The following is a 136,975-nucleotide window of genomic DNA, read 5'->3' on the forward strand; positions in this document are numbered from 1 at the left end:
TTTTATAAAACAGATCAGGATACAGTCAGAAAAGCTTTAAAGTCTGTCTTATTTGTTTTCCAAACCTATCACTTCATGCTACAAGACAATCGTCATATAATCTTACTTCTGTCTTTACAATTCTAGCCGTAAGGGCAGACATCTACATTTGCTTATGTTTCTGTGAAACTACAGGAATTTCATTTTGTCCTTGTTGACGTGTGGTGCGATGCCTGAAAAGCCTATAGCAACTTACTGCATTTGCATGAGAAAATAGCCTTTTCAATTTGGGGTTTCTGTGCAATTCAGGCCTATTTTGGAGCTATTGGAGTGTGGGGTAGACGGCTCATTCATAATTGATTGTTTTCCCAAAAAGATGCAGTGACTCCTTCACAATGTTATACTGTTTTGTTTAAGACACTGCATATAGTTTGCTGGACTCACTCACTGCAGATGTGTATAATCCTGCTGCTTAGGGTGAATCCAGCCATCAACTTAAGCTCCCTCTGATTGTGTCTGTCTAGTGACAGATGTTTAAAGAAGTGAAAATATTAAACATTTAATTTCTAAATAAGATTTTGTATGTTCCTCCAACTGCATCATCACACCACTTCATCACACAAGACAAACAGTGGATGTATAGGAGCTACAGCAAACAGACTGTGTTTAGCTGCCTTACAGTTTGCCAGATGGCCCTGTGCTTTGTGGCGTCAAGTCTAAACAGGAGAGGTGGTTTCACACCTGGTTTTATCCCTGTGCATTTAACTGGAATGTCAGATAGTTCAATGCCTCGTGGTGCCTCTCCCATTTCTTTTTTCTCTCTCCAGCTTTCTGTTTTATTCTGTAAGTCTGCACATCTGCACTTTAAGACCTTGAGCGAGTGTAAATGTTTTGGGAAATCCTCACCCTCTGGGCACATTGTGGTGGACTCAGGCACCTCACCTTGCCCGTTTTCTCTCTTTCTCACACACCTACATTTGTAATGTCTTTCCAATGGTTCCTTTCCAATAAAAAAAATGCCAGCCCTGAGGTCCTTGAGGTTCTCTACCATCATTAGTATCTGTCTTATCTCAGTGGATTGCCACAGATAAGACTGAGTGGAGACAAGATAAAGGAGTGTCAGTGAGGAACACCATGTAGACTGTGTCTGCTTCATTATAGATAGGGACATAGATTAAGTCCCCCCACTTCCTCATGTCACACATGGTGACTGTATCGCCTCCAAGGCAGGATTTAGTGTGTAACATCTCCACAGACAAACACACAAGTTGGCGTCAAGGTCATACAGAATTTTCAAAAGTTCAGTAAATCACAAAAATCCCTCAAATTGGGGTTACTGGATGCAATATGTCAGTCCGAGTTTCCTGCAAATCATTATATTTAAAACCAGCTGTGAAGTGTTTACTGACCATATTGACGGGAGGGCAGCAGTGAATGATAGCGGGCCAGCTTCCATTACTATTGGTTGGTTAAGAGACCTCTCCATCCATCTGCTCCCACTCCCGCCTTGCTCGTTTATGCAGAGTGGCCACAATTTACCGACGGCCATTTTGTCTAATGGATACCATCCATTCACTCCCAGCCTTGCTCTTTGGCAGGCGCTCACCAGAGTCCATTAGGGAATGAGTCCACTGCGAACGCCCACAGCCCGCACGCCACTGCAGATGAATAGCAAGATCAAAACCTGTCTGGCTCCGAGTGATTTAGTCGTCACTATTGAGCTGATTATATATTCTGTACCTGTTGGATACCTCTGTTGCTAGATGCGTACAAGACTATTTGTTTGACTTATTGAATCTCACCAGAAAAAGATTGCCTATAGGAAGACAGTAGCAGAAATTATGATTAATGTGGAGCCACTAAGAGCATTTTAAGGCAGAGGCACCGGTGTTCGCTGTGCTCGTTGACTAAGAAAACTGTTTGATGTAAAGGATGTACTCAGTGTCAGTCTCATTTCCATATTCTGGCCTTAGGTTTCCCCTGCCCTGTGATCCATGGATTAGCAATAGTGTTTGATCTATATGTCTCACCAAGTGAAGGAAACTTGATCAATACGTCTACTCTGCAAGTGTGTGTGTGTGTGTGTGTGTGTGTGTGTGTGTGTGTGTGGCTGCCCTTTCTAGTCAGGGACCTGAGCAGTGTGCCAGAAGAAGAACTAATAAGTACTGTCACACACAAAAAGTGCAGCCTCATCATGTCTCCCTCCTCTGCAGACTTTCATTCGACCCAAGCTGGCTGTCCAGTTGCATTAGCTAATTGCACACTATTGTCTCTGTGCCACTTTGCACTTTTTCATCAGGCCGACTCTGCTGATTCAATCCAGCCGCATGGTGTTTTAATCTTTTAATTCAGCTGCCAGCATTGAGTTTACCTACCTGTGTCCATCAAAAGACCATCCACGCTTACTGATGGAGTCCTTACTAACCTTACATGTTCACAAACCAGTGGTCATTTCCAGAACAGTGCAAGGACAACTATAAAAAAAGATGCATCATGTTCTATGTTCTATATTTTAAGTCTTAGTTACATTTTGTGAAAACTGCTGCAAATGAACTGTGTTGTTGGGTTGAAATAATTAGTAAATATAAAATTCTAAATCATTGCCTTTTTTGCCAGTGTTTTGTTTGACACTTAGAGCAGTGAAGAAGCTGAAGCAAACCCCTTTCCCCTCTTTCCTGCTCAGTAATCTGAATGAAATGAAAGAAACATATTGCCAAAGATGAGGTCTAATGATCGAATTCTCTCTTAGGTTCAACCCTAATCAAATCGTACAGAGATATGTTACTTTCAGGAATGGCTATTGGGAGATTTTAAAATTGGATCCAACCCCAAATCATTGGCCAACCCTCACCGACTTCTGCTTCCAAATGAGATGTAATGGAGGGACCATACTGAACTGAACACTTTCACGGGAGAGGTAGTGGATGAGAATTGCCCCTAGCATCTAGAACCAGATGTTACCTCATGAATTGTTGCCCAAGAATCTGTGACTCATACCAAATCCCTCCTTCTGCTCAACTAAAGCCCCTGAGAACATGTGCAGGAATGAAATGGTGCAAGAGGAAAGAACACGGATGCCACAGGTAAAGTGCGTGACAGGGGGGAGGGAAGGATTAGCAGATGGATCGATGGCGGTGATGAATAAGATGGGTGTAGCAGTAAGTGCAGGAGTAAGTTCACCTTTCAAACCCCCACCCCACTCTCTCCTCCTTTAGTTCTAGATGGAATGACAGGCTCCATCATAAGTAGGATGTTTCAAAGGCACGGCTTAGTGAAGAGACAAAGAAGAAAACAAATAGCAGAGGCAAGAGAGAAATCAAAGCTGTGGACTGATGAAAGTGCACCCAACATCATGTCTGTCACTTAGCAGAGGAGGCTGGCTGGCTGCGTGTTAGGACAAGGGGTCCCAGTGGCAGTGAGTGTGCATATATTTGTGGTGCTCGAGTGGTTTTATGTGTGTGTAGAAGTCAAGTGACTGCAAGAGCATTTCATCTCCCCAGAGCACCCTCGCCCCTGTCTGTCTTTGTCTCTGTCACACACAAACTCTCCAGTGAGAGCGCACTTCTAGAAGAAAGTTAAGTGTTGCAGATCGAGTGAGTCACCGTCTCATCAGTGCAATATGTCTGGCTTGGCCATGCTTGAGACAGGGAGAGGGCCCTTGGGTGCAAAAGAAAGGATCACCTCCCCTAGAGCTCCTGAAAAGATGTCAGGCTCTTTTTGCTTCTTCTCCCTTTTTGCTTCTCCTGTGTACACACACACACACACACACACACACACACACACACACACACACACACACACACACACACACACACACACACACACACACACACACACACACACACACACACACACACACACACACACACTGTTACACCTATTTGTGGACATCAAACAGAGACACACTAATCTGATTAGAGTATCAACTTGTCTGGAGTTCATCATTAATTTTGCATATTAATGACCACACCTCATACATTTGCCATCATGTTCCTTATTTGTATAAATAATCATAAAATCGTAAATAATCATAATGAGCTTAAGTAAGGTAAAGTAAAGTATGCATTTATTCATCCCACGATTGGGAAATTTGCAGGGCTACAGCAGCATTACATACAAACAAACACATTCACACATGCCGTGCACGCTGTGGTAGTTTATTTATTGCTCGGTTCATGTTACTTTCAGTTTGTCTTATGTATGAATGTGTTTGTATATGTTTTTATATGTATATGACTATATAGAGAGATAAAGACTAGTAATCATATGTTAGAATAAATCTATATGTATATAAATATAAATATAAGAATATATTAGAATAAATCCAGTTACGTAAATAACTCATAAATTAAAGCAGAAGTGAGTGATATATTTGTGTTAATATAAGTCTTAAATAGTTATATCTTCCGACAGCAATCACTTACATAGAGTGTTTGGACTGAAACACGGGTCTGTCAGTCACTCTGCTCTGCTCTGAGCCGAAGAGAAAACATTTATCGTATCCTACAGTTTTTATCCAATGAGGAGAGAGAACGGCATGCAGGGCTGTGTGTGCAGCCAAGGAACGCCGTGAATGTGGTGACGTAGCGACGAGGACTGTTATGGTGCGTTCAAGGAAACTCGTATTTTTCCGACCGTGAAGTGGTACCAGTTCGATCTGGTACGAGTTCACCGGTCGGAAGTTACGAGTGGCCGTTATAGTGACTTTCACCGGTAAAACAGGTCGGAAAAACACGAGTGGGTTGCCTGGAACGCTACAAAGTCGTAAGTTGTGACTTGAAGCTGTAATTTATGATTTCAAAAGCCTGCCTGGAACGCAGCATTAGCGAAAACGACCGGATCACTCACTTCTGCTTTAACTTACTGTATATATTATAATGACTAGATAACTTGATATAAATTCAAGTAATAATGACTAGATAACTTGATAGATAATTTATGAATAAGGGGTGGGAGTAAATAAGTTTTACTTCTTCTCACTCCTTTTCGGATATGAAACAAACAAACAAACAAACAAAACAAAAAAATCAAATTACTCTTATTTTCAATTATTTTATTTTATTTTTTATTATATATATTTTTTGTTCATATGTTGTTTTTGCAAAGTTTTTATATGTTATGTCTGTCCATTTCTGTATTATGTTTTATTTCTTTTAACATGTCCGAAATAAACTTAAACTAAACTAAACTAAACTGTGGTGCATGGACTGGTAAAAAAAATATAAATATAAATATTTATAAATAGGGCAGCAAGGATATTTAAAAAAATATATACAATATATATAAGAATATAAAATAAGAATATAAAAAATATATATAAGAATGATTTTTAAAAATTCATACTGTAAGACAACACAAATAAAAAAGAACAAGAATTATCAGGTAAAAGACTTATTAGTCTTGTCAGATTGTTTCAGGTTGTGGAGAAGACTAGAAGTGCAGCAGGTGTTCATGAGTCTAGTGAAATACATATATCAGGATGAGCAGGAAGCTGAGAGACAGAGCCTATCCAAATGGATGAAATGACCAATGCAATTGAGAAACCTTTTATCAAACCACTTCTCAGCATTGCCTCTTTCTCTCTTTTTCTTATCGTTAAGTTAAACTCCTCCCCCTGTTGTCTGGAGTCTCCTGGGACTTCCTGAAGGGGCTGCTCATGGTCTTCAGACCCCAGGCGGGGGTCAGGCAGGTGTATGGATTACCAAATGAATGACAGAAATATTTGTTTGGTGGGGGAAATGTCTACCTCATCATGACCTCAACTTAATGATGTCAAGAATGTAAAACAAGATGGTTATTATGGTTCATTTGGATGATGAAATGCATTTGACATTTAAAGTCCAAATTCTAACGAGTAAAAAATAAAAGGGTACATGTCTAATTGGTTTGTTGCTCTGTGTTACTAAATGTCACTGTTTAGATAATGTACCACTCAGTAAGGAAAGCTAATTATTTACCTGGACAATGTCTCCCCCCAGAGGCTGAATTCACACTGTTGAAATTCACAGCTGGTTTTGATTCTGTAAAACCTGTTGGATTGTTTATCTATTTCTGTTGCACACTGACCAGCATTACATGAAATGTAATTCTTATCTATTTTTATATGAGAATCTAACAAATTTGTTGACTTTGACTGTTGACTGTACATTATTTTCACTGTGGCCCCTACAGTCTTATAATTACACTGAATGTGAACCTTGAACCTTATCTCATATGAGTTTTTTTTTTTTACAATAAAAAATGTTTTGTGCATATTGATTAATTGCAAACAATGAAGGCGAATAAATTGTTCTTGAAAAGACATCACAAGATGTGGTGAAGAAGCAGCAGGGCCAAATCAACCTTTAAGTGGGCCATAGGGTATAGTTAAGCTACTGTTGTACTGTACAGACTGTTATCTGTATACATGTCTTGTGCAAAAATCATGAAAACGCCGTTTTTCGGATAGTAATTATTCACAATATTTACAATTTTTTCTCTTATGTTCTCGAGGACAGAAAGGTCGTGCTTCACACTTCACACCACAACCGTCACGGATCCCGAACCACACATCAATTTACCCGAACTTCCCTAACACCCAAATGTTTGTTTTTTCTCCAAGTATCACTAACTACTCTCTAGCCACAGCATCATTCACCCAGCCAGCTTCATGAGTTCATTGCACTTCCCCAGTCTCGTCAGATTTCAGATTTCTCCACCCACCCTCCTTTCTTTCCTTTATCAAGGACCTTCTAACCACATCCTTCTCTCAGATCATCCCCACTCTCATCCCTCCATCCTTCCCTCCCTTCCCATCCCTCTCTATTCAATCAGTGCATCCCCTTCCAGGTCTCCTTCAAGGTACCGTCTGGGGGGCATGAAACCAGCTCAGATGGAACCAGGCCAAGACAGAACCCCCACTCTGAGTCTCCCTCTGCCGGTCTCCAGTTCATCTTCCCAGACCAGCAGTGCAGACAACATCCTTCCTTCACCTTTACCACTATATCCATTCATCCATCCTCAACACATTCCATCCACTAAAACGTTTACGTAATGGCACCTTGCTAATGAATTACAAATTTTACAATCGAGGTAACCAGCCTCAACTTTAGCCAGGGTTTAGGTTAATCTTTCATAAAAGAAAAGGATGCCAGTTTCGTAGCTGTCAGATGGTCTGCCTACTTTGGCTGATATTTTCATATCATCAGCTCGGATTGTGACATTTTGATCTTTAAATAAGTATGACCATATGTGGCCATGTGTTGCATTGTCACCTCTGTGGCATATGGCAGAGGTCAGTTTGTATTCCACTTCATGAATGTCACTCACTGGGATTTTGACTGTCTTTGATGGAGTCACAGGCTCCCTAATTACAGATCTATCATCAGCTATTCGGGACAAATACAAGGTTAAAACATCAGGGGCAGTCCAAGTTTGTTGTGGCTCTACCTCACTACCACATACTCTACATGGCACTGGAGCTGTGATACCACGGACTAAAAGTGATAAAATGGTGTCATACTCTTTGATTGGTGGTAGAATATAGATACTTTGTGTTGAGGTTGACATGGCCTTATGCGTACATATCCTACAGTTGATTTTTTCATTTATCTCAAATATTGTTTGCACTCTACATTGATTGAACCAGACCAGGACATGTTCCAGTAAATCAAATACATCATTGCTCTTGCTCAGTTCCAGGCATGGCACTCTCTGGTTCAGGTCCAACAAAACTTTGTAGGTTTCATCTGGAGAGAAAGTCTTCCCTGGGTTTCCGAGGGCTGTTAAAAACATTCTGGAAAATTCTGGTATTGCTGACATTTCTGTCAACATCTTAGGGGGATATTGGGTTAATGTTGTCTGCACAATCCTCAGGTTTAGTGCTGCCTGTATTGTTGCATTCAGCCAGCAGTTATTATGTAGATTTGAAAATCTACAGACTTCATCCCACTGATTCCCATAGGGCTTTACAGTGGCAGATGTGGTAGGGTAGTCCTCTGGTACTTTGGTTAGTTTGGTGTCTGGTACTATGGTTGGACTGTCCTCTGGTACTACATTTGATTTGTCCTCTGGTTCTACTGTTGGACTGTCCTCTGGTACTACATTTGATTTGTCCTCTGGTTCTACAGTTGGACTGTCCTCTGGTATTACATTTGATTTGTCCTCTGGTTCTACAGTTGGACTGTCCTCTGGTACTACATTTGATTTGTCCTCTGGTTCTACTGTTGGACTGTCCTCTGGTACTACATTTGATTTGTCCTCTGGTTCTACAGTTGGACTGTCCTCTGGTACTACATTTGATTTGTCCTCTGGTTCTACAGTTGGACTGTCCTCAAGTACTTTGGTTGGTTTGTCCTCTGGTTCTACAGTTGGACTGTCCTCAGGTACTACTTTGGTTGGGCTTATCTCTGCAGGTGGTATGTAATATTCAACAAGTTTTTGAACACCTTTGGTAACTAAAAAACCCACAGCCCAACCCAGTGCAAGCATGTTCACTATTTTTTTTTTGGTTTGTCTTTTTTTAGGCTACTTTGTCTAAATTGCAAATGAATTGCCTAATTGTGAACATTCACTGTTCAAGTAATCTAATCTCTGTTTTACAGTTCGCTGTTTCGCAGTTTCCTTCTATCCAGCTTCCCTTGATCTGCGCGTCACTCTGACATGACGTCACCTTTACATGACATCAGGGTGACGTCATGTCCACTGCACAACTTCGAACCTCCGGGGGCCGGCAAGGGACATTTTACAATGACCCTGATAATTAACAAATTCCTTGAGGAAATAGAAAAAGTCTTACAGTTTTCACCAAAATATTTTATTGGTAGCCTAATAGTTTTTCCATAAAAAAAAAAAAAAAAATACTACTTTTTTTTTAAAATCACTCTCGCTTCTCGAGTTGAAATAGGCTAGATGCAATGTTTGGTGTTATTTTCAAAATCATAAACAAAGTTCATTCATTCATTATTTTGATTTATAATTATGAAATTCCGCTAAAAATGTTTGTGGTAAACAAACTACAAACTCTTTTGAAGATGACTGACAGATATTCAGTAACCCTCCACTAATATCAAATAACTGATGCTCTATCATCATATTTCAGTTAAACCAGTTTTCATAGAATAGTGATTTATTTTGGAAAATGAAGTGCTGATTATTCCAAACCAAAAACATGTGGAGAGAAAAGTTGTGCTTGTGTATGAATGACCATTTCAAAGGCACGTGTCTGTGAAACATGTGGATAAAGATAAGGCTTCTTCTTCTTTATTTTTAATTTTTTTTTTATTAATCCCATAGATAGACTGTATATAAAAGAGACTAATACGCAAACTTATCTCCAGCTAATATGTGTGAGCTGCGTTGAGGCTGCGCAGCTCAGCGCTCCTGAAGTTACCCGTGTGTGCCCTGCTGGAGTCGGTCCAACTCAACACAGTAGTGTAGTAAAGCCGAGCTAGCCAACCTGCACCTGGGCTAACCAGGTAGTACTGACAATGAGAGATATTCTGCAAGCGCCGAATGACAATTAAGTGGCCGGAATATAAATATCAACACGTAAGTGATTCAAAATAACTTCACTGTTTGACTAAAGGTTTGCTATAGCTAAATGTTAGCTAGCACTCGCTAACGTTAGCTAAACAGAACCAGCATGAGACGTATAAGAGGTTTCCAACCAGCCTGCACCTGACCTATAACATTTGGACGTGTAATTGTTGCACTGGTGGGTCAGACCCACGGAGCTTTGCAGCTCAGTTTATTGTCTTTATTCGATGTGTTGCTAACCAGAAAGGTTGACACGACCGTTAGCTAACCCCAGACATGTTAGCTAGCTATACCGTGAGCCAACAACAACACCACTGACCGAATGGTTATCAAATCGGTGCAAATCCTCTCTCTTTCCAAGTACAGTATTTATATCAGTTATTGTTGTATGTGTTGCCTTTGTATCGATAACTCAGAGGGAGCAAATAGCATGTCTCCTTATATGTTCGTACTTTTGCAGACAAGGCCATCCAAATGGTGATCATGTCAGGCACAGCCACTGTGCTGCAGCAGTTTGTCAGTGGGCTCAAGAGTCGAAATGAAGACACCAGAGCAAAGTCTGCCAAAGAGCTGCAGCACTATGTGACTACAGAGCTGAGAGAGGTAAGGAAAAGCGTTACCGTGGATGTCACTACTGAAACTAGTCATGAAGCTATCATTACACACACTGCATACAAAGTGAGTGCTGTTGCCACTTGCCACAAAAGTTGTGGATTGACTGCTTCCACACACATGATCTCCGGAGGAAACATGAACACTTGTGATTTTTCTTTTTTACTCAAGATCAAATTGATCTGGTGTAGTCACCAATTTGACCCCCCTCCCCTTTATGGTTTTTGTGATACTGAGTTTGTGCTTCCCACAGCTTAGCCAAGATGAAGCCACTACCTTCTACGATGAGTTAAACCATCACATATTTGAACTGGTATCCAGTTCAGATGTGAATGAGAAGAAAGGAGGCATTCTCGCAATTGGTGAGTCATAAACACAGAGAAGCCCATTTTTAACATCCACTATAAGTGTGAAATTAGCTTGATAATGATAAAGATAATGGTGTACACAATAAGCAGTATGTAACCGACTTGATTTGTTCCAGTGAGCCTAATTGGAGTCGAGGGAGGCAATGCCACGAGGATCAGCCGCTTTGCCAACTACCTACGCAACCTGCTCCCCTCCAGCGACCCAGTGGTCATGGAGATGGCCTCTAAAGCCATGGGCCACCTGTCTATGGCTGGGGACACCTTTACGGCGGAGTATGTGGAGTTTGAGGTGAAAAGGGCCCTGGAGTGGCTGGGAGCAGACAGGAATGAAGGCAGACGCCATGCAGCAGTAAGTGACTGACAGACAGGCTGTGACTGTGTTTACTGTTGAAATACCACTACTTCTCAGTGGTGTGTATGTTTGGTAGAGATGAGGGCTGATGATCATTTGACTCAAGCCTGTTCCATTGCTTCATTGTGTTTTTATTTTTACTTTGGAAAGCAGCTCTTGGCTTATTTGCGATTAGTCCAGCCTACGTTATTTTAGGCCAGATTTTTAAATACAAGATTTTGATCTATAAAGATTTTGTATTTTTTGGGATGCCACAATCATTTGCTACAAACTTGTCTTTAGATTTCTATAATTATATATGGCAACAGCCATAGTGTACAATAATAATAATACTGTAAGTACTCTTGCTGTTTATTTACACTGCAATGAAGAAAACCCAAAACAGTGAATTAATGATACAGGTATGACACTGAATTAACAGTTTCCTGCCTATTCCAGGTGTTGGTGTTGAGGGAGCTGGCTGTGAGCGCACCCACTTTCTTCTTCCAGCAAGTGCAGCCCTTCTTTGATAACATCTTTTACGCCGTATGGGATCCCAAGCAGGCCATCCGAGAAGGGGCTGTGTCTGCCCTGCGAGCCTGTCTCATCCTCACCACACAGAGGGAGACCAAGGAAATGCAGAAACCACAGTGGTACAAAGTAGGCACTCCAACCATGTTTTTTGTTTTGAAATAAAGTTTCTTCTTCAGTATGTGTGGTACCTGCGGGGGGTCGGAGGCTGTGACTTCTCCAATAGGCAACATGTTTCTATTTTGTGTAACAGCAAACATTTGAGGAGGCAGAAAAAGGCTTTGATGAGACTTTGGCCAAAGAGAAAGGAATGAATCGTGATGACAGGGTCCATGGTGCACTTCTCATCCTGAATGAGTTGGTCCGCATCAGCAGTATGGAAGGAGAGGTGAGTTCTGATCTCACTGTAGACCCATGCCTCATATCCAAACGCTAAACCTTCCTCTCACCGTCTTATCTCTGTGACAGCGCATGCGTGAGGAGATGGAGGAGATCACACAGCAGCAGCTAGTCCATGATAAGTACTGCAAAGAAATGATGGGATTTGGAGCCAAGCCTCGCCACATCACACCCTTCACTAGCTTCCAGTCGGTGCAGCCACAGCAGTCAAACGCCCTCCTGGGTTTACTGGGCTACAGCACGCCTCAGGGCTTCCTCAGCTTTGGAGCCACACCAGTTCCTGCCAAGAGCTCGCTGGTGGAGAGCAGATACTGCCGTGAGCTGATGGAGGAGCGCTTCGACCAGGTAGAATTTACAGCAGGGGTCTGGCTACTCATGGCACGCAACAGTTGTTTAGAAATTAATCTGTCTGCAAGTGGTTGTGTGAAAAATATAGTTTCGTGCCTTACACATCCTTTCATTTTCAACCAAGTGATAGGAAATAATATATATACAGTATATATACTTATATTCAATTTAACAATAGGTATTACTGTTGCTTTACACAAACTACCAGGGTGACACTGTGCTACCTACTCTTAAACACAGCGAGTATGATCATCTTGTAAAACGATAAAGTCCTCATGAACTAAAAGGAGGCTGTTAGGACTTCTACTACCACCAACAGAAAAACATCAGAACTGTTCAAGGCTGTAATTGGAAAAGAATGTGTAATTTCTTTTGTATTATCAATCAAAAACATGACACTCGAATGAATTTCCAACCCTTCAGCTTTTACTTGCTGTTCAACTCACTGGTTTTTTATTTCATGTCATTTCAAAAATGCGGGCTGGGGCAAACTGTGGTTTTAGGTGTGGAGTACATAATTATACTAAAGTTTTAAGTTAAATGTTTAGTTTTTATTTTGACTACCTATAGGTTAACTACCGGTATATGGATTACTAACTTCTAGGCTGTTTACTCAAAAGTTAAAATAATCTGCACTCTGCAGGGACGAAAGAATGTAGAAGAAATTGCAAACATGAAATACTATTTCATTTTTACAATGAAAGCACAGTCGCATTTTGAAAAATGAAATTATTGCTATTGAGCGATTCTGATTCAGATATTATGTAGTTGTCAAAAAGTTTGTGCCCTTGCTGTGATGTTCACTTCACCTGCTAATCTGGATATAATGTAGTATCATATGTTTTTGTGGTTACTCAAGGTGTGTCCTGACTTGTGCCCAGGTACCTGGTGCAGATTAAACATTGTAAATGGATAAATATTAAAACTATGCAAGACACTTTTCTCATTTTTTAACAGTAAAGAAGAATTTATGAGTAAGGCTCTTTGGCTCCCACAGCAATGGGAATAGGCTTGCAAAGACATAAAGTGAGGGTTATTTTTGAAGCACCAGAGAAAAGTCAACACAGCTTTTCATTATGTCCTTTGTCCAGGTGTGTCGATGGGTGCTGAAATACAAGGCCAGTAAGAACCCTCTGATTCAGATGACCATCCTCAACCTGCTGCCACGCCTGGCTGCTTTCCAGCCCCATACCTTTACAGGTGGGACTAATTCATGTTTGAGTGTCGTCCAAGATCCAGCAGAATCATCTTTGATACATTAACTGGCAGACTTGCATTCTTCCCATCAATGTATCCGCCGCTTATGGGAAAGAATTGTGAGGGGATCACGAGCTTCCTTTGTGGTCTCCTATGTCCTTATGTCAGCAGGGATTTGCTGTAATAAATTGCTTGTAACTTGTCCCGCTTAGTTGATGTATGTGTTCTCCACAAAGCCCTACACGTGTGCTTAATCATTTGCTGTGTGTCTGTTCCATCCACTGTGCAGACCAATACCTGTCAGACACTATGGGCTACCTGCTGGGCTGTTTGAAGAAGGAAAAAGAGAGGACGGCAGCGTTCCAGGCTCTGGGGCTGCTGGTTGTGGCCGTCAGGGCAGAAATTCAGCCATATCTTTCCAAGATCCTCGAGATCATCAAGGCCGCTCTACCGCCAAAGGACTTTGCACACAAGTCAGTGAATGAAAATATGATGTATAGACACTGTTACTTATTGTTTTGTGTACAGTATGTTTTCATATTCATAAATTGATGTGTTGGATCAGACTTTTATGCTTCTGTGTTGGAGACAGCCAGAGCCAGAGGCTTATTGCTTTGGTACAAATGTTCACCTCGACCTGAGGATGAACTGATTACATTTTGTTGGCGTAATGCCGACCTCACAAAACTCAGGTTCTGGTCTTGTGAATACAATGTCTCAGATTCTTAAAGTCCCCCTCCCGCGACCCTTTTTGGTTATTTTAAAACATTCTCTGTGGTCTTTAAATTGTGATTATGAAGTTTTTAGCCAAAATCACAAAACCTGTGCCATTTCCCAGGGCTCTTCTTCTGCACAGCATCAGCAGCTCATTAGCAATGCACCTCTGGAGGGTGGGCAGAGACTGCGCTGCTCTGCACCCGCCCAGCCACCCCCTCGCTCTCTTTGCATTTTACTTCCTAGCTGTGTCACTACTTTCTAGGGATGTGAATCTTTGGGTGTCTCACAAATCAATTTGATTCCGATTCTTAGGGTCACGACTCACGATTCGATTCAAAATCGATTCTGTTATTGTATTGTGTATCACCTGTAACAACGGCGCTAATGGGGAAAAAAAAAAGAAGCTCTCACGCCGGTTCACCTGCAGCTCTATAGATGAGCTGTCAGAGAAGCTGCTCCTGTTGTTCCTCCCTCTTCAGCCTGGTGTTTGGCTGCACTTTGTATGAAAGCACCGTCAGCTGATCCAGAGCACAGTGGATGTGGCTGCTCAGCTGTTACGCGTGTGTTTTATCGCGGCAAAAAAAAAAAAAACATAGATCGTCCTCTCAATCAACGATAGAGGGTCGGGTTGCTGATGGGCACAAGCCTAGTCACAGACATTCAATAGAGCATTTTAATATTTTCAGTTAACGTTATTAATGAGCGTCATGGCGTGCTGCAGCGCTGTGTACGGAAGTCTGTGAGGGTACGAAGAGAGACGGAGGAAACATGAATAAAAAAGGGATTTTTGAAGATTATGAATTGATCCAGAATCATAGAGGATAAGAATCGCGATTCTTAGATTAATTGATTTTTCCCCCCACCCCTACTACTTTCCTCTAACTGTCCCACAGTGTACATATACTGTACATATTACAGAGGCAAAACTTACATTATTGTGACTTAATGTCTGGCAGTGATGACACAAAATGAGCATTAGTCAGGGTCTGACATCTCAATTTACAGCTCACTGACGCCCATTACCACCTAACAAGGACATGTTTTTGTACACAGCTCTTGTCTTGGTTGTATGTTTTCTTTTTCACTTTTCTTGTATTGTTTCTCTCATCTCTGTTGTTGCTGCTTTACACGGTTTAAGAATTGTTCTGTTCTATGATTTTTCTTGCGTAAGTTGAGACGCTCCTTAATCACCTTGGGCTTATTTCATTCTGACTCTGCTAAAAAAAAAAAAAAAAAAAAAAATGAAAAACCACATTTAATATTTATGTTAGCATCTGCTCTGTTCAGCACCTGTTAAAAAATCATTTTGAGAAACTGTCCATGAAGTGAATGGCCACTCATCACTACATGCATTTTTCCCTTTTTTTCCCCCATGTGTGTAGGAGGCAGAAGACCATGCAGGTGGATGCCACAGTGTTCACCTGTATCAGCATGCTTTCCAGAGCCATGGGTCCCAGCATCCAGCCAGACATCAAAGAGCTGCTGGAGCCTATGCTGGCTGTGGGCCTCAGGTAAGACAGAATGAACTCACTAGAATGCTAAATAATTAAACTAAACAAGGTTTTCCCACTGCCTTATGGACTTCTGGGCTGAGTTTATACATGTTGCAAGGTTTAAATCCAGAATTGTGTATGTATTTTACTTGGCTTTTCATTTAACTTAGAGTTCTGTTTGTTAAAGTTGTGTTTGTGGTCAAACACACCACAATGCACTTTCTTGTGTTCATGTAAAGAGAAACTGAAACTTGCGTGTTTGCCCGCTTTGTTCTCCTCATCTAGTCCGGCTCTGACGGCTGTGCTGTATGACCTGAGCCGCCAAATCCCGCAGTTGAAGAAGGACATTCAGGACGGTCTTTTGAAGATGCTCTCCCTCGTGTTAATGCACAAGCCGCTGCGTCATCCTGGCATGCCCAAAGGCCTGGCTCACCAGCTGGCCTCACCAAGCCTCACAAACATCCCAGAGGCAAGCGACGTTGGCAGCATCACACTGGCCCTGCGCACACTGGGAAGCTTTGAATTTGAGGGTAAGAACCTAGAAAATGGCAACGCTTCTCAGAAATAATGGGCTTAAATCAGGACTCTGTTCTTGTTATTTTATTTTTCTTTTCTTAAGAACTAACAATGTAAAACCCAAAAGAATGAAAAGCCTACAAGACTCCTAATGTGGCTCTAATGCTGCAGACTTTATTGATTAATCTTAATTTTTCATTCATGTGATGAAAATTTGCTTCTGTCAGGAGAGGAAAATGTCAGTTTTTCAAGCCTGGGTAGTGCCATTTCATACTGAGGAAATCATACAGTGATAACTGGTCGAGTTACGAGATGTGTTGTTGCTTGCACATTGCAAATCCAGTGATGCCTAAGAGAAATATTGGGTTTTTAAATTAAATCATAAGATTGAAGTCACATTGAGGGTAAAGAAAACACAACACAGCACTGTAGAAATTGAGCAGTAGCCTGAATGGGTGTGTCCAGCTGTTCTCTTGACTAAACGCCAAGGACTTTAAACTGCTAAACCAAAATCTTGCTCACTGTAAATAGTAGGATTAAGTTTTGCTCTTGTCTTTTTATTTTGAGCAAATTCATTGAGTTATTGTTGCATATTCTCTGGTGAATACTGGTATTGGAGAAGATGAAGTTTTCAGTTTCTGTTCACTGCAGCGGCTTTAAACAAGATATATGATATATTTGTTGTCGACGTAAGATGACTAAATCGTTTTCCAGTAGTCCACTGTATATACAGCACCCTGTGGTGAAAGAGTTACTTCTCAAATTGCAATAAAAAATGCAAAATGCATGAATGCAATAACTAATCTTGACTTGTTTTGGTTATGTTCATTACTGTCCTAACTTGTTAAAATAGTAGTTCTAATGTCAAATCCTATGTAAAGTGACACAAGATCCAAACTTGTTTTGTGTTTGACCAGGACACTCCCTCACCCAGTTTGTGCGCCACTGTGCCGACCACTTCCTGAATAGTGAACACAAAGAAATCCGGATGGAGGCAGCCCGGACCTGCTCACGCCTTCTCACCCCCTCCATCCACCTGATCAATGGTCACGTTGTCAGCCAGACAGCTGTGCAAGTTGTTGCAGATGTGCTGAGCAAGCTGCTAGTTGTTGGAATCACTGACCCAGGTAACAAATGAAAGCAAACCATGGCCGTCTTAGTCCTTAGCCCTACTGTTGGACCTGGGTTCAAATCTCTTTTTCTCTCTTTCACTGTAGTTATGATAAAGGCAGAATGAATAAAAAAAATAACTTAACAGCTTAAATGACCCATGATGATAAAGGTAATCAGAGAGAGTCTAATTATTTTCTCCCTGTTGTTCCCTGCAGATCCAGACATTCGATACTGTGTGCTGGCATCTCTTGACGAGCGCTTTGATGCTCACCTCGCCCAGGCCGAGAACTTGCAGGCGCTGTTTGTTGCGCTGAACGATGAGGTGTTTGAGATAAGAGAGCTGGCCATCTGCACAATAGGACGCCTCAGTAGCATGAACCCTGCTTTTGTCATGCCGTTCCTGCGCAAGATGCTCATCCAGGTAGGCGAGCCACAACAGGTGGTTTAAAGGTTTGTTCTGATGAAGCACCTATATGGATTTTGTGAATACAGTAAAATTAAGTTTGATTTATGACTGTTTAACTGAAAACAAACTCATCTCGCCCTGTCTGCTTATTGGATTTCGTTTTTTTCTGACAGAAAAGTTGTTAAACAGCAACAGTATATCTAAGAAAGTATTAACTAATTCAGGTCAGTTTTACAGTCGGTCCGGTCAAGTTTCATGTGGGCATGGTAATGTGCCTTCCTTGGCTACAAATATAATACCATCTGAGCAATTTGAAATATCAGCACTTCAGTCTGTCAATTAAAAACCAATTTGAAACGGAGGATTTGTAACCTGCCTACAATATTGAATTCAAGGGATTTTTGACTAGTTCAAATCATTAGAATATCCCAAGACATAAGAGATCAAATGAAAATGGCTTCCATTTTGGTTTTTGTATTTCTGCAAATGGAGAATATGTTAGATATTTTTTAGTGCCAATACAAATTTCCTGGGTTTGGGGAAATCACTTTTCTGTTGTTTCAGTTAGATACCTGCAGAGGGCAGAATAGGCCATGGTATTATGCACACGTTTAAATGTCCAAAGCATCCATCAGGTGTATGGTTTTTCCTCGGGATGGCTCAGTGACTTAAAACACAGAGACAATCCCTGTAACACCATTATGGACATTATGATTTTCACCTTAACTTCATTTACTCAGCTGTGTTTCAAATTTTGTCACAGATCTTAACAGAGTTGGAGCACAGTGGCGTTGGCAGGAACAAAGAGCAAAGTGCTCGTATGCTGGGCCATCTGGTGTCCAACGCCCCTCGCCTCATACGGCCGTATATGGAGCCCATCCTCAAGGTACAACTCTCAATGTGTATTCAGTATACTTTCCCAGAACCAGGAAAAGCTTAAGTTCATTACAACCTAATTTCCTCCAGCTCCTCATACATATCATCCCTCTGATTTACTTTAACCTTTTTATTTTTAACAGGCTCTTATCCTCAAGCTGAAAGACCCAGACCCCAACCCTGGAGTGGTCATTAGCGTGCTTGCAACTATTGGCGAGTTGGCTCAGGTAAGACTGGAATGACTGACACAATTTTCATACATGTTTCACATTGATTTTACAGCTGTTGTGGATTGAAACTGAACAAAGTATATTTCCAGATAATATAATCCAATTACATTATTTGAGTCTTGTGTAGCAACAGCTTTAATGCAAACAATCTGAGCTTGTCATCTGAATGTTGAGGTTAGACCCCGACCCATGGATGTGTGCCTTGCTCCACCCTCTCCAGGTTGAACCATCTTCCTCACAGAGGCGTCAGGAAAGTACAGTTAATCGCAGGCAGGCCCTACAGTTGAGAGAGAGTTCAGGAGATGCTCGTGTAGACCAAGTGTTGACAGTTGACTCAGTGCAGGACGAGGCAGAAGTCCAGCTGCTGAAGAGCCAACAAACGAAGACACAGAAACATGTAGGAAATATAGACGAAGGACATTAAATACAATATTAACTTGTCTCTTTGTGATGAAAGATGTGCAGCAACAGAGAGACCCTTGTGTAAAATTCTTTAGTGAGTGCCAATATCAAAAAAGACACGGTGGTAAATATTGCAGGCAACAAAACATCCTTCTACCCTGACAGATCTGACCGAGGAATAGTAACAAAAATGAAGGCAGCAGGAATTTTCCACAGTGAAAACAAAATCCTGCCTTTAGAATAATTTGATAAATGCTTTAAAGACAAAAGAATTCCACATAAAGGATTATAGGGTGATAAGGTCACATTAAACAGGATCAATTGTCATATTAATGTAAAACTGTTTTAGATTTTTAGAAGATCTTGTTGACAGAAAATTGGAAAGAGTATGTGATTTCCACAGCTTTGATTGGTTCTGTGCCTTCTCTGTCAGGTGAGTGGCCTTGAGATGAGGAAGTGGATGGATGAACTTTTTCCAATCATCATGGACATGCTGCAAGACTCCTCCTCATTGGCCAAGCGACAGGTATGTGGAGAAAATGAAAGTCGGCTTCATCTGGTTCTAATGTCGTTGTTTTTTTTGTTTTGTTTTTTACTCACCCCATCCTCAGCACAACTCCAGGCTCTGAAAATATTTACTGCTTGGGTACTGTAAATACATATCTACTTTAGTAAACACAGCAGGATATCATTTGAAGTTAGTCAGAAAACATTTTGAGAACATTGTGCTTCTGGTTTTTCCCAATTTAAACAGTTATGTGCCAGAACTTAACAAAAGAAAGGCTCCTTCAAAGGTATTACTGTATTACTTAATTACCTCTGCAGTGTTACAATGACAGATGAACAAGGGACTTAAAACTAATTTTGAAAAGGTTCTCAGTGACAGGCAAATGGGATTAATGCTTTCACTTTTATCTACACTTGTAATACAATAAATGAAACATAAACATTAAATGAAACATAAAAATGTTATAAAATCCAAATACAGCTACTTTTGTTTCTAAATGTTCTTTGGCTTTATTAAAAGAGTTGATTCTAAATATTATGACTCATATTTCTTTATCACTGGCTTTGATCTGAGAGTGTCTTCCTCTGACTTTCCACCAGGTGGCGTTGTGGACACTGGGCCAGCAGGTGGCCAGTACTGGCTATGTGGTGGAGCCTTACCGCAAGTACCCTTCCCTTCTGGAGGTGCTGCTCAACTTCCTCAAGACGGAACAAAACCAGGGCATCAGGAGAGAGGTATGCATGGAACCCAACTCATACTGACTCAGTATGAGGCCAGAAACTTTTACCTGTCAACATCCTCCAAACACATAGATGTCTGTTTAGATGTGTTGACTCTGACCAGTGAGGTATAATCACATGAATACGTACGGGAATGAGCCCATGCACATTTTCCATATTTATCCGAAGCTATGTGGAGCTTTTTCCAAAGTCTTGAGCTGTGATGTAAGTGATAATTGTCATAATTTCTCCTCTCGCCTGTTACATTATGCGAGGCTCAGAGTGACTTGTCAGTGTGGTGTATGACACAAGGACATTAGCTCTGGCCACTTGCACTTTGTCTCTACTATTGAACTGATCTGAGGTCCTGTACGGCCAATTATCCAATGGTAGTAATGAGCCCACTGCAGGTTGACTGTTTATTTGGTGTCACAGCCTCCAGCATCGCTTTAAACTGAATTTATTACCGAAGAAATATTCCACACAATCTGTCTTTTAAGCATTGAATACTTGCCACCCATTGGCCTGAAAGATGGCCCTGCTTACTGCTTACTCAGGTCAGCCTGGAATTACAGCACTATCAATTTCAGACTGCGTCGCAGAAAGAAATATCATAACATTCAGAGACACTGCTCACACCACTCATGCAACACCTCTGTTGTGGATGTTTATTGTGAAGCAAATGATCCTAAGTTTGCTAAAAAGCAGATAAATATGCTGCTTCAACAGTGTCAGAGCTGTGAGAAGACACTGCCAACCATGAAAAAACAAAAAAGAATAATTTATCGTTTTAAAAAATGATAATAACTTTATTTGTATGGCACCTTTCATAAACAAAGTGCAGCTAGAAGTGCTTTACATTTGAAGCAATGAAACAAGAACAAGCAAATAGAGTAGGAACAAAAAAATTCAACAGTAATCATAAAAATATGCTAAGATTAAAACAAAGCAAAATTAAAAAGATACATGAGAAACATGTTTAATTGATACAACACAAAATATAAATTGGTTAAGTAAATGCCCTTTGGTAGAGGTTTCCTGGTTGATGCACATGGACAGGTCACCCCTGACTACTTCTTCACATTCACACTGGAATAGTCTTGATATTTTATCGAAGACTATTCCAGTGTGAGGGCTGACCTTTTCTTCACCTTGTTCTCAGCCATGTCTGTGTCTGTATTAGGGATAGGTACCGAATTTGGTACTTTTATTACTAGGTACCGAATTCCCACCAAAGTACCGAGTATTGTCTCCTCTTGTCAATACGTGAATATTCTCTGGTTCTCATCAAAGTCCGCACCTTGCAGAATTTCCTCTGCGCCTCAGTTTCATGTGTTGAGGTTCACACAGAACTTTCTGATGGCTGTAGGAGTCCTCCATGTTTCTCCTTCTGCCACAGTAAAGAGGGAACATTTACATTTTTTCAGACAGGTATTGATTCCCAGGTCCCAAGTATCGGTACCGTATTGATTCAAATGTGACAGGTACCTGTCCGTAGTCTGTATGTATGTAGCTAGCTACCTTGAAAGAGTCTGGTTTATATTTCTAACACTATGTGCTGTGTGTCTTCAACAGGCTATTCGTGTTCTGGGTCTTCTTGGTGCTCTGGACCCCTACAAGCACAAGGTGAACATCGGGATGATTGACCAGTCACGAGACGCCTCTGCTGTCTCTCTCTCCGAATCCAAATCCAGTCAGGACTCAGGTAGGATTGTGATCACCAGTGCTAATCAGTATTACTGAGATTGTGGCTGTGCTTGGTTACTAAGTGTCAAACTACTAAGAATTAGTTTCATTTTCTCCTCTAAGTTGTAAAGAGTTTGTATGTAGAGAACATGGTATGATCATGGCCTTGGATAACTGACATTCACCATAATGGATTTTGATTTATAAATATAAACACTTATACGTGCACATGTGGTGTCAGGAAGCCTCCAGACAGTAACACACTTCTTAAAGACGGATTGAGTAACTTAATGGAACAAACAACTTCCGTCTTAAAGGTCACAAAATGTATGAAGTGGCAGTTGCCATTTTAGAAGATTTATAAAATGGAAATGTCATTCAGAAAAAAGCATCGAAGCTGTTAAACCAGACACTTGCAATTGCTCATAATTCACTACATCAATTTTTCTGCAACAATTGGACTGATAATGTACTACCTAAAGATTTCTTCTTTTCATAAATCACTTAGTGAGACAGTGCAGCTAATGTTCTCAGGATAGATGGTCACAGAGTTTAACATTTAGCTGAAGTAGCAGCTGCTCATAATTGTGGAGAATCAAGGTGAGACATCAGGCCATTTGTACAGGCACGATCTCTCCAGGCTGCGTATTGAAGCATGAAATACAAGTTACAAGTCAGTTCTGGGGAAAGAGCTGAGAAAACGCAGCTTTGAAATCTTGACTGCAGTTTTTCTTTGTGCAGAAACTGATCATTGAAGAGAGGAACTGAATACATCCTAAATTATTTGACTTGTTGAATCTGGCTCACACAAACTATTGAAGTCCTCTCTGGCCAAAAATACTTATCGTTTACACTTTGGAAGAGAAGTTTGCAGAGAAGTGATACGTCTGTGCTCAGAATATTTGAGTCAGCTGCAGCCATGGACTTTGGGTGTGTGATTTATAGCAATCTTTATTGTTTGGATCTAATCTTTAAAAACTAAATCTGAATTAGGCTAATGAATCAGCTGTTATGTTTTCCTGCCCCAAATGATTGATCCTAAATTAGCCTTTGAAAGTGCACTGTCACTCAAACTATTGTAGAGATATTAATTCAAAGTGAGCAAATTCAGACTGAAAATCCGCTGTTTTATTGACCGATTGTAAATGTTGAACACGATCACTGTTTTTGTTTGAGATATTGATTACCGATGGAGTCTTTACCGTCACGTAAATGTAGCTGAATCATTCTGCCCCCTGTTGCTGTCAGACTTTGTTTTGCTGAAATGTTTGTTTCACAAACCATCAGAACAAAGGATGGCACAGAAGAGGAACACTTGAGTTTTTTTCTGTTTTAATTTGGCAGCGTCAGTATGGAAAGATACATTTGCGTCCAACTACTGTCATTACTTAGTGAATACCAGGTTTTTACATCTGGGTCATAGTCTTCCTGCGCCGCTCAGTTTCTGCCCACTACTGTAACTGTTACATACCAATGGCTACAATCCCTGAATTCAGGTGGAGTAGGTATGTAATGTGAGTTCACACCCTCTGGCTATTCTAAAAGTGGCATAAAAGAGGCTGTAGTGTCACCATCCAGGTTGAATCCAAATGACTGTGATAAACCATAGAAAATTACTACTAAAAGTAGTAATGTAGGAGGTTTGTACATGCCTTACTATGAATGGAAAATTATATGGGAATTGTAACGCATGCTAAAAAGCGTTGCTCCCTCAAAGGCCGTCAGCTGCTGGAGAGCCTTAAAATTCACAATGATGACGAAAACACTAATCTGTCTTCAGGCAAGTGGATAGTGTATGGAGAATGCAGGTCTCTACTTGTCTGATCCAGTCACATGTCTCAGTATGTGACCTTGGACAATATGGTAATAGTTTTACCAGTTTGTTCTCTGAATAAATGGACTGTGACCACAACTGGAGGCTGTATATCTGTTGGCAGATTTGTCAGGGTCAGTGTCTGGAGCACTCGCATCCTTTACAGAGTGTGTTTAGTGATGTGGGAGGTCAGTGGCTGGGCCCATCTCCTCACCTGACTTCAAACAGGCCCAATCACATCCCTACAGAACGTCAGGGTCACAAAACCGGTGAAATGATGTGTATTCCTTCTTAGTAGGTTGCTGTACTTACAGCTGTTATTGTGCCGAGGAAACAATTCAACTTTTTTCCAACATAGCTGAGGCCTGAATTACTACAGCACTGCTGCCTCGCTTAGCTACACTGGTGCCTGTTTGTGGCTTGTACAGATACAGATGTGAATCCATCTATCACCATCATTAATCTAGACTTGGTGAAGGCTGGAATAAAGGCTCCAGCAGCAAAGCTACCCTCTGTTACCTACAGGCCATGTGCCAATCTGTATGTCTACAGTCCAGAGTCTGAGGGGAGACAGCTGGAGCAGCTGAAACTGTACTCCTGCAGAAGGCCAGTGAAACGCTGGATACCAGACGTCTGTATTCTCACATGCCTTGTAAAACTCAGTAGCTCTGCATAGATAAATGGACAGACTGACCCCATTTGCATCGTCTGTCACAGAAAACATTAATAAAACCACTTATTTTAAAATGAAATGTGCATTATAAATGTTAAAAAGACCACCAGTGATGCTTGGTTTATTTTAAGAAATACAAGAAAGAAGGAAGAAATTACGCTCTGTAAATCTGGGCGTGACTGCCAAAATCCTCATGTGGCTCATGTGATTCTGAAATGGTGTAATGCAGATGGTAGCAATATCTGCAATGCTTTACAGGAAAAGCTAGATGTGGCACTGTTTTAAAAGAAAATAAACAGACTGTTTGTGGGTTTGTTGCTTCGGGTATTTATGAGAAGAGAGAATAAGATCCAAGAAGGCTGGATTGAGTTGGAGATCTGTGAGCCGGAAGACTTATCAGACACCAGAACCATCCACAGCCGTATGTGCTAAAATATGAGCTTCCAAGTATTTGACTGGTCAAGTTGGAGCCTTAGTTTAGCTTTGTGTAAAGACAAAAGTTTGCCCATTTGAACTCTTTAGCTGAACAACTTCATATTAATGTAAATATTGTGTGGCATAGAACATTTCTCTGCCAAAACTTTAAAGGGATAGTTCAACATTTTGGCAAATTCGCCTATTTCCATAATCCCTAGTCATAGGGGTAGGTTCATTAGCTTTAATTATCGGTGCATGTTGTTTTGAGATCCGCGGGGCAGACGCAAGCTGCTCAGCAAACACAATGGAGGTGAACGGTACAGGTTCCCTGTCCCTCATCAAACTCATCAAATACACAATCCAACAACTCCAAAACACTTGGGGACAAGTTGTGACCTGCACATTCACCACGCTATGAACAAAACAACATGATAATTAAAGCAGATATCAGTGGAATGTTTTTGTTAATATAAGTCCTAAATAGTCCTATTTTCCGTCAGCAATCACTTACATGAAGTATTTCAGCCTAAACACGAGTCTCTCCGTCACTCTGCTCTGCTGTAACCCGAGGAGAAAATTTTCCTTGTGGGATACAAGTGTTATCCAATGAGGAGAGAGAACGGCATGAAGGGCTGTGTGTGCAGCCAAGGGATGCGCGTGAATGTGGTGACGTAGCACGAGGACCAATTGATGCCTGACAAGGGCGGGGGCTGCTAACTCATGGTGCGTTCAAAGAAACTCGTACTTTGTGTTTTTCCTTCCTGTGAAGTCATACCAGTTCGATCTGGTACGAGTTCACGGGTCGGAAGTTACGAGTGGCCGTTATAGGGAACTTTCACAGACAACAGGATGGTAAAAACACGAGCTACGGGTTACCTGGAACGCTACCAAGTCGTAGTTGTGACTTGAAGCTGTAACTTACGGTTTCAAAAGCCTGCCTTGAACGCAGCATTAGCCGAAACGGCCGTGAAGCTGATATCTGCTTTAAAGGTACAGTAATGAACCTACTGCTATGACTATGGGGATTATGGCAATAGGCAAATTTGCCAAATTGTTGAACTATCCCTTTAACTTATTTTACTATGTGTGACTCGGCTAGGGTGAACAATATACAGAAAAAAACAAAACATGGTGGGGTTGCTTGTTGGTCGAGTGGTTAGAGAGCATGTCTCATGTTGGCATATGCCTGAAGCGCTGATCGGTTTGTCTTCATTCCCCCAGTCTCTCTCCCTGCTTTCCTGTCTCTCTACATTGTCAAATAAAGGCAAATTCACCCAAAAATATATAATAATATAAAACAAAAAAAGGACATGTTGCCATTATTTTTACAGATACTACAATATGCAATTTCATTTGGAATTGGAATTTTAAAAGTTTAAAAATGATGGGGCGGTGCGTGGCGCAGTGGTTAAAGCGGCCGCCCCATGTAGAGGCTACAGTCCTCAACGCAGGTGTCCCCAGTTTGAGTCCCGCGTCGGGCAGACCTTTCCTGCATGTCATTCCCCCTCTCTGCCTCCCCCTTTCCTGTCTATCTCACTGTGCTATCGAATAAAGCCCAAAAAAAAGTTTAAAAATTATGATAATGAGATTTATTGAGTAGTGTACCAGACAAACATGTCCTCTAAACTAGTATATATATGATTTGTCGGCCGCAGAGCCTCTGTAGCTCCACAACACATGGTGCCAATAAGGTGACACATTTTTCCTCCGTCAAAAAATTGCAGCTCCTGTGATTTGGATATTGCACTTGGCCATGTTGTGATTTTGATTTATTTCCATTAATTTAATGGTTCCTGTGAATCTGTGTGTGAGCCTGATGAACGGTATTGGAAAGGGTTTGCATGTACAGTATTATAGCCTTGGACTATTTAATTACACCATAATGGAATTTGTGACGATTCAACCAGATTTTACGAAGCAAATAAACCACAAGACAGAGGTAATGTTTTTTCTTCAAGGAAAGATGTTTCCACTAAGGCGTGGAGGATCTACTGTATTTGCCTTTTCAACCCCGTTCATGTGCCAATTGTCAAACCACCTGTGGAGGCAGTGGGAAGCATTTTTATAAAGCAACAAATAGCCTACAGGCTGTCTCTTTATAAATATAAACACTGCACATAACTGGCAGCTCATGCCCATTATTGTTGTGCAGCACAAGTACCAAGTACCTAAATTTATGCTCTAGCATGCTTCATACTGAAAGTTATGTAACTGTGTGAACTCAAATCCCTGTGCAACACCTCATAATGGCAAAACAAGAATGAAAAGTAGCCAAAAAAAAGAAAGAAAACGTAACAATGTTGATGTTGGCCAACAACGTTATTTTTCCACTGTTGTTTTTGAGGTTTTAACAAGACCAAACACACACTCATCAACTACTGGACTGGAGCTTCGTCTTATGGAAGAAAAAAAACAAAAACATCCTTACTTGATTTGTTGGCTGGTGCTGTAATGGAGGTTGGTGCCAGAATTGACAAGTGGCCAACAGCAACGAGCCAACAGCATCAGCTCTCCTCTCCTATCAGCCTATTATTGTCGTCAGAATTTATCACTAGGAGCAGAAGCATTTTCCACTGTATTTAGCGTGGAGGAGAGGAGGTGTTGATTTAGATGGTAGGAGGGGGAGGATTCGGGATGTCATAAATCATGGTAGACATACTCAGACTTACTCACTGGAGAATGATTGCCTGGCTAATGGTCTTGCAGCGTCATGGCAGTATAGCCTTCACTCCTACAAATTCACAAGGGCCGAAGTTATTGCAGGAATTGAATTTGTAAAATATTCATTGAGGCCTTTAGTTGTTACTCTGAGCTTCTGTGTTACTACACTACTTCATATTCTTTGTTGTTGTTTTTGGACTCATCTTTTCTGGACGCCCACTTGTAGCCGGCGTAGCCACTGCAACTAAATCTTCTCCATTTCTCATGGGCCTCCCTCTTGTGATGCATGGTTCACGTCAGCAGATGCATACTGTGAATAATAAACTCTACATGTTTGAATGTTACGTTATATATCAAAGTAGCTCTAACTTTTCATTAACCTGACTTTAGGTTCATTAGCTCCTGCCTCCTGTTATCTTTTGTTAATGGCATGACCGGAGAGGTTCACGTCCTTTTCCAACCTACAATTGTGATTGTTTAAATTATGTTTTCAGTATGGATGAAGACAGTGCTATAACTTGTGTAAAATGTTCAATATTTAAACTGACATTTGTCTATTGCGCATTTATAATAATTTCCTCAAGAGAGTGAGACATTGCAGGTGTTGCATATTTGTTCAGTAACCAAAAACCCAAAAGTGAACTGCTCTATTTTCTCTTCCTCCCAGCGGACTACAGCACCAGTGAGATGCTCGTGAACATGGGCAACCTGCCTCTGGATGAGTTTTACCCGGCAGTGGCGATCGTCACCCTGATGCGCATCCTGAGAGACCCTTCACTCTCCAACCACCACACTATGGTGGTCCAGGCCGTCACCTTCATCTTTAAGTCTCTTGGCCTCAAGTGTGTCCAGTTCCTCCCCCAGGTCATGCCCACTTTCCTCAATGTCATCCGGGTCTGTGACGCCAGCATCCGAGAGGTAACTAAGAGGGAAGGGGCTGTCTTCTGATATCCAGACATTCACACAGAACGGTCTCTCACTCTCTTTGCTGTCTCTGTTTTCGTCCAGTTCCTTTTCCAGCAGATGGGAATGGTGGTATGCTTTGTGAAGATCCACATCCGGCCCTACATGGACGACATCTTCACCCTCATTAGAGTGAGTAATTTTGTCAATACTCCCACCCCCCCCATCCCACTCCAATCTCTAAACACTGCTCATCCAGCCCCTCTTATTTTCTTGTGAGTCAGGCAAACAGCTGCAGACTCTTAATTGCACTCAGTTGTGCTCTGTACCTCCCTCATTAGGATTAATGTGTTCAATGCCCCTGGATGAAAGCCTTATTTCGCTGTACACATTATGTGTGGTGCGATACTTTACTGTCAAGATTAAAGAGGCCCTTTGAATGGGACAATGAGAAAATCATGTTAGTAATATTTGGATGATTTCCTTTTGTTCTCTTTAACTTTTGGTCATTGTTAAGAAATAAACAGGCAGGGTGAGCTCTGTTGTACATTTCCACTCGTTCATTTCTAAAGAAAAATTTGGTAATGACTATGACATTCATGCTTATCACATGATGTGGAAGAACTGCTAAAGCCATAGCCCCTGCTCTTTCATAAACACACTTCACAATTACGTAGCATGGCACAGCCATCATATGACTGTCCTTGTGGCAGACTTTGGATAACACTGTCGCTGACACTTTTTGCAATGGCGGGAACTTCTCCTGGAGAAAAGTAATCGAGAGAACTGGACCAATGTGCCTCAAGTCCCTCTGAGTTAATAAATGGCCAGTGAAACAAAGAATCTATTGAGTTTTTCTCCAGCTCAGTTCCCGCATCCAGATGAGGGGGCTGGAATAGCCATTCAGGATGTACACTCACTTGCACTCTAGTCAGCTGCCACAGGGAGGGAAAGCAGGAAGTTGGGGGCTGCTCGAGACCTCTGGTCACTGACAAAACACCTCCGCCAGATCTCACAGCTGAGGCCCATTGACTGATTGACGTATTGCGTGACTTCAAGTCCTCCACGTTAACTCCAACTCTTATTATCGCCAATGTACACAGTGGCCGTGCCTAAATTTTCCAAAACGGTGTCATAAGCCACACAGAGACGTGATGTCAGTCCTAGCTGACAGGAAATTGTCTCCATTCCTTGCTATCTCAGATTATACTGCTCTTGCTCTCTGTGCCTCTGGCACACGACTGCTTTGTATTTCCAGTGGGAAATCAGTCTGAATGAGTCTCTCACACTCACCTTATTGATGGAAATACGTTTTGACCCAATTCCTCAGACCTGCAGAAACTCACCACACTATATCAGAGCATGGTGTGGATGAGGTAGTGCTGTGAGCTCACTGTTTTGGACGTTTGCTCTGAAAATTGTAAAAGTTTATATACAGAAATTGGATTGTATTAATTTAGGTCATGGATATTTAGGCCATTCAAGTCTTTCTATTAGCTCAGCAAGTTTTTATTTAATGCACATTTAGGATCAGGCTCTTTATTTTAAGGAAATGTCTGTGATTCTCCACAAAGACTGACCTGCAAATATTATTAAACTGTTGTTCCTGCAGGTGGATGACTAATTTAATCATCAAAAAACCTTAGTAGAAGAGTGGAATAATCGTGACCAGATTTTCTGCAGCTTGCATTTTTGACCTTTACCTTTTCTCCATTAAAATACGACATGGTACAAGTGGGTTTTTTGAGCACAGGTAAACCTTCTGATAAAAGCTGATAAAGGGGCTGAAAATTAACATCTTTCTCTGGGTGTGGTGTTTTCATCAATTCCAATCGAACCTTTTTCCCATTGGTGAAAAAAGCTTGATGTTAGTGGGTTTCTTTACCAATGGAGAGGCACTTTATAGTCTTACAGTGCACTTGTGTGCTATACAAAGCCAGCAGAGAAGTCCCTAGTGTATCAATACTTGAAGAAATACCCTTATAAATAACACCTTTTATGTGATTTTTGTTTTCAGGAGTACTGGACGCCAAACAACCCCATGCAGAACACCATCATCCTTCTGATTGAGCAGATTGTGGTTGCACTGGGTGGAGAGTTCAAGCTCTATCTGCCTCAGCTTATCCCACACATGCTGCGTGTCTTCATGCACGACAACAGCACCGGGCGCAGTGTAACCATCAAGGTGAGTGAACTTTAGAACAGTTCTGATAACAAAATCTCCAGCCCTGCTGTGTAATGAGGCTTACACCAGGCTAAAGTAGAGGCTGCATTTATCTCTATGAGTGAACCACCAGAGTTTAGAACAGGGATAAAAGGGGTTTGTTTGTATGTTTAAGAGATTGGGAAATAAATGTTGAGTTTTTTTTCTTGGCATCTACAAATCAAAATGTTCAATTACATTATCAGAAAACTTAGCTGTGTTATACACTTTAGTTTAATATCTAGGAATTTCAGATGGGAATACATTTCAGTGAGTGAGTTGGAATTCAGTTATTACATCAGGGAAATGTACAGAATAAATCATGAAAGAAAAAGGGAAATAAACACACAAATTGAGCAGAAAAATACAAACAATAAAAGAACAATAAATTGAGAGCTTGCAGAGATGAATCCAAAAAGGCTGGAATTGAAATTGTGGCTACAGAGCTGGAACAGCTTAAACAAAGTGCTCTCAGAGCGATCAGCAGAGGCATAACAAATAAAAAAAATATTGCTTGGAAACAGGTTCATGCTGCCACGAATGCTTACTCAGCAGAGGCCAGAGCAGCAGCTGAAATAAAAATGAAACTGACTCATTTGAACATACAGTACTTGCAATAAAGCGACCAAGCTGCCTGCTGTGGCCCGGCGCCTGGAGTCTATTGTCTAGGGCCTAGACAATATCACCGTCACAGACAGGTTGTGTAACTGCAACCATGTTGTTGTGGTTTTTGTAACGTCCTAGATAATTCAACCTGTTAGTTATTTCCAATGTTGCTGTTTATTCAGTCCTGTCTAAATATCTTCATTCTTTTGGACGGGAACGTCTGAGCATCTGTGTAATAAGAGCTGAGACTGTTGGTGTCTTCTCATGCTTATTTCTTTACAAATTATACACGTTTGCAAATGTGATGGATTACATCAGTTCCTCCTCTATTTTGTGTATCATATTTTCGAAACATTGCCTTTGTTGGTAAACCTCAAGGACACCATCGATGAACCCCACATTTTCTCGAAGAAGAAGAGTGGGTTTTTTAAAAGGTTCCCATGTGTACATCAGTTTCAGACATTAGATTGTAGCAGGTATTTGTGGACTATGGCATATACCAGGTAAATGGAATTTGAAAAGTAGAAACGTCAGTTAAAGGTTTTAGCCAGTACTAGCTTAATTACTACACTAATATGACGTCAGAGATCAACTGTGTCTAACTTTATGACCAGAGAAATAAGTCTGAGCGGTGACTAGAGATTTGAATGTCGTCTGTGTAGGTTTTGACCAACTGGTAGCACTGTAGAGCCACGTTTTTATGAGCTGTTGCTGCCTGACACCCAGGCAGGTGGGCTGCATGGTACACATTCCTGCAGACGGTGTAATGTTGTTTCACTAATCAGCAGTTTGTGGCGGTAATGCTCCAAGCTATTCACCAGTGAAAGGAGTGAAAACGGTGACTGCTAACTAGGATGTATGACGCGGATATAAACGGTGCAGCTTCTAATGATTTCAGCACATGTTCTGTGCACAGGAGAACTGAACGGGGCACCTTTAAATACCAACTTGACAAATAAATATGTGAACCTCGAGTGCAGCCTAATGATACAGACCTCCTGAAATGGGTTTCTTATTATTATTGTGGAACAGAGAGACACATTCCCTTTCAGTTGTGTATTAAACTGCCTTCTGTGTTTTTGTGCGGATTCGGTGTAATTGAACTTTGACACAATCACGTGTGTCAATCTCCTCTGTCCAGCTGGTCTCTGAAGGGAAATATTACTTGTGAAAAAAATAATACAAGCAGCAGAGCAGGAGGGAGGCCGTTTTGTTGTGGGGAGTGCAAAGTGGTGACAGAGGTTTATGACAGTAAAAAGTTTGATAAAGCGCTCTAGGAGAGTTGATTTGTGGACTGCTGATGTCAGCATGTTAAGATTATTTCCTGCTTTTGGCCAGACCATGTAAAATAAACTTTCAGTCTGACTGGGTGTCACAAATTCAGCTGTTACAAGTTATGTCTTTACTAAACAGATGGATAACTGAACATAAAATAGAAGTACATAGAAATATCTGTCATGTACAATAGAGAGAGTTCAGTAAATAATTAATGATGGGGGGAAAACATTAATAAACATGATCATTCACGGTATAACATCACCCTGAAGCACATGTTACGTAACTGTTTTTTAGTTCAGAGTTTACCACTTATCTTAGTTTGACATTTGACAACTGCAGTGATTTATGGAGAAAATGTGCCACAGTGTGTGTCATGAATCTGGAAGAGAAAGAGCACTAATGAGATTGAAAAGCTCATATGTCAGATTGGAGTTGGTATTTAAGTATACGTATAACTTAGTTTCCTAGCACTGCCAAGAGGAGTCAGTGTTTAAAAACAACTTCCATCACTCCACACACAGGAGCTCAGCCCACATTCGACTTAGTGTGGCACTGTTTTCTGTTTGCGGTTTTCCGACAATATCCATCAAGACCATTCAGGTCCCAGCCATTCACTTTTTAATGCAGCAGTTCAAAGAGAGTATAGACCTGTAGCTAACACACTCTCCTGTTTCAGCAGCTTCTGCCAGTGGTTGTCAGGGTTTTCCCTCAGACTCTAAATCATGGTTTTGTGTGAAGACCACAAAGGCAGAATCACAAGCAGCACGCTCATCCAGCGGCAGCGCTCTTTGCTCTGGTGCAGCTTTGTCTCAGCGTCTGCAGTATTAGATAACCCAGCAGCCCACAGTCTGGATAGTCTATAACTGGGTCTGGAGGGTATAGGATGGGGGTCATGAAATGGGGGACCTGGGAATCGAGTTACCTTCCAGTCCGAAGCAGAAGAAAAGAAAAACATACTTCCATCATTTCATGGAGTTCTTTTTTTTTTCTCTGTCCAGCCACCGATACCCCACAGCACACACACACTCTTACACCTCCACCTTGGCTTCCTGCTGTCTCGCCGTGTGCAATTTAGACGTGGGGTAGGAGGTGCGGGGAAAGTGCAGAAGCAGTCATGGGGTGTGTTGGGGCCTGGGGTGGGTTTGTTGGCTGCAACATACGTCATCCTTTAAAACCACCATCCATCCACCACATACACTGCTCACACATGTTCCACACAAGGTGACTTAACGTTAGACCAAACAAAAAAAAAATCAACCATGCAGTTACATTTTTATTTAAGATGTGTCCTGGACAGTTGGCCGGCTGGATGGAAACAGCACTCAAAACTTTAAATTCAAACTGTTGCGTCATGACAGCTTCAAAATGTCTGTGCCAGAATCCGATTTGGTGTCACCCTATTAGAAATTACATGAAGAGTTTCCACAGCGCTCAGAAAAATTGGTGGTGTCCCTATTATAATGTCTCGTAGAGATGGAGGAGGGTCACTCACTTCATGTACAGACGACAAGTGGGCGAAACGTTTTGGCCGTCCTTCATCAGAGTCATTACCGCATTTGTAACTGAAATTAGAAGATATATGAATAGTTGATGGATGTGTCTGTGATCTCAAACAATGAAACCATTCAGTTAGAATCCCATTAAGCTTTTCACAGGAAACGTTATTGTAATATAAGCTCCCATTTGTTTTCCATCTCAGTTGTGCTGCTAATTTTAATCACCATGATTACATGAACAAATGGTGCTGAAAATCAACTGGCAAGTCGTACCACCAGACTCTCACAGGGAAGTGCTCATGTAGTTAGTTAGACAGGTTACCCAGACAGAGTGCCTCAAAGTCATCTCACTTTTTGGATGGACCATGTCACATTTCTGTCATTGTGAGCTTTGGATCAGGACAGGCCAAAATCACAGTGTACAGAGACATTCATTGATGTAAAACTGTAGATAAAGTTGAATTTTTAACAAATGGAAAGAGTGTACATTGGGCATCGCAGTTCAGCACTGAGGTAATTTAAATTTAAACGGGACTCAACATTTGTGCTGGCCTGCTAAACTAAATACAGACTAAAAAATTTTTTTTACATGGGGTATAGGAGCTTTCTTTTGTTCCAAATGGTATAATATTGGCCTTTAAAAATTCACTATTGGTTGATTCCTCTAAGTATATGGGTCAGTAACAAATAAGGGTTGGCAAGATGACTGGCAATTCAGAAATACTTTAAAAAAGTTTTAAAAGCATACATCAGATTAGTTAAAATGTAGAATGATCCAATTGAACCATTTTTTTTAAACAAAAGTAAGACTGAATGCCCCAACACTGCTCTTTTCTAAATAATGTGTGACAAATTGTGTAAGATTTGTCAAACATAGTGTTGCATTGCAAAAGTGAACTTATTCCACATTTGACTACATACAAGAAAATAAATCTGGACTCAGGGTTTTATGAAGAAATACCAGTTACACCACTTGACATTGGGTTGCATCATTGACCCATATGTGAAATGTAACGTGCATGTCCATATTGAAGGAGCATAACGTGCAACCTTACCCCCCTCATCCCTCCCCAGCTTCCTGTACAACCAAGAATTCTTTATATAAAAAGATACTTTCGTCCCTGAGGCACTGGAAGTTGGGTTTTGCATTTAGAAAAGAAAGAGCGTAAATAGATAAATGACAAAATAGGGGTTTAAGGGTTTAAAACAGATAAACTTCTCCAGGCTGTATAAGTGACAAATGTCACATTTGACATTGTGTATTATATGATTGCAGGCCCACCAGTGCTCCTACAGAGTGTGTTGTAGTGTGGAGTTTGTGTTTGAAATATACTATATTAGTGGCTCTAATCCAGTTAGTATTATATTTTATGGTCTGTGTGCTTTGAAGTGACACACAAGTGTGTTATCTGGTTCTTCACTCACTCATAGTAATGCAGACTTTTCCTGGAAGGGAACCATGTATGCCAGCACCTTGCTGAAACACAACACCATTGGGCTTTTCTGTTAGAATTCCTCAAGAAAACCATTTAGCCATAACAAGCTCATTAAACTGAACCCACTCTTGTTAAGTGTAGCAGTATGTGCAACCGAGCGCTCTGTGCTTTATTTTGCAGCTGCTGAACGCCATCCAGCTGTTTGGTGCCAATCTAGACGACTACCTCCACTTGCTGCTGCCTCCCATTGTCAAGCTGTTTGATGCTCCTGATGTGCCCCTGCAGGCCCGCAAGTCAGTACCACACTAGTTGTAGATCAAAATATTTGATTTACGTTTAAAATCTCTCCTCAGTTAAATCAATAGCGGATTTCAATAAGATGCATTAGCTCTTAATTCTGCTCCTAAAATATTGTAATTGGAATGGGTAGGTTTATTTACAGCACAACATTTTCATGTGCACTTTCTTTGATATAAAAGAATCTAGCTGTTAAATTCTTCAACCTGTCACATTTTAAAAAGTCCTTCAGAGCAGAAGCCCTGTCTCTGTTTGTCTCTGTGTCTCACTGATATTTAAGTGAAACTGATCATTCTCTGCTCATCTGTTTTTCCTTTGTATGGTTCAGGGTTGCCTTGGAGACACTTGACCGGCTGACAGAGTCCCTGGACTTCACAGACTATGCCTCGCGCATTATCCACCCCATTGTCCGGACACTTGACAGCACGCCTGAACTACGCTCCACCTCCATGGACACCCTGTCCTCGCTTGTGTTCCAACTGGGCAAGAAAGTAACTATCTCTGTCCCCAGGGCTCATTTTCGAAGTAGCTGTTATTCAGTAGACTACTTCCACCCTCCCTACTGCTGCCTTCACAGGAACAGCATTTCAGTCACCCCCCCCAACCCCCCCCACCCACCTCAGTTTTTATTACTTCCTGCCAGACTGTTGATGTCATCGGACGTTTGTCGGTGGGGGGTGGTGTTTATGAGAGTGGATGAGGTCACATTTTACCCCTCTCTTTCCTCCTGAGCCTTCCCCCTCCCTCATCCCGAAAAACCATCCTATAGTTTTGAGGCCTAACCTCAGCAGCCACCGGTCCACGTGCAGCCGCGTCTGGCAGCAAATGCACAGGGGGAGCTTTTGATCTGAGGCTCTTGGTGGTTAGATAGTCAGTTATTTGGCTCGTGATGAGGGGGAAAGAGGTAGCAGGGCTGAGCCACATAAAGCACACATACCACAAACACCCTTTTTATTTACTCTGCTTCCCTTTCCTCTTATTTTCAGTACCAGATCTTCATCCCCATGGTGAACAAAGTGATGCTGAAACACAGGATCAACCACCAGCGCTATGACATACTCATATGTCGCATTGTTAAGGTCAGTCTTTCTAACTATGTCCAACTTTTCTCAAATATATAATAAACAAGTCAAATACTTTGCACATTTCCAACAACATGAGCGTCTGTTTATTATATTCAGACTCTTGCTGAGTCAGGTGCAAACAGATTAATCCTCCATGACACAGAGCGACTGCACATGGTCAAGCAATAAATTACATAATAAATAAACAACAGTTTGGCTATGTGCAGTGCAGCATAAGCAATTCATTACCATGCTGTGTTTATCAACAGTTAACCCTCAGGAAGGAAATACACTTTTACATTCACAAAGCATGTTTTTTGATGCATGACTCAACAGTCTGTCTGTGTGTGGGCTGTGTGTGTGGCCTGTTGTGTTTGTGGTCATAACAGGGCTACACTCTAGCAGAGGAGGAGGAGAACCCTCTAATCTTCCAACATCGCCAGCTCCGTGGTAACCAAGGTGATGCCCTGGTCAGTGGTCCAGTGGAGGCGGGGCCTATGAAGAAGCTTCACGTCAGCACCACAGCCCTTCAGAAGGTCAGAGGGGCAAATTTAAACTGATTCATGCTCTCATGTAGAGAGTGGTGACACTTGAGAAATCCAGTATTTGTTTCACTGGCACCGCTGCCGAGGTTCAAATATCGTGTTCTGTAAACTGTCGTGTGCACAAGCATGAAGTTTACTGCTGGTGATGAAAGACAAACCAACAAACTAAACTGTTGATAGAATCGAGGAAAAGCCAGACAGATGAGAGCAGGAACATTAATGATTTTTGTACAGGGAGCACGTGGATCACTAAAAGGTTTTAAATTGGGAAATGATGTGAATCATGTGCCTGTGGCCCTCACAGACATCAGATATCAGCCCAGTCGAATACCAATGGGAGACTGACGCAGCACTCTCTCCACAAACATAACCAAAAAAACACATTAGGTTCCGTTTTGGAAGAACGATGTTCCATTCCATGGACCAGTAACAAATTTTTCAGTGCATCTCATCCAGATCACCCCTAACCACCACCACACACACACACACACACACACACACACACACACACACACACACACACACACACACACACACACACACACACACACACACACACACACACACACACACGCACGACCTGGTCTGTAGAAGCTCTTTTGCTCCCACGTAGTTCACAGTGACTTCAGAAATGAACGACTTCTGTCTCTCCACAGGCTTGGGGTGCAGCCAGGAAGGTGTCCAAAGATGACTGGCTGGAGTGGCTGAGGCGCTTGAGTGTTGTCTTGCTCAAGGAGTCTTCCTCTCCAGCCTTGCGATCATGCTGGTCACTGGCTCAGACATACATCCCTCTCGCCAGGTACACCACTGCTGTCACTGTACCTTCTGAGCTCACTTTTTCCTCCCCTTTCTTTTCTCATGACTTCAGCGCACCACATTCAAGATGGACCACAGCAGCTAAAAACATCTACATGCAGTGTCCTCAGAAAGTTATCTATTGTGTCGTATCATCTTCTTATCACTGCACTCAATGACAAAGGGAGAACGTCTTGCAAATTTATTTAAAATCAAAAACTGTAATCTTCCATTTACAAAAGTAAAAAGGAAACAAATAGCAATGAACTCTCTGTTGACCTCTGCAATAAATTGTGGTAAAGCATGGACCAGAGCAACAGTACAGAACCATTTGTAAAGCTTGAGTGCCCCCAGGAGAACTCAGGCCTCAATAATTGTGAAATAGAGGAGGTTTAAAGAACCATTAGGACTCTTCCTAGAGTTTCCTCTCCAGCCAAACTGAGCAAGTGGGTAAGACTGGGAGGCAACCAAGATCTCAACAGGGACTCTAACAGAGCTTCAGTGTTGTGCAGAGATGGGAGAACCTGCTGGAAATGCACGTCCATCTCCCCGCACTGCCTCGACCAGGAAAAAATAAAAGGCACATGAGACAACTGACTTTAAGGGCATGAGGGAAAATATTTAATGGTCTCATGAGAGAAAATTTGAACTGCACCAGGCACTGCTCCTCATCTGGCTAATACCATCCTTATGATGAGGATTGGTACAGGGAGAGGTCCTTGAGAAAAACGTATTTCAGAGTACAAACAGCCTGAAAATGAGGCCACAGTTCACCTATGAGCCCAACAATGACCTGAAGCAACCAGGCAAGACAACTCTGGAAAGGTTTCAGTGTTGAACCAGCCAAAGTCCAGACCTAACCCCATTGAACATGTGTAGAGAGACCTGAAGATTCACAAATGCCTCCCATTCAGTATCCTGGAGCTTGAAAGGATCTGCCAGCTGTAATGAGATAAATTACCCAAATGCAGCCGTGCAAGTCGAACTGAATCTGAAATTGCTGCCAAAGAAGCTTATACAAAGTCCTGAATTAGAGATCTAAATGCTTTTGTTAATGAGAGACTTCAGACTTTTGAAAAATGTGTTATTGAGTGTAGATAAAAGGGCAAAAGTTTTATCCATGATCAAATTAGATCAAATCTCCTACACAATAGTGTGAGAAAAGCAAAAAAAAAAAAAAAAAAGCTTCCTGTGAGGCCGCTGTAATCCCCCATATTAAAACAGAGACATAACAGAGTTTGAAGCTCTGTGTTTGTACTGTGCACCTCATGTGGCTGGAGAGCTGAGAGATTCAGACAGCCACCATTGAGCACAGCAGAGAAACGTATAGCTGGGCTCAGTGCAGGGCAGCTCAGTTACCACCATTTCACCAGCTACTTCTTTCCAGATGTGACCTACCATGAATATGAAGCAGATTGTTACTGAAAAATACAATACATGCTCTGTGATCAAAGTAATAAAACAACCCTGTACTTTGTTAGAAAGTAATCCTCCTTACAAGCTTTTCAATAATCTTGCTACTGATTGATTTGCGTGTCTCCCCAATTCTATAAGAGATCCACATTTTATTTGAAATATCTTATCAGACGTTGTGTGCTTTTGTTTGCATTAGTGCATAAATCCTATGTCTGTGGTTCACAGGGACCTGTTCAACGCAGCCTTCCTTTCCTGTTGGTCTGAGCTGAGCGAGGACCAGCAGGATGAGCTCATCCGCAGCATTGAATTAGCTCTCACATCCCAGGACATCGCTGAGGTCACACAGACTCTACTCAACCTGGCAGAGTTCATGGAACACAGTGACAAGGTTAGCAGTGAACTGTAGCAGCTACATTAAACTACAATCGCCCTGATACAGTTACACTTTGCACACATCATAGTTTATTAGGGTGTGCACTGCTCTATAGATCAGTAGCAGTTTCTAAAAACCAGGGTTTTATTGTCAGTAGTAGGCTTTACCTGCCTAGTAGAATATAAGCTCTAAATCTACAATGGTTAGATGTTACTGACAATATCAATGACTTGGCTATAACTTACATTTTTCAGCGTTTTACACAAACTCTCCGGCCCCCTTTCAGGAACAAAAAGTACATGCCCATTGAGTGTGCATGACATTATACAGTACCGACTCTTTGATGTTGAAATACCATTTCAAAATAGGCCATACTAAAATATGTCTCCAGCTGGCAAAGCAGCAGCCTTCAAACCTCATGTGTTTTAATGTTTTCTTGACCCACTTAATTTTATGTCTTCCACTGCAATCAACACACCTTCAGCTTCAGTTGTGCATGAAGGTATTTAATGCTTCGGATTCGTGCATCTGCCAGAAAAAGTCAAAACAAAGTTTATGACTGAGACTGAGAAACAGAACCTGCAGTTTATCTGTAACTGTTATCGACGCAAGAACAAAAGAAAACCACTCAAGTTTCCTCATTTTATATTTTGTGGAACCATGAAAGTCACCATTCAGTACAGTTGGGATATACCTGTGTTGTGGCAGCAGAAACTGCCAAAACAGCATAGTAAAAGGATGCTTGTTTTTGGATTCCAACAGGAAACAGTTAATAAACAGGTCCAGTATTGGAGGTGATCAGGAAACATTCAGAATGCTTTTATTTTCATTCGAATTAGAACAGGACTGTAGGAGATGACAGGTGTTGAAAGATTAACAGAGGAAGCCTTTCAAGTTAGCAATTCCTCTCCAGTCTGCTGTCTGACCACATGTGTTGAGCTAATTAGTGACGATACTGTTGCGTTGAGGGCAGAGACCGTCATGGTTGGGTCATAGTAATAATGGGTTTCAGCAGGGACCCCCCGCTATGAGGCGACAGGGGAAACACATAAAGTGTCCTGCTCCGAGCCAGTGGAAAGAAGAGCACGAGATGCCTTCTGCAGGCTTTCACACATCTTTTTGCAATTAGCTGCAAAGGAACATTAACACAAATCACTTAAATGCTACATCAATCTACCTTATTCCAGTAAGTAGCAAAAGAGTTATTGTAAGCTGAAATAAAAACGACCTGTGATATACAAGCAGTTCTGTTGATGCTTCAAACTGCACTAATTGCTGCTGGAGGACAGCAGAGGTCATAAGCAACTCTTCACTGAAGTTTCATTTCATCTTGAGAGAAACTCTGGTTGTTTTTAACACAATTTGTGTCCTGTTCCAGGGCCCTTTGCCTCTCAGGGATGATAATGGCATTGTGCTGCTCGGTGAGAGAGCTGCCAAGTGCCGTGCCTACGCCAAAGCTCTGCATTACAAAGAGCTGGAGTTCCAGAAAGGTCCTTCTCCCCTCATCCTGGAGTCTCTTATCAGGTAGGTTGCCTGAAAAACTATTAATGAGAAGCAACACAGCCTTTCTAAAGCATGCAGCTGAACTGAATCCATCTTCACAGAATTTGACCAAAAACATCAAAGCACACTTTTTTATTTCTTGACCTGAACTAAGCAAATAAGAAATTACTATTTGTTATTATTTTTTTGGACCAAAGAGGAAAAAAAACAATCTCTTTTAAACTTCAAGGTCATAATATAATTTGGGATCATTTGGAGAAAAGTAATTGATAATTTCTTTGCATTTCTTGATGTTGCTGATTCACCTTCATCACAAAAACTCGGTTTGACAGGTACCTCTGTGATTAATGGTTATTGCATTAGAAGTTATTGCCTAAGACAAACATTAAATTACCTTCTCAGAGTCAGTTCTTAAACTAATAAATATGCAAAGAAATGATCTTATACAAATCCTCCTGCCCCATAACCCTTTGATATCTTCTGTCATCTTTTCCATCCCCTTTTCTCATCCTTCTTTATTTCTGTGTTTCTGGCATGGCACGGAGAAATCTGTTTTCCAGGCATTTAATTGGACGCTTGCCTCCTTTTCATCTACGAGTGTCTGGACTTGTGTTTCTCAGGGGCCTGTTTTCAATTTCTCAGGAGCCTTGATGATGATGAATGATGGGAGCCGGCACTCTGGTGTTTTCAATATCCCCATCTGGTTCTCACCTCTCTAGGATTTCCCATAAAAGATCTAGAGGCTGGTGTGCAAAAAAGCACAAAGCAAACCTGGCTCTACTGAGTCGTGGCTGTATTAGAAAAAAAAAGTGCTTGTATCTAATGCACACTTTTTGATGACGAAGAGGCGTCGTCACTGGTAGTGGTACCTGATGAGTCATGGTATTTGTATTGTGATTATTTCAGGAGTCATTCCTTGTATTCTCTCATATGGATCTTGAGTTAAAATCCAGGGTATTAAACCTGAATAAGTGACGTAGTCGTAATAGTACAAATTTTATGAGTTGTAACTGGGATGAATAACGTGTGATGGATTTTTTGAAAATCAAAAGAATTAGTTTGTGGCCTGAGTATATTCTCAGACCCTACTTTGGATTTCACCAGGGAACTGGTCATATTTTCCGCATTATTACCAACAACAGAGGAACACTGTTAATTGAGCATTTGGCTTTTGGGATTATTATGCAGTGGCTTTAAATAGACTTATTCTTGTGGAAATTTTTGTTAAATCTGACAATATATTAAAGAGGGTTAATGATGTGGGTAAAAGATGTGTGTGATGAAGGTGTGCCTATAAAAGTAAAGGATATCTATGCATTCAGTTGTTTCATCGCCAGTAGTAGTAGAAGCTGGACATTGCTGCATCTGCACTTTGTGTTAATGGTAAATGTACAGCCATATTGTCATGGAAATGTTTGGAAATGGAATTTTAAATTAAGTTAAGGATGTTCAGATATAACGGGGCTGCAAACTGTTAAGCAAAATCTCATCTCGTGTCTCCCCTTCAGTCAAGATCAAGATTCTTTATTTGTCACATGCATAGTTAAAGTGTACACTTACAACAAGCAGTGAAATTAAGTCCTGATTACACCCCCCAGACTGTGCTGTCCCTCATATAAAAACATGTTAAAAGAAATTGTAAATATAAATAACATTAGATAATATAACAACAACAAGATAAGGTTAGAAAATAATTTCATTAGTGCAGCAAGTAGGCATTTCAGTATAAAAACATCCAAGTTTAAAATGCAGATCTCAGTATAAAAACATCCAAGTTTAAAAAGCAGATCAAGTGCAAACCAAAGGGCATAAAGTGCAGAGGGCAAAAGGGTTAAAGAGATAGGGAGATGCTCATGGCATGTTCTGATTCAGGAGCCTGACAGCTTGTGGATAGAAACTTCTTTTCAGTCTCTCTGTCTTCGCTGCAATGCTCCTGAACCTTGTGCCTGATTTCAAGAGCTGAAACAGCCCATTGCAGGGGTGGAATGGATCCTTTAAAATCCTGACAGCCCTACTCCAGCATCTCTTCTCATAGGTTTCCTGCAGGGATGGAAGGGCTGATTTGCAGCATCGCTCTGCTGCACGTACCACTCATAGTGTGACTTTAGTGCATAATTTTATTTAACCCATACACTGCTTAAAGGGAGTCAGTGTATGAGTAGAAGGGGCAGACACACAAGCAGGGGAACTTGTACGATGTAATGAAGTCCAATACTGTGATATATGACCTCTGTGGTAACAATGTTGTACTTTTCATGTCAGAGAAAAATAAGTGCTCACCTCACACAATATACATACTGTAGTAGTGTATAGGTGTAATTATAATACGTGTTTTTTTAATATATAAATAAGAAGCTGTAAAAAAATTCCATACCATACCATTCCATACATTATATACACACGGTAAATATAATATTATTACTCAGGCTGAAATGAGCCCATTAAAATATGTTGACGGCCTTTTAGATTCCTTGGGTTTAAATTTTCCCTGGCTAAAAATATTGTTAAGTTCCACTCACAGAAGTTATGTTTCCTTAGCGAGGCATGCTACATCTGCAGAGACATAAAGGTTTATGTCTATAGTCAGCTACATCACCTACAACAGGCTTCAAATAGTAGCATTCACACTCAGGGTCTCCTGTTGTTGAGGAGGCATGTTTCAATACTAGAAGCCCTTGAAATAGAAATAGAAAGTCGTTTGTCACTGTCTCTTTCTGTCTTTTGTAAGTGCCCTTCATTCTACTGTGGCTATTTCTTTTTAAAGGAAAGGGATAAATGCTCTGCTTTAATTAGATGTTCACCCTGACTAACTTGTCACTTTGTAAAAGGAGTAGAATCCCACTAAGCCAAGCACTGAGCATGTATAGGCAGTGTCTGTAGGTATTTGAATGCTCTAAGGAATTCTGTTGGTTCAAAGCAAAATGGTGTTATTGTTGTCAGAGTAGTAAACCTGGAGGCATTTGACTCGATGGCAGAATGGAGTGCGTGTGTGGTCTCCATTCCTGCATTTGGTTTAACTGTCCTGGGACCTTTGGCCAGGCCGTCAGGAGGTGATCCCTGGAGTCAGAGGTCAGTGGCTCCAGAGAAATTTGTCGCTATTATTGGAATGGACACAAGACCTTGATTTCCTTTTAGACCTCCATTGATTTTCTTACAGCTCTGTTATTTAGCCAGTGAAGTGTGGAGAATGGTACAATGAAGAAGCAGACACATTCATTATCCACTGTGTTTCTTTTAAAAAATATGTTTATTTTCTATCACACAAAACAACAAAATCACAGACCTGTACACATTTTACAAATTACACATTTCCATCATCAATGGTTAATGTTTTACAATAAAATACAGCGTAATTCATACAAAATACCTTTGGTTTTTGGTCCCATTCCAGCAACTCACAAAGATCCTTTTATTTTAATTCATTCCTACCAGTCCTCAGTGATTTAAACCCCAAACCAGACCAGTCTGGACTGACTCCCGTTTCTACCCATAAACAGCCTGTGTTAACTATAAAATACATCCTAGTGCTTTCAAGACAAATGAGAGAAGGAATCAAAATCTAGATACCCATATGGGACAGTGGTAAAGAGCATCTATCAAAGCTTTTAAAAAATAAAATATTTTTAAATACATAAACAAACTACAATTTACAATCAAACACGGCACAAACATTACACATTCATCTGACTGAAACTTAACCAGACCATCACAAACAACAATTTTCATTCCTTTCGCAGTCGAGAGAAAGCTACAATGTGGTTGAACAGGTATTAGTGAGATCTCTCAGCATTCATGCTCATGATCAGGACGCAGGAGAAACAGTCGAAGGAACTCATGGCTGAAAACTCACAGGCCGGACCTTCATCTCCACTTTCTTGAGGGAGTAGTTGGGTCCGTGCCAGCCGTACCAAGTGATCCCATCTGTGTTCTTCGTGTGCTCACCGTAGCGGTAAAAAACGCCATTCAAGTTAGAGTCAGTGCAGCAGTTGTACCAATAACCACCTGAAAGGAGACGAGGGGAAAAGATTCAGATTTATTGTTAGTTTGAGGGAAAATTCTTGTCTGTCAATGGCTACATGGTTAGTTATATACAGTTTGCCTTTGTTGTTTACCTTTGCGCAGGGAAGCACAGTCATCCACACATTTGTCATTGTCCTTGTTCATGGTGCTGAAGTTGGTGTTGTTGTGGTAGCGCAGCGAGTCCCCAGCGTTCCCACTGTAGTTGGCCAGGAAGAGCTTGTAGCTGTTAAGCTCATTACCCACCGTGAAAAAGCCGTACTGAGCGTAGCGTGTCTGTCCTGCCCAGTCCTGCATTGGAAAACGCATATAACATGATTAAGAGAGGGACAATTATAGACTTGAGAATATTAGCCCTCACAGTTTACCCGGCTTCTCTAAAGGTTTGATTTATAAATAATTTTCTTATGCTCAGTTCCCGTAGGAATAAATTGCTCCAGTAGGTTTTGGCCAGGAAACAGTTCATACTCGTGCTCTTTAGAGTTTGTGCCCAAACCTGCATGTGTGCTGTGTTTTCTAATACATACCTCCATCTCAATCCTGAGCACAGTGGGCTGCCTTGTTAGGCGGAAGATGTTGTCATTGCCCAGCCAGAAGTCTCCACGGATGGATCCAAATCCACTTTTGTACTGCTTCCAGTCACGGTTGAATGACGTGATGCCGATCTTGCGCCTTTGGATTAGAGTCCAACCTCCTCCATTGGTCTCCATATCACAGTGGACCTGAAAGCATTCGTCAATATTTAATACAATGCAGAGAGAAAAAGAGCACAGAGAGGACACCGTGTACATAAAGACTCTAGGAGAACTTACGCTCAGCTCAGGTGTACCCAGAAACTCATCTTTAGGCAGTTTGTACTCGCCAGAGATCTTGTAGTTCTTGGTGAAGAGTGATGCACAGTCATAGATGGCATCTGGAAAAAAGAACATCTAAAGTTATGCTTAAACCATATGCAGTTTCATGAGCAGCACTTATGATCTGAATGTCATAAATACTATAAATAAAACGTCTTCGTGGATGATTGAAGAATTGTACAGATGAAAAAATGTTCTTTTTCTTCAACCAAGAGCAATATACATTAAAACCAGAGTAAGATATGCAAGGCAGATTTTTGCACAGTTCCACTATTTCACTGTAACAGTATGGTCAAGCCATTAATAGGACTATGAGATCACAATGGAGCAGTGAGCCCAGTACTTAAATAGTCTGTTTAGAAAAAAAAGAGAGACAGGGAGAGAGATGGAAACCTTCCACTTCTTCTAATCTTTGCATCCCTTCCTGTTCTGTTCTCCTGTCTGTAATTTACTCCAGTTTTAAAAAGGTCTCTGTTTTCCTTTTGCCAGTGACATAAATGTGGCCCTGTTAGACCACACAGTGGAGGTAGTGAAATAATAAACTACGTCATGCCTGTTTAACCTCTCTGCACCAGCCAGTGCTGATTAGTGGCGCATTTGAGTGGAGGTGAATGTTGGAATTGATATGGCTTTGATGGAGCTGTTTATTGACAGCCCTGCACAGGAGCCTCCACAGCTCCAAATGAATGCCTTTGACTGCTGCTGCAGCTCACTGTAATCTACCTCTCAGCCCATTCACAGGAGCAATGTGGAAGGCTGATTACAGTTTTTACTGCTAAAATAAACACATAGTGCAGCATGGACAAAAATATTTGACCTATTTGAGAACTGTTTTGTAAAAATAAGGTGTTTGTATTCCAGTGCAATGAGCCATTTCTCAGCTTGTTGTTATCAGTGACAAACTGAGTTCTCTTATATAATTTAATAATACAAGAATGAGACAAGCTGAAATGGCTTCTTAACTAAAAGGCACGTTTAAGGCTCAGTCATATCAAAAATCTATGTCCATCTGTGGATGTCATTTAAATACCTGGAGCAGAGCAAAGTTCCCAAAAGGCAAGAGAAAGTAAGGGGCAGATATGCCCACAGTTTTACCACGTGGGCACTTGACAAACTCATTGAGCAACACATGTCAAATTAAACCATATTCCTGTAATTTGTTTGAGAGATTATTACACTAACAACCCACTTCAGCCAGTATATGATTAACAGAGTGGTAATGCTCACCTGATGAGGTCTGGGGGGCAGACTGTAGAGTTTGTAGCTGCATGATCTCCACACGGTTGTTGATCTCTGAGTACTTGCTCTCTGCCTCCGTGACCCGTGCTTCCTGCTGCCGGTTCTGCTTGTCCAGCTCCATTATTTGCCTCACAACGCTCATCAGGTCTGTCTCCTGCTTGCGACTCACCTCCTCGAGGAGACTGGTCAGATTGGCCACCTGTACCTTGAGGGAGCGCACCTCATCGCAGCACTGACCCTTGGCAGCCTTCACGGGTGCCAGTCTCTTCTTAGGATTCTGGGCCCATGTCCCTGCTAACAGGAGCAGTGTGACCCCCAGAGCCACTACGCTGAAGTTTACCTTTGCCATTTTTAAAAAAAATATAAAAGCTCTAAGTTTTTTCTACACAATCTCAAGGTTGTTTTGCTTTTGGTGATAAGAAGTCGTCGATCCCTGTCGAAGTTCTTTGCTAGAAGTTTAAAGTGGATTCAGGCTGTCGCTGACCAGTCAAGTTGGAGCTCTCTGCTGACCAACGGCTCACCAAGGCTGCTTCTTATTTCCTCAGTGAAACCCTCCTCTGCCTGAGCATCTTAAATATTTTGCATGTGGGTCCTCCCCCTGTCTGCCGGTGCACACCAGTCACCATTGTGACCCTCTGAAACCATCTGGGTGGAGGACCTCCTCCCCACCCCACCCCACACCCCCACCCCATCCACCTCTCTACCTCCCCCCTCATCGTACTTTCACTCATTCCACAGAAATTTCGCCCACGTTTTTCTCCACTGTGTTGAAGATTTCTGGGCAGTGATGCTTTATTTTTTTTTGGGACTCTGACTGGAAGGGCAACAAAAGGTGCTGAGGAAACAAAATAAAGGCTACTGTCTGGACTTGTTGCACCACCAGTATGTGCCCCTCTGTGAAAATGCAAACTCTGAAATGCTTTGTATTTAACTTACTTATTAAGCTATACAGAAACATCGTTAAAAAAACTTTTGAATACTGGTTTTGGGTGGTGGTATGTAATTTTCTCCCTTCCCTGCACAATTACTTTGTTAATAACAGATTTTACTACATCCTTGAGGCAAACCATTTCTTCAGTAAATTCAGTCTTTACATGCCGAGAGATGCGTGAAGTCACTAAGTACTCTTAATTGCAGGTTAAGTGTTCTATTGATGCTCTCTTTTCTGGCAGATGATGAAGCAGGCATGTTTTCCCCTCAGCGTTTTAGCTTCAAATATCAGGAGAAGAAAGTTTAGTGAAACCTTAAGGATAAAAACCAGTTTGCATGAAGTGGAAAGACTTTTCAGCCGGAGAATTTAAATGTGTTGCCTACATATGTAAAAGCTTTACACATGTTTAACTGATATAATGTTACCCATTAGAGACCAGGGCAACAAATTGAAGTGATATTCACATGAGTCTTATGAATAGCAGATGGAGTCGACTTTTGTTATAGGACAGAGATTTTCAGGTTGTGTTACCAGTGCAAAAATTTGATTTTGAAAATCCTTAAGCAGTACAGGAAACACTATAATTACCCAGATATTCTCCTGCTAGATGTGAGTAACAGAGCTGAAAAGATCAGTTAATGCATCAGTTAATCACTTAATGATTTTACCCCAGGTCTGTGTGTCCGTCTGAATTAGGAATAATGTAGTTCCACAGAATGGTCTGTATCACCTTACATGGACTAATTCGCTCGGTAATTTTTGTATCATGCTACACTTGATTTATAGAGGAAACACTACTGAATGGAAGCACTCAGAGGCTTTTAATATGGCCATTCAGTGCCATGTTTAACACCTACATTTGTGGAAAAATACGATGCAGCCCTTGGCCCAGTGAATGTCTTTCTCGCGATGTTCTCTGGTAGTTGGAACACCCGTATATAATCTGCTGCTGAATGTGGTGCTGCATTTGTGTGGTGTAATAACAGTGTTTACAAAGCTGTTGCTTCTAGATTGTTTTCCCTTTTAAAAATTTGAATATGCCAGTGGGATGGTGGGCGAGATACCTGTGTTATGTCAGAGCAACATCTTTTCTCTTCTCTATTCGTTGGGATTGTTTTGTTTTTTGTTTTTTTTAATCTCATCCCAACTTCCCAGAGAAGCTGTCAGCCCAGGTTACATAGAGGAGCCATTTTTTTGGAGATAAGGCCAAAGGGTCTGTTGGGAGGGAAGGTGTTGGAGTATGCCATAAGCAGTGAGGCAACGGATCATGCATGCATACTGCAGTACTTGATTTTGTACGACCGCTGTGGAACAGAATAGTGCAACTGCCGTGATGAAGTGCCAGTGAGTATTCTGTAAATGCGGGCAATTGTGCCTAACAGCAGTAAGACAGAGCCATGGCTGCACCAGGACATTCCTGTCTATTTTTATTTGAAATTTATGGCTTTTTCCCTCTCCACATGGACAGGAATGAACTGTCTGGAAAACACAAGGACTTTCAAAAAAACTGTTCAAAAAAAAAAAGGTAACAATACACACTAAAATACAGTAGAACTGGTGTGTTCAGGTCTCTGAAGAACCCTGCAGGGTTCTGGACCATTTGCAGCGCTACGGAGCAGTGTTTCTATGAGTGTGTATCTTGTGCTTGAGCACGTGCATGATGTGGTACACACTTCTTCCGAATCCTGGACTTGAACTGAAAATCACTGAGTCAAAATATGACTCAGCTGCACACATTCACTGTTGACCACAGACCACTTTTATATAATCCCCTGAACTCCATGGGCGTGCACATCAACAACTAACCCCTTGAAAACATGATCTGCAATTTTAGACACGTGGAAATGCCCTAACGTTAGTCCATATTCATATCATCCCTTGCATTTAAGTTTCCTTTCTATAAATATACAACACAGCGTGGGTGCATTGACTTACTGATACACTTATATGACATTAGCTGGGAACCATGAGCCAGATAGTGTTGAATATCACAGCTCTGCAGCAAAAATAAAATTTGACACTTCTACCCTTGTCTACCATCCTCTTACATAATCGGAAGGCACCACCAATGTTGCCTTGTTTTTCCTCAGACCTCGGGCTCTTTGTGTCCCTGCTGCCAAATGTTTGGCAAGTGTCCCTCACTTTTCTCACTTGTTCAAGAGAACAAAGAAGAAAGCAGCTGAGATCAGTCTGCTCAGCATCATCATTAAGAATAAAAGTGTCTCTTTCCTGTAACTCCAAAATATTACACAACTATGAATGGTCTGTTATTTCTTTGATGTGTCACGGTGTGGAAGACGAATATTTGGATGTGTCAAGCTCTTCCTTTTCCCAGGCATTTAGCTCCTTGGTTGCTGCTGGCCAATTTTCACAACCGGTCACTGCTTTGCAATTTCCCCTGTACTCAATGCATTTTTTTTTTTTTTTTTGGTTGTTGTTGAATGTTGACATGTGCTTTTAGTTTCCTGTATTTCTTTGATTTGTGAGACACATATGGGAGTAATAAGACATTTGTACGAGCATAATTGAAAGATAATAGGCTGCTTTCATTGCTGGTTTGCCGAGAGGTTTTAATTGCCCGACAAATTCTAAAGTCTGATTAAATCCTAGACAGTTTCCTCTCAGTTTCACCCATTTGTCAGAGTTTAAGAGCAACAACTTAGCATAATGTTACGATCAGGGCCAGCGTTGTGTGGCTCAGTCACGTGTACCTGCTGCTGCTTTTAGCATAAAAAAAACAAGTAATGAGATGATTATAACATTCATGGTGAGTCACTGTTCGTACCTTTCCATTATATCTGAAAGTCATCCGATGATATCTACCAGAGAAAAACTATTTAAAGTGGATTTGGGTAAGGATAAGAATCTTTGCTATAATATGTTAAATATAAAGGAGTTACATTAAGAAGCAGTTTACATTTCCAGCTCTGCTGCCAACGTGGAGACAGCAGGAAAGTTTACTTGTCTTGTTTTGAAAAGAATTTGAATGTGCGCTCCGTTTTGTCCTTTCCACCTCAGAACCTGAACAAATAGTATTTCTACACTTGTCAGATGTTTCCAACTTCAGCTATGAGATGTTTGATAGAACGTAGTGTCTGTTGACCTCCCTGCAACTCTCAACCTTAAGGCATTAATGTGCGTCAGCCTCTTTAGGAAAAATCTGGATAATTTGCCTTCCTGGATTCTCTCATTGCCCTAACTGCTCTCTGAGTCACATCTCACTCTCCAGCAATGCATCCCAGCGGCATCACTTTCCTTTGGTCCTGGACTCTGTCATTCGGTGCTCGTACAGGAAAAGTCCAGCTGGATGCTGTTTTATACGTTTAGCAGCTCACTGTTTTTCCCTTTGAAACAGCTTCTTTTAAACACAATTTACCCTCCAACCATGTCTCACCAGCCTCTGTGTGAAGAATGCATGGCTCCTTTTAACGTTAGAGGTATTCACGAAGCTTTAACCAAAGACCCCCTCTTTATATGACTTCCTTCGGGGAGCCCACACGTTTCATTGAACAGATTTTTTCCTTTGCCCTTTAAGACAAGTTGGACACCCTGCTGTGCTAATTACAGCAGTCATCTATCTTTGATAAGTACGAGCTGACTAAACAAAGTGTTTCTTTGGTCAGAGTATGCTCACAGTCTGCTTTTGTGTCCCTAAATGCGCTGGAAAAACGTTTTGTAATCAAACAGTGACCACAGGGGCCAAGCTGTCAGTGGAGTAGTCATGGGTTCAATTACAGGAAAGGCAGGAGGTGAAAGCAGGAGCCAGTGGATTCCAGGGCTTCTATCTCGAAACTTAGAATTACATAATATTCATTAACAGTAACCTCTTCCACCTGCCCTTCGTGTCTGCACACGAGGTCCCAAGTTTAAATTGTGCAAAATTTGGTAAATTTGGTTTGGCTTATTGGAAGCACTATTATTCCTGGTAGTGCTGCACTTGCACATGTATCCTGGGCTATGGTTAAAAATACATACCAAAGCTAGCAGTAATATTTCCCGTTTTTTTTGTTCTTGGATTATCACAGTAGCACTGTGGGATTGATTAGTGTTGGAAGCTTGAAAGAATGTAAGATTATTGAATACAGATAACACATCAACAGATATGACAAATCGTGTGAATATTTTCTGTATTGACACAGGATCCTTCAGAAACAGTGGATTCACTGTGATCCATGTACTGACTGTTGCTTTATTTGAGCTAAAGGACAGCACCAACAACTTGAGCACCATTTAGATTTTAATGTAATATAGTTATTTATTTTCAGGCTCGCTTAATTAATACCAGTTTGAAAATAGACAGGAATAGAAATGACATTCCTGGCAGTGCCTCAGAGCTATTGTGTGAAATCAGTGCCTTTATTTCAGACACCGGAGGCAAACAGCTGAGTAACCATGGATTTGAATTTCAAAATAAGACACAGAATAATGATCTGCAACTCACTTAAAGCTGGTCATGTTTAGAGGCCAAATAAACTGTTCCATATTTTCCATAATAAAGGAGGCAGTATTCACCGGGGCATCCTCTAGCTCCGAGAGTGGCAGACTTCATGCCCTGGCAGACCATCAAGCGGTCTGATGGCTTAAGCTGGTGATGGCTACCAGGTGGCGTCTGTTGTCGTACAGCGGATGCAGGCCAGGCACCGGCCGTCTGCTCACCACCCCACCAACCAGTAGCTGGGACAAACAGTACTGGAAGGAAAAGGAGACGGATTAGCCACTATCCCTTTAGAATACTTCTGCCTGCTTTGTGTAAACACGAGTTGGCCATGTGGCACTGCTTCAGAGAGACATTTCGTGACAATGGGATGTAAAAGCTGTGGTGTCACAGGACAGAAAACAAAAAACACTTGCGCCAGAATTCAGAGATTTTTGGCTAAACATTACAAAGTTTTAGCTGTCTCAGGCATCTAAGGACGTCTAAAAGACTCATTCGGTCTCAATCGCGAACATTCTGCTTGAATTTGGGTTCCTCAATTAATTGGGTTTGAATTATTCTAAAATATGAATACATTTTCCTAGCATCTGCAACCTAGACAACTGGACCCATTGCTTGATTCTTGTTTTGGAAATAATTTTGGTTTATAGAGTTAAATTCAACAGAGCAAAACATAATACATGTATCAAAGAACTGGCATCCATGACTGGAAATTTTTATGGGATAATTTCACTCAATATGTCAGTGTTTGGTTTGCAGAAGTTCAGGTCCCTCCAGAAACACATTGTACATGGGTCCCTTTGTCCACATAGCAACAACAGCATTCCAGTGAGGTAACTCTGAGGCTTTTTTGGGAGGGGGTCGGGGGCGTTGGCCACAGGAGACACTTTGTTCTGTCGGCCTTTTGACCTGAAGGTGAGGAACGCAGGAGAGGCATTCTACAGTGGTGTCCCAGTGTGGTGATAGTGCGGCGTAAACATGGGTGGAATGGTTTCTCCAGCTGATGTCTCAGTGGCCCCCGATCACACCCATCTGAGTTGAGGGAGAAAAGAAAAAAATGTCATGTAACGTTATGCAACAGATGAATGAGCTGTTTTATCTTTGCATACTCTCTCAGCTGGGAGATCATGTTAATTCTGTCTGATTTCCCCTCTTTCCTCTTGACGGTGCCTCATTCCACAGCACAACGGTTTATGATAAGTTATCCCAAGAGATCTGATTTCTTTTTGAAGTCAGGGGGTTGCTAAGTGTTTCCCCATGGTGTGGCATCTGCCCGGTGATGAAACAACCACCTTTTTTTGTCTTGACTTTTTAAGAGAGCTGAAAGACAAAGGTCTAGTCAGACGGTGTCTCATGGGTTAAACCCCTCTTTAGCTACACTCGTCCCAGGACAATCTGGAGGGAGGTGGTTGACTGAAGTAACCACTTCCCAGTTCCCATGCATCCATGCTCGTCTGATGCAGTGATGCACCACTGTCTTTTAGGATGCTCAGAGACAAGGATCTGTATGACAACCTGGTGCTTATTATCCTCAGCTATGTGCTTTTGCCAGACTTATAGATTTATATTGTGTTCATGTATTACATGTGTAGATTACATTGTAGATGGTGATGACTGACGCTGGTCAGATATGTTATTGTTTGTTAAGATTATCTAAATGAAAGACGCAGTGATGGTTATGTCACCACATCTTGGCCTCAAGTACACAAGGTCACACTCTACTGTAGTTTGACATTTCAAGCCTCGGTTATTCTGTTTCAGACTCTTAAAGGAGCTTTTTATTAGTTGTGCTATCGTTGCATAATCAACATTAGCATTAACAGCTGTTTACTTAACTGTCTAGAGGAAACTTTGTGAGTTCAGTATCAAAACTTTATTCCTTTAGTTGCTAAGTGCCGTCCCCAGTGGTGGAAAGCAATGCTCGTGTTGCTTCTATTTCTTTCCCTTATTTTCTCATGCAGAAGTTCACATCCGTGCTAGGTAGCATCAGGTTGAACTGTCTCGTCACCTACAGAAAATGCTGCTCAGAGGACATATTATGTCCTCTGAGCAGCTACTTGTCTTGTAAACGCATCATGCATAATGGCTGAAGGTCTTGGCAGGATTAGGTAGTAAACGCGTGTTAATGCGAGTGTTGGCTCTTAGCAAAAGCTAAACTTACAAATAGTTCCATCAAAAGCAAGAAGTCAGATGCAGGCAACAAACTGGGGAATTGCTTCTAATATGCTTAAAGAATGGACACAGTTGTAGTGTCGTTTTTGTGTAAGATTACATGGGAACTCCAACACTTCTGATTACCAGTCTCTTATCCTGCTTTATTTCTTGAATGTACTGTATTTCCATTTCTCCTGTGTAAAAAAAACAGCTTTTCCCTGTTTTCATTCATCTGCGGTTAAGTGATGAAAAATATTTAACAATCAGTCGTACATTGTAGTGTCATCAAAGCTCTGTCATGCCGCAAAAACCAAATTCTGGCTGAAAAAACAGGAAGGTTTTGAACCCATGTTTGTCATTTTTAATAGCCCATGACTGAATGAGATTGTTGGTGCAGCTTTTCCTAGACAGAAGGAAAATAAAGCTACTCCAGTCCAAAGTCACTGTGCTACAATAAATACAGTAAAACTGAGGGTTATTTCAAATGAACTGTTTCTCCAGATTAAGTGTTGTAGCAATCTTAAAGCAGAAGTAAGCGATCCGGTCGTTTTGGCTAATGCTGCGTTCCAGGCAGGCTTTTGAAACCGTAAATTACAGCTTCAAGTCACAATTTACGATTTTGTAGCGTTCCAGGCAACCCACTCGTGTTTTTCCGACCTGTTTTACCTGTGAAAGTCACTATAATGGCCACTCGTAACTTCCAACCCGTGAACTCGTATCAGATCGAACTGGTATGACTTCACAGGTCGGAAAAACACGAGTTACGGGCTGCCTTGAACGCACCATAACAGTCATCGTCCCTACGTCACCACATTCACGCGCATCCCTTGGCTGCACACACAGCCCTGCATGCCGTTCTCTCTCCTCATTGGATAAAAACTGTAGGATACGAGAAAAGTTTTCTCCTCGGCTCAGAGCAGAGCAGAGTGACTGACAGACCCGTGTTTCGGTCCAAACACTCTATGTAAGTGATTGCTGTCGGAAGATATAACTATTTAAGACTTATATTAACACAAATATATTGCTTACTTCTGCTTTAATATCTTAATTTCATTTTCTCACATCTGTGCCTCCTCTCACCCAGATTAAAATAAGAGTTGTTTAAAACAACTCTTATTTTGTAAACCATCCAGGCTCTGTGTAAGGCCTGGACCTCCTACTGGCTTAAGATTTATTTTTTCGTAAACATGAGCTCATCTTGAATGGAAATGTTTATTTTCTTTTTAATTTTTTAAACCGGCCTCTTCGTGCCCTTTTGCCTCGGGAAGTGTTTGTTTCAGAGACAGTGGTTGCTTGAATTAGTGTAGTGTGTGTTGTTCTGACTTCACCCGGTTCTCATCTCATAGTTTGCAAGGACAAGTCCCGCGCAATGGAAAGAACTCCCCTAAGGTGCGATATAGTTTGGTTTGCTCTGTCTGGGAATATTGTTGATTGCATTTTGGCTGCCCCACAAATGAACGGTTCTTCAGACACTAAAGCCAGAGAAGTGTCAGACAGCCTGTGTCACTTTTCCACTGTACATGTAGTAGTTCTAATGTAAGGACGAGTGCTGTGAAAGATCTGTCACTGAGCATTTGAGTCAGCCTACTTGACAGAGTCCAAGTCCTTAATTCTTTCAGAAACCTGCTACCAAAATGAATCAAATGTCATGATTTACATGGGCAGCTTTTCTTGTTTTGTGAAGTGTTGACAGTTAATGGCCAGCTTCACCAGTGGACCAGCTTCATGGTCATTTCAACAAGTTTGTATAACACAAATCATGGCCTCCTTGTATTGAACCCAACCTATTACTGTAGTTAAATTGGACAGTTTTAGTTCACAATAACACAGTGCAACAAGAAGCAACAATGGCATCTATCTTTTGACACAGTCTTTAATTCTAACTGATGTATTTACACTTTTCATTTATAAAATAAAATTGCATACATTACTAATTTAAAATAATAATAATTTGTCATTAGTAAGCAGTGCTGATTGTCAATTTTACTAGGGTTAAAAATAATTTAGATGATTTTTGCTGCAACATAAGAATTTTTTTAAAGAAATATCCAAACTTCTGTTAACAGCATTAAAAGGCAACAGGACCTTGAATCTCCCTGTCCTTGAGCAGAGTTTAGAAAACCATTCCCATTTTGAAGTTATTACGTCCAACATTAAGGAATGGAGTCCGCACTTGGCAAGCAGAGGGCCCAAAATCAGTAAGGATCAAGTGGATATCATCTTAATTAGGTTAGATTAGGTAAAGAAGTGAGGGCCGATTTTTCCCCTCTCTCTGAGTTCCTCATATCTTACCCTCTATGGGGGGAAATATTTACATGATCGCTTTTCTCAATGAAAAATCCAAGCTACTTTAGAATAGTTGAGACTGGGATTGTGGATTATTTTATTGGAGTAGAGGGATTTTCTTTCTTCCTTAAACTTTTACTCATCGTCTGTGATCAAGAGTTTTAACATTTGAAAACAAAATATTCATTTCTACTCCCTCTCGTGCTTTCTGACCCAAGGCAATCACACCTAAATGTATTAAATTTATCAAAATCGAATGTACACATGCAGCTTTAAAATTTACCATGTGATAAATCATTTGAGTTACACTCCTGAGCAATGTGGCTGGAATGATTTGTTCCTCCCTGCGTTGAATATAGCAGCATGCCTGAACGAAGGCCCCTGCTGAAAGATTCAGTCAGCAGTTCTGTAGAAATTATGCCTCTGGTAAGAGATATTTGAATAGTGATGGAGCAGTGCTCTGCTTTTGTAATACAAGAGGCAATAAAAATTCCTAGTCACAAAGTAAGCAGAAAGACAAAGCTGTTCTTTCTGTATTTGGCCCAATGTATGGCTAATGTTAGGTGTAAGGTCTGGATTTGTTGGCTGAAATATGTCATTTAATTTGCTCTGCAGCTATTTAGCTTTGTTTACATTATAGCAGTGGTTCCCAACCCGTGGGCTGATAAATCATTTGTGAAACACCGATCCGCCATTGATGGGAAGGCATCACCCGCTGGACCACAGTGCAGGGTCTGATGTTGGCCACCAGTGTTCCTGTGATTTTCAAGTGGCCCGTGATTTGGAGAAGGTCAGGAACCACTGAATTACGGAGTCTACAGACAGGGCTCATGCATTTAAAGAGTGTGGTCAAGGATCTTCCCATCTGAGCTATTGTGGAAAAGAACCGCATGTTAACCTCATTCATGGTTCTGAATAAAATCTCACAGAAATCTGACTCAGGACACACGGCACATTAACTGAATTTCATGGCAGAATATGATAAATCAGGCCGTTTTACAGCTGATAAAAAGTTAATCTCAGGCTCTTCCTCAGTCACTTCTTCACGTCTCAAAGAAGCGAATCAGAGGAACAATCCAGTAACGGAGTGATATTTGCCGCTCCGTGCCGGGAAGAGGCTTGACAATGGTCTGAAGAAGTTTTCTGCTTGCTAATAGTTTGATGGAGTTTTTACTTGAGGGGAACGTTACGTGAGCCTCATCATCTGGATGTGTTTAGACTGCGTGTGCTCGGAGCTGGCAGCCAGATGGCTTCAGCTGAGGGACAATGAAATCTCTAGGGTCCACAGGAGAGAAAGCCCTTATTCTGATTTGTCTCCTCAGATAAAACCACATCTGGGCGGCTTTAGCATACCTCGTCAGCTTGTGTGTGGTTGGACACGGAGGCCGCTGCAGTTTTCTCCTCATTTGTAAGCTCAATTTATATGGTACAAAGTATACAAAGCATACCTGTGTGATATCGTCAGTGTTTGTCAGAATAATGGATGGTAGTCGTGTTTATTGAAGAGTGTGTGATAATTATTTAATTGGTTGCTGAAACACTCTATCAAGTCCCATGAGAGACGCAGATGAATGCGTATTTACTGAAATGAGCTCACGTTCTCATGTTATACAGTCACACTCTGTCTCACTTGATTTCCTTCAGGTCCTTAAGCCTCACAGTCTCCGTCATCCGTTTACACCAGCGTCCTCTCAAAAATGACTGCGAATTGCTGGAGTGTGTGAAAGGACAATACTCATTGTCACGCGAAATCTCTGTTTGGTTTAGTTTTGGATTGATCTTAGAACTTCTGTTCCAGTTCTGCAGTTGCTGTCGAACTGTAAAACAGTTTCATTTTCAACTTTACAGCCTCACCAGGACTATTATTGGCCAGGACCTTTTAATGTAATAACAGTGTTTTTCGTGTTGTATGATAATTTAATTTATGTAAATCAAACAGTCTCTGTAGCTTTACAGCATGTCATGCAAATGTTCTTTTACTTGGACAACAATCCAAAACATAGGATCAACATACAAGACCAGAACCAGATGTGCGTTTACTCTTTGTCATTATAAAGTGTGTATGAACATCAGCAATAAGTTATTGGGGTGCCTCGGTGGGTCACCGGGTAGAACGCGTACTGTACCCTTAAGGTTCAATCCTTACCACAGCAGCTGGAGTTCAAATCCGACCCTCAGGCCTTTGCTGCACATCGTCCCCCTCTCTCTCCCCGACTAACCCATCTCTGACTTACTACTGCTGTAATAGCGGCTTAGAAAGCAAAAACGAAATACCTACCTATGAACAGTCCTACACAGATTTCCAGATGAAAAAGCAAACACAGCACTGGTCTTGCATCAGCACAGACTTGGCGTCAGGAGAGAAAAGGGAGATGCTGCATCCTGAGTTGCAGAAATTCTTTCTCTGAAGCCACCACATTGCAGAAATGTGGAATGACTTGCGCAAATTTTACTCTACAGTACATTTGATTCATATTGACAGGTGATTCAGAGCACTGAATCCCTAAAATCAGAAAGTACATTTTTAAAAGTTTCTTGCAGAGGTCAGATTGTGCACCATTTCCCAACCGTGTACATGATGGCTCCTGTTGTGATTTGTTTGTTTTTTAACCTGTCACCATGCAGGTCTTCACCAGAGGCCTCCTACACTTTGGCACGACCACTCGCTGTGCCATTTCATCACATTCTCTGGCCTTTACCCCTGTGTCAGTCAAATCTTCTGCCACAAACGCTCAAGTATCCCTCATCAGCCTCTGTCCACTGTCCTCAGGAACTCCTCTGCATACCAGTTCTCTTCAAACGCTACATTTTACAGATGAATTCCCCGTGGCTGCACATGGGTTTTGCAGTTGAGGAAATATAATAGACTCGTGGTTCATATGAGTGTTTCCAGATGTGGTGGCAGTGCGGGTGAGTGGAGGGTGCACAAAGGGGAGTTTGTGGTGTCTTGACAGAGAACGCATCACCGGTCAAACAAGTGTGACAAATGTCAAGAGCTGCATTAACTTTTCACAAAACACACCTTTGCTAACAGTGGAAACATTCAGGTTTCTTAGTTGACAGGTGATGGTCAGAACACCTCAGGGTGTTGTGTGAATTACTTTTCTTAAGGGAATATGGACACACTTCTCACCTTACACTAGAGAAACCTAGAGTTCAGTGTCAGGGTTTCCACGTGCTTGGTTCTGTCATCATAGTCTTGGTGTTTGTGGTTGTGCAGCTGGTGTGAGGGGTGATAACCCTGTCTCTACTCTCTGATTAATTGGCTGCACAAAGATGGGTAGAATCTGCCCAACCTGCCCAACCACCAACCTGTTGATGTCTTTCACCCCTCAAACTGATCTAAAAACTTCTCTCTGCTTTCTGCCCTGTGTTTCAGCATCAACAATAAACTGCAGCAGCCAGAAGCTGCATCTGGGGTGCTGGAGTATGCCATGAAACATTTTGGGGAGCTGGTGAGTGATGCTTCTCTTTTTCTCCTCTTTCTTCATCTAACAAACAAACAAATAGGAAACCTCATTTTTGGTTTCATTTAGACTGACATTGACGTCGTAAGACCAGAACTGTGACAAAGCAGGGATCTTGCAAAAAAAAAAAAGAAGAAGTGTATCTTTTATCAAAAATGTTAAAACCAGCTTAACCTTTGCCACAGCTCAATCCAGCATCATTTGGCAACGTGTTGTACTGACCAGTGAAATGCATTCCAGCAGGTAGAATACCTGAAAACCAGCCTATTACAGATAAAGAACACACTGTACTAATTCAGGGGGACACTAGCACTTAATGCTGCAATTGTAACTGTCTACAGTTAAAACATTTGGCCTCATACAAGTGTTAATCCATGTTACAGCATCTTAACATCTGATAAGTCTCTAAACTCTTGGGCTTGTTTGTATTTCAATTATCATCATCATAATACAGAATCAGAGCAACCAACGTTAACCCATGGATTAAGCAGTATGTGGACTCTTTCCCTGCTGTTCCCGGGGTATCTTATCCTCATGCACACAGTTTAACATGGAAATGATGGGTCATTTGAGACACATACGCTCAGAACACCCTGTTCTTGATGTGCAGCACGTGGAAAACCATCTGCTATGCTGTTCAGTAGTTCAGGGCAAGGATCAGAATTGTGGGCTTTGTCATCCAATTGACAGGATATGTGGATTTGCACACCTCTGATCTGGATATTTCAGAAAGTACTTGGGTCTACTTTGTGATTGTTTCCCCAGTGGTAAGAGGATTGAATGGTCCATTCCAAAAAATACAAACAGTAATTATTTTTTAATGGCAAGTGGTTTGTAAGGTCCCTAAATAGCTTCATTTACTTGGAGTCCCAGCCTGACTTGTGATGGGCCAAGATGAAAACCACAGAATATGTCACTGCTGAATGTCAACAGTGGTATTTATTTATTTATTTTTTTTCTAATGCTTTCTGGTCATGCAGAGGACTCCACCTGTCTGATTCTACTGAATCCTCCTCAGTGTTTCATGTTCTCTATAGATGGACCCGGTCCAGATATGAAATTACTGTAGACATCCATTGGACACCCGCACACAGATTTTCCACATCAGTTACATAAGAGCATTTTTCTCTCCTGATTCGTTTCTGCCTTTGACAAAAATGCATCACTGTGGTTTTTGTTTGTTTCTTGACTGGATGTAATAGACAGGCTAACCACCAACACCAACACTAGAGCTGCTGATCACTGATTGGAAATGGGATTGTTATGTCATCATTTTCTAATTAATACCTGATGTAGCTTATTCGACCATGCCACAGAAGTCTATTGACATGCAAACAAGCAAAATAGCCATGACTACAGTGAACTTGACAAGTGTCATTTATTCTTTTTTTTATACATTTATGTTGAAATTGAACATATGGAAAATGAATATAAAACATAGAAATGGTATCTTGAAACAAACAAATCAATTATAACCTTCCTCACAAATAAAGCAGTCATATGGGAAAGAAAGGGAATGTAAATACTGCTGTGTCATGTACTGTAATAAGCATTAATTTATGGCAATGCATGGCTCTACAGTAAAGGACTAAACAAAAACAATATTGGAAGATCCATTAGCAAACAGAGTTACCAATACTCACAGTGTTTTCACTTTTACTTTATGTCACAGATCTGAATTCAAGAGCTTAGCTTGTATTGACCAACTTAATGTATGTGCTCAGCAGTGGGAAATGAGCGCTGTGTTTGAGAACCTAGATATTGTATTTTCTAATAGAAAGCATTCACTTGACTTTACTACAGAATTATGACCCTTTTCCACTAGCACTACTCGGCAAGACTCGACTCCACTGGGCTTTTGACCATTGGTCTGATTGGCCAGAGTGTCATCACTGGAAGAGTCATGAGCGTGACGTCCAACACAAGATTGAAACCAGCTATTTTTAAAAACACACCGGCAACAGTGACCACTGATCTCTACTGCGACTGTTGTTATTTTTTCACGTGACTTAAATGGCTGCTGTGCGGAAAACCACACCATGGTCTGTTGACGAGGTGCAGACAACTGTGTTTGGTGGCTGAAGAGAGGATCCAAAAAAGAGAGAGCTAGATGGAGTGACCGTAGCAGCTATGCTATGATGTCTCCGCCCACATTCAGGGAGGTACTGTACTACAAAGTACCCAATTGTAATGGAAAATGACCAAAACCGAGTAGAGCCGAGTAGTGCTGTAACTGTGTAATGGAAACGGGCCACAAAAGTGTTTCCCAGCCATTAGGACTCGTATTCTAAATGTCTTCCTTTTTGCTTATGTGAACTGCATTTATGTTGCTCTGTAAAAACATGGTAAAAGTGAAAAGAGTTAGTAAAAAACAGTTTCACTGTGCACTTCCAGGAACCTTGTTTATGAGGTGACTCTTTGGAAAAGTTTACTGTGGGCGGATGAGAGGATTCCCTGTTTGGTGCACCAGTCAGGTTATTTGATTGAGTAAATCTCCAATAAACCATGCAATATTATGATTGAAGTTAGCTGTGCAAGTCTGAGTGTTGTTCCAAATCTCCTTGCTTTCACCAAAAACAAGTCATTAAATTGTCAAATGGTAAAGATAGAAAAACATGTTTTGGCCATGGGATGAAAGAGAAAATGGCCAGGTTAATTTAGCAGATTTTTTATAGTTACATGGTTCCAGCTTCATTTTTTTTTTCTTTTTGTTGTTTTTTTTTCCCAACAGGAAATCCAAGCCACCTGGTATGAGAAGCTGCACGAGTGGGAAGATGCCCTGGTGTCGTACGACAAGAAGATCGACTTGAACAAAGAGGATCCAGAGCTCATCCTGGGCAGGATGCGCTGTTTAGAGGCTCTGGGAGAATGGTATGTCATTAGTCATATCTGCTGTGAGTCCAGTCTGGCTCCAGCGACTCATTCAAATGACTGTTTCTGCCTTCAGGTCTCACATTCATTGATACATGGTTTCTTATATAAAGAGTGATGGTTGAGTCGTGATTGGTAATGTCTGCTGGCTGTATTTAATCTAGCATAAATTTATTTTCTCCAACACAGTAAGCCCTGGGCTTCTAGATCTAAATGTTATTCACCGAAGTGATGAAATAAAAAGCACATTGGGTTCCTGTGTTTCAAACCTTGGCTCTAATGAATAGAGACAGTGTCCGAGGTTGTAGACGTTGCTGTGAGCTCTCGAATCTCCCACTTTTTATTTGTTCATCGTGCGTAGGCAGCATCTTGATAATAAGTCCTGACATTAGAGCTTTGATGACTGAGCAAAAAATGAGAAAACAGTTTGTCTGACTTGACCGATGCAATTTAACAGGCAACGCATGAGCAAGCATCCAACGCCAGCAAGAGGCGCTGCCGCCACTGCTGAGACTCGACTCCATAACAACCACTCACCTTCAAAGAGCAATTTTAGGGAAAAAGAAAGTCACAAGACGACCAAAGGATCCAAATATGTGGGATCGTCACAGAACCCATGACGCTAAACAGATGTTAATTTGCTTATGTAACCTGCTGCGCTTGCGCCATTGTTGTATACAATGTGACTAGTTTCACAAGAAAGTGATTCAATCATTTTATAAGAAAAAAAATGATCCAGTAGGAGAGGTTTGTGTTTATGGTTGCGTGTTGTGGAGGGGTAAGATTTGGGTATGATATAACAGTTGAGTGGGATGGGAGAACACATTGCTCCCTGGTAAGTAAGTAAGTATTTGACAGGTCCTCAAGGTTGTTAAAATACAGCCAAACTGACTCCTGAGAGAAGAGTTGGACATCATTGAAAGAGTCTTTAGACTACACTGTCCATCATCATTCATTCATTCAATAATAATAATTGTACTGTTTTATTTCATTTCTTTGCATCCGCTTTTTGGTCCCTGCTGATTTGGTCTTTTGGTTCTGCTCAAACTCACTCATCAAGCTGCTGATTACCAGCTGTTTTATACTTTAATGCAGCCATTTTTGCTCTAAGCGTTGCTTATAACTGAAAATATTTTGCCACAAACTGCAAGTAATGGCCAGAGAGGAGAATATATGATGGTTAATTTTCTTAAGTAAAAAAATAGATAAATAATAACATATAATATATAAGGATAAACAGTTGACAGAAAATATCAATTAGTATCTGTGTCTTTATAATATAAAGACTAAACTATAGACTAGGTCACCGACTCTGAGGGTCAGAAGCTCATACTCAATCTTTAGCCAAGCAGCAGCTTAGGTTGCAGAGTAAGAGAGCGATAATATAATGGATGGAAAGTACAAAATGGAAAATACATAGTTTTACATAAGTTGTGCTTTTCAGAAGGCTGCTTTGTTTCAGTGTATTGTGTTTAATAGTCTTCTGTAAGTACATCACATGGACATGGATGCTAAAAATTGTGGGAACCTGCAGGTATTTGTTCATGGAAAAGATTTTTTAAAAGAATTTAATGCAGAATACCAGGATATCCAGCTCTGCTTGTGTTCTTAGCAGGAGTAGTGTGAAGCTTGTTTAAATTTCCTGCACACCTGTACAGCTGTTAGACATTTTCAGGCATCTGTTGAGCTTGAAGTTGGTTGGAGATGTGCTGGGAATCATGGGATGTCACCAACATCCATACCCTAATAAAAAAAGCAACAGACCTGTCTTTCCACAGCAGATATGTTGGCATGTCAACGCAGGAAAAGCACAGGTGTAGCTGATAACATTAAAAATGACTGCATTCCATCTGCATGAGCTCGTTCCAGCTTTCTGATGTTCTGCGTTTGGCTAAAGTTTAGTTTAGTTTATTGTCATTTCATAAAAAGCATATAGGCCGACCCTTCACCTGCGCCTTTCCTGCCATGGCATATCCAAATATCTGCACTTCTTTCATTTGCACATTGATTTTTTCCTTTTTGAGAGATACAGAGGAAAAACCAATGCAAGTGACGCTCACATGGTGAAAACACCTGTGTGACTGCTTGCTAAATGAATGTCTCTTTTAGATACACAGGATTTAATTTAGCAGCTTTTCAACACCAGACACGTGAAAATTTCCTTGCCGAGTCATAAAATAACTCAATTTCTTCCTTCCACCGACCTCTGTGTCTGTCAGCTGTAGACTCCCATGTGCCCGGTGTACCGGAGCTTTTTGTTCTTGTTGCCTTAATGTTATTTGATAGCCTGGCAGCTGGAGAAGGCCTTCACTGACTTCCAAACGTGCCCTTCTTTCTCTTTTTTTCCCGTCTGTCCCTCCCTCTCTCGCTCTTTCTCTCTCATCTAAGCTCACTCCAGCATCCTGCCTGTAAAACACATGCCGCGAGTTTGATCTCCTGGACAATGGAGCACTGATTTTTGTAAATGAGGAATTAGTCTAGGTTAGATGCACATGACCCCAACAGGAACATCCATCTTTTTACAGGAACACTTGATATTATCAGACTGTTGTGGGATGGAACCCTGATTTAAGACGTTCATCTTTAGTAATAAATGAAAAAATAAATAATTGCAGATGTCATTAGAATTGAGTCTTATCTTCAGTTAGTTTTCTTTCTCATCCTTGGCCAGAAGTGCTCTGGTATTCTGAGGGATGATTTCTTCTGTTGTTCTTTGGCACAGGAGAAAAAAAAAATCAGTTTCTTGGCATGTACATAATTATCATTAGAACGTGGACTTCAGTAAGGACTTGTATGTGTTGAGGATAAAGACCAGAACATCTGCATCACTTTTCGACAAATTATAAAAACAGTGCAGTAAAAACAACACTTTGTAACTGTTTTTCATAAATTCTTGAACGTTTCATTCCAATTGTCTTGGTTGGTTATGTTTTACAGAGTATTTTTCCATCAACTGCATGTGTGCTTTTTATTCAGCTGTAAAATGTCAGCACTCCACAGCACAAAGACACAGTGTGATATTCAGATAATTTCAGATGGAATCACAGGGATTGAATCGCAGGGTGTAATTCAAGGATGTTCAAAGCATCCCTATAATCAAGTGGTTTCCTAGTCATTCATGCAACTATTCTGCAGACAGTATATTCAGTAATCCTCTATCCACCTTGTTCCCTGATCAACATGGAAACCCGATGCTCTGATCTGTTTCTGAATATGTGAAGTCACTACTGTAAACATGCTGTGGAACTTAACTCTGAACAGATTACCGGACAAATCTGGATTTGCTTTTTCTACCGTCAGACGTCTGTGGTTAATGTTTTACAGGGGCCAGTTGCACCAGCAGTGCTGTGAAGAGTGGACACTGGTGAGCGAGGAAACCCAGGCCAAGATGGCTCGTATGGCTGCTGCTGCCGCCTGGGGTCTAGGTAAACTCTGTCACTTCACATCACATATGAATGGACAGTTAAGCAGCAGTTACGCAAAAATGCTAATAACAGAGAGTATACTGTGTTAAAGGCCAGTGCATAGAGCATTTAGACCATCCTCTGTGGGACTGTGCAACAATGCAATCAAACTGAGCGGCAATGAAAACAGTAACAGCACTCGCCAAGTCTCACTCTATAACCAGATGGGAATGGTATCCAGTCATAACATTGACATATCGTAACGTGCAATGGTGGAGAAAAGCATGGACCACACTGCAGAGGCAACCTCAGAGGTTTGTGGTCTGTGGTTTAGACTTTCCAAACTCAGTTGTAAACCGTGAGACGATACCTAACCAGCGGGCCCGTCTATCTGAGGACTCGGACCGTCTTTAGTTGTTGTCATTGGGAAGCAAAACTCTGCCCTGCTTCTGCTAAATGTCAGTCTACTCTCAGTCTTCAGAAGTGAGTTTGTAAGACATCATTAATCAAAGTTCTGTTTTGCGTCTTTGCCTGATTTCTGCTTCTCCAGGACACTGGGACAGCATGGAGGAGTACACATGTATGATCCCGCGAGACACGCACGACGGCGCTTTTTACAGAGCAGTGTTAGCCCTGCATCAGGACCTCTTCTCATTGGCTCAGCAGGTGGGTCACATCATCACTCACAATTACTCCCGATGGAGCACGTTAAAAGTCTATATTTTTTCAAAAAACATCTCATAAAGACATGTCACATGGGAATTAGCCTCGTCTCACGGCTTCTGGAATTTTCATTAGTCTTTACAGCAAGGTATGAAATGCTGAAATCGTTGGAAACTAACACTGTAAAGAAACATAAAAATGGCTTTACGGCTATTCCAGTCAGGATTGAATTCCCCCACCAGCGTGGTTTTTTTTTATTAAAACAAATAAAATGTACCAGTTTTCTTTTTCTAAACAATGTGGTAGCTCTTTGGTGTGGAAACGTTATATAACACTTCAAATTGTAAATCATCACAGCATTCAGCCTCAAACAAATAAAGAGTCCATTCCCCTCCTGTGTGCCTGTCAACAAGGTCTGATGGAGGTCAGGGTGGTGTTTTCCTCATTTGATGAAGGTTGGGGGGATCATAGATGAGCTCATGCTCTTTGGAAGTGGATTTGTTCAAGTTGGATGCCAGCATGTCTAACAAACATGACGACCAGCACTGACACCAGTAAACACCTGCTCCTCCAATTTCCCTGGACTCATCCTCCAAGTCCCCCTTTTCACCACAAAGCCCCGGAGACTTGCTCTCTGTGCCCCCTCGACCCCCTCTGCTGCCTTCCCCCCCTCTAATTTGGAGATTGAGTCCAGGTGTGGCCTATAGGACTCTGCATCAGCTGAATAGGGAAAGCAGACTTCTGACTCTCGCTGACAATGAGGCCACTCACAATGAACGGAGAGGAATCAAAAGCAGATGGCGTGAGGGTGAAAGCTTAAATGTCAACATGAGCTCAGTGTAGTCTTCCGGATGTGGTTGGTAATCCTCGAACTTGAGTCCTTTTGATTCCATAGGGCTGTTCCTCCCTTCGCGTGTACCCCCAACAACCAGACATGTGCTCCAGGAGCCTCGGCGTGTGTGCATGTGTGAAAGGACTCGGGTTTCTTTGCTGTATAAATCACAGTGTTTGGTCTATTGCAGCGATGATGTGTGGACACGGCGGCCATACACCCCCTATCCCCCCCCCTCTAGTAAAGCAAGCTTCTGTGCCAAGATTGATGATGTATCCAGTCCTCCAGAGTGTGTCTGATTTGTAATATGTGTCTCATGGCTTTCACAAACCAGAACCCTCCCTCGGACTTCAGTCATGTTTGGATTTTGTTTTGAGTTTCCTCTGGTGGTTGATGTGGCCTGAACCATTCACATGGAGGCCCTCATACCACACTGTAATGATAAAGTAATACCACTGGACGTAGCACCAGTGTAAGTACATAAGTGTAACCTTTATGTAAGAGAATGGGAGATTGGGTCACGGTTTGTTTGTGCTGCCAGAAGCCAGACACTGCATTTATCAGGAGTCGTCTGGACTGCACATTTCCAATGAGGCCCCAGCACAGTAATTCAGGAGTAAACAGGACCATAACTGAGTGGAGGCAGTAAAGAAGCAGCCTCATTGTCACCTTGTCCTAAACGCCCTCCCATAACCCCTCCTCTTGTTGTGCATGCCTGAAGAGGTGTTTTGGCACGCCATTCCTTCTTCGCCTCCCCACGAAAAAAATAATTGGTGGGAGTGGGTCTGAAACAGCTGTGTGTCCTGGCCCCAGAGAACTTCCTCAGTCATCCTCCCTCATTTTATCCTCCCACTAATAACAGCTCCCTAAAACATTGGCTGTAGAGACCTGAGAGATGATCAGACTCTCTGCCACAGGACTTGTGTCCTTGTTTGTCCCCTTTTTGCTGCACTCGATCCGGTCTTTCAGTTTTTCCACCCCTCAGCTCGTGCTGGTGTATCATTGAATTTGGAAAAGTTCTGGCAGGAAAAGTCCGGGATCTGGAATTTAGCAAATGAGTTGATAATCAGCAGTAATAGACCCAAAAGAACTGGAAGGTACGATGCCTGACTGTGCTCTGACACTTGATCGTGTTAGAATTTGCATCATGGTCATTGCAGGAAACCGTGACTAACATTCCCCATTTTGAATCTCTCTTTATCACGCTCCAATTTAAAAAAAAATTGAAAGATTCTTTTGACATCCACAACCATCGTTACATAACTTTCACACTGTTGCTCTCGACGGTTCATTTACCTCTGCTCGTAAAACACTTGGCACTCAGCAGTGCATCAAACCATTTTGCTACACAAGCAGGCATTCTAGTCCTAGTCGCACTAATGTGTCACTGTTGGCAGCAAAAGGGTGTGAACAGCAGGCAATAAGATGCCTTTGTTCATTTGAACAAAGTGTTTTTGTTCAACCTGGACTCACCCTGATGCAAGGACTGCTTTGACATTTTGTCATAGTGCATTCTAAGGTCACACGGTCCCTAAATTATTGAAGAGATGACATTGCTGTTTATTGGGTTTACTAATGAGTTTGAGTTTATGGAGCCAACTAAGTCAAGTCATGGGTTAAACCAGTGTTGCCAATCTTGAGGATTTATAGTGAATTCAGAGGCTAATGAACAACTGCGCATTTAAGAATGTAAAAAGAGTGGCTGTATGAACACGGTGAGAAAACAGTTGGGTAGAGGTCAAATCTTCAGTGTTTGGGTTGGTAAAGTTATATTTACATGTGATTGTAAACCTGAAGATTTCATTCTGATCTGTAATCTGTAAATCTTTTTCTTTTGTGTTTTTTTTGTTTGAAAATATGTTTGTCTTTTGTTTTTTTCGTTTTTAGTGTATTGACAAAGCCAGGGACCTCCTGGATGCCGAGCTGACGGCCATGGCTGGGGAGAGCTACAGTCGAGCTTACGGGGTAAGTTTTCCCTTGACACCGCCAAAAATATTCAACCCCTGGCTTCGGTCAACCATCTCATTTTTCATAGTGTTCATGAGCAAAAGGATTATGCCACAGCAACAAAAAATGTATGAAAGGGATGATTTATGAAATTTGAAGTCTCTGCTCTACTCTCTCTAAAAGTCAAAATCATAAATATTTACAGTTTTTCTGTTGCTCTGTGCTCCCTTTTATTATCTATTTACATGGATTTATCCAAGAAACATTTCAAATCAGATGTGGAGTCCTGAAAACAGATGTCTTGATCGCGAAAAACCATTGAATCATAGTAGATTTTGGTTTAGAAAATAATGTAGCAGTTCAACATGAAGTCTGACAGCACATACACCTTAGCAGGCATCTAGACTTTGCAGGTTGTTTTCAAATGTCAAAGCCATCAAATGGAGATGTCCGACCTTTTCTGACAGACAACTCAAAAGAAGGTCCAGTTGGTTGTTGAATGCATCCAGCCGTTGTTCTGATTAACTTAAGCTTTAACAATGTTTTTACACTGCAAAGAGGGGGCTACTGCGTCATCTGGACTGTTTAAACTATAATATAATAATATACTATGTGTGGATAACAATGAGTGTGTGTGTGTTTGTTTCCTAGGCCATGGTATCTTGCCAGATGCTCTCGGAGCTGGAGGAGGTGATCCAGTACAAGCTGGTGCCAGAGAGGAGGGACATCATCAGGGAAACATGGTGGGAGAGACTTCAGGTAAGCACAGTGCATGATGTATGGAAACACACATGCACACACATGCAACAGCAAATACAATGTCGAGCAGATGTTGGATAGGCTACTGTTACTAATGGGAAACATTACAAGCCATGCACCGTACACAGAGTCAGCCATATGCTAATGTCTCGTGTGGCTTCACTAACTTTTGGGTTTGTACTGTATGTTTACTCTGTTTGCGTTACATCATTTAATAGAGACTGGAAAACAGAATCATATCGTGCGCAGGTTAAGTGTTATTTATCTGCTTTGAGCAAATGTCAAAATATGCTCCACTTGCAGCCAAAACCCAACCTTCACTGTCACAAATTTGGCATTGTTATTACATTCACGAAGACAAGAATTGATTACTTGAGCTGCAACACAAAGCAGAGAATATTTAGTTTATTTAGTTTAGATTGTGGCTGTTTATGTTTGTAGTCATGCAGCAGGTTGTGTGTATACAATATATTGATAACACTAGAGGCAGAGGAGGTCAGTGTAGACTGGTTATTGCAAATTCCTTTCCCTTAAATTGAGGCCTGATGGAAAACCAGTGTTGCATGTTACAAAAGTGAAATCAGATTTCAACCACACTGGTCACTTGTTCCTGTGTCTTGATCATTTTGGTCATTATCTCCAGTTGATCACCATAAGTGAGAGCTGCCACATGCATGAGAACTGACCTTTCCAATCACAGACGAATACCAACATCATTTTTGATCAGACTTGCTTTTGCCAGTTTGAAAGAATATTTTGTGTAACCTCAGCACGTAAATCTATCCAAACTCCTTCTGTTTCCCTTGACTGATTGTAATTACTATTATTATCATTATTAATAATGAATTACAGCGTTGTACATGCTGCTAAGTGAGACAGGAAGACGTGTGGAAGAGCCACATATCCACAAGTGGTTGAGAAAGGTTTGCCTCCTGCCAGAGCTTCGGAATTTGAGACAAATGCCATGTGATCTAAGATAATACTCTTCAAGTTCCTCCTTTCCATGTTGGACATTTTACAGCTGAATCAAAATGTGATTATTTGAAAGCCAGTAGTCTTGTATGTGCCGAGGGTGGAATTTAAGTAGCTTAGATGAACTAATAACTTTTGATCTGGTGTGCACCTTTTCTGACTCCACATTATACATGCCGTATTAAACTGAATTTAACACAGCACGTACGGTATAAGGCTACTTCCTCTAAATCTCTTATGGCATTCTTCATCTCCTGCTCACATGTTACAGACATTTGGGAAAAAACCTCTCGTGAGCACAAGACAAAAACTAGCATCATCCTTTTTCACCAACAGCCCAGCAGGAGTTTATTTATCTGAAGACTACATGTGCTGTCCCAAAGGGCTCCAATTAGCTTTTTTCTAAATCAGAGTTTCTGTATAAAAGACAGTCGAATACAGAGCTGAGTGGAAAAGATGATACTCCTACCGTCAATGGTGGAAATAATTCAACACAAAGACAGACTTGTCTCTGTCTGCACAACATAATAATAATAATGTGGGAGTGAGACTTGTTTTTCTTAAACCCAAACAAGGAGACCAATTTTTCTTTTTTCTTTTTTTTCTTGACAGACAGGAGTAATGTGAATGATGCATTTTCAGTAAATCAGCTGGCATTCATTCACAGTCACAAAATGATGATAGACTTAGACAAAAGTCGAACCATTTGCTGGTGAACTATTATGTTGTGACAACATTGTTTTGTTTTGCTACAAAAGACATGGTACCGGTCAGAACCTGTTGTTCACATCAAAAATAAGCAGTTTGAGCCGAATCAATTTCCTTGTGACATTTTCAAGGTTTCTCTAAAATTAGCTTGAGCGTTGAATGGAAAGCATTATGCACATGCAGCCAGATCCCTGCGCAGTAAAATGAAGATACTCTTGATCGTCTTGACTCTTTCCCTTCATAAAAGATGGAGCTTGGTTAGAGGGGTATTTGGGATCAAGAAGGGTCTTCGTGAGCAAACACACAGGGCCCATAATGGCTGCACTGAAGCTGAGGCTGCAACACCTGACAGGTTCCTTTCTTTAGTGATTTATTGGAGGCTGACCTCACACATCTGTCAGGAAGCCACTGTCCTTTTCTTTGTCTTTGTTCCTCAAACAGTCTCCCTCATCAAAGGAGTGGAGGTACGAAAAATGCTGTATGAAAACACTAGTCTGTACCCCATCATTTGTGGGGTCCAGTGAGGGTTGCACATTGTTTAACCCACTTTCCAGCCCCTGAGACAAGAGAACAGTCATATTTGCCTTTACATTTACAGTGTATGTGTTCAAACCTGCTGCTAATTTAAAACTCCTTTTTGTTTTGTGTGTTATATTATATACAACCATCAGTTCCTCCTCCTTATTTTAAAACAGAGCGTAAATATGCTGGTGACATTCAAAAATTCAAAATGTTTTGTGAAATATTTTGGATAATCTACTAGTCATCGCTTAAATGTTTCCAGTTGTCAGTGACATTTCATTTTAATATTTCAGGGCTGAAATTAAAGGCTGGAACAACTGGAGAAATTTTAGACATTCTAAGCTTTGCATGAGAGACACTTCATAAATCAAAGTAACAAAAGTTGGGACCTTCATTTACCTCCATTTTCCATTGATGCAGAAAAGCAGTAAATAAATCAGTTTGTTGATCTTTGCAAAAGGCCTGATTTATCTACTTTTCACCCCCGTCTTTTTTGTTTACATTTGGCCAATTTATGTTTATTAACTTGACTTGGACTAGTATCATTTCATAAGAACTGGAAAAATTAGGGTGCTCTAAAACCCTTGACCAGAAGGTTGCAGAACGACAAAAGCAAATGAGGGCAAAAGGAAAGAGGGAAGACAGTGAAGAATGATCCTGCTGGATTAAATCCAAGGACAAAGCTCTTGCATGGTACATGTCTCAGACCACCTGTCGACCCCGATGCCCCCAGTGAAACATGGTTGTTCCTTTCAATCAAGCTGGATGAACTGGACGATTTGGCTCCCTCAGTACAAAGATTTCTGTAATTTCATGTTGTTGAACCCAGACTAAACTGTCTTAGTCACTGTGATTATCAACTTGGCTTTTGCCAGATTCGACCTGCACTCGTCCCCTTATCCCATCATGTTAAGCCTCTTCAGGAATTGTGGTATTTAATTCCAGCCTCAGCTTTCAACAGCTTGGCCCAGTGTACTTTAGCCATCTAAGGAAATGTTACAGGGGGTAAAAAAACACCTAAATCCCCATGTCAGACACAAAGGTGGGTTGAATTATTTTTGAAGCTATTCATTGTTTTATGCTGACTGAACTAGTTTTCATTCATTATAATAAGATCCATCTATGTAGCAGTGTGATTACAATCAACTCACATCATTGTCCTTTCTCAAAAAATCACCATTGTTCCTCCCCCTTGTGTCTTATATTTAAACCATACAGAGCTTACAGCACTTTGTTTTACTCCAATGTTGTGTTTGTGCTCAGGGGCTCTGTGTTATATCACGATCATGAGGTCAGGTTAAGAGAATATCTGATGGAGATCGTCAGCTAATGTTCTTTACAGATGCATCAAATGTCTGTCTGCTTCTTTTTTTTCTTTTTTTCTGGCACGTGGACCTGTGCTCACGTGTGGGCACGTTAAAGACAGGGAACACTGGTAGTAATATTGGCCCCAAGGGTTTCAACTTGACCTCTCTAACGTATGTTCTTTCACTTGAGTTTAATGAGTAGGCGCCTCTCTTTGAAGCGACTAACAAAAGAGTTTGCCGTTTAACCTGTCTGTCCTTTGCTATTTTTGTGCTATCCCCTCTTCAGGGTTGTCAGCGTATTGTGGAGGACTGGCAGAGGATCCTGATGGTCCGATCACTGGTCATCAGCCCCCACGAGGACATGAGGACTTGGCTGAAGTACGCCAGCCTCTGTGGCAAAAGTGGACGCCTGGTCAGTACCTTCTTTCAAGGCCAAAGATGCAATAACCTGGGTGATGTGCTGTAGTGTCAAAATGTTGATTCACCTCCGACACTGACTGAGCTTGAATGGGCTAAACATAATGAATGTGCCACTGTCACCAGAGCACAGTAATTTCATAGAAGCATACATTGTCAACCACTCAACCAAAAATGTGTAATTGTATTATCTAGGATAACTTTTTATACTCTTTCTTTTCTTGTGTTCCCTCAGTGTTTTTTTTCCATGAGAACTGAAGGAGTTTACAACTCCATGATATCCACACAGCATATATATATATATATAGTACATTTTTTGTTTGTATTCTTATCTATCTTATAGTTCACAAGATTCACAATCCTGTGATTTATTATCTTCATTTTTTTTTTTTTTTACATATCATTTATTGTCTCCTTTCATGTGTTTGATAATGAAATTGAATGAAATTTCTGCCTCTTTTAATCTACTACTTCAATATAACAAACTGTTTAAACAGATTACAATGCAGTATAATGTGACATTTGTCCAAAGCCTCTTAGTATCCTCATGTCTGACTCTGATCACTGTAATTAATTGTAATCCCATAACATCCAGGAGGAATAAATCAGAGTTGATTGAATAAGGCTCGTCAAAGGGAAAAGGGAAGTGGAGCTCTGACGCACTTAAGTGCAACCATGAATTCCAGCCATGAAATTAAACTTAATTTCAACCTGTTTTAAGTTGGCGCTGATGAAAGTAACACGGCGCTCTCAATCACACTGTTTAGAAACCTGAATCCACATATCTTCTCAATTAAAGTACTGCAGTTTTCCATCCGTTTTCTTTTTACCTCACTGTTTTTCTAATTGATTGCAAAGGATGTCAGACAGTTGGCCAATTTTTCTATCTATATATTCTTGTTGCTTTTAATCACACACAGCATGCACACAGGATGATAGACTCACCAACAATGATGTCACGCAAAAGAGAGATGTGATTGGCCAGCATGAAACAGCAGGGAATTTGATTACAAGGGTCTGGAAAAAATGACCCCAATAAGACCAAGAGTTTACCTTGTGGAGTGATGGGAGTAGGCTTTTTGCTCCTCTCTTTCTTTCTCCATCCATCCATCCATGCATCTTTCTCTCCTTAAGAAATATAAAGGTCAATGTGCAATCAAGCTGCTGCTGCTTGTCTTGGGGATATATGACATCCTCACCTTCTGTACTCCTCTTGAACTGTAAAACCCTCTGACCATTCGGTTGACCTTTCACCTTTGTTGCTCTCCTCATCCCTTCAGGCACTGGCCCACAAGACCCTGGTGCTCCTTCTGGGTGTTGACCCCTCCAAACAACTTGATCACCCGCTGCCCACAGCCCACCCACATGTCACCTACGCTTACATGAAGTACATGTGGAAGAGCAGCCGCAAGGTGAGGGCAAACAAAGTGCTGATTGTTTGAGATGTAGACTTTTATTCTCTTTATTATTTATACACTTTGTAAGTTTGTGTTTTTTGCTCTCTGCGAGTCATTACACAGGGAGCATTCGTTCAGGCTGAATAGCAAAGGGCAAAATGTGAGCTTGTAAAACCGTCTGATGGTTATCACTTCAATGTGCATGTTTTAAGTGGAACATGAGGCAACAATCAGAACATCAAAGAAAGTGTGAGCTTTTATTACTGCAACATTACTGACATAAACAGTTTATGAACGTTGCAGCCCAAGAAACATAGACATAAACAAACTACATCTGTAAGAAGGAAATGAAATTGTTCAGTGCTCAACAGGTTGACTATGGTGATATGTGATATATCATCACCCAAGTGACAGATTAATAAAGCTCAATTAATCAATCCCATCAGGTCAGCTGCAGTTTCTTGGTAATTAAAATACAACTCATGCTGAAAAAGCCTGCAGAGTCTTGTGTATGGTTTGAGTCAGACTTGGTCAGTAAAGTCAACTCAGCTGTTACATTTAGATTGTTTATCCATCTTGTGTATCTGTGGCAACAGTGGATTATGTAAGGATCACTTAACAAGTTACCAAGAAATATATTTGTTCAGAAAGGACGGTTCAACCACACACACACAACTTTCCCATGCAGTATATACACCCCAAAAGACACATAAACACACCCACATTTATTACCAGGTGTTGAATAATGTTTGTGTTGAATAATGTTTGTGGCTCCAGAGTGCAGGTCTCATTAGGGGGCTTAGGTAAGTGTGAATGTAAGCAGACACACACAAACACACACACATACCCAAGGACCGATCTGATCATGTGTCCGGTGCTTTGGAGCAGCATGGAATGTCAGCTCTGTCTGTTACTCATCATACTTGTCATGACTAGAGTGTTACTGAGTGAAAACAAAACACTAATGGGACATTTACTCAGGTTAGATGACTTGTAGTTGTTTAATGAACTGGATCTGACTCAAATGAACAGATAATTCAAACAAGAAGTTGATTTCCAAGGTAATCAGGTTTCAACATGTGAACTTAATCATGAAAAGGAGAAAACGGTTTGCATCAGAAAAATGTGCTATCTGGATTTTATGCTGTGCTCACATCTCACAGTACATCCACCTAATTTCTTCAGCTGCGGTTAATATCTCTGATCTGTGATATTAGCATTACATGTAGCACAGATTACCTTTACTTTATTTAGATCAGATGTGACTATGAAACAGTGGTGATATAAGCTCAAGTAACAAAAACACTTAAAGATAAATGGCCTGGCCAGATGGAGTTGCAGGATTTTCCCATGCAAGTTCAACAACACTGATATGAACAGAAAAGAATGTTCCATGTTGTAGGGCGTCGCTGCTTTAGACCAAACAGTCGACTCTGTTGAAGGAGTAAGACAAAGGCAGCTGATGAGCGCACCACAATTTTTCTGATATGTCTGAGGCAGACTGTAGAAACCCTGCCAAATATGTCAGAAAAGATAAGCATTTCTAAAACCAATGATTTGTTCCATGTCTCTCCAGATCGATGCCTTTCAGCACATGCAGCACTTTGTGCAGGGGATGCAGCAGCAGGCCCAGCACGCCATCGCAGCCGAGGACCAGCAGCACAAGCAGGAGGTCCACAAGCTGATGGCCAGGTCTGTCCCGTCACTGGAAACACAGTAGTAGTAGTAGTAGTAGTAGTAGTATTGTAGTAGCAGCAGCTCGGCATCTAATGAGCCTGTTTCACTGAAGACATTTTGACATGGATATAAAAATCATTCATAAAATGAAAGATGGCCGAGCTCCATGTAGCTGCTTCAGATTCAGGATGCTGTGCACGCTGGCTCACTGTTGTGCTGTCATGAAAAAGAATGGAGCCATCGTTACTGTTATTACCAACACCTGTGCTTCTCCTGCTGTGGTTGGTCACATAACGGTTGGATTATGGTGAATATCAAATGTCTACATACTCCCACAGACCATTTCACTTTTATTGAGTGAAGGCCCCAAATACAGATATAATTCCAGAAGATATTTACTAAAACCTAAGAAATAACTTGGAAAATAGACATTCAAGTACATTTTTACTGTTAGAAAATGAGCATCACATCAGTGAAACACATGTTCTGACTTCATCAAATGCCTAATGACCATAAAACCGATGCTTTAATGCTTTTTTCATTGGTATACCCCAGGAAGTCTTGACATTTGGCAAGGCATGAACCATCAGCAAGTGATGTGAAGATAATTAATCAGTATCGTTGTGGGTTATCAAAATAGGGCACTAGAGGGGTACCCTGGGGGGCCCCAGGAAAAAGGAGAATCATTTATTTTCACTGTAATTCCATCCATAAATACCGCAATGAATGATGACTGTTGTGGTCATTAGTTTTAAAGATTTCCTGTACTGTAATTGAGACTCTAAAGCAAAATATCTTATCAGACTGGGATCCGTGGCTTAAATTGCGTCGCTTCACGGGTCCCTGATGCGAAGGAGTTTGTGAATCACTGCCTTAATGCACACAGTCACGCATATCATTTTTAACAAGCCGAGGGTCCTGACTTACTGTAAAGTGAATCCACAGTTGGTCAAATTCACCAAATGTGAAGCCAGTGTGTTGTTATGTGCCTGGGCTTTTAACACCCTCTTAAGCACAATGGAGAAAACCCAAAGCAACATGCTGAGGCGAGGAAAAAGTAGCCTCATGTATTTTGTGCCTTCATGTTGTCAACACACGGGGTCAAGTACAGTGCATTCTGCTTCTTTTCCATGAGCAGGACCCAGTCTGGCACAGCACCTTCCACGAGTCGATTGGCTTCCTCTGGTCTTTTTCAGAGCTGGCCAGATTGTCTGAGTTTCTCACCTCAGACTTCTCAATAAAATAATCCCTCCTGGCATTTTGTACCACACAGCTACTTACAGGGCTTTCAGAGTATTAGACACCTTGACTTTTAGTTTTTTCACATTTTGTTATGTTGCAGCCTCATGCTAAAATCATTTCAATTCATTGTTTCCACTCATCAGTCTACGCTCAGTAGGGGACTAAGACAAAGCCAAAACAGAACTTAAAAATGTATTAAAACAAGAAATTGAAATATCACCATGACACAAGTTCTGAGAAAAAGGAAGAGGCCTTAAGACCTGAACGCACTTCATCACAATCCAAACATGTCACCATGACCACAGGCCTCTTTTCCTGCTCTTTTCCAGTGGGTGCTGTGATCTCCTGCGGGTGTTCTGGTGTCCTTCACCAAGCACCTTTCCACATATCATTGCCTCACCTCACATCACTATGGGAACAGTTGCAGCATGAAGTCTGTTCAAATGATTCACATAATAAGGAATAAGAAATTAAAAGGAAAATACATTTTGCATTCCAAAAAGTGATGTCAACTTCTTAGAATTGTTGTTTGCTAGCTGTTGTGAGCTCACCAACACATTCGCGGGAAATACCTACAGCGCCCTCCTTTGAGAGTGAACGTCAGCAGCTTGCCAGGGCAGGAGGGAGCAGGGACGTGCACATAACTATAGAGGGGCAGGGGCTCAACATCAGAAAAGGGCAGTACGTACATTTTTTTCAGGCCTTAATATCAAAATAAATAAATTAAAATAAATTACAGTTACTATATAGTTGGTAGAGAAAGCCTGCACGCCTTCAGGACTGCAGTCAACATGCTGGACCAATTTCCCAACTTCCCGAAACAGAGTCATGACTTCTGAACTGGTAGGCTAAGGCCAATATGGTATTGGGTGCACATTAACATTGCAGAAAAAAAATCATGTGAGTGCAAGTGCAAAAATATAAGTAGGCTAAGCCTACAGGCTATACACACAAAACCAAGAAATGACTACTGTGACTGCTACTGTGCATATTTCAGAACAGCAGCAATATTTACAACAGCAAAGTCACAATTACCAGTAACTCAATATCTGGAAACAAATTCAAATAGTCAGTGAAATCTAGCTGAGTGAGTGATTCCTCCTGTTGCTGTTGTTGTTCACTACATTCAGGTGATGTTAGACAGAGGGGGCGGGGCTTAACTCTTAACAAGCAGTGAGCTAAACAAACACAAATGGGGCTTTTCTGAAATATGACTCATATTAAGCTCATTGTATAAGTGGACGGCGACTTGTCAGAACCGACAAGGAAGTGATGTTGGTGGATTTATAACTCACAAGATTCGACACAAGTCGCTCCACTGTCACGTCTCATCTATGTGCGGCACACACAGAGTTATGATGAGGCAGCAGCCTCTACTTCTCTCTCTCTCTCTCTCTCTCTCTCTCTCTCTCTGGACGTGCATGTGAGGGAGCGCGCACCGCGGGGCAGCCCCGCCCCCCCGCCCCTCAGTGAGAGACGGAGCGGAGCAGCAGCGGACACACACACCAACATACAATACGCAATACCGTGTGTATTACAAGGAAATGCGTACGGTAGATAACCGTGGCATTTTTACAGCGCGGTTGTTTACATCCTCATGCACAACAGGAATGCATTTATTGAAAAAAAAAAAAAAAAAAAAACATTACAAAAAGGGCACTTTTTAATACGAGGCAAAAAGGGCAGGGGCTCAAGCACCCTTTGGGCCCTATGTGTGCACGTGCCTGGGAGGGAGAATGACCGGCTTTACTTTAACTTTGAATTTGAATGCAGAGAATTGTGTGCAATGGGAGCAGACAGGTATAATCCTACACACAGTAAATCATACAGTCGTCTCATCTGGGCTTGTGCACAAACATACACCAGTCAAGTGAACCCTCCCCATCTCATAAATCAAATATGACAACACACAAGCATGACAGCAGGCAGAAGGGTTTTTACATTTGTGCACCTTCCAGACGGTGGGTGACTCTGGCCGTCTGAAGAATGCATGTTGGGGAAAACACCTGTATAATGTCAGTCAGGACGGGTTCTCTCCAGACGTGCTGACACACTTTCGTGAATACAGGTTGGCTGTGTGGTATGGAGCACACCTGGTCTTCTCAGCCAGCCACACACTTCCACACCATCACATGGACGCCTCCACTCTCTCCAAAGAACCCACTCTAAATTCACCGCTACTTTACTTAAGACCGGTGATCCTGCTGTGCAAGTCTAATTAAACAGGGTTGTTCCAATGTCCTCAGAACTGCCCCTCCCCCCACTTCTACCCAAAGGCTCAACCTGTGAACCGCTTACGGAAACAGTTTGGCTTAAGACACACAGAACCCAAAGTGTGCTCTCAGATGGAAAAGCATTCAGTACAAATTACATAATCCTGAAAGACAATTTGTTGGAGGCTCTCTGCAAACAATATTCATCTGATGGATGGGTCGACAATGCTGCTCTTTGCCAGTTTCTCCCTTTTAGTGCCGTTGCGAATGTGAATTATATGTCCTGGACCTGACAAACAGCTAGTTAGACTACTTGCCCCTAAGCATGTGTTTCTCTGGGTGATGGATGGAGCTTCGTCCCCTCTGGGATGCCACAGAGCTCCCTGTCCAGCCGAAAAAGTTTGAATTATTGAAAATCTCCGGATGTGATCCCAGAACCTTTCAGTAGAAGGACACTCTGCTGCCTTCAGTCGTGATACTTGAGATAAAAGCTGGAACGATTTTCAAGTCTAGTATTATTATCTCACTCCTTTTTAATGAACTGCCCTTGGGTGTACTTACTGTCACTACCAAGTCTTTATAAGCAATGACAACATAAGCAGGACTCATGATGTGTCTTTGCGCCTCGTCCCAGCAGTGCAACTGTTTCCTCGTTGCTAATGTAGTCATGTATTTATTGGATAAGTTATCACTGCACAGCTTCTTTAACAGCATTGGCCTCTGACCTTGGTAACTTTTTATGGTGTTGATAAAGTCCAGATGTTTTTTTGTGTTGAATGTTGTGAAGTTGTAATTTCCTTTTATATTTCCAGTTTGAGGGTTAAAGCAGAACTGTAGCCCCTTTTGCACTGGTCAGGCCCATTAACACTGGGCATTTGTGAGTTGTGTGTCTACAGTTCAAAAAGTTCATCATGCCCAAATTTCATGCCCTCTTCTGTTGGACTGTCTCTCTCTCTCTCTCTCGCTCTCTCCTCCATGTAGATGTTTCCTGAAGCTTGGGGAGTGGCAGCTCAGTTTGCAGGGGATCAACGAGAGCACCATCCCCAAAGTGTTGCAGTATTACAGCCATTCCACCGAGCATGACCGCAACTGGTACAAGGTCAGTTCGACCCTCTCGACCCTAACCTCTCACTTCTGACTTCTCTGTGGACGCAGTTAAAACCCAGCTGTGTCAGCAGGAGCTTTCCCTGACACTGATGTGTCACCTGGAAAACTTTAGACCCCGTTTTATTGCCATTTGAACAAACACACAATAAAATGGTTGTTTGTTTAGTTTCTTTTTCTGGACCGTGCACGGCTCATTTATGTTGCGCATTAGATTATTATACTTGTTGTGGCTCTGCTGATACATCAAAGATATGAGGCGATAGAAGAGCTCTGTTTTTTCCTGCCTGTGCTGCAGGCTGCAAGGATGCCTGTGCTGTATGCCCACACATCCTTAGCAGCTCTATTCAGTTTTAGCCTCAAATAGCTGGTTGCATAACACAGCAAACATCAGACTCATATGTTTGGATCTGAAAAAAATGACAGCCCCCTGGGAGATATCTGTCCCTTAGTAAACTGGAAAATTACATCATGAACAAACGTGGAAGTCATTTCCAGTTACCACCTCTTTGAAATCCAGCTTCACCCAGTCTGTGCCCTCTCTCGACAGGCCTGGCATGCCTGGGCGGTGATGAATTTTGAGGCGGTGCTGCACTACAAACACCAGAACCAAGGACGCGATGAGAAGAAGAAGCTGAGACACGCCAGCGGTGCCAGCGCCAACAGTGAAGCCAGCAACAGTGACAGTGAGGTGGACAGCACTGACCACAGTCCTGTGCCCTCACCAGGCCAGAAGAAAGTCAATGAGGTGAGGAGTCCCAGAGAATTAGTCTCACCACATTTATCCACAAGCATGATTTACTCTTCTCTTCTCTAAACACTCCCAGTCCAACAGAGGTAGAAATATTTAGTTTGGACACCTGTGCATAATAACACACTGTCTGCAGTGTTTCAGCCCTCTCCAGCCACAAACCTCACCTACTCAGCTGGTGTGTGAGCTGTACACACATATTCAGATTCCAATGTGCAAATATTTAATATAAAGCATAATTGAAAAGATATGGAGAACAACACACCAGTCACAGTGATGGTGAAACAATCATTTCTGAGCTTCATCTCTAATGTGTCTTTTCTCATTTTCTCATGCATGAAAACCCATCTCTTGTGTCTCTCCACAGGACCTCTCAAAGACGTTGCTCTTGTATACAGTTCCTGCTGTTCAGGGCTTCTTCCGCTCCATTTCTCTTTCCAGAGGCAATAACCTGCAGGACACACTCAGGTGAGTTAAATGACTGAAGCAGCAAATGAACAACACGCACATTCATGAACATGCTGCAGATGTGGTGTGTTGGGATAGGATGACCTCTAGTGGTCGACTGTCAAGTGCACTTTTTTTGTTATTGTTTATTAGCAGGCAAGAAAAGTTTTTGAGTTTATGTCATTGTTTTATTCTTAACTGTTCAGGGTTCTGACTCTTTGGTTTGACTACGGTCATTGGCCTGAGGTGAATGAAGCGCTGGTGGAGGGCATCAAGACCATTCAAATTGACACATGGCTGCAGGTAACATATTGAGCATACACACAAACTCAACTGAATTCAAGTTAAGAAGTGTAATCATTTTTTCCCATTATCCGTTGTTGTATCTTGATATATTTTCTATCTTATGTTTATTCCATCTTTCCTCCACTTTTCCAGGTCATCCCTCAGCTCATAGCTCGAATCGACACCCCCCGAGCCCTGGTTGGGCGCCTCATCCACCAGCTGCTGACAGACATCGGACGATATCATCCCCAGGTAATTCTGCGCACACGACTGCTTATGTTAGTTCACGATATAAAACAGAGCCCAGAGCAAGTTTTTGTTGTTACTAAGTGGAACCATCAGTGAACGGTGATGAATTGCTGAATTCTTTTTGTCTGTTCACCTCAAGGCTTTGATCTACCCCCTGACTGTGGCCTCCAAGTCCACCACTACAGCCCGCCACAATGCTGCTAACAAGATCCTGAAGAACATGTGTGAACACTGCAACACTTTGGTCCAGCAGGCCATGATGGTACGGAGACTGAATCATATCATACATATATTTAACATTACTGAATAAAATCAACTTAAACATGGACACAGCTGTTTTTTTTTCTTGAGCATCTTTACACTCAAGTTTAGCCTTTGTTCTCATACAAAAAAGAAAATTGAAATTGCAGCATTAAAAATGTGTAGTTTGGAATTCTTTACAACTTTCTTTTTCTGCCACTACTGTTTACTGTACGTCTAAGTATCTCTGGCGGATCTGTTGATAAACTTAGATGCCAGATGACAACCAGGTGCCTGATATTTTATATCTGAGTTTTGAGGGGGCAAAAGGAAAGAGCAGCCTGACCTTTTCATGTTTATTTTTCTTCATCCAGGTGAGTGAGGAGCTGATCCGAGTGGCCATCTTATGGCATGAGATGTGGCACGAGGGCCTTGAAGAGGCCTCACGTCTTTACTTTGGTGAGCGCAACGTCAAGGGCATGTTTGCTGTTCTGGAGCCTCTACATGCCATGATGGAGAGGGGGCCGCAGACCCTCAAAGAGACCTCTTTCAACCAGGTACATGTCACTCAGTCATAGGTTGCATTTACAGTTTTGTCTTGTTTGTTGTTCCTTCAAAAACTAAAGTCTGTATTGTTGTATGTATTTGTTGTTGTTGACATTCATTGGAAACTCAAATACAGACTAATGAGATATTTAGGTTCTAGATCAGTTCCTCAATTTGTTTCCTGAGTGAACAAAAACATCCAGTCAATTTTCTATTTGTATCTAAATTAGATCACTGGCTTTTAATTTAACATCAATCATTTTTGTTGACTAGTGTCAAAAAGCTTCATGAATACACGGTAAAAGTTTGAAGAAAGGGTGAATGTCTTTATATCCTTTACAGGTCTTACCGGTAACTCTAGCTCTTCGTGCAGTCTCAGATTCTTCCATTCAGACTGCATTTGCAGATGTGCACCATTCAAAACAAAATTCTTACCTGAAATCCTTGGAACATCCATGGTTACAGCACCTGCTTTGGCAAACCAACTACATTTCATTAAATGAGTCATTGTGCATAGACTGAATGTGTTTGTTTCACTTTGTGCTACAGGCTTATGGCAGGGACTTGATGGAGGCTCAGGACTGGTGCAGGAAGTACATGCGCTCTGGGAATGTTAAAGACCTAACCCAGGCCTGGGATCTCTACTACCATGTGTTCAGACGTATCTCTAAGCAGCTACCACAGGTGAGGGGAACGATTTTACTTTACAAAATGTTCTTTTTCTCATAAACCCCCCTTCAGATTCTAATATTTTATTGACATCTATTAGCCTGGTCGCGCCCACACTAGTGACGTCACGCCTCGCAAAAGCGCTGCTGACTTCTAGTCTGGCCAACCGTGCTATTAACTGGATTTCTGTCTCCCGAATTTTCGGGAACTCCACCCTCTTTTTCGAGAGCCAATCAACGTCGAGCCTCTCCAACGGCTCTGGGTTGAGGCGTGTTCAAGCAGTAGAGCAGCGACCGGAACCTCATTGTAAACAGCAGCATGGAGCGGTGTGATTGGTTTAAGCTTCGACACCGCCTATTCTGGCTTCGACCAATAGCAGACTGAGGCATTTGAGGGGGGCGGGTAAACCAGGTTTGAAGGATGCGCTTTGAGAAATGGATTCTCTTAACGTCTTGGCCAGACCCAATGCTGAGTATCAACATTGGAAAGTCGTGCCAACCAGGCTAGACATCTATATCAATGTCCAGTACAGAAAAGTATTAGCCTGCCTGCATGTTCATCAAAAGAACAAGAAGATGTAGACTCATGTAAATCAGAGAAATGTGGTTTAAAAGAATCAGCACATCTTTTATGCCTCCTGGAGAAATTGGAGCTGACATCCCACCAGTTCTGCATGCCCATGTCCAGTCCAATCTCTCATCAGACGTGCTGAGATATATTTAGCCTTTCATGTACCGACTTGTTCTTTGATCTCATGACAGGTAAATCTGAAGTACTGTCTCTTAGTCATGATAAGTGGTAGAAAGAAGGAGTGAGATTCAGCAGTGATTGGAAGATAATGATACAGAAACAGGGCGCTTCTTTCATTCATCCCTGTCTGGGTGAGGTCGCCAAAAATAGTGTTGAAAGATGGCAGGATGTGATGAGACACAGGGATGATGGGAGGCAGAGAGGAATGGAGAAACATCATGGGACAGCATTTCCCCATTAAATACCACATTTGTGAGGGATAATTAAAAAACATAAGGCAAAACCCAGGAGAGCAGGGATATTATGTGGCATCTAATTTTGTCTCTGGTAATGGCTTTGATTTTGATCAAAATCAAGCCTTACCAAATTCCTAGCAAACAGACAAAACACAGAAGAAGTACAGCTTTCCTAATCCTGAAACCACTTTTTCCTTTCAGTGTATTTTAAGTAACTAAAACCTTTTTACTCACCAAACCACAGCGTGAAAGGTCCCGTATTTGACATGTTTCTGTGGTTTTTCATGTTTTGATACATAAGTAGATACAGTCTTTTAGTTTCTAAGGAGCAAAAACATCTCAGTGAGGCTTCTCCTCTTGGCCTGAAGACATGGACCTTTGATATAGCCAATTTGTTGCATATGTAAACAACATATCTCTGAAGTTGAATCAGCTACTTCAGTTTGGATTAATCCATCTAAGGTAAATCATTTAGATCCACCAGTCAGCTTGGCCCGGCATCATGGACGATGCTGGGCCAAGCTGATAGCTTAAACATTACCAAACACCAGGTTTAGTATCGTCTGCAGTACAGATGAAATCGGACTGATAGATGTCATTTCTCACAGCCATCATTGGGTTGTAGCGCAGTGACAATAAAAACAGTTCTGTCAGGTGCACTCACTTCACAGGGCAAATGTAGACGACAACACTGTTTGACATTGTGGCACAGTCCTGCTCTCGGGGATGCTCCCTGCTGCGACATTACAGTAAGCACCATGAAATACACAGCAGCATAACAACATGCTGGGAGCAGTGCAGATATACCCCCACCGGGCATTAACATAGAAATAAACCCTCTCCAGGATGCAGCTTCGGAGCAGGGTGAGGCTCTGGAGTCACCACACAGCTTTTATAATTAATTTCACCATAAAAGCCCTGTAGATAGTCTATCAGAGTCTAATTTTACACAGGTAAAATTACTGATTGTTAATTGCAGACAAGCAGAGAAGGCACTTATTGATGTACACATAGAAAGTGAAATGTTCCGGAGAGATCTATTAAAGGCTGGGTATTAGCAATTCTTTCCAGATAGGACCTTAATTTGCATATGAGCCAGAGTCACATCGCTGTAGGCGCTGTTGGCAGGAGCTGTTTAGTCAGTGGAGTTTTTTTTTTTTTCTTCTTCTTTTTACACAGCACAACTAAAAACTAATTGTCTCTTCCTGTGCTACATCCCCACCTCATCAACTTTTCACGCAGCTGACCTCCCTGGAGCTGCAATATGTGTCTCCAAAGCTGCTGATGTGCCGGGACCTGGAGCTGGCTGTACCAGGCACTTATGACCCCAACCAGCCTATCATCCGCATTCAGTCCATCGCCGCCTCTCTGCAGGTCATCACCTCCAAGCAGCGCCCACGCAAGCTCACCATCATGGGTAAGATTAGGAGAAAATTGCACAGGCCCTGGCTCTGAACCTGCTATATTAGGAAAATAGATTAACGACTATTCCTAGTCATTTGCTTTCAGCAGGCGTGGGCCATCACATTAGGGAAAATTCAATATTAATAAAAATCTTTACTTATACAACAAACAGCTCCAAGGCCACGCTTTATTGTGAATGCATCAGCCATGGCAAAGTTCTGATAATACAACAGAGTGAAAATGCTCTTTTCCAACCAAGGCAAGATCAAACCAGTGATGAACTTTATACCAAACTGAAACATAACCACAGCAAAAAAAACAAGAGGCCGTGGCTTTGAGCCAAAGAAGTCTTTCACATCGATTAGCCTCCCAACACTATTTATCTGCATTAATTTGAATACAGAAATAATTAATGCTGACACCTCATCTTCCTGTGCATGATATGAAATACGACTGCGGAGCGTTTCAAATTTGTCTCGGTACTATGAGGTCCCCTTGTCTTGAGGCCAGATCCTCAGATTATCAATCACAAATGGTTCACTCTACCTCACACTTTTTCCACTGGACAGTGTGATACCTTGTCCTGAAGAATCCCATAAGTGTTACACAACATTCTCTGTAAAAGATGATAGCTGATAAATCAGCCAGCCACTGGAGCAAGACTTCAGATTAAGAGCCGTCACCCGCTACAGGCCACTTAGATTTACTGTCGGCGCTCTGTCCCCCTAGCGACACTCGACACATAGCTTACTGGTATTGTCATTAGGAGAGACCTTGCTTTACTCTTTCCACTGGGAGTACAAGTTAACTCCATTGACATGGCAATTACAGTGTTACATTACATTTTCCACTCTTTCATTCTGAAAACTTGATGTCACAGAGCTCATCAGGTGCATAGATTTTCCAGTTTCACTTTCCACTTCAATGCATGTCAATAGATTGAGAAAATGACATCATACAGTCACAAAGTTCTAATATGTAACTTTTAGGCAGTATCATGTCTAAAAATGAACACTCCTGTGTTTTATTTGTAATTTGTAATTGTATTACCCCAAATTTTTGCAATCATTTTTAAATCTATTTTATTATGGGAACGCACCATGTCCTTTGAACTGCCTGTCAAATGTGCCACTTTCCCTCTAAAGGCGATACTCCGTCAGGGTAAACACCAGATGATGTTCACAGTGCAGAAGTAAAGTAGAAGAAGAAGTCAGCAGCCGACAGACAACCTAATCCTTCTTGTTTTTTTCCTTCCGATGTTTGTATTGGTCATTCATTATGGATCACAATAACTCATTACCTGAATTTTTTGCCATCGAAGTGCAACATGTAGAGGGTAGAGTTAAATGGTGGTATTTCATTAGAATGCAACAACGTCAAGTGAAATATGTCACAAAGTAGTACATGTGTAAAATTTTAATACATTACCAGTTCCGTAACCATTATACAGGTCAAATTCCTATTGATTTTCAATGGCTGTATTATTGAATACAACTCCCATGATCCCATGCCCTTGTCTGACGTCGTTGGAATGAATGCTATTGACAATGAATGATGAAATTGCTGACTTGTTTTTTAATATGAAGTTCACTGAGTACTTTTACCTGTGGAGGAAGCTTTGTGTTCTTCACAAATCACTCAACTCAACTTTAAAAACAACCACAGCTGAAAACAAAGTGCTGTACATAATAGACAAAACAACAGAGACGTAAAAGAATTAAAAGCAATAAAATAAAACAGGAATACACAGTAGAATAGTTGTTTCATTGTTTTTTAAATAAAACAAACCATAAAACACTAAAACAAGAGCAGAGTCACACGCAGGGTTGAAGGCCAAGGAGTAAAAATGGGTTTTAAGACGAGTTTTAAAAATGGACAGTGAGGAGGCTTGTCTGATGAACTACGGTAGCTCGTTCCAAATCACAAGTGAGCTTCCTTTCATTAGTTATTTTCCCACAGCCCGTCATATCTGTCTTTTGTGAGAGCCACTCCAAGTCAAAGTGTGACCATGAAGTGAGGGACTATTGGAACAGAGCCTTCTCTACTTTAGGAATGATGCAGCTCTTATGAAATCATTTATTGTGCACTCGGGTTCAGTAGACGTAGCTTCAGGCGAAGGTAATGGAGATGATGCAGAACTGAGAGAATGGACACCTTCCATATCCAACCAAATAATAAAGATTCTTTCATATCGCCTTAACCCTTTATGAGCAGTTTGTCAATGTTATGTTTGTGCCCTCTACAGGAAGTAACGGCCACGAGTTCATGTTCCTGTTGAAGGGCCACGAGGACCTGAGGCAGGACGAGAGAGTCATGCAGCTGTTCGGTTTAGTCAACACACTGCTGGCCAACGACCCGGCGTCCTTGCGCAAGAACCTCAGGTGGACCCACAGTCATGTTCACACACAAAAATTTGTTCCACTATCCTCAAGGGGACACTCGTTGACATAATGTATTCCCTAGCCCCTTATCCTCACCTTACCCATTACAAGTAATTGCCTACCCTTCACACTGACCCCAAAACCAAGTCAGTCTCTTCCCATGGGGACCTCTCTTTTTGTCCTGATGGTAACACAAGTCCCTGTGGGTTAGTGTGCTTTCAGGTTTAAGTCCCCACTGGGATATAAGCATCACACACTTACACAGACTCTGAGGAATAGTACAATTCATTTTGAATTATTGAAACTTTGACAATGGACCTTTTTTTTGTTTTTGTATGGTGTTTTGTTTGTGTTGCATTCAACAGCATCCAGCGCTACGCAGTGATCCCCCTGTCCACTAACTCTGGCCTGATTGGCTGGGTACCACACTGTGACACCCTACATGCCCTCATCAGAGACTACAGAGAGAAGAAAAAGATTCTGCTCAACATTGAACATCGCATCATGTTGAGGGTGAGGAACCACTGAGATGAATATGGTTTGAATCAATCAAATCAGTGCGACTATGTTTATCCTGCAGCATGAAATTGCTTGTTAACATTGTTAGAGCGTTTTCTCTCTTTCAGACAGTTAGCTTATTTAGTAACCTGAGGATTTTAGAAGCAGTCACATTCCCAGGGCAGATTTTAATCACGCCATCTCATTCAATATAGATGTATGTGTAAATGAGCATGTGTGCTCACATGTCATTTAGTCTTTATTGCCAACAGTTGGTCTCATTCATGAAATATTTGTAATTTTCATTTTAAAACATGGATTTTAAACACTGAATAGAGTCATCAAATCAGAGGAAGCATCTGTTTTCAGTGATTATAGTGATGGATACCAATCAGTTTTTAATGAAAACACATTCACTGGTCCCTAATTGGCACAAATTAACTACGTCTTCCTGCCTCAGAAATGTCCAATTTGGCAAAGGAGAACACGCACAGTACATAAATAATCTTCCTCACTGAAATGTCGCAACAGAAAGTAAAAGTGCCTTGGATTACAAGCAGGAGCAGAGCGCACAGAGCAGATAGAGACACTGACAGTCGCTGTGGTAAACACTTGCAGAGGGTCATTAGATACATCAGGGTCATAGGAGCAGGACACAAAGTTCAAGACTGATTGGTCCCAAATAGGATGTTGACGACAACAACGTGATTATGATTGCTCAACACAGCAAGATTATCAGACAGGAAATGTCTCTCACCTCTGTCAATATTTATAAATTGTGGTTTCTTAAAAACAAACTTATGCGGATAAACACTTGCCAATTTCCCTCTGTGCAAATTTTCCTTTGAAAACATGTTTTTCCATTTGCTAATGATGTTTGAATTATTAATGATGTGTTACACTCAGTTTAAGCCTCCAGAATGGCAAGAAATTAAGTTGACCATCCAGTGAGTCAGTCAGGCCATCAATCAGTTTTAGATAAAGGATGAGGAAGACAGGAGAGTGAGACAGTGACAGATTGTAGTCTTTAAGAGAGAGTGTGCCGACCCATTTCATTCAGAATCCAAAACTTTACAGTTAGTTAAAGGTAAATGATCAATCTGGATATTTTCAGTTCTACTTAAGGTTTGCATTTAACTCCGCTGTCAAATATACAGCCGCAGGGAGACACACAGCAAATCTTTCAACACAGTTAACATCCTCATTGTCATGGGACCAGATTCTGATTTTCCTAAGACCTGCTTATATTGCAGTATTATTTCAAGCTGTTAATAGTAGTTACATTAACATGTAGAATGTGCACACCGTTTTCTGTTTTTCACTGTGGCAGGTATCAACATTTATGGTAAACATTCAGTATGAAGTGCCCATCAACATCAATTGATCTTATATTTATTAAATAATATATTAACCTTCAAAGCACATCACACAGCTGTGATTTGTAGTTAATCAGAGGGAAAATGTTGCAGGAATTCAAAATAAACAAGACGTGTGTGAACAATGATGTTTGCTTCTGGGTGCATACGGCACAGCAGCGCTCCTGGTAACTGAAATTACATCAGACTCTGCTGTGAAGTTAAATGATGACATTTTCACACCATCAGTCATCATGGTGGAGTCTTTAACCCTGAGTTTGTCAGTCATATCAGGTGCTGTACCACAAGTCCAAATGCTGTGCACCATAGAGTCAAAGTTCCAGTTAACTTTTGCATGTGAAATTCATAGTTCATTAATATTAACAGAAGTTGAATGAGTTTAAACAGCTTTGCATTGGACTGTGTTTCAGATGGCCCCAGACTACGACCACCTGACACTGATGGAGAAGGTTGAGGTGTTTGAACACGCTGTCAACAACACTGCTGGAGATGACCTGGCCAAGCTTTTGTGGCTCAAGAGCCCCTCCTCCGAGGTGAGATGCTCTGTGCCTTGGCTGTGTTGACACAGAGGAGGATGATCAAGTGCACTTCATCCTCCCAGTGTCGGTCTGCACCTTCCCGTGGCTCTGTGGGAAAATGTCAAGAGTGCTCAGTTATACAGAAGATAACATACAGATGTGTAAATGAACATTTCTGAAGAGGGTGGCTCCATGGTGCTCTGGCAGCCATTTTGGAAAGGTTTTCATTAGTGGAAACAGAGAGAGGAGAAAACTCTTAGTCCAGTCTCACATTTCTAATTACCGAGGGAAATGTAGCGGTAGTGAAATAAAACAGTTGTAATCCCCAAAGAATCAGTTTTCTGTGTCTGTGTCCTACTTTAAACCACTCAGCAGCAGCACTTCACAAACACACCTTCAAATTGAATCCATTTTTAGGAACATTAGCAGCCCGTGTACATGATGTTCTACATGTTCAAGTGTCTGGAAAGATGTTACACGCAGCTTGCCAGAGATTTTCTTTGCTGTTTTCCACACCGCTCTGCTCTGAAAACTCCTGTAATTCAGATGTTGTTGTTCCTCGTCCAGGTGTGGTTTGACAGGAGGACCAATTACACCCGCTCCCTGGCTGTGATGTCAATGGTGGGCTACATCCTCGGACTGGGTGACAGGTGAGCTCCTTGGCCAAATGTCTGACACATTATTTCCAAATAATGAAAATGAACATGAAATAGTAACAAGGATGTTGTTTCCATTATTTTGTCAGGCATCCGTCTAACCTGATGTTGGATCGGTTAAGTGGGAAGATCCTCCATATCGACTTTGGCGACTGTTTTGAGGTGAGAGGAGATTTTCGGACGATACATTGTCACAGATTTTTCTTTATGATTCAACCGAGACTCAGTGTCATTCTGACCCCTGACAGGTGGCCATGACCAGAGAGAAGTTCCCTGAGAAGATCCCGTTCCGACTGACAAGGATGTTGACCAACGCCATGGAGGTAGACACCTCTGCTAAATCCTATTGTGCAGTAACCTCTAAACAAAGTGTTGTGTTGGCTAGTTTCTAAGCAGCTCAGCTTGGAGAGTCCAAAAGTCTGTGGTGGGAAAATCTTGTTATGAAGCTCCTATTTTTATCCGAGTATTGCAAAGTCCTCTACACTGATGCTACAAAAAACTTTACTCCTGGACTTAAATTGAACTGTTTCTAAGCTGCTTCTTCTGTGTCTTCTTTATTTCAGTCAAAATAATAATTAGTATTTCCCAAGTGTGTGGTGCTTTATCAGAAGTTATGACTCACTTTGGCATGTAATTAATAACCAAAGAATAAAAGGAATTAAACATAAAAGCATTAAGAAATAAAACTCAGTATTTTATGCGGGAGCTCCTCAAGCAAACCTTTAAGTACTGGATTGGATTCTGCTCTCAGCGACCAGATTGATTGATAAACACAAGATAGAAACTACCTCTGATTTCACTTCTTCTGATGCTGTGAAAGCTTTGTTTCCAATAATAAGGTTTGGGTCTGATTGGTTCCTAGGTGACGGGCCTGGACGGTAACTACCGCATCACCTGCCACACAGTGATGGAGGTGCTGAGGGAGCACCGGGACAGTGTCATGGCCGTGCTGGAGGCCTTCGTCTACGACCCACTGCTCAACTGGAGGCTCATGGACAGTAAGGAGAAAAAAACCATAGAACAGGCAAATTAAATGCTGCAGCCTGAAAAGAGCACAGCAGCATGAATGACAATTACACTGAAGTGGATGTGACTGACTCAGTCCATGATAAGTCAAGGTTTGTAAATTAGTTACAGCTTTGTCAAGGTTAACACCAATGTTTGAATTTTTTATTTATTTTTTTTAAGTTCGTAGAGAACGTGGGGCATGAAATTTAATCACATCAGGCTGAAAAAACAAAATCTTGTCTCAGTAGTAAAATGGAAATCTGTGTGGCTCATATTCAGGAAAGAAACTGACCCAATGGTTAAAGAAGAGTTGCAGACACCTAAAGGTCGTTGGTTAAATTCAAGTGAACACAGGTGAACAAGTCTTTCCACGGTGGGAAAGACACTTCATCCACAACAGAGAAATAGACTAGCTTCATCATAAGTGATGGTCATTATTTTTTGTTATTATTTTTTAAAGGAATCTTAATGATACAGGAGATCTTACTGTAGGTGTTCCTTCGATCACTAAAACATGCCAAAATTTAGTTTGAATAATTAAAAAAGAAACTCACATCTTACCTGTTTTGCTCCAGCAAACACCAAAGGAAACAAGCGTTCCCGCACCAGGACCGACTCATACACAGCTGGACAGTCAGTGGGTGAGTCTGTGAGCCGTAGCAGTGCGACTGCTTTTCCGTTTTCTGCTTTATAATGTGACTGTCTAAACCTGTGTCTGTGTGTTGTCCTGTTGCAGAGGCTCTCGAGGGCATAGATCTAGGAGAGAGCACACACAAGAAACCAGGGACCACAGTGCCTGAATCCATTCACTCCTTCAGTGAGTTACCAGCTCAGTCTGTCTTTCCATGGCTCACGTGTTGTCTCGCAGCCTTTCAGATTTTCTTTGGTTGCTTCACCAGAACAATGCCGAGCTTTCTTGCTGTAATAAATGATTGCAGCAACTGCTGTGCTATTGTACAACAGCACTCAAGTCCACTTTGATTTCCTCCCGTCTTGATGGAGAGAGAGCACTCCAACGTTCCTTTTTCTCAGTGGTTAGCAGTTATTGATGTCAGCGTGTTTGTGTTTTCTTAGTTGGAGACGGCTTGGTGCAACCTGAAGCACTCAACAAGAAAGCCATTCAGATTATCAACAGAGTGAGGGACAAACTCACAGGTGAGTTCTGCAGCATTCAACAGGCACAAACTACAAATACGTAGATTATACACTTAATGGCAGCTTATGTACAATAACTTTCTTTTTCTCCATGATGTTTTTGCAGGAAATAATAAGCACCTTGTCAGAATTAATATATCTGCTTTTAGTGGTTTAAAGATTCTTACAGTACATTACCATCTGTACAAATTGTGCTTTAAATCTGAAGAAACTGAATGTTCTGGGAAAGGTCTTGTTTTGTGACGAGAATTTGTTCCCCACAGGTCGAGACTTTTCTCATGATGAGACTCTGGATGTGCCAGTACAAGTTGACCTCCTCATTAAGCAAGCCACATCACATGAAAACCTGTGCCAGTGCTACATCGGATGGTCAGTACTCAGAATGTAGTAAGAGCAGGGATCCTCCTAAAACCTGTTTTAATCTGAAATGACAATGATTCTGATGAGAACTTTATTCTCTTATCTTCAGGTGTCCATTTTGGTGAGGAGCCTCCCTCAGCCGCCAGGGGTAACCTCGAAGCAGCACTCAACTCAAACAGATCCTCAATGAAAAAAGTACTTTTTTTTTTCTTTGTTCTTATTTTGCTGTTGTAGAATTGTACGATTTTTCCAGTGAAATGTTTTAAGTTAATGAGAAAAAATCCTGAGCTCAATTTTTATCTGATGATCACAGATGAAGTCAAAACACAGTCATTGCTCCAGATGACTTTTTTCAAGCTTTTAACACCATAATCACTCGCTTCAAGCTTTTGACAGCAGCCATATTGTAATAATAAGTTATGATGTTTCTTAATACACACACTGTATGCCACTTAGAAACAAGTCCGTTGTATTGTTATGAATTAATGTGACACGTTTCCATAACATGGTATGCCTTTTACTAACTTGAACATTCTTTGAAGTAAGATGGGACAGAAATTTTGATTTGAGATAATCATAATATACTGTATGGGCATTTGTGTGCCAATAAACCCTGTACAGATACCACTGTGACTGTGCTGTGTTTATCTGACAGTAGAGGTTGTGTTATTTGGCTGCTTGTCTCTTCACACATGCTGTGGTTATAAATAGAAAAGGATAAAAGTCAAATGCATTAAATATCTTTTTGGTATCAAGCAGGTTTTCTTTTCAACGGCCAGGTGCACCTCTCCCCTTGTTTTTCCTCCAACACCCACAGAGGGCACTCTCACTCCTAACAACGTCCTGTCAGGAAACACTCTGGGAGAGGAGGCACTCAGCAGCAGCCAGAGGATAACCAGAACAAAACAAGAAATTTGAACATTTACTTGTCACATGAGATCAAATTTAGTAGTGAGTTTGTTTATTATATTTCTTTTTGTGTGAAGACCACAGGGAGAGGGAGTCATTTACAGCAAGCATCCCAGACAAATAAATACAAATCAGATGTAGCAAATTGCAGAAGCAGTAAAGGAGGCCACTGTTAATTTGGTTTCCTCTGCTGTTATCTGGCCAATGCAAGGTAGCTTCTATTTTCCAGAGCTCATTGGTATTCCTGCTCTTATTTCTCCATTTATTTCTTCCCTGCATTCTCCTCTGAAGGTTAATTACTTATAGATAGTTAAGGATTACGGATCAACAAAAAGCAGCCCATTGATCTCTTCCCTGCCGTGCCCACCTCTGCAATGTCACACTCCTTACACATTGGGACAGAGGCCTGGTGATTATCTGTTCATATCGATCGATTCCTCCTCTGTTTTCCTTTTCTTTTTTTTCTCCCCTCTTTTGCTTCCTTTACCTCCACCCTGTCACTTTCTTCCCTCCTGCCGCCAAAAGCTCATTATTGAAAATGTGACTTTTCATAGTCTCTGTCACCATTTTCTGTTGTTCCCTCTCACCTGTCTAATTTGTATTTTTTTCAGCCTCTCAGGTCTGTTGAGGGCCCAGTGAGTCAATAGCTCAAGTTAAATAGGCTGCATTGATTGGGAGAGGGATTTAGCTGTTTACCAACTGTGGAAATGGGCTTGGGCCACAGAAAAACAGCATGAGCGTCTGCATGGAGCAAGTCGCTGGTGACAAATGATACTCATTGGGAGACAATGTCCCTAAATGAGGGAGGGTGAAGGGCTCGGTGGCGGAGGCTGTGCACATGGCGGGCCCCGCTCCATCAGCCATTACGGTTGTCACATGAAGCTGTCCAGGCCTAGCACCTTGAGCCAAAGCATGAGAAATGATGGGATGGAGCAACACATCCACGAGTCTGCGCTCCCCCACCGGGCCTCCAGACCTGTTTCTCCTGCCTGTTAGTGTTCGCTCCATTTTTGAGCTTGTATTCCTCCACAAGAGCTCCCCCCTGGATGTTATTCCACTTCCTTGCACCCTCTTTAGCTTCTCATGACCCATAGAGATTTCATAAGTGCTCTCTCTTGCATCACCATATCTGGAGTGTAGTCACACAAGCCGAAGCTGAAGGATGCTCTCAGGATGGAGAAGATTCAAATTTTCTCCTAAAAGACTCTAATTACCTCTGATTTCTCAACACTCAAATGTTAAAGATATAACTTAAGATAAGGACATTGTGAGACCACCAGATTGATTTACTTTGAACTTTTAACCAGACATCCATAGTGACATTTTATTGTCCTTGATCTTTACAGATGAGGTCGCTCCAACTGTAATAAACGTATATAATAAAAAGAGCCCCAATAGAAAGGTGGAGACATTTCTAAAAGTCTTTTTTTAGTCTTCTATAAGCCTTATCACACTAAATAGTCCATGGCTTTATTTTCTACCACTCATCCATCCAGTGCATCTAGGTCTAGGTCAGCATCATCTTCCAGCTCCTCCTTTCAGATCCCGAGGTGTTCCCAAATTCCTTTCAGAGCATCCTCTACCAGTTTGATTTGACTGAAAACCCACTGACACAAAGCAGCTGGATGTCTGAGCTCCTAACGCCGTCCCTGAGGACAGACCCCGCCCCACCCTGTGGAGGGGACTCAATTCATCCCTTTGTAGACGTGATGCAAGGACGCAAAGCTCAGGACCGTGGCTGAGTGTTGGAGCGTAGTTTCACCTTCAGACTCCACGCCCACACATCAGTCTGGCACAATTGCCGCACTGGTGCTGACACTGCACCAGATCCCCTGTCGATCTCACGCTTCATTTTACCCTCAATTGAGAACAAGACCCTGAGATATTTGTACTCATTCAAATCCCTTCCCAGCCCAGAGGCAGCAGCCGACTGGTTCCAGCAACAAAAGCAATCTGTGTGACTTAGTGGCTACACATGCTCCCAGCTGCTAACTGGATAATAACACAGAACATCGAGTATTATACCATCCACTCCTCTCTCACCCCTGACTGCAAACCATGTTCATCTCATGTTGAGCAGTTCCTACTCGGGCAGAGTTGTGGATGGTGTTCAGTAACACAGCTCCCCAGTTCTCTTATTTCCCTCATGGTAGTTTGCAGTAGAGGTGAAATGAGCTCCGCATTTGTAACATGGTGAATTACTAAATATGCAGTTCTTCTTTTAGAGCAACAGTTTAAAATTCAGAGTAGTGGAAGGATTTTCGAGTGATTGTGGCAAAAAAAAAAAAAAAAGAGGGACACAATTCATTTTCTCTTCAGGGATCACAGGTGATGTGGGACAGAGCGCAGGTCTTTGCTTCAGCTTGACAGCAGCACACTGGGTCTAATTAGGTGTCATGAAAATGTATTGTCGCTGCTGCAACAGTGTATGGAGCTGGTATAAAGGAGCAGAGCTTGAGGAGAAACTTTACACAAGTTAAGTTCAGTAGGAGAGGAAGAGTCCAGCAGGAAGCGAAGTTCTAAGAGCAGACTGGATGTGGATTCACCAGGAAACAACACCCTCCTCTGCCTCCCTATGGTTATGAAAACACTTTGTCTCTCCTGCTACACAGCCCTCTCTCTGTGGCACGGCCAACAGCTGTGACGAGAGGGGTAGAGAGACAGAGGCGATATTGATGGCCGCCCAGAGGAGTTCGATAGCAGGCTCTGGAGTTGTTTAAAGCGGGAGCCTGCAGCCAGGAGTCGGGCTGTCTTTGTGCACTGTGGTGTAAAGCAAGTATCGATGAACTTGACAGCAGTTTAGCCTGCCCGAGATCTGCTGCTCTCTAAGGACACTTCAAACATGTTCTCCTGCCAGTTTCAGCCTTGTTTACCCTGCCTATTAATGTTCCCCCGAGTGCAGTCATCAGAGACGTACGTGCAGAGATGTTGTGTTCATGCGGTCATCTGGCTGTTAAAAAACCAGCATCAGATGAAATAATTGAAGTAATGTGGTGACTTCAATCTCCACCACAAAGACAGTATCCACAATAACAACTGTATTTATTTTACACCATGTTTTTCTCTAACCAACCAGAAACAGGTCAATGAAGGACAGGAGGAAGAACTGGGCCAGTTCAAACTGCGTCTGGTTTGCTCCAAATGGCAGCGTGAAGTAGTTAACCGTTTTGAAAAATGGCAAGTTTAATAGCGAGCGACATCAGCAAATGGCGCACAGTCTGCTCATGTTTGTGTTGACAGACTCTGCTGCTCTGTGGTGGTTTCTACCACAGCATGAAGACCAGAGGACCAGACTCTGAGCTGACTGGTGAGTACAGAGCTGTAGGTCACCAAACACAACACATCTGGGACCTACAGTGGTCCTGACAGCTGAATGCACTACAACTTAAAAAAAAAAAAAACAAACTAATTTGCAAATAGAAAGATGTGCTGCAAATAAATAAAAACATATCTTTTTCAATATATTACAAAATATGAGCTGCAAAAAATTGATAACACAGTAACCTTCGAGGACTTGTGGTTCAATCTCCATTGATGACTTTCGAAGTTTAAAGCAATAATAACAACACCTGCTTTTTCACTTTTTTTTTTTTTTGCAACAGAGAGAGGAAGCAATGTGGTTTGGGTTACACCTTTATGTTTTATCACGAATGTGTTGTCAACTTGATGAACATCTCTTTTGATTTTTCAGTGTATGTTTGCATTAGTGCGTGTGTTTTAGCAGGGCCACCTCTCAGGGCCACCACAGAGACCAGAGTTTAATAGGACTGGATTGTGAGCCAGAAATGTATAGGTAGTTAAAAGCATCTATTGCCTACATAACAATGTAATTTATGATGGTTTGAAAGCAGTTCTATGCTGTGAAAAGAGCCAGCTTGCTGTGAACCAGACTCCCCTCGGCTTCATGGAGCTTTATCAGCAATTGTTTAACTGTGCGACCTCGAGCTCCACTGTTTTCATTCATTCTCATAGAGATAGTTTCACCAACACACTGAGGAGAACAACAACGACACACACCGTTACTGATAGGAGTGGACTACAGTGTCAGATTAGGTTTAAAATGGCAATAATATAAAGAGGCCAAAATGAGTCAGTTTTGATCCCTTTGTTGGATTTTTAGAAATCAAAATTAATTACAAACATTCTTTCACATGATGATAATAAATGAAATAAAAACACTAACTTGGTGGTGCTCGAACACCCACACATAGTTTACAGCCATAGACACAGATGGAATATAAAAAAGCTGAGGTGGGACAGAGGGTAGTGACTCAGCTGTGCCGAGTCCAACACTGAACCAGAGAACACACAAAATATGGCTTTCAGTGAAGCCTTAAAGAGGAACTATGCAGGAGTTGCACCTTTGTAAAACAGCTTCAGAGTAATTGTGAAGGTTAAATGGTTTGTTACTGGGAGAATGGAGGCTCTCTGCCTTCCACCTAGCGTCTCTTGGCCGATAACCAACCTTGCGGGATCAGCGCCTCCGACCCAGTGTCCGAGATCTCGTCTCACAAGACACATGGACTGCTTTATGGCACTGCGACACAAACACGCCTGGTAATCCGTAATCTCTTAATGTTATCTATTTTCAAGATTTGAATCATGGTAAAACTCCATGTTGCTGAGGTAATGGTGGTGAAAACAACAACTCCCATGATTCCAAGCTATTTCACAACTTCACACAACACAAAAGATTTGAAGGTAACCTGTGGAGTTAAATGTTTTTATATTCAGAATTTCTCACCAAAAGCATTAAGTTAATTCTTCAGGTTTAATGCTGAATATTTTTCCTTCATGAAACGTTTGTGTGTGTGTGTGTGTGCATCCTTGTTTAATCATACAGAACAAAACGGGGACCCACGCATCAAAACATCAAGGTGCGATAGCACTTCTTCAGTGTCTGTGCAGGCAGTCAGGGCTGAGGCAGTATGTTTTCAGGTCGTCCCTCTGTCTCCTCATGAATACATTATCTCAGTAACGCTTCGAGAGAATTTCTTCAGATTTGTCCACTGATACGATTTTGGTGGTGAAATATCAAAGTCACTGTCAGCTTCACTGTGACATAATGTTCCTCTGTTTGCAGAGGAAAAAAGCACAAAAAGGTGATTCTAGTTTATCACTGCCTCCACAGACTGCACTTAAAGAAATAACTGGAGCATTGTTGTACTGTGAGAGAGGCTGTCTCTGAATATTCTTGGTGTGTTTTTCCAGTTGTTGCTCTTATTCCCTGCGGCTCTGGTGACATTTTACTCGCCTGCTCCACTGCTCTGATGTGTGGATGTAGGAACACGGCTACAGCAGCTGGTGCATCAGACAGGTCACTGTGACGCTGTGGAAGGTAAATCCTGGAGGAAGAACAAACAGGTGAAACACCTATGCTTTGATTCTTTGTTTTGTTTTTTGGGTGGCTTTTTGGTGATGGAAACCACTTTCCCCTCCTCCCACCAGCATGTGAACCCCTGGTGATGTGATTCAGGTCAGGGGGAGGTAAAGGTCTCCATTAGCTGAGAGCCAGGCCTGTTGAGTCATCCATGTGTTCAACGGCGTGGTAACAGAGGCACAGACAGGAGGCTGTGTTGTTGCCTGGCAGTCAAAGGACAGCACTGTGAGCTTGATAATATTATTCCAACCTTGATGCAGTTATTGGACTGTCTGACCAAAAGTGACCTTAGCATTGTATTTGCTTCAGCGGAGCTGTTTGGCGGATTGCAGCACAATGCGGGCGCTGCTCTGCACTTGTGTGTGGCAGCTCCCAGGTGTGAATGCATCGGGAGTTTATAACTGTGCTGCACGCTCAGCAAAATCCCTCCCTGGATAAATAAAGATTGTTAAAACGTTGGTTTGTCTTGGTGCTTTACTGTAGGAGCAGCTGCTGCAGCAGCAGCAGTAGTCGCAGCACCTGATGTTATTCTATTTGACATTTATCTATTGTGTTTCAGCTTTATTGGACAGCAGATAGAGACGGGAAACAGATGGCACTTCACATTTTCACACAGTTGAAAAAGTAAACAAAAAATCAGCAGGAGACTTGGATCAAATCAGAAAGCTCTGTGCCAACATTTCATACACACATTCACACTGATTATTGACTTTAATTACAATGTTCTTAACCGTGTGTGTGCATGCATACGAGGGCTACAATCTTCTTATTTTTCTTAATTTTCAAGCACAGTGAACAGAATCAGCAGAGAGCAGAGACTCAGCCACTAACTGTACACAAGCCGCAGTTCAAACTGAGACTAAAGATACGTTTTTCAGTTTTTCTAAATAAACGTTTAAGTTTGACAAAAAAATAGGACCTTAAAAACATCACTGCTGCCCAATTTTCCCCCCATCATCTCGTTGCAGAAGATCTCAGAGTATGTTGATGTCAGTGAGAAGCTGCAGAGAGAGACAGACAGGAGTCACTGTCTTACTCCTGGAATCATCCTGACATGAGAGACGCTTCCCGACTATTTATTCTGCTGGTTTCACCTGAGCAGCAGCAGTGAGGCTCAGCAACACTGTTGTTTTACGCTGATGCTGTTAATGGACATCATCTGTGCCAAGAAAGCTCCTTCCACACATAACACCTCTGACACAGAGCTGGTGCCTCAACACAACTCAGACATTTGGTAGTTTGGAGAAGAAGAAAAAAGTCCAGAATCTTTTTTCTCCCCTTTAATGTGTTTCATTGAAACCAATGCTTTATTGTCATACTGTGGTGTTAAGCTCTGCAGCTTCTATCTCCACCAGATTTAAGACTAAGGCCCAGGCTCACTCATTTCTCATTCATATCACTTCACCTACCCCTCGTGTCTCTGCCGACAACTGTGATCCCAGTGTTGTGAGTTTAACACGTACACAGCTGGAAGCTCTGGCTCCTCCAGTCAGCTGCAATTAAACCATCACAGCCATGAGGATAAGGTGATGATAGGACGATGCTGTGTTTATGTCTGAGGACAGTTAGAGACGCCTCATCACCAGACACAGATCTGATCTTTTCACCTGTCACTGTTCTTCATCTCTTCACAGCTTCACAGTGATTATTCTCTACGTCTGTTTACATTCAAGTTGATCATGTCATATTTCCAGCACTTCCCCTTAGGTATTTTATTTATTTATTAATATTTATGAAGAAATTGAAAACACTTTAGAAACAGAAAATAATTTTGAAAGAGGTTTTGCTAGTGCTGAAACAGAACCTGGTGGTTCTGGTTTCCCCTCGTGTTACTCCGTGTTGGGCAGAGCAAGATCAGACTGGATGATATCATACAACACTAAAAGAAGAAAGAGAGATACAGGAGGTCTGCCCTGTCAGAGCGGCTGATCAATTGCACATATTCACCAAAAAATTCAGCAAAGTTGAACTGACAGTGTGTGAATTCACTCTGCCTCAGCAGGCGAAGACATTGATCACAGCATTACAGCTGAAATAAAGGTTTAAAAAGCTCTGAACTCCAGCTCTGCTCTGCTCATCATGAAACCACTGCAGCCTCATCTTCCTTTTCTTCTTCTCCGCCTCATAGCTTCAACTGCTGGTTCCTCTGGGGGAAAACTGTGACAGGTTTATTATTTACAGATCTCCTCCTGCAGTGCTGTTGATCTGTGATTTGCGTATTTGTGTCTGCGGTCGTCCCCTGACCTGTCTCCTTTTGTTTCCTCTCTCACTGCGTGTGCTCTCTTTTGTTATCACCGCCATTTTCTGAGGATGTGTGAAAATCTCAGGAGGGCAACTCTCTGAGAAGCACCAACAATATTAGCCCACATTCACACACATGTCTCATCCATGTGTAGTCATATGGGGCCCAAGCCTCTTGGAAATATCTGCACGCTCTACTGTATGGACTGAGTTACGGTAATGTGACTGGCTGAGTGGAGGCTGGTAGCTGATACCATGGCCACTGATCGTGGAACAGGCAAGGCAATTTTATTTGTATAGCCCATTTTTACAAACAGTTTGACTTAAAGGGCTTTACATAGCATCATACTGTAACAACATCCTCTGCCCTTAGACGAGGGGTGCCAAACGAAAATAAGAAGGCAGAAGAATATTGTTGAAACTACACGTATTTTTCTCAAGAAAATTCAAGTTGTTGTAAACATCTTATTAATGTGGCGTCCCCAGGGGTGGGCTGGTGCCATACCGCTGGTCACGCCCTCCTGATTAAGGCCTGCCGGTGACACCTGGGCCTGGTGTCACCAGGTTATAAAGCCAGGCCTGCTGATTGCTCTCACTCTCTCTCCTTCTCCCCTCTCCTGCAGGTACCGGTGACGGCGATGCAGTGCCCTTAGTTACTTTGTTGCTCCTTTGTGTTATGCACCTTACAACACCCCACACACACATACGTCTCACACTCACACCCCATGCTCCGGTCCTTTGTTACAGTATCTCCTCATTTATTGTTAAATAAACATTTGTTAATTGTTGCCACGGTGGTCTCTCTTGTCTTTGTCATGGCTGTAAGAGCCTGTACTTACTTCTTTGCAGTATAAACAAAGGGAAACATTTAGAGTTCTCATTATTTCTTATTTACAGGTTATTTTGCTATTATTTTACTGGTCTGGCCCACCTGAGATCAGATTGCTCTCTTTGTGACCCCTGAACTAAAATGAGTTTGACACCCCTGCCTTAGAGACCTCAGAGTGAGCAACAGAGGAGGAAGGATCCCTCACGGGCAGATGTGCAATAGATGTTGTATACGGACAAGAAAGGATGGAAATTAGCTGATGCTAAAATCCTACATATCTACATGAAAGTGTCTATAATCAAAATAAAATAAATACAAAAAAAGCAGTTTATAACGCAGAATATGCAAAAACATGGAAATTATTAACAAGAATGTAGGCAGCTTCTGGTGGGAGGGAAGGCAGGGAGAGCAGGCCAGCTTAATGGGAGTAGTGGATGGCACACTGGTTGCAGGCCGGTTTAACAGCAGGGGAAAGGGAAGGGGGGGTGATGCAGGCGCTGGGCACCGTTCACCATGTTAACGCTGCATGTTGTTGTTGTCACCTTAAGAACTGATTGGATGGTGGTGATCTCAGAGGCAGCCTCAACATCTGATTGTTGAATTGCCCCGAGCCCTTCACAGCCATGTACCCAATCATTCAGCCTAAGTAACTTGTTGACGTGGGACTGTCCTCCAGCTGTCTGGGCGGGCCATCCTCTTGTCTCCCTCCTCAGATTTACTCACCGGGGGGAATAGCTATTACATCTCCTGTTATTATTTGCCATAAAAATGCGCTGAATGGCGACCAACTCTGAGGTGCTATAAAAAGCAGTGGGGTGTGAGATGGCGTCTGCGCATCATCAATCAGACACAGTGGTGAAACATTGGGCCTTTCCACTGGGTAGTGGAAATTGATTTTTCTGTAAGTCTCAACGATTAGGGTGTGATAGAGGGAGCGGGGTGGGGGTGGTGGGAGAACGGGAAAGCGGGAGGAATGGCATGAGATGGGTTGGGGGCACTGTGGAGAAAATGGAGGAAAAGCTATAAGGTTTTCATGTGGGTGCTGATCTGCCCTTTGCTTAAATCCGAGTGGATTCAGTTGACCATCAGCTGCCTCTCTCCTGCAACAAGTCAAGACTGTTGCTTTTAGCTTACCACAGGAAATACAACATTTATCATCTCATGGCTGGTTGACCAGCTGTGTTCTCAATATTACTGATGCCACTGTTGTTAAAACGGCACAGTTATGTTGTTACCATGTTCTCAGTTATTGTCGCTGTTGTAAATGCTAGTGCAACAAATGCGTATCAATCTGTGATTGAAGGGTTACAATTTCATTTATAAGATGTGCTACATAGCTAACGTTAGCATTAAGAGTTCACCAGGAAAAGTGAGTGCACAGTCCATCACAGTCCATCACTCACCAGCAGCTGTCTCCAGATGTGTGAACACACAACAATGTTAACTCTTGTTGCTATCACATTTTTCAGTAACACTTTATTATAAGTAGGGGAGACCGGGGATGGTTGCAACACTTTTTGTCTCGGCTCCCATAACTTGCATAGTGTTCATGGTAGGGCTCTCAAATTTTGACACAGAGTACCCTCATTTGTCCACTACAAATAGCAGTGCCTTACACTTCTCAAAGTATATCAAATAATTCACAATTTGATGTCAAATGCAAAGAGTGCCACTGTTACAACCTGCTCCACTACCGGGGTAGGTAGGATGTTCGAACAAACCGTTCTCTTCAAGGGTCTAAAGTGTTTACAATTATTTTCAATGTTTCTGGGAGTTTTTTGACCAGTTTTCTGACTGTAAAAGTTGACTTGCTTGGGATATTTCAGTCATTTTCATGTCAACGCAAGACTTGCTATGGCAAAGACCAGAGAGCTCAGTGAGGACATTGGAAATGCCAAAAAACAAGGAAAAGGATACAAGAAGGTGCCTGTGTCAATGGTGGAAAGTATCATCAAGAAGTACCAACGATTATGTGCACCTATATAATCACCTATATGTGCACCTATATAATCACATATACTTTATGTTCACCTATATGGTCACCTATATGTTCACCTATATAATCACCTATATGTGCATCTATATGGTCACCTATGTGCACCCATATGTTCACCTATATGTGCACCTATATGTTCACCTGTATAATCACCTATATGTGCACCTATATGGTCACCTATATGTTCACCTATATAATCACCTATATGTGCACATATATGTTCACCTATATGTGCACCTATATAATCACCTATATGTGCACCTATATGGTCACCTATATGTGCACCCATATGTGCACCTATATGTTCACCTGTATGATCACCTATATGTGCACCTATATATACATCCTTATATGTTTGTCCATAGTAGCTATGGACTTTTAATAATTTTAAACAAATAAAAACCCAAAATGTAGAACTCAACATATTTATTAACAATCACATCATCACGACCTAGCATGGCGTCCTAGAGCACTTAATAACCAGTCCTAGCCTGGTCAGATGTGTACATGAACTGATGAAGCCTCTTGGATGAAAAGTGAAACGTCTTCCTAGACAAATAACCAAGTCCAGTTGCATTCGATTTAAATTTCCTTGAGATAACTATGACTGATAATAAATCCAGTTGCATTCGATTTAAATTTCCTTGAGATAACTATGACTGATAATAAATCCAGTTGCATTTGATTTAAATTTCCTTCCTTTCCTGTAAATATTCTCATTTGAGAATCAAATGAGAATATTTACAGGCTTTACTAAAGGTAAAGGTACTTTATTTGTCACATATACAGCTAGTACAGTGAAATTCTTTCTCTGCATTTAACCCATCCCTGAGGAGCTAGAAGAGCAAAAACAAGATATGCATTACAATCAAGCAAATTAATTATAGACAAGATATGGCACAAACATAGGACAGAGGGGATTAAGGGTGAAGGAGGGGTGAATATGATTATTTGTTAACACTGCAGACAACAACAATTAGTGTCATGGGGAATGAATTAGTATTATAGGTGGCAAGCAGATACCAATAATGGGTGCCCTACCTGATGCAGCCCAATGTGCCCATGTGCACCTATATAATCACCTATATGTGCACATATATGTTCACCTATATAATCACCTATATGTTCACCTATATACATTATTAATCAGTTTGTCCAATAATGTAAGACAGGGAATAAAGCAGCTTGTTCAAATGTTCAGGAAGTAGTGGAGCTGTGCATAAAGCCCATTAGGCAGTTGTGAGGAATCATTACATGTGTAACATGTGACAGCCTCTTCACAGGCTATAAGCATGAATATTTATGACTATTATATTTAAGTGGGATGTTGCAACTTTATGTTTTGGATCAAACAAGTAGCCTGTCCTGGCCTATAGCTACGTCAAGTGATAACCTCAATAAGGTGCCCCCATTCCAGTTTTAAATATTTTCCAAGGAGAAAACAGAAGTTTTTCAATTGTGTTAATACAAATTGAACGTGTACAAAATACATAGGCCTACATGAAAAGTGTCGCCTTTTTCTGACCTAAAAAAAAAGTTTTTTGGCTGTAAAACCTACACACTTTTTGACACAGCCATGCAAATTCACATGCAATGTCAGGGAGTGAGTGGGTACACATGAGGTCTCCCCTACACATTAAGCATTAGTTAAGCATTAAATACTGAATTCATCAATTACAACACATGAATACTCATTAAAACACAGTTAAAAATGTTTTACTCATCATTGATAAGCACTAACTGTATAAACGACATACTAATGAGTATTCCTGTGTTATAAATGAAGAATTCAGTATTTATTAATGCTTAACTAATGCTTAATAGTGTGTACTTATTATAAAGTGTTACCATCTTTTCTTCTTCACCCCTCTTATAATTTTTCAATAGTGACTCACTGCAGCCTCCAGTCTGCCCTGCAGCTCCTGACAAGGTGCCGCATTCAGCAGAGGAGAAAAGTTGAAGTAACATCTGCTATAAACTACAGTGGCTCACTGCTTCTCATGAGTATACATTTGTGAGCAATTCTTTTTGTGTCTAAAGTAGAAGCCCGGCTCAGGGCCACAGGCAGGTTTGGTTGAGCACCATTCATGCTGCATTCATCACCACTCTCTTGGTTCCTCATGTAATATACAGTACACAGGTAGTTTCATCTCATGGTAACATGGTGTCTCATTGAGTTCAGTCCCTGGGCCTGGGGCCTTACTCTCTGGAGTTTGCATGTTCTCCCTGTATCTGCGTGTGTTCTGTAATTGCCTGTGTGTGGTTGTTTGTCTCTATATGTTGCCTTATGTCAGCTGGGATTGGCTTCAACCCATTGACCCTGCATGAGTAAGCCGTATACTGTAGTTGATGGATGGTTTAATCCTGTAATCAGATTTAAGTTATGATTCATCATTGTTTTACATCATCACATATAGTTTTCACATTTACAAAATACGTCTAACTGCAAAAGGTAGTGTTTTTCTCTGACCTGTGGGAATGTGAGAGCTCTGCAGTTAGAGTCACAGATTAAAACGTGACTGTTTATATTGTTGAGGCCAACTGCTGTTTATTTGTAGCCTGTTTAAATAGCTCATTTCTGAACCATCAGTAACCATTGAAATATCATAGTTTCAGTTATTTTGCCCTCAGGACTTCACTCAGATCAGTCTCAATATTAAAACCAGTCACATGCTCTAATGTTATGGCTGATCTGTCCACATCATTCCACACTCACTTAATTAAAATGGCAGAAAGTCAAGACGCAGAGGACAATACGTGACAAAAAGAGGCCGATGTTGGTCCCCTCTTGTCTCTATTTTTTTGTCTCTGTAGCTTGAATATATTTGACTCTCAGGCTCCTTGCTGGAAAAAATGAAGCAATTTGAAGATTCGGTGTGTGGGAACAGGTACGAGGCATTTCTCACTATTCTTTGGTTCACTCGCTTAAGCATTAATATCTCCCTGCCTTGCTTGGCCCATCTCCCTCCACAAGACATCAGTTCTGCAACAGGAGAAATGAGGAGAGGAAGCAAATAAAGGAAACTTAAATCCTTCTTAGGTGCAATTCAGCCTTCCAAGTATCCTCTAGCCTTGGAAATTGTGATTCACATGACGAATGGATCGGCGCATGCACACACGCGCACACACACACTTATACACACACCCTGTGTCGTAGAGAAGTGTAGCTGTGTCCAGCCCATCTAGCTCCTTGGCCTTATCTTCAATTCATTCACCATGCATCATCCATACACATACAGTAACTGCACTGTAAGCTATGATTCAGTGCACTATTCTTATCATAGCCCAGGCGCGGTGATGTTCTGAGGCATGCTGGTGCACTGACCCCCCTCCCCTGTGTCTCCAATAAGCATAACCATATCTGACAAGGCCAGAGCTATTGAAGGAGGGGGGGGGATTCTCGCCTCCTTTAGATAGCTTTCCACGCTTCTGTTCTCTTGGCTTTTTTCCACCGGCGCTTTGTGGCCTAAACCTCCTCCTCCCTCCCCTCCTCACCCCCCCTTTAAATGTAGACGATTTCTTTTCTCTGCAGTGTTTGCTCAACTGTTTCTTTTTTACCCCTCTTGCTTGATTCCTGGGGCATTTAGCATCAACAGGCAGATGAGTAAACAACAACTCCTCCAACAGCTTCACACAAGAAGGGGATTGGATCCAGCACTGTGCAGCAGTTGGATGCATGTTACAGGATATAAGCCCACCAATCATTCTCTACATTGCCGGGAGAATATACTTAGGAATGCTTGGAGGGCTGGATATAGGAGCCACACACACACACACACACACATACACACACACTTGAATAAATTTCATTTACTACCCACACACTGCTTTTTTTCCCGAGTCGATCTTGTGTCTACAGAAATAATGTGCATGCGCCCATTATCTCAAGAAGGGGCCGCCAGAGCGTGAGGGGCATCTTTCGCCTGACTGACTTTCATTTACAAAGTGGCGATGTTACTTTTGTGTGGGGAAATGAGATAGCACTGCAGCAGACAGTAGGCTACATTATCCTGAGCCCGCCGCACATCCTGCTCTCTTCTTCTTCTCCTTCTTCCTCTTCCCCCTTTATCAGCGGCTTTTTCTCACATTGTTCATCAGCCCGCGAGACACAAAAAAAGCCCCGTCTCCCAGGATCAATTAGTCACTTCTAGGGAGTCGTGGAGCGGAGAGGGAGCTGAGGAGACAAAAGCCACGGCCATGTTGGCGTCGCGGCGAGGTGATAAAGTGACATGGTCTTCCTTCCAGGCCATTAACGTGACAAGCAGTCCTTGTCCGGGAAAGGTGGAGCTGACAGTGGAGTGGTGCCCCACCAGGACAGAGAGAGACAGAGCTCTCAGAAGAGCAGTGGCTCTCTTTGCTGTGACACACTTTTTCCCCCCACTTCCCTCCTCTGCATTTTTACTCCTCTCTCCCTCTCTTCCCAGATGTTTTCATTCAGTCTGCCTACTCTCTCTCTTTCTGTCTTTTTTTAAACTCCATCTCTGCCCTCTCCCCAGAGATTTTTCCCCCTCCACCCCCCTCACTTTCTTAAAAGCTGTCTCTTTCTAAAGCTCCAAAGTCCTCCCTACATCCCTCCAAATTTCTCCTCTCTCATCACTGACTGCTGCTGCAGCCTCCTCTCCTCCTCCCTCCCTCTCTTTTCTACATCTCTGTCTTTGCATATCACCAATCTCTCAGTCCTTTTTTCGTGTCCACCTTTTCCTCTTCAGCAACAACTCATCTGCTCACTCTCTTCTTAGGGCGATGGAAGGTGACACTGGCAATGCAAAAACAGTGAGCTGGCACAGAGAGTCAAAGCAGGACACGAGGCCCAACAAAACACAGGAGGGTAAACACAGACTATTTTTAGGATGCTGTCGCCTGTCCTTAAGAAGCCATGAGCAGCACGCTCTCTGTGTGTGCGACAGTGAAATCAACATATCGAAGCAGCAGAGCTGTTATTGCTGAGCTTGTTAATGAGACGTGTGAGTGTTGAGCTGCTGGGAGCCGCTGTTCATAAAGTACAATGATGTGTCAGGTGTTGTTGAAGTTAAACTGTGGCATCTGACTGAGCACATTCATGTAGAAGGAGGATCACAACAGATGTAAATGTTTTAGATGATTTACTGCAGATCAGTTATAGGGTGTGAAGAGAGGTGTTGTAGAAGGCCTGATGAGCCAACAGAGAGTTACATGCACCTGCAGCTGCAGTTTCACTTTTCTGTTCCTAAATTACTGTGGTCCTCAGGGTTCAGTGCGCTGCAACTGAAGACCAAACATTTAAAGACACAAACACACTCCACACTCAGAAAACACCATCTGTTTGACAACACATGAGCTGCAAAAACTCAACACAACAGAAGTGTTTCCAGGGACACAAGAAATTTACGGATCTGGCTGGGGCATTTTAATTCAGTCTGTCTGGACTTCACAGGGAAAAGCAGTCACCTGTTGGTGGTATTAGTGAAAGTAAGTCGAGTTTATTTAGTTTATCATAACATCAGTAGGCTCAGATATTACTACAAATATGTAGCTGCTGTTACAGTAGCTTGGCATTAAAGCAGAAGTAAGCGATATTTTTGTGTTAATATAAGTCTTAAATAGTTATATCTTCCGACAGCAATCACTTACATAGAGTGTTTGGTCTGAAACACGGGTCTGTCAGTCACTCTGCTCCGCTGCAAGCCGAGGAGAAAACTTTTCTCGTATCCTACAAGTTTTATCCAATGAGGAGAGAGAACGGCATGAAGGGCTGTGTGTGCAGCCAGAGCCAGTCTGGTGCAGCCAAGGGATGCGCCTGAATGTGGTGACGTAGGGACGAGGGCGGGGGCTGCTAACTCCATCGGCTGACATGACGTTATGGTGCGTTCAAGGCGACCCGTAACTCGTGTTTTTCCGACCTGTGAAGTCGTACCAGTTCGATCTGGTACGAGTTCACGGGTCGGAAGTTACGAGTGGCCGTTATAGTGACTTTCACAGGTAAAACAGGTCGGAAAAACACGAGTGGGTTGCCTGGAACGCTACAAAGTCGTAAGTCGTGACTTGAAGCTGTAATTTACGGTTTCAAAAGCCTGCCTGGAACGCAGCATTAGCCAAAACGACCGGATCGCTTACTTCTGCTTTAACCTTTCACTGGATCCGCACTTGTTTACCTCCCTTTAAACTCGTATGTTGTGAAGCAGCCCCTACCTACGACTGTATCCTGTTTTGGACATCTATTGATTTCAATTAATTTCTCTAGGCTATGTTATTAGCCAATAATAATTCTTTACATTAAAAAATAATTTCTCATTCAGTTTACAGCGTTGTGGTCAAAATAGTAATGGTAAACATAATTTGTATAGCACCTTTCAGACAAGAACTCAACAAAGACAATGACCTGCACCAAGCGCTTTCCATGAAAGGCATAAAATGAACTTGTTAAAAACAGTTATGTAAAGTAAAGTAAATCTATAATGTAAAATTATATACAATAATTACAACAGTGACAGAAGTAAAGACAGAAAAAAGGGGGGAAAAAAGCACAGAAAGCATGAAACTACAATACTACAATACTACAACATTTAAAAGAAGTAATGAGCAGTGATGTATTCTGTCTGCTTAAACTTCATTATCACACAGATTTAATGTCAAACTGACACAAAACGAGGCTCAGGCAGGTTTCATGACTCTGTTAATTGATTTCCAGATATAAACCAACAGCTACCTGCTGCTGCTATGGGAAAAATACAACATAGTAAAATCTAATGTTCACCATTATATTCATCTGGGTGTATTTATCCAAAGTGGCACCAGGAGCAACATTCAAACGTCGGTTTTTGGAGCCACAGTCATTAGCAACATTGAGCTGTGGTGAGTTTGAGCTGCTGAGGACGGTTGGATTTGAGGGAGTTCCTCCATCACTGTGGGAGTTTGGCCACTGAAGACATTTTCTTCATCTCATCTGCTCGGCTGAGCAAAGAAGGGAACTCACTCTTTTAAATGTGCTCTGTGTGTTGCATCAATCAATTTAAAATGTCTACGCATGTGAAATGTGCGTGTTCTGCATGGACAGCCTTTATTCGCAATGGCCCATCACACACTTATTTCCAATTGAAGAAATTGGTTGAACAGGGAACAAATCGTTAATTCTGCTTGGCGTGTTCACCTCGCTGAGTAAAAACTCTGTTATTTCTGCTTTTATGGGATTTATTTGGCGAATAACTATTTGACGCCCGGGGCACTGGTCTTCACAACGTGTGAAGTGAGGGGAAGGAAGAAGGAGTGACACGCAAATGCTGCCCCCACCCTCTCTGTCTCCTTTCATCAGCCTCCCATCCTGGAAGAGTCCACTGCTGAGTTTGATCCTGCCACGCTCCCTCCACCAAAGATGCCCATGACACGACCTGCTGAAGGTACAGTACCCTCATCAACATCAGTCCCACCTCTGTCTAGGAATGTGCAGCTTTTCCTTTGGTCATCACAACTCAGATCACTCACAAGGTCAGATCACGCATCACTGGCTCCTGGTCACATCCTGAATCCAATTTAAAAATCCTCATATTTACTCCTAGAGCGCTTCACAGTCAGGCCCCTGATCACTCAGCCAGCCTCCTCACTCCACACTCATAAGCCCGTCCACTCAGGTTAACCAGGTAAATTATTAACACTCCCGAACTTCCTGCCTTAAAACATAGAGATGGAGCTTTTTAATGCTGTTGTACCTACTCTGTGGAAAACACTCTCTGTGAACTCTTACAGTAAGAGACAGCTCAAGACTGCTTGAATAGCATGGTTACTCTGTACATTACTGCTTTATTACTGCTTATATATATATATTAATGTTATAGTTGTTATACACAACTATAACATTGAAGTGATTATAGACAAGAATTAAAATACAATGTGTAATATGCCTAATCAAAAATAAATGAAGAAATATGACATTTTGGATTCAGAGAGCAACATCTCAACAACTATTGGATGGACTCCAAAAAGAAATTGGCTCCATCGCTCATCTTCCCTGAAGGATGAATTTATTATAACTTTGTTGATGTCAGGACTTTAAAATTATTATTAAAGGCTTCACTATCAATATTTCAATTTGTATAATTCCTAGTTTTATGACCAAATACCTCCCACGCTAATGTAATTTAGTTTAGCCTCAGACCTGCTTTGTTCTTGATCCGACTGGCATCAAACATAGAGCTTAGATGATACAGAAGCACGTTAGCATTTAGCTCTTAGCACAGAGCTGTTAGGTGATCATGCCTTTTCAAACCAAGGACAGTAGGCCTATTTCCCTTTGATGCTATACATGTGGTGCTGTTTGTGTAGCATCAAAGTTATCTCACACACACTGGCCAGATGTCATCAAATGCACCTTGAGTCTCAGTCGTGGTCACGACATTACAGGTCCTGTGTGTTGTCAGTGATCGTAGGCTGCTGGTGGTGAATCCCATAATATTCTCGCACATCTCCTTTCAAATGCCTTGCTGATAATTTTTTGACGTATAGGTCCTATTGTAAATAGGGCAGTCAATCCATTTAAATATTTAAGTGTCCATAGAGTGTCCATAGTTAATCACAATGAATTGCATTATTTGTTACCCAACACTTTGATAAAGGACAAAAAACGGGTGCCTAATGATTCGGCATGTGACGCCAAGGGACCCTGACCATTAGTCGCCTAATGGTTGATGCATCCGGAGTGAGAACGTGTTGCTTAAAGGATTGTGTTTGATATACGCTGCTTAATGCAAATTTAACCTTATTATATATGAATGAAAAACAATTACAAATGTTGTCCAGAAACCCATCTGAGTGCTAATTGTTATCAGAGACATTCATTTCCACCAATTGATTCAAAACGAGTGTCAAATAAAAAGGTAGCATTTAAAAGATATTTGCATTAGTGTGTTATTAGTGTGTTAACTTTGAGAGCGCTAATTGCAAAACATAGACTGTGAGCTGGTGAAGCTTCATGAGTCAACAGTGTTGCAAAACATGCGATTATATAGTTGTAAGTCTTTAAGACTATATATACATCCTGCAAAATACCCAGTTCAATAATGTTTGCATTTAGGCCTACGTGTTGATTTAATATTGAATATAACATGCACCACGCACCATCAGGCTCAGGCTGTGATCACTCGGACATTTAATTTGAGCACATTTACAGTAGCCTACTGCTGATCAGATGTGGTTGATTTTTTTTTTTTTTTTTTAAAGCTCTGAGGACCAAACACACCAAACAGCTCTGACCTCCACTGTGCTGGGATAAAAGCAGAAACAGAGGCAGACATAAAGAAACCATCTCTCTGCCTTTGGATGAAGTAAACCTTTAATGAGCAGCTCAGCATTTCCTCGGCCATACGAAGCTTTGGTCTTCAGGCACAGATGTCAAGCTGTTCAGCTGCAGTGGAAACGAACACATACTGTAGATGTCTACTCTTCTTGACACTTTCTCTCCAAACTCCTCCACAGGGCGACGCCGGCCTGTGTGAGCTGTTCGCATGCGCAGCTGCTGCAGAAAGAGTGGAAACCTTTTCTTGTTGCTGTAGTGAACCTGGGGAGGAGGAGCATGGCCACGGCTGAAGGTGATCACCACACCAGCACCGTACTGCTGCACAAATTCCTCTGCTAACTTCTTTCTACCATCATCCAGTACAGTACACACACACACACACACACACACACACACACACACACACACACACACACACACACACACACACACACACATATACACTTTGTCTCCCCCCGCCCCCTTTACGCTGCTGTGACAGCTTTGTCACAAAGATGAATTCATCGTCAGCACTGCAGCCAAAACAAGTAATTTGATTGCCCCGACCACAAATTAAGTTAGTGTGATTCAATTTTCGATTTGGGCTTCTCCTGCAGCCATACATCAAGGGAGACATATTTCATTACACAGCGAAACCACAGGCAAGCAGGCAGCAGTGGCCCACTCCCTCCATAGGAAGACATCATGGGAGCATTATGGCATTTACTCGATACTGCTGCAGGTCCAGTGAGGCCGCTCATGGTGTCAGCGGCGTCGCCGGGCTTGTTATCCACAGGGCAGTGCCACACAGCCAACAGAGTTAGCCTGTGTACAGCTGCAGGCCGAGCTGTGACATTGAGTTGGCTGCACACACACACACACACACACACACAAAAAAGACAGAGCTGTATAGACTATGAAAGCTGATGTCATCACCAAGCTCCTCCCACTCTCCTTCATCAGGTGTGTTAACAGGAGGAACAGACTTCACAGCTACAACCACACCATCCTGTACACATCATCCACCTGGGTTCTCGTCTTTTATAGGTTTTGAAAACAGAGTGCTCGATCAGTGACTGCTGACACCCCCCGCCCCCCACCACAATGAAACCAAGGGTTTTCTAATTAAACCACAGGCTGCTCCTCTGATGCATCATCCACACTAGGCTACTACACTTTGCTTTTAAATTGCACCTTTTTTGCCTTGTTTCCTCCTCCCATCCACATGACCCCAGAGTTTTCAAGCACTGAATAACTAAGACTTTTGGAAACATGTCTGATCCAATTTTAATTTGAAAAACTCAGGGGTTGTGTTTCATTCTGGACGGTAAAAATGTAGACCTTTGGAAACAATGACTGAGACGCTCATGTTCACTGGTAAAGGCAACACAGATAATGAAACACAGGTATTGCCTTGTCTTTACTGCAGCTGCTGATCAGCTGCTGCCTTTTAACACCACAGCTAATCAACACCAGTTTAGATAGTCTATTTCCTGTTTACACCAACTTGCAAATGCTCAGTGCACATAATCGCTCAGGTGTACCAAATTGCAAGTAGTGCAACAGTTTTTAAATAAAAATGTAGTCCTGAGAGGATGCAGCTTCAGTCACAGTTGGACTTTATTTATCCCCTGGGAAAGTTCATTTGTCCAGTGAGCCATCACTGGTCTTTAATTCCAGGGAGTTTCATTGATGTGTGGCTGAACCGAGCATCTAATTTCCTCTTTTTTTTATTATTATTATTTTATTAAACAATACCGACAGCAGACTTTGTTCCGATGCAGACTGTTGTTGTACTTTACAAATCACCTCGCTGTTATATTCATGAAGTACAAGAGAAAAATGTCTTTGAAGTAATGGGCCGTGATCAAACACTCAGACAGATTAGAAGTGAAATCATTATATGATCCTGGTTCTGGCTGCAGAGATTAGTTCTGTGTTGTTGGAGGAGGTGAGAGAAACACACAACTTCTCCATGAGTTACTCACCTCACCTTAAATTTCACTGCAGCTTTTAAAAATTGAACAGTGATTGATTGTTTTTTTATTTTTTTATTTTATGTTTCTCTGAGTTTGTTGCAGGGTTAAAGTCAACCTATAAAACAGCACCGTGTGTACCACATGTAGATGACTGTCAGTGTAGTGTGTGTGTCGGTTGAAGATACAGTGTTTACATGAGGAGAAAACTAAAGTTCCTCCCTCAGACCTGTCTGTTTAATGACGACGCTGATGGAGTGTGAGGTGACGTGAGACCAACTCCATCAAAATGCTAATTTACAGAGTGAATTTCAAGTTGCAGCTGAGGTTGGACGGCATCCACGTTCTTGACCATCGGATTGAATCTGAGCTTTTTGCTGATGATGGAGTTCTTATGGCCTCATCAGGCTTTGACCCGGTCAGCATCTCAAACTCTCCGACCACAGTTTACTGTCTGGAAAATGTGAAATGCCTCATCAAGTTGTTTGACAAAATTGTTGCTGAGGGTGAAGTAGCTCCTGAAAAATAATGTACAGCTACAGGAGGAACCATGAATGGTGCAATAAGACTATGATTTTAAAGGTGTTATGAATGGTTCGTGACTTATGTGAACACATTATACACCATGTGGTGTCTGTATAACAAGTTGAAAAGTTTCAATAGATGGATGAAATTGTGTCAGATTGAGTGTCATTCACCTGGGCCTGCTGTCAGCAGTGTTTTTGCTCTAATCGCAGCTCTAACACAGGTGTGTAACACAATCCTCACCCAATGTCCCACTGTTCACATACCTGTGTCCTGTTGTTCACTGAGCTGATTCTCCTCCATCATCTCCATGTTTCTTCATCTCACTTAGTTTAAGAGTTTAAAAAAACAAAATTTATTACAGGATCCTTTTACCAATTTCAATTGGTTATAACTCATTAGTGAGCATTTAGCTGACAATTGTGTTTATAGTTGTTTATTCGTTATGTTTATTTCCTATTAAACTTAATTAGTAACCTCATTATAAACAATTTATAAATCTTCCATAAGATTTTTTTTTATTTAGCCTTTATTTAACCAGGTAAAAAGACCCGTTGAGATCGAGATCTCATTTTCAAGGGTGACCTGGCCAAGAGGGCAGCAGCACACGTCGTCAGCATTATAAAAATACAAAATACATTACAATATTACATTATAATAAATAGGGCCATAATACAGTAGAGGTTAAAACAAAAGTGCAAGGAGCAAGGGGGTCAAGGTGATAAGGTTGGTCAGCAAAGGCACCGCTCAATTGATTTTTGTTGTCGGACCTTTAAGAAGTGACGAAAAACATTAAAAGATACAAGTTCAGACAATTTCAGTTCAGCCTGGAGGTTGTTCCATGTTGATGGAGCGGCGTAACTAAACGCTTTGATGTTTTTTTCACAGTAAAATGTGAAACACCATCATTTATTAATGAGTCATAATCAGCCTTGTAAATGGTAATAATAGATTAATAAGATTGAATGGTGAGTGCTTACTTGATCTTGCCATGAAAATGAATGAAAACTATTTGTAATTGTTTATTTACGATTTTTAAAGTGTTAACAGCCACATTCATAATCTAGCTAATAATAAACCATCTCTAAATTCTTTATGAAGGTCATCTGATGGTGAAACGGCACCATATCATGTTATTGGAGCTTTGACATTTAGAATAAGTTTCCTGCTCCAAGTCTGGACTCTTATCGATGCCCTGCAGGAGAGTCTGTCTGAAAATGTGCAGAGTTTTTAAATGATTATCACATCTTCTCCTCATCCACTCTTTTGTCACTTTTTCATTTTAGCACGATGCAGGCGGCTCCATGGGACACGTCCTGTTAGAGGCATTCTGGGAATGTCCACCTGGGAGGAGAGCCCAGGTGTTAGCAGAACTTGTTGGATGAGTCAGTGCCCCCCACCCCCACCATCCATCTGACCTGGAAAAGCCCTCAGGATGTCATGTCACCACACTGCCTCTGCATGCCAATGGCTGGTGTTGTTGGAGCCCAGGTAAGAGTTCATTCGCCAATTAAATGTGTAAATACATGTGCAGTAAGTGGACTTTATCTCTTTGGGGCTCTGTAGTGGCCTTCTGGGAAATTAAACAGAAGAATATATTACCACTTGGGTCTCTGTGCTCGCTGTGTTTTCTGTCCTCCCTCCTCCTCCAGGGATGCTGCTCAAAAGTCTGGGCCCCACGGAAACTGCTCTCTCGGGGCCCTGATATAGTGCTTATCTATAATCCCTGGCAACCCCAGTCACACGTAGGGCCCCTACAAATGGGCAAAGATATTCCCTGGGGAAGATTTAAATGTTAGATGGATATAAAGAAGATTGTTACTTTAGAGAAAACCCAGACTGGCTCATCAGTTCAGAGGGAGCTGGGAGAAGAGTGTGTCCTTCTCTTTGTCTGCTGAGTCTATCAATTCACATTTTCTTTTCTCTGCCCTCCACAACTGAAATGATCCCTCCTGGCGCTGTGTCTTCAAGGCTGGCTGCTCAGGTATAGTGGAGATATGCTGCCTGTCTTGTGACGCAGGTTTCATTTGTGCACCGTGCAGAATGAAGAAGCACTCCTGAGACACAGGGGATGGTGGAGGAGGGAGGGAGGGATGGAGGGAAGGAGGGATGGAGGGAAGCGATGACAGAAACGCCCACCAAGCATGGACTGTTTCTGGCAAATGAGAATCTGTTGTGCCTCCCTCTCCATCCAGATGCCAGGGCTGTGGGATTCCAAATTACGGCTGTAAATTTTGCACAAGTGCCTCATGCTTGACTACCCCTGATCTGGGTTTTCGCTCTCCTTTTTTCACCGCCGCTCTGTGCCTCCTTTCATTTGGTCTGTTTTAGTTTCTTTCTCTCTTTTTCTTCTGGCTCCCCCTGCTCCCTCCTACCTTCCCACATTCATGTCCTTGTTTTCAACCTTCCTCGTTTTTTTCTATCTGCTTTTTTTCCTGCGGCCTCTCAGAAAATATTTAATAATTCAAAAGCGGCTGTCAGTGGGAAACGTCAATCACTCTTCTCTAGGATGTAATTATTCTTTAAGTGAATGAACACCCTCTGTTTTTTTTTAAACAAGAGAGTGTACTATTATGTCTTTAGCTCCATCATTCTGGACAGAGTTTCTGCTGTGTAGCATCTCGCCTCCATCATCCTCCAGAACTTTGAGGAATTGTCCATTTACTGTGGTTTATTCATCAGCAGACGTTTCGCACAGATTCACCAGCACCCAGCTCACATCCTTTCATCTGATTCTACACACTGGTGAGATCTTGCGGCTTACTTCCTCATTGGGTCTTAATGCTTTAATATTTCATGCAGTTCAAGGCCTTCTTTGTAATTTGCAGGCACAGCACTTTTCTGGACAGTATTTGAATTATGTGCCTGCCGGCCATTCTCTGATTCAAGCAGGAAGCAGTCGTTTCCATGAAAAGAAATAGGGGTCACTTGTCATAATGGTGGAACACTTCTTTGCTAAATGGATGCTAAGATTAGCTCTTCTGTAAGAGGATGAGTCATTATAATCACTATGCAAAGTAAAGGAAGAAGCCATTCGACATTTCAGTGGACAGCCCTGTGATTCCAGCAACAATAGAGCAGGAGCTCCTGGGGGAGGTGAGATGAACATGAGTGGCAAATGTCGGGGTGGCCAAATTTTCCACCTCAAATTCCAATTAATTTCTTTCTTTTCTTTTTTTTTGTGTGTGTGCTAGATGCATTGACTGCTCCTCCATAAAATGTTAATGTGTGCTGCTGAGAGCAAGACAACATGAGGGGAAGCTGCAGAGACGAGACTGCTGTTCCAGGGCCGCAGAGTCACTTTGCCTCCGACTGCTTGACAAGCAAACACAAACGTCCTGCTGTGGCTGTTTGCTACGCTGACTGCCACGCAACACTTTAGCTCCATGGCTGAAAATACACAAAATAATTACAGCAGGATACAAGCCTGGACTATATATATGGAGGTTACAAGTGAACTTCTGGAGGAAGATGGGTTTTTTTAGGGAGATTGCTGGTTTTTAGGAAAAGAACCTTCACAAATCCACAAGCCCTTTTAATGTCTATCTCCTTTATTTTAACCTATGCAATTAAAAATGAAGGTGATTGCTGAGTCACACTGGACGTTAAGCATCTCCACAGATGTTATAGCTTATAGAGTTGAAATTTGACTACTGAAAGTTTATTGTTTATTGGATCCCCATTAGTTGTCACCATGGTGACGACTATTCTTCCTGGGGTCCCTAAAAAGCAAGACAAATAACAGTTCCTATACAGTGTTCCCAAAATAGAAATCACAAAAAATACAAAATACAAAAATAAAATAAGAAACAAGCAATTAAATTATTCCCATAAAAAAAACTCAGATCATTAAATAAAAATACTTAGATGACTAGGCAAATATTCCTACAGGCACATATAGTATATACATTCACATGCACCATGCATACACAGTACAAGTATATTATATACATAGTAGGTGTACAAGCACCTACACATACATACGCACACATATGCCCACACATTCAGAGGTCAGCTCATTAAGAGCTGTCTCTATACAAGTTTAAACTAGTAAATGGGCTTGTTTTAAAAAGTATTAATGGAAAGTTTTCATTCAAAGTCAAACATGCAAATCAATAAAACATGTTTTCTGTCTTTCTGGAGCATAACTTTGTGGAGGGATCCTCCCACTTTCCTGATCATGAAATGTTTCTACACCCTGATTAGACTCCACCTGTGGTGAACACTACAGACTCTGTCTACACAGACACACACATGTGTAAGATGCCACTATGTTGCCCAGGGCTGAGCTGCTAGTTTCAATAACAATATAGTGAATCCTAAAACTTGTATACTGACCAGTCCTTACACACAGCCATGTTTGTTTCAGGCAACAGGCAATCTCTTGCAAACCTTGACTAACATTCAAGGAGGAAAGGTTTGTGTTGTGTTGAAGTCATGTGACCTTGATGTAGGCTAGTTTGTTTTTAATCCAACTTATTTCTGGTGATCGTGTTCACAGTTGGCTGTAGTGAGAGCCCTTTAAGGGGCTGATATGACTTGTGAGGTGAGGATCACATGTCGGTGGTAGTTAATGAGCTCATCTGTTAGCATGTTTACTGCTGGCTATTGGCTAACCAACTGTTGTTGTACAGACTATCACAAATGAGATCACACTGGCTGTAGTTGTTTAAAAAAAAAAAAGTAACAAGTTATTAGAGCTAATAACTTGTTACTTTTTTTTTTGCATACACAGAAGTTTTGTAAATACTGTAAGAGCTCTCTTATTTACAACACTTCCATCTGAACTACTGCCAGTTGTGCTAACTGTTCTCAGCTGGGTCTGTGGATTATTGTTTAACTTGTAAAACATTAGTTGGTAATTTATGTAATTATCTACAGCAGTTTCCGACTTTATTTTCACACTAATGGTCTACTATTTAATTTTAGTAGTGGATGAACAACCAAGTAATTATTCTTTCATTACTGGCTCAGTCTTATTTACAGGTTGATCGAATATGTCTCTTGTATTTTTGGGTGAACCTTGGGTGAACTCGCATTGACATTTCCAACCCAAGGTGTATTTGAAAATGTTTTTTCCCTCCACTGTTTTTGGGCACGCTGATAAACTTTGCAGCACAGACGTGGTGAGATTCAGCGCTGCAGGGTGTTGTGCAACACAGTGCAGACTCCCCCTGTTTCCTTGTTTTATGATCTCCATGTTGAACCCTACAACAAATTGAGTAGTGGGATTTGCAGCTTTAATTCAACTCATGTCAACCCCAAAAAGATGACCCATGAGATATTCCTCTCCAGAGTTCTCCCCTCTCCCTCTCCGTCTCAATCAAAGTGCAATTTCAGCAGCACAGATTAAATTACTGCCCATCATTTCAACAGCTCTTACATAGACAGATAGCTTTTAAATTGCTGCAGAAAATCAGGAAGATCATCAATAGTGTTCCTTGTAATTTGCACTTTTACTGGAGAAATGATTGAGTGTAGCCAATAAATTTGACTTTTTACAGGAAATCTGAAAGAGTGAGACCTTACCTGCTGGCTACTCCCGCTGTGGAGGAAATATGGTCTTGTCTTTGTCTGAAGGATATTCAAAATTGAATTTCTGTGTGACAGAGGCGACTTCAGCATACCGAGTGACTCGCGGAGCGGTGATGACACCGGCATTGTTACGGTGACATTTTTACTCAATACAGCCATCTTATATTCTTCTGTTCTGGTTTATTACATTTTGGCTCTTAAGCATGAAATTTTATTCCTGACCTTGGGGAAAAAAATAGCTAGTCGACAAAATAAAGACATGAGAGCCACAGCTCCAGGACCAGCTCGTAGACTTTATCTGAGCTTTCAACCACTTCTCACCCTTCTCATCTGAGACATTTCCATGACAACTGTGAACATCTACTTGATGAGGACCGTGGGAAATGGTTGAAAGCTCATGGGATAGGTTGATCAAATGTATTTGGGAGGGGAATGAGGGCGAGCAGGAAAATGATCACTGTTCTTACTGTATAAGTCATTTCCTAGTTTTCCCAGTGACATTAGGTCTCTCTTGATTTCAGTTAAGTTTCAAATGATGAAACTTAATTTAGTGTGTAAGTAATGTAATGAAAGTAATAATACGAAGTCAAGATACTTAAAGTTGTATGTACTTAGTTATTGTCCTGTTATGATGGCTCCCGTTTGAAGCAGTCGTGAAGTTAGATTGTCTGCAGAGTCTCAATAAAAGATACATACAGTACATTCATACACACACACACATAGAAATATACACTAGAGAGACAAATGATAAAAACGTAGCCTGTTTTCAGTTAGGTCATGAAAGTTTGATTTTTATTATTGAAACGTTTATTATTTACCCTCTGTTATGTTGGGCGATGTGGGCCGTCAACATTTTTGAGATTTGTAGGCCATGAGTTGGAAAAGGTTGGAGACCACTGACTTAGATAATCTGCTTGTTTACAACTTGTCTGTTTATTTCTTGCCCCACTGAACTCTGTTATTTGTCGCTGTGTTCCCAGATCTCAGCTGTTACTTTACTCAGTCCAGTGTGAGTACAATAACCAAGAGGAATGATAACCAAAACAGATCGGACCCAAGTTGTAATAAACCAGAATTATCCTTTAATCTGACACTTGACAATAAGTTTGCAGTCATGCAAATACCTCCTTGTTTAAAGACATCACAACTTCTAAATCCTCCACAGAGAAAGTTCACTGAGAGCTTTTGCAGCTGCAACTTAACCGCACAAGCTTCTTTTCTCGCCTGCCCTACATTCTGCAGCCATATTGTTTGCATTCAAAGGCAGTGCCCACACAGCTGGAGGATAAGCCAAGTCTCCCGGCAGATAAAGTACGGCGCCACTGGCTGCTGCACCCTCTTTTCATTTCCCCCTGTCTACTGGGGTGTCAGAGGCTCCTGGCCACAGCTGGAAGATGAATAGTACTGCACCACTCCACTTTGTCATGGTGTCCAAGAAGGCTCTAAATGGCATTGAGAGACTCTCGGGCTCTCACAAATGGAATCTCTGCAGCCCAGTGTAACCTTGTATGTACAGAACAGCCTGAATCTTTAAAGTTGTCTGATTCCCTAGAGACTTACATGTAAAATCTCCTGTGGCCACTGTTGCTTGTTCACACTCCAGGCACTTTTGCACATTTCTGAGCAACACACCAGTGTGTCATTTCATCTGGCTTTTGAAATTGTCTTGAGAAGGATGTGATGATTGAGAACAAATAATCAGCATCACCACTTTTCAGAAGCCTGCCTTGCTTTATGCATTATCATGCTCTTCACTGTAGCTATGTGCTGCATTTATCTGTTTGTTACATGTGCAATGTCACATGTGTGCACAAATGAAACCTTGCCTTGAATTCCTTCAAAGTGCTTCGGCTGGAAAAACAGAGATAACAAAAATCTTCCAGCGCAGCTTCCTCTCTGTTCAGTCTGGTTGTTCCTCCACCAGGGGCAACAACACCTACCTGCTCTGTCTCACTGTTCTCATAGAAACACATCAAAGCAGCAGAGAGACAGACAGAAAACCAGAAAGAGAGAGAGAGAGAGTGAGAGAGGTGGAGATACTTTGTTACTGTACTGTTGCACTGTTGATTGTCCCTGTTGCTTTTTCTGCCACTAAGCCGTGTCACACATCTCTCTCTCCTCCTGTTATAGGTGAACACCAAAGTAGAACACAGCCTGTGCAAGATGCTGAGATTCACGGTGTCTGAGTCACCTACTCACCCAGCACAACCTGCAAGCATTTGTTGGTGTCTGGGTACTACATATTTCAGTGGTCTGAAGGTATCCCCTCCATGTTGAGCTTCTCCCTGTGTGATGAAAGCGGGGCTGACACATGAGAGAGCCCGGGGCCTGAGGAGTTTGGAACCAAGATTAAACCAGCGACGCCTGTAGGCCTACAGGCGGTGATTACAACAGCTCCCATTAAAAGCAGCCTTGATGAAAATCCACAGCGGCATGTGTCTATGGGAAGAGACGGGCAGACTAGGATGAGTTCATGGACGCCTCACAGACATGTGTAAAGTGAATGTTTTTGGGGTTGAGCGTTAGTGATAGTGGGGCATATGCAGCAGCAGCAACTGTTGTTGACTGTCATGACACCTTGTCCACAGCCAACAGAAACAGGAGTTAGTGGGATGAAGCCTGATGCATGAATTATAATTGTTCTCTCAGTTGAGCTTGTTCCATCTGTGGAAATCCTACAGCACAAACTAGGATCTTAAATATACTGTGAAAGCTCCATATGTTCTCTTCTGTGTTTGATCCATAAGAAGATATATCTGTGGATTTAAGAACCAAAAACCAAAAACCAGCTCAGTGTAGTTTTACAACTCCTCTCTTAATCATCTAATCATGAGTAAATGTCAGCCAATCAGAAGAGAAGAGGCTCTGAGCGTTTTTTTTCGGTTTGGCTGACTGTGTTCGGAGGGATCCAGTTAAAATAGATCAGATTTCAGGTAAAACTGAAAACATTTCTTCAAGTGTTGGATAGTGGGTCCAGGTGGGTTGGGCTTGGTGACTGCTTTGTTGTGACATCACAATGTCACAGAGGTCTTGATGGTTTGAAGGCTGTGCGCACTTCTCATTTTGATACTCCCACAGAACCTACTGTAGACCTGCTTTATAAATCACAATCTCACTTGATACGTTAAGGTGAGGCTGCATAACTTTGAATATTTTTCAAATATTCCTCTCACTAATGAAAAGTCTAATTCATTACCAGAAAACCACACCAGAATTTCATTTCAATACACTCAGGAGTTTTGCTGCCTCAACTTTAATGAGTGTAGTCTGACTTTAAAAAAAAATGTGTAAAATGTAAAAGAAACTTTTTAAAACATTCAATATTTACAAACCTTGTAAGTGGAATCACAGAGTCAGTCTGCTGACTTAAATCAAATAGTGACATGAAGCATTCATCATCATTACATCAGGTTTGTAAGGGCACTGGGCAGTTAGGGGATGCTCTGCTCTCGGAGACATGATTTCTACACTCCCTGCCCATGCAGGTTCAGTGACGGTGGCATTTCATGCAGGATGAGTTCAGGGCTGCCTGCTTTATGTTGTGTAACAGAGACGTTCTACTGTATGTTAATTCTATCATTTTTATTATCAATGTCCTTTACTGTAACATCACTGTAACATGTGATCACTTTATTTCAACAGTCACCTAATCTGAGCCCTCTGTATTGTGTTTGCAAGAATATGCATCTTTTTTTAACACTTTTTTTTTGGACATTTTATGCTTTTGTTAGATAGGATTGTAGAGACAGGAAATACGTAGGTACATGGAGAATGACAAGCCGTAAGGAATCCAGTTGCTGCAAAGACCTCACCTGCTCAGAGCTTGTTGACCCACATGGAGACCTATTGGCCGATGATCCAGTTCTGATGTATCTTCTTATGGATTAACGATTAGGAATAACTTCCAAAGAAGAATTCTGCACCTTGTGGTTATTGCCTCATGCCAAGTTTTAGCACAGGCTGAAGAAGCAGTGTTTCGTCTGTATGTTAACAGATGCATGTGGCCTTTGTCTCTCTCTGTCCTTACCTGAACTGCACTGGCCATAATCATGTTCTTTTCCTTGTTTTAATGCACAAACATTGCCAAGAGTGAGCACACTGATGTTTGAAAATGCTGACTTTGAACATAAACTGTGGTTTTGCAGGGTTTATTGATATTTCTGTGTTGTGTGGATTTTGTTTGGTCCATCATGAATGACCCAGAAATGTATCTGTAGACATGTTATCTACAGAAATGCCTTTGTCTGGTAACGTAACCTCACCTGCTCCTGCTCCTCCTCTCAGACACAGTGTGTCACTGGTTTGCTGTTTGGGGGACACTGGAGCTGGGTTTCAGCATCAGTTGAGAGTTCAGCACCCCGAAGAAAGCCTTAGGAAATGAATGGAAAGCCAGAGTGACAACATGCTTTAATTGCCACTTGTATACATACAATAAACAGTATACAATAAAGGCAGCTTCCAATCCCAACCCAAGTTTTAGCAGAGAACTTCTGACTGTTTTAAGACTTGATGTATTTAGTTTTTACCTCTCAATGTAAGCATGCTTAGGCTGATTTGTCTAGATTCTGTTGCTCCATATTGTGTTTCTAGTGTTCACTAACTCTTATATCTTTCTCTGTGGCATTCTCCAGTCTCCCTGGTCTCCTGGTGATGAGTAGGACACATCTTCCTTTTAATGTCTTCTAAACACTACCAACACAGCACGGCAGGTGAGTCACCTTTATTCTATTCACTTACATGCGATAATAGGGTGTCAGATTCAAACCTGTCCCCCGGCACACAATGGCAGGTGGGAACCAAAAGTAAAATGTTTCACCTACAAAAGTATACAGATATTAGTGGATGTAACATTTTAATCAGGAGGTAGAGTGGGTTGTCTACCAGTCAGAAAGTTGGTGGTTCGATGCCCATCTCTGTTCATGGGCAAGATACTGAACTCTAAATTCTGCCCCAAGGTGTCATCACTGTGTGAATATGTGTGTATGGCAGAAAATCCTTTTATTTGCTGTGTTATTGTGCATGTGAATTGGTGAATGTGACTGGTGGTAAGTGCTTCGAGTGGTGCTTAAGACTAGAAAATCTCCATATAAATGCAGTCCATTAATGCTTGATTAAAATAATCCAAATGTGAACAATAATTAATGATAGAATATGACATATCTCCACGTGTGTCCACAAAGGGGGAAAATTGTAGAACGTAGGACACAGAAAGAACAGGCCCAGAAAAAGGAGGTCATGGAGGTGGTGTGGGCAGTGGTGGGGGGTGACTCAGGGAATCTTCCTTTTGTTGCTTGGTGTGGTGGATAGTGCTGGTGTGTCACAACATCAGGGCTTAATGAGGCTTTGAGCCTTGTTCATCACTGATATTTCCGGTAGAGTTAATTCTGACACAAAAACTTAACACATGTCCCTGTGTGAGTGGTCTCCTGCCACCACTGCTGGGACGGCTCGAACCAAGGGGCCCCGTGCAAGAACAATAGACTGTTGGCAGCGTGCCGAGTTCAGCCTTTGAAAGTCTTTTAGCTGAGCAGTCCTTTCAGCACTGACAAAATGCTTTTCGAGGATGTGAAGGCTATCATTTGATCCGGACTATAGAGAGAAACCTTACATCAGGAGTAGGTTCTTCAATTTTGTTTGGCAGCGAGTTCATTTATTCCACTTAGCATGAAGAGGTAGAGGAATGAGCTATGCACCCTTGACTGTGAAAAAAGAAGGCAAAAAATACCTCTCTGGAATTTGTTACTCTATGCCGTGTTCAACAAAAAGCGCAAACACAGGCAAACAATGGTTCTGACATGATATCGATATTCAGCACTCTTCTGTCCCTCTGTTCTGCAGGGCTGCAATTTAAGCCACGTTTCTTAGCAAAAGGAGAAGTGTGAAAGTTGTATGTTTTAAGGGGATTAGATGTGTATGGCTGAGTGATGTATGTAAGAAAACACAAGGCATAACAATGTGACTTCTCAGCTCTATCAGCAGCAGCTGAGAGAAAGTACTTAAACAGCGGAGCTACACAATCAACTGTTATTTTTAGGTGTACCATCACCGTAAGTGGTGCTTAGAAAAATGCAGGAAAAGTTTCTAGCAGGGATTGAAAGTCCCACCTAGGAGGATTTAATTAGCGCTTTGAATGAATAACATTTCACCAATTTCTCTGTCTGTCCTTGGTAATCAGTTCTGGGCCATTAATGAGAGGATGACTATCGACTGACGGAGCAGGCTGCTGATAATTGAATGTGTAGAGGCCATTAAACATTCCTAATCAAAACCAAACACTCCAAAGCCACAGTTCCTGCAGAACAATGAGACACGACAACAATGGAAGTATGTTTGTTTGGGGGGAGAAAAAAATGTCTTTGTATACGTCCTCATCTACAAGGTCGGTCTTTGTTTTTTATTGGGATATCGGTGGCAACAGTTTGGAAGTTGACAGGCCAGAAAATAGGCTGGATTTCTCAGGGCATGGCACCATATTGAATTTCTCATGTTAGTGTTTTGATCCAAACAACTGAGAGGCGACAGACAAGAAAAACACTTTGTAATTGAAATGTTCTCAGAGGCTCCATCTCACATGCAAACAGGGCAGTAAATCACTAACAGTGACAACGGTGTGGTGTTGGAAATCACTGCCCTTTCTATTGACTTGGCATTATTGATCCAACTTCACCATTACTGCAACTCATATGAAGTTAGTAAGTCAATATTACTAGTTAAAGCAGAAGTAAGCGATCCGGTCGTTTTGGCTAATGCTGCGTTCCAGGCAGGCTTTTGAAACCGTAAATTACAGCTTCAAGTCACAACTTAAGACTTTGTAGCGTTTCAGGCAACCCACTCGTGTTTTTCCGACCTGTTTTACCGGTGAAAGTCACTATAACGGCCACTCGTAACTTCCGACCCGTGAACTCGTACCAGATCGAACTGGTATGACTTCACAGGTCGGAAAAACACGAGTTACGAGTTTCCTTGAACGCACCATAACAGTCCTCGTCCCTACGTCACCACATTCACGGCGTCCCTTGGCTGCACACACAGCCCTGCATGCCGTTCTCTCTCCTCATTGGATAAAAACTGTAGGATACGATAAATGTTTTCTCCTCGGCTCAGAGCAGAGCAGAGTGACTGACAGACCCATGATTCAGACCAAACACTCTATGTAAGTGATTGCTGTCGGAAGATATAACTATTTAAGACTTATATTAACACAAATATATCATTTACTTCTGCTTTAACAACCGCACCCGTGTAGCCTCTGCTTTAGCCTCGTGGTCTTGTTTAGTGTAATTCTTAAGTTTTTTTGTCCAGTTGAAACCAAATTGGTGAAATGAACTGTGAATGTTCAAGTTGAAATACTCAAAATTGTCTTTATTAATGCCACAACAGCCCAAAATACTTCAATCAGAACAATGGAACTACAAATTCAAAAACACTAGGCTACTCTTTCTACATACTGCCTTGTTTTGGTCCAAGTCAAAGGCCAAAGCTCAGGTCATAGAGGTGGCCTTCCATGCTGAAGCTGAAGCTTATTATGCTCAAGGTGTTTCACTTAGAGCTCCCACTAGAGGCCTGGAGCACTTCTGTTGTGTTGTCCAGATAAGCAGCATTTTTGTTGCATTTGTTTTGGGGGCTTGCATGTTTTTGTTGTTGCATGGTTTTGTTATCTGCAGCACTGTTCTGTTGTTATACAGTATCTGCCCTCCTCCTTTTCGGCCTTTTGCAATGAGTTTACAGTTGCCCACCATACTTTACATGTACCTCCTCCATGCTACTCCCAGAAATCATGTAGCATAAGGCAAATACTACAGCTATTTCTGGTCTCTGACGTTGATGAGCGATGAGTGTCAGTCAGGCAGGTAGTACAGGACTTAATGTTTTGACTAAACCTCATATATGATTGAATGATTGATTGATTGATTGATTGATTGATTGATTGATTGATTGATTGATTGATTGATTGATTGATTGATTGATTGATTGATTGATTCATCACATAAACATATTGTTGTTGACATGTTGAATGATTCAGTGTGTATTAGTCTTGTTCCCACATCACTCTGCTACAATACATTTTTTAATGCAAACAAATGTCATTATATGCAAATCTATGGAGTCCTATAGGCTTTTATGGCAATGTTGAAAAGATTATCAGCCCAGGGTGTTTGGAGCTGGAAACGTATACGCCCCCACACGCTGTATTCACAGACCCACTTTGTTTACATCTATCTGCATATGAGACGAGCAAAGCAGACATTTAATTATGTGACAATACTACTGTTAATTTAAGCTGCTGGTGGTTTCGTTAGGTCTGTGCAGACACGCATGTTAATGCTGTAGTAGGTTGATGTCACACAGAGATGATCCATAGGAAGTAAAGAGGGAAAAACTCTCCAAGTCCGAATCATTATGAGGAGCACGTTGCATCTTCAGTAATTGCACAAGGGGCCTTGCTGTTGCACTTGAATGTGTTTGTGTTGTTCTTTCAAGGTCTGCTGCGCCTCAAAAGGACAGACGCTCCTTTCCCTTTCTGCAGTGACTTGTCAACATGACTCTCTGTCCAGCAGAGCAGAAAAAGGGGTCCAGCCCTTGTCCCGTCTGACTGGCATGTTGCTCACATTGTCCGGATGATGGGAGTGAGAGGGGAGTTGTGCTTGTAAATACCGAACAGACATCCATGTGGAACATGGAAAGATATTTCAGAAGGCAGAGTAGATGGCTGCTGCCAGCGTCGGCAGGTCAGGCCACGTATGATAAAACCACCAGGATCCTGTGGGGTTACCTGATTTACCAAACTCTCTAAAGCAGTGAGGCTTTATATCTGAGTCCTACAATGACATATTAAGGCCATTGTAAGAGCTGAAAGAAATGGTGGTAAATTCAAATTAATTTTAAAACTGCAGATTTTCAAGCTTAAAGTTGCAAAGTATATTATGGGAAAACACTCACAAGTTTGCAAGAGAAAACCTAAAGAAAATTGTGTTTTTTCTTCTATCAAGGAAAGGAACACATCTACACTTTGCAAAGTTGGACAGACGTTTGTTTTGGATGTTTCTGCCTGCATTGGAAAGTCTCATCAAACTGTACTTTAGCCAAGAATCACCAGATCCAGTAGGATCCGCAGAAGGTTTTTTTTCCAAATACATTTGTGCTTAAAACTTGTAATTTTGAGTTTTAAACTCAGAAATTGACACTCTTTTTCTTCCTTCTTGTCCTGTTTTAAATCTACAATGACCAAATACACATAGTCATAGTATCCTGCTGGTTCACAGTTTTTCCACAATCAGGCTGCTGCCTAATCTTGCTTTGTGTTCTGAATAAGAACAAGTAATTGCACAAAGTCCATGAAAAGAAGCAATTGGATGTGAAATGATGGCAAGGACTGATGTAGAGAGACGCATTCCCACGAGTTCAAACTATCAGAGCAAAACAACTCAGCTGACTTTTACTAAAATGTGACTAAATAGAGGTTTGGTTTTTTGGCGGTGTGGCTACATGGAGGCTTTTGGTGAAAATGTCAGGTTTTGAATATCAGTGAAGGTGGTGAGCACAGAGGCTCATGGAGGAGGAGATAGTGCTGCAGGAATTGAGGGGGTGGACATGTCTCTGTGACATTTTGGTCACTTTTCTTTTTTCACTCTTAGGTTGGCCCAACATTGGGATTGAAGCTGCAGTGAATCCAAGCAGAAAACATCAGGTGTCCTGAGAAAATGAGCAAGGTAGCAACTTTTCAGAGCTGCACCTTTCAGGCCCAGTGGCAGTGAGTGCTTTTACTCAACAGACAGATTTTTTTTTGTTGTTGCAAAAACAGAAGCACAACTTTAAGGTGTCAAGTTCAGAATTTCTTCTGATGACCACACAGTTTGTACATTTGTGGCAGTGGCAGTAAAAGTTTAGTTGTCCAGTATTTTGCAGAGGAAAGGTCCATTTTATCCCCCACATGCTCCTGCAGCAGAGCTGGTGAGCAGCTGGTGGCTGGAAACCGAGGACTGGAGCTGTGAGTCCATGTGGATGTGGCCTGTCTTAGTCTGATATGAGCTAACAAATCACATCGCCTGCTTACGCTAATGCCCACACGCATAAATGTGGCGAGTCCCAATTTACTTTTTCCCCCCAATGATTTGACAAATGTCGCAATTAACTGTAACAAATGCTCCACCTGTTCCACCACAGCATGTTCACGTGAAGTGTTGTGAACAGGAGTGATTAACAAAACAGGAATTTAGCTGCAATCAGCAGCAGTCACTTCTGGAAAAAGATGTCTGTCTGTCTGTCTGTCTGTCTGTCTGTCTGTCTGTCTGTCTGTCTATCTATCTATCTATCTATCTATCTATCTATCTATCTATCTATCTATCTATCTATCTATCTATCTATCTATCTATCTATCTATCTATCTGTCTGTCTGTCTGTCTATCTATCTATCTATCTATCTATCTATCTATCTATCTATCTATCTATCTATCTATCTATCTATCTATATATCTATCTATCTATCTATCTATCTATCTATCTATCTATCTATCTATCTATCTATCTATCTATCTATCTATCTATCTATCTATCTATCTATCTATCTATCTATCTATCTATCTATCTATCTATCTATCTATCTATCTATCTATCTATTCCTCCCATCTCTCATTCTTTCTATGTCCATTCTTACTATCTCACATTTTGTTCCTTCTTGCCCTCTTCTTCCTGTCTCTCTGTCCCCCAACCCCCACAGCACCACCGCCACCTTTTGTTGTTGTTTGTACTTCTTCTCCTCTGTCTGGATCTGTCCATCATTTGTGTCTCACAAATGGACCGAAGATGAAAACATGTAAAAGAGACACAGCTCTGTTGTTTCTGGTCGTCTTGGTTGCTTCTTTTTGGTTTTGTCTTTGGAGGTTTTCACACCTCTGCTGTCTGATGGGAGTTTCCTCTGTACTGATGTCATCTCCAGATGCTGCAGCCTCAACCTCAACGTCGTTTCCTCAGCACTGCACTCTCACATAGCTGCTTCAGATGCAACAGTTTCATTCAAGATCTACAGTCTTACACATGTACTGTGTGCTCAGGAGGTAGAGCGGGTTGTCCACTAACCGGAAGGTCGGTGGTTCGATTCCAAGCTCCTCCTGGCAACATGTCGAAGTGTCCTTGGGCAAGACACTGAACCCACACTTGCCCCCCGATGCGTCCATTGGGTGTACGAATGTGTGAAGGCTTAGTTTCCCGCGCTGTATGAATGTTTGTGTGAAAGGGTGAATGTGACCAACAGTGTAAAGCGCTTTGAGTGGTCCAAGAGACTAGCTTTACCATTTAAACATTGTACATTACACTGGTATATGTTCGTCAGACCCTCTCACAGCAGCAGGACCACCTGCTTCACCTGTTTCACATCAGTTTAACTTGTTCCAGTATAAAAACCATTGGTGCAGAGTCCCAGGTGAAGTGAGAGAAGCTTCCTTCTCTGACTTCCACTCAACACGATGAGCTTTGAATGAAAAACTCCCGAAGAGGACGATGTTCCCTCCTCATAATAAAATTAACAGCAGGATGTGAACTTACTTTACGACCCTTTGCAGCATTCTGGCTGTGAATCTCAAGAAAAGGACAAGACAAGATGAAGTGCTTTTGGTGCAGAGAAAAGGTGGCATCCAACAAAATGAAAAATATATAGTATATGAATTTACCACAAGAGGAAAGTCGGCTGCAATTCGGGCACAAAAGGCCGCTTCTTTGTCCAGAATATATGGGTGACAAATAGATTCGACCCCCTGTTCCACAGCATTTTTTATTTTATTTCTGTCTGTCATTTAATTTCTTCTTTTGGGTGTATTTTTCTTTTCCTGTATTTGTCCTTTAAGATTTTCTTGTAACTGCTCAACACGCCTCTTGTCCATTTTTTTCTGCTTTAAGCTGCACACAATTTTAATCTTTTGTGGAATCCAACTTTAGTAAGTTTTTATATGTTTTTGTGCACTGTCTTTGTTT

The 136,975-nt window shown here is 41.7% G+C and overlaps 2 protein-coding genes across 2 annotated transcripts; one reads left to right on the plus strand and one right to left on the minus strand.

Annotated features, from left to right (window-relative positions):
- The first annotated feature begins 9,358 nt into the window (after positions 1-9,358).
- On the plus strand, positions 9,359-96,991 carry mtor (mechanistic target of rapamycin kinase). The gene is made up of 58 exons (XM_083976314.1): positions 9,359-9,507; positions 9,956-10,098; positions 10,361-10,469; positions 10,592-10,824; positions 11,266-11,466; positions 11,591-11,725; positions 11,806-12,081; positions 13,176-13,284; positions 13,571-13,754; positions 15,381-15,509; positions 15,777-16,021; positions 16,925-17,134; positions 17,336-17,541; positions 18,290-18,412; positions 18,546-18,629; positions 19,468-19,560; positions 20,142-20,276; positions 21,837-21,966; positions 28,179-28,429; positions 28,520-28,606; positions 30,432-30,599; positions 35,614-35,726; positions 36,059-36,221; positions 36,717-36,809; positions 37,184-37,330; positions 37,996-38,138; positions 39,776-39,938; positions 41,302-41,447; positions 60,722-60,797; positions 63,541-63,680; positions 67,005-67,105; positions 67,635-67,750; positions 70,467-70,544; positions 71,178-71,285; positions 75,081-75,206; positions 76,492-76,623; positions 78,185-78,300; positions 82,722-82,839; positions 83,395-83,592; positions 83,963-84,063; positions 84,249-84,345; positions 84,481-84,579; positions 84,716-84,838; positions 85,191-85,373; positions 85,912-86,046; positions 88,260-88,434; positions 90,667-90,802; positions 91,168-91,315; positions 93,087-93,209; positions 93,762-93,844; positions 93,940-94,012; positions 94,099-94,173; positions 94,713-94,848; positions 95,434-95,499; positions 95,595-95,675; positions 95,933-96,013; positions 96,277-96,382; positions 96,483-96,991. The coding sequence occupies exons 2-58, from the start codon at positions 9,970-9,972 to the stop codon at positions 96,496-96,498; spliced, it is 7,551 nt and encodes a 2,516-aa protein (XP_083832440.1). The 5' UTR covers positions 9,359-9,507; positions 9,956-9,969; the 3' UTR covers positions 96,499-96,991.
- Positions 44,691-48,080, minus strand: angptl7 (angiopoietin-like 7). Its single transcript, XM_083975165.1, has 5 exons — positions 47,525-48,080; positions 46,256-46,356; positions 45,971-46,165; positions 45,539-45,734; positions 44,691-45,428 (listed from the first exon to the last, which is right to left on the minus strand). The coding sequence occupies exons 1-5, from the start codon at positions 47,883-47,885 to the stop codon at positions 45,259-45,261; spliced, it is 1,023 nt and encodes a 340-aa protein (XP_083831291.1). The 5' UTR covers positions 47,886-48,080; the 3' UTR covers positions 44,691-45,258.
- Positions 96,992-136,975: the final 39,984 nt, after the last annotated feature.

This window comes from Trachurus trachurus, assembly GCF_905171665.1.
Source record: "Trachurus trachurus genome assembly, chromosome: 7".
In the NCBI taxonomy this organism is placed as follows: Eukaryota; Metazoa; Chordata; class Actinopteri; order Carangiformes; family Carangidae; genus Trachurus; species Trachurus trachurus.

Bases quoted from the DNA above. Each gene is read 5' to 3' on its own strand.
- mtor (XM_083976314.1), top strand. From the start codon at position 9,970: ATGGTGATCATGTCAGGCACAGCCACTGTGCTGCAGCAGTTTGTCAGT. The intron at 83,593-83,962 runs GTGAGGAGTCCC...GTCTCTCCACAG, and splicing joins GCCAGAAGAAAGTCAATGAG to GACCTCTCAAAGACGTTGCT. The intron at 85,374-85,911 runs GTACATGTCACT...TTTGTGCTACAG, and splicing joins AAGAGACCTCTTTCAACCAG to GCTTATGGCAGGGACTTGAT.
- angptl7 (XM_083975165.1), bottom strand. From the start codon at position 47,885: ATGGCAAAGGTAAACTTCAGCGTAGTGGCTCTGGGGGTCACACTGCTC. The intron at 46,166-46,255 runs GTAAGTTCTCCT...GAATGCTTTCAG, and splicing joins TGGGTACACCTGAGCTGAGC to GTCCACTGTGATATGGAGAC. The intron at 45,735-45,970 runs GTATGTATTAGA...TTTCCAATGCAG, and splicing joins TGCTCAGGATTGAGATGGAG to GACTGGGCAGGACAGACACG.